Source organism: Tympanuchus pallidicinctus, unplaced genomic scaffold (genome assembly GCF_026119805.1).
Source record: "Tympanuchus pallidicinctus isolate F22 unplaced genomic scaffold, pur_lepc_1.0 scaffold16, whole genome shotgun sequence".
In the NCBI taxonomy this organism is placed as follows: domain Eukaryota; kingdom Metazoa; phylum Chordata; class Aves; order Galliformes; family Phasianidae; genus Tympanuchus; species Tympanuchus pallidicinctus.
The window spans coordinates 9,058,361-9,202,539 of NW_026294679.1; the positions used below are offsets into that span (position 1 = coordinate 9,058,361).

General features: G+C 40.3%; 4 long non-coding RNA genes across 4 annotated transcripts; 1 reads left to right on the forward strand and 3 right to left on the reverse strand.

Moving 5' to 3' along the window:
• Positions 1-42,130: 42,130 nt before the first annotated feature.
• On the forward strand, positions 42,131-46,853 carry LOC128077795 (uncharacterized). The gene is made up of 3 exons (XR_008205188.1): positions 42,131-42,233; positions 44,556-44,636; positions 46,399-46,853. It is a non-coding gene; the product is annotated as an uncharacterized LOC128077795 (long non-coding RNA).
• Positions 46,854-60,004: 13,151 nt separating this feature from the next.
• LOC128077882 (uncharacterized) lies at positions 60,005-82,921 on the reverse strand. The gene is made up of 3 exons (XR_008205205.1): positions 82,450-82,921; positions 81,434-81,580; positions 60,005-60,101 (listed from the first exon to the last, which is right to left on the reverse strand). It is a non-coding gene; the product is annotated as an uncharacterized LOC128077882 (long non-coding RNA).
• A 30-nt stretch (positions 82,922-82,951) lies between these two features.
• Positions 82,952-87,799, reverse strand: LOC128077881 (uncharacterized). The gene is made up of 3 exons (XR_008205204.1): positions 87,702-87,799; positions 87,130-87,284; positions 82,952-83,058 (listed from the first exon to the last, which is right to left on the reverse strand). It is a non-coding gene; the product is annotated as an uncharacterized LOC128077881 (long non-coding RNA).
• A 133-nt stretch (positions 87,800-87,932) lies between these two features.
• LOC128077791 (uncharacterized) lies at positions 87,933-93,439 on the reverse strand. Its single transcript, XR_008205186.1, has 5 exons — positions 93,288-93,439; positions 91,709-91,944; positions 90,499-90,714; positions 90,187-90,367; positions 87,933-88,092 (listed from the first exon to the last, which is right to left on the reverse strand). It is a non-coding gene; the product is annotated as an uncharacterized LOC128077791 (long non-coding RNA).
• Between the last annotated feature and the right edge of the window lie 50,740 nt (positions 93,440-144,179).

The window sequence follows — 144,179 nt, forward strand, 5'->3', positions numbered from 1 at the left end:
AGTGATGGTCATTATTTTCAGATAATAAATGTTGTATCAGCAATTTTGATAGCTTTTTAATGCCTTTTCTTTTAGTACAATGCTACATGGAGAATTACTTAATGTACCAAATTACAACAAATTTAAGCTATCAAAAATGAATTTATAAAGCTGTTTAATGTATCAGTGCATTGTCATTTGCCAGGGAAATAGCACACTGTAGACAAAGAAAACAAGGCAGCATATTTTCTTTATAATGCAAATGCACTTTATCATTTGCAAGGAAATTCAATACAGAAAGGAGCCAAAGTCTAACTCAAGGTTCAGTCTTGCTATGAGATTGCTCAGGTGAGCTCAGACAAGCAGATAACTTGTCCTGAGACAAGAGTTAGCCAACTAAACAGACTCCCAATTCAAGAACAGATTTCATGCCCAGTCCTCTGCCAGCTTCCTTTGTGTAACATTCATCCTTTACAGAAGATATTTGCAATTTCTGCTTGCAGGAATAATGAAAAACTAAGAAGAGTTGTCCCAGTCCAGGAGAACACAGTCATAGATCCAGATTCACTGGGAGTCAGGAACATGTTGCCATATTATAATACCTGAAAGGACTTCAATGCTTGGAAATCAACTATACTGTTAAGAGGTTGTACAGTGTATCTGCAGAGATAATAGGCGCAATGTCTTACACAGAAATTAATTATGAAGCCAACCCCCTAACTATTTTCATGCAAACTAAAAACTGCTTCTTTAGATCACGGTAAAGTCTCCAGATAAAAATATCACAGATACCACAATATCTGTGGCTTAGCAGATTTCCAGCTTGGAGCACATTTTTGTGCAGCCACAGTGATTGGGTTTTTTTCTATTTTGCCTGAGAATGATCCTGGTTCGTGTTGAACTCCAAAAGGTATTTTGGGTATAGAGGTCTTTGAAGGCTGTAAAATGGTTCATAACTGAAATGCAGTATATCATAAGTGTGAAGGACTATATCATTAAACAGCCTTACAGAAGTTTCTTCTGCTTTTGCAGACGTAGTTAAAGTGAGACATCCTTTTTTTGTTGTTGTTTTTTGGCCATTGCACACCAGTGACTTCCCTGGAACTGCTCCCTGCCTGAAAGCTTTCCTACTTCAAAAGCTCTTCCTCCCTTTCTGTGCCATGTGCCAGTCACAGTTCCATGGGCTGCACATCTCTGTAATGACAGCTGTATGAAATGATCCAATTTAAAGAGCAATTACAGAGCAACTGTAGCAAGGGAATTAAGGTGGGGAGTCACTAACTGACCTGCTGCCCAAGGAGCTGTAGTGTGGAATCAGTGCCTGCACCAGAGACATGCTTACCACAGTAGGGTTAGCTACAACCCATGTAGAACGGGTGCACAGTTTGTGGATAACCAACAAGAAGCAGGTGCTCAAAGGGAGATGTGGACAAACTACTCCACAAATAGGATTTTTGGTTACAAATCAGTGTTTGACTCTCGAGAACTTCACTCTCGTCTGTCACCATCTGCTCTTCACCATCAGCACTTCATTGTGGTGATGATGATGACAGCCAGTGCAACACAGAGCTGATCAGGAAGGAAATTCTATTCCTAGTAAATGATAGCAGAATCTCTGCTAATATGAATTTCAAAGGGCTTCACTCATATTCACTCTGGTGCAAATAATTGGTACACACTGATATGAGCTGAGTCACTTCATATTACATTACCTGAGGTAGCATCGGGAGTAGGAAAAGCAGCCTAACTCCATAATCCCTAAGAATACATAATCCACTTATTTACTGTGAAGGCTTAACTTCTAAGATTCAGCCCATTCTTATGTTTTGAAAACTAATCATTTTTTAGATTGTAAACATACAGCTGCAGAGGTTTGATCTGATGTCTGTTGTTCACATCTATACGGATATTTGGATGCCTGATGTCCAGCTTCATGAGATTAAGTACCTGTGTGGCCTGCTTCTAATGTAATGTAATAAAGAGCTTTATATTTATTTTTAGCACTGTTTGTGCTCTCAAAACTTTACAGGGTGGCCTTAGCCCAAGAGAAAACGAGCTGCTTGTTTTCAAAGCCCTTTTCCTTTTGCTGTGTACTCCTGGGAAATCTTCTGTCACTGAAAATTATCCACCCCTATGGACAAACTCTCCGCAGGCATTCACTCTCACTGACCTTTCCTGGCATGCGGGAGCAACTCTAGCCGTGCTTTATGAGCAGCAGTTCTTCATCCTTGATTTGAATTGTCCAAGGGGATTTCTGCTTTTGTAACCCTCTTCCTGCTCTTTTTGTTTTTGGCAAGGAGGAGATGCCAGAAGGAAACAACAACCCTAGAGCAAGGAGGTGGGGAGTCAGCCAAACCTCTGGGAGACATCATGTACAGAGGAGGACACAACAACACTCTGTATTCAGGAAAACTGATATACTTACTTCTGTTTACAGTCTTGGGTCTCATTTGCATTACCATGCATTACCAGTACTTAGATATATGCTTAAGGACACAGGTGACTGTGGTCTGAAAGCAGCAAGATAGGTTTATCTGCTTATCTGCTCTACGTTTTCAAAGGGAAACTCTCCCCACTTTTCAGAATCTAAACCTAAGACTGTGGCTGGGAAAATGAGCCTGGGACAAAAAAATCAGACCAACAGGCTGGAAAGATATAATATAAAATAAAATAAAATATGTCACAGCCTATTGTAAAAAAATAATTTCTAGCTAGGAAAAACTGACTTGCAGGACTAATTTGAGAATATACTTGTCATAAGCCAGCTAAGATGAGCCAAGATTTTTAAACCAGTCCATCCCTGCCTCCTTTGGCTGGTAGCAAGGAAAAAGAAACTTGGTGTGCAGCAGGAAGACTGATATCGAGCTAATCGAATGTGCATGCAGAGGGAGCAGCAGATGACAAAAACAGGATTGGCAGGATGTTGCCAGATTGTTTGATTAGCAATGGGATGGCTCAAGTGCTCCCTGTCCTACCAGGAACTTGGCACAGACGCTGACATGTGACTCAGTCCCAAGCAGTTGTTCTCTGCAGCACTGTTTGAGGAAGGGCTCTGCTTCTCCAAAAATGGGAGCAGTATTAACAAAAACAAAAACAAGGATGAGAAAGAAAGGCTATGAGTCTTTGTCTATAAATGTTAGATTCTGGCTATTCTTTCTGTTAATACCATCCAAACTTCAGCTGAAATGAGATATTTGACTTGGGATAAAAATCAGATAGTTTGAAATTAAACCCAGCAAAAGTAATATGAAGGAGCATTGATGAGTGGGTATTTTCTTTCCCCTGCAGTTGATATCCATGTTATTGCTTTCTTTCTGTGTGTCAGTTTAGACCAAGCAGCCACATTTTTATTTTTATTTTTTTCCTAGGAGACAAATATGGTGAGAAAGGCAGTGACACTGTCTTCTAACACCAAAGTTGCAAATCTACTCTGGCTACATGAAAAATGAAGGAAACAGATTTCAGAGATGTATATGTAGGCCTATGGAGAAAGCCCCAAACCTAAAAAACAGCTATCAGCACGAAACATGGGTAGCAATTGCCTTTGATTACTAACAGCAGGTTTTTCAGTCTACGGACAAAACACATATAGATTATGAGCAATTTTCTGAGCCATCTAAATCAGCATATTCAGATAGAGTCAAATTTTTGATGCTATGGCATCACAGCTACGGTCCAAATTACATTGCGCAGATGTACATGTAAATATCTTACTAAATTACTTACTAAAGGCAGCTCAGAAAAATCAGGGAACCTGACACCTTCCCTGAGATTTTTAAGAGAGTTCAAATGAAAGAATAAGTAAGTCCCTCAGAAACGAGATGGGCTTTGGTGATAGTTTGTGCATTCAGCACAACAAATAATCAGCTGCTATGAATTTGAATAACCCTGTTAAATCCAACAGAACAGAAACAGTTTTTATCAAGTTACAGCTAGTCCAGAGAATATACGAGAGACTGCTACATAACCATAGTGCAGATATATGGAGAAACTGTAATGCAGACAGCAGCTTTATAGTGGGCTCTCATATGCCTGTATCCTTCTAAACTGTATGTGTAACTACATTTTGTCAGTTCTTCAGCATTTTCAGATGGATGCGTTACTTCTCTCTAACGTGTCAGTTTTCTGACTAACCTGTCATAACAATCTATGACACCATTCTCTAACAGATTACCACTGCTTTACATGAAATGTGAGGGCTTTTCTGCAGTAACACATTGGAATCTTATTCCAAAATAAGAGTGTGGGGGAGATGTCTATAAGTATAGATGTAAGCGCATACGTATGTGTACGCAGACAGACACACAGATCCAAAATATCTGCCTGTGAATCATTAGAAATACAATCATACAGAACCAAGCAGCACAAGATGGGATATTTCTCCTGAGCTGCACATTGTTTCTCAGCTTTGTGGAAAACTCCTTTTATGCTGTGACCACAAATGATGCACCGTAAGTGATACCACATTGCTGAGAAATGAACTGCTTGTTTGAATGGACTTTGCATTCGTTTTAGAAAAGGAACAACACCAGTTTCAGATAGATTCATTTATTTATTTTGTGCTGTTTCCATGATTCATATTCCTTTTAATAAATCAAGCTAAGGAACATAACATCAAATCATGGAATTGTTTGAGTTGGAAGGGATGCTTACAGGTCAAGGAGGTGCAAGGAGATACAGGTTCTTGATTTGAGTCTCTGGAACACCTGAAAACATAAGAATTGTTAAAAATATCATCTTTCCAAATTTATATGTGTTCTTGTTCTGTATTGTGCACACTGGCACAACATAATTCCTGGAATTTCCTGCTGATAGAACATATTTCCAAAGATGAGAAAAGATCCAAAACTATTGGACCGTAGTTGTTCAAATTCACAAGTCCGTGGCCTCAGCCTATAGATAATGATGCCCCAGTCTCACTTGCAGTTATTTCCATTAGACGAGTGTGGCTTATGGGACAGAATGGGAAAATTCATGGGGAAAAAAGACAACTCAAAATTTAAAGATAATGTTGGAGGTATTAGCTCTGCTTCTGACAATACACAGCTGTTATCTCTACTAATCTTGGCCTTCTCTAAGGGCTGGCAGGGAATTCAACGTAACCAAATCTACTTTCTCTGAGGTGCAGGAACGTTCTGGAGCTTATAAAAAAAGTTTGGATGCTCACAGAAATCAAAGCTACGTGCTCCTGCTCACAGAAGAGACAGGCAGCATTGCCAGTGCCCTGTGGCCCCAGAAAAAGAAAGGAAATCTTTGAGGGACCTAAGAGAGAGGACTACAGAGAACACACAATCTGTGTTTACCTTAAACTTCTTCATTTTGCCTCCTTCCTACTTTCAAATGAAAACAGTCCCTGCTGTTCTGATGTAGGGGAAAAATCTTTCCCGACACAGAGCTTAACCTTAAATGCTTGAAAGAGAAAGCAAACAGGTCCCAGAAAGGCTTATTTGCATCACAGAGAACACCAGTACCTCCTATCCCTCTCTTTCCAGTTGAAACTTATCTTGGATGTTTCAGAAAAAAAAGATTACGAGAAACAAAAAAACAGCCAAGCATGATACAAAGAGAGTGTGAAACATGTTTCTGGCCTTTACTTTCATTTTATGCTACCATCTCAAAATCTTTCCCTTGTTTCTGGGCATTCTGTGTGACCCTTGTAATCACAATGAATATCCCTCAGGCAACATTAACCCCTGCCCTGATCCATCTCTAACAATGACTGCATTAAGCACTTCACTGTGTCTGCAGCTGTTTAATCGTTTGTCACCTGGAAAATGGTACTGCTCTGCTGCTCTGTGACAGTGGCCATTAGTGGTGACAAGCAAGGTCTTCCTGAAATTAAGAATGTAACAATATGAACTGGCTTAGATTCAGCCTTTTACAGATACATCCAATAATGAAAACTCCTTCACACTGGGACTGTCCAAAGCCCATTGACGTCAGTGTGGAGACCTGATCTCAGGGAGCTTTAAATCAGACCCTGTACAGACTCTATCACTAAGGCTTCCAAAGCAGCTGGGGGGATTCAGGCATGTATCTTTCATTAAAGTGAGGGTATATTAAAGCAAATGGAAGATATGTGTCTGAAATCCCCTAGACTACTTTGAAAATCTAGAATACTGTGCAAGCTGTACAGCTTTCTTCATAATAATAGATGCCAAATCTGGCTTTGGTAAAGGCAATAGAGCTGCATTAAAAGATCCACAGAAAGCTCTGGTCCCTCTGATCCTTTAGGAAAACAGAGAGAAGGATGACCAGAGTGCTTTATTTTCAGCTTAAAACCCTCCCATGTCAAAGGCATTTGCTGGAGCAATTTGTGGGAATGGTATTCATCACAGTAGCCAAAAGAAAAGAAATGCTACTGTTGCCTACGTAGATGTCACAGCTATATGGCTCATCAAGCTGGGATCAGGACTGCAACATCTCTCATGAACATTAAGGAATATTTGATGTGGGTTTCTCCATGAGCCTCTGTGCAAGGCTGGTCTGGTTGCGCATTTGTGATGATAAGGCTGAGCCCAGCATAGCACCACCATCATTCCAACAGCTCATCTCAGAGGTCTCGGTACAGACCCTTCTCCTCCTGTCCAGCTTTCATGGGGACCCAGCGTTGTACAGCTCAGCCCCACGTAAGAACTCAATTTTCTGAGAAGTGGTGAGACAAGCCTTCTTTCCTATAGCCCACAATGACAATCTACTTATTACTCAGACACAGCCTCACCTAATTACCTTGTTATTTTGTGGCAGGCTAGAACAAGGTAGCACCATTAAGTCAAGTGTCTTCATTTTAGCCATCCACTGCCTTCACACTCTTAGTCACACGCATCCCATACAGCTCAGATTGTCGTGCCATTATCTTACCCTGGTTATGTGTCTGCTTACAGACTTTTTTTCTATATTTCTTGCATTTTTGGACTACTAAGAACAAGTTACATTCTGCTAGAGTGACAAAGAATAATTGCACTTTACATGTTATTTCTTGATGGCAGAGGTACTTCATACCTCAGATTGATTCCAGATTTTAAATAGCAGAAAGTTTGATGCAGTCAGCTCAGGGTTTCCAATTCTGACCTGCCTCCTGTAAACACAATCAAAACCTTATTAGAAAACTCAGAGTTCAGACAAATGATAAGCTGAGTCCAGGGATCTGCCCATAGTTCATATTTTTAGTGCAGGAAGAATTGACTTAAAGGGAAAATTGATGTACAAGAAGATGTAATAAAGCTGACGTCCAGATAGCATTTGCTCTGCTGAGATGTTACAACCTGAGCAAGACAATCTGTGAAAGAGGTAATTGAGCATTTGAAAAGCACCTGTTAATGGTGGGTAAGATAACGACCTGATGAGCCACCTATCAGAGCAGGTGATGAACTCTCCCTCTGATCTGTGTTTCTCAGTTTTCTCCAGGGAAACTGGTAGCACATGCTACCAGTTCATGAGCTAGTTCATGATAAGTGAGGATTTAAATAAACAGCAGATTGATTTTCATGGAAGGTGAATTATTTGTATTTCTTTTTTTCTTTTATCACGCAGCTGAAATGTTTTATCTACTCAGATTATTAGGAATGTAAATCAATTTATGTTAAACGTTAAATAAACATATTCTTTCTTCTTTTCAATTTCCTTTTTCTTTTTAATAAATCTTATTTGGGATGAGATTATGTTCATAAAGTCTATTCATGTAGGAGCAGAGGAGGAAACAGATGCAGTAACTTTTAAATAGAAGAGCTCATAGGCTGTACAAAAGAGATGCTACTGGATACTACAGTCACAAATGTCATTTCTGTTAAACCACTGGCATCAGAATGCTCTGGGATGAGAACTGAATGCTGACGTGCAGCTCTGTAAATGGACAAACAAAAGCAGAGCTGTGAGTTCTGTGCCTGCAATGTCGTGGCAAGAAGAGCTGCACCAGATTAGCTCCACCCAGAAACAGGCAGGGAAGCAACAAGGAGCCAATGAGTCTGGAAGGACCTGTCACCCATCAGGGCCTTGGAAACCTCATCTCCTGAAAAAGGAGACAGTGTTCTCTATTCAGCAGCCATTAGAGCCACTGAGGGTGGCATGGAAGGAGAGGAATTGGCCCCAGAAGTAAAGCAACCATGATTGTAACATAGATTATATGATGATTGAAGGTATTGACTAATACATACAGCATTAAGATATCTGTAATATCAGCAGCTACAACAGCAATTCAGAGATATAGGCACTGATATAAATGGCTCACATAGGACAGTACACAGTTTCATTTTCATAGGTTAGAGGAAAGATAGAGCTATATTTTAGAAGATGTAGGAATCACATAAGAGAAATTTGTAGATCAGCTTGCTCTTAGCCCAGTAACATAAAGGATGTGGTGCAAAATTTGAGGGAAATTAAGGAACCTAGCAGAAGACTAGAAGTGAGATGATCTTGGTCCCCCATAATCTTCCAAAAAGAAGACTAATAGGTTTATTATTCAATATGTTGTTTCTCTCTTTTGAATTTATATGCAGCACTGAAGTACTAACAGTTAAAAATAATTCTTAAGTCTTTCCTTTCTCATACCAAGATCAAGCTCGGCCATTTCTCTTCCACATACAGGACTAGAAAAGGAATATTTTGAGAATTCACATCAGTCTTTGTTTTGAAGCACACATCTTGTTTCGTTGGTTGATAGTTTCAGCCAACATCAGCGAGTTCCTATATGCCCTTCATGCTCTCAAATCTTCTTCACTGCCCCACAAGAAGAGGATGACATCTCTACACCCAGCTTGCACTTAAAATTATCCCACCACTATTCATGCTAAAACCTGAAGAGAAAAAGCTGCATATCTCCCATCCAACAGAGCCACAGCTGCAGACTCCCGGTGGCAGAGAGCAGTGCCAGCCCACTTGCATCACCAAGCCATTATGCATCATTGCAGTGCATCAGCAAATGGCAATGTTACCCCCACACATGAAAAAATAATGGCCTAACAGATGTGAAGTCATCACACTTTTGTCTCCTGGAAAATAAGCTAACACCACAGAAGCAGATTTGTAGGGAAATTGTTCTGGCAAAGCTTCTACAGAGAGCTCGATGCAGATCGGAAAGGATTGTGTGAGGTTTTGATTTGTTTGCTGTTCTTTTTATTACAATTTCTGTTTCGAGCTTTTTAAGAGGCAACATTTCTGATTTGCATTCCAGCCAGTATTAATAAATATGGGCTGGGATCATGAGAGCTCCCAAACACACCACAGATTTCTCCCCTTGTTATAGAGAACTAATGTATTTACCTGTGATAGCTCTGTGCCATATATATTTCCTTCAGCTATAATAAAAAAATAATAATAAATAAAAGATCCCTTTATCTTTTGAACTCTCAGGAACAATGCCTTCAATCAGTAGTAAATCCATAGATAACAGAGCACTATGGGTAGACACTGACACTAGCACTCATAATGGGAGATATTCACCATTAGCAGAAGGCTGTGTTTTATTCAGTGTCCCTAGTAAACACTTTAGTACTGCTCTGATAAAGCCCCAGTAACTTTTAATTAGAGAAGTCAGACTAATAAAAAATCATTCTTCATAGCAACCAATCTAGAGATTTTTATTTCTTTAAAATTTTGACATTTTGGGATGACGTGTGTCTTTACAGAAGGTATTGGTCATTAGAAGAGAACTTTTAATCATAAAACATGATGTTTTTCAGGCAACTATGTTCTCCCAGGGACTTGATGGCTGAGGCAATGCAGCTCAGGACCAGCCCAAGGCTTGAACTTGCTTTATGACCCAAAGAAGATCACACTTCTGTCCCCCATTTTTCCCCTACAGGGAAAACGATGTGCAGAGAGTAATGCTTTTTCTAGCTATTTGCAGGCTAGCCATAAGAATCCTTAAGAATATGAGAAACATACGTTTGTAAGATCTGCATGTACATTCATATTTACATACGTTGGCAGACAGAAATAAAAAACTCTGGCACTTCTGTCTTCCAGACCACTGGCTGTTCTTCTGGGCTGTATTTCAGCCAGTTAAAATTAATTCTGCAGAGCACACTCAAAATTAATTACAAAACAAAGCAAAGGAGTCCAGCGATACTCCCTCAGGCTGGCAGCAGGCTCCCCGGGACCTCATTGTTTTTGTAGTCGTTGTTCATATGATGACAAGAAGCAACTTCTAGCCCTCACACAAGGCATAGCAAACACCAAATCCAACAGTCTTCTGCATTAACACAGACAAATCAATACTATCTCAGTGCAGCTCACAGTTCTCTAAGAAGCCAGCGTGTGCTGGTGGTGATTCATGCACTGTTGCTGAAACATTAACTCACCCCTCACATTCTAACAGTGCTCAGATGTATAATTATAGCCAGCCCCACACTGACACACTGCTGCTCTTCACCCTTCTTCAGCCACTACATGCTTCGTGCAATGCTCTTTCTAATGAGGTGGGATACATCAGCCTATGGTTCAAGGAGAATCTGGCTAAAAAAGACCTAAAAAATTACTTGAGGGTTAACAGGCAGTAGGAGCCCACCATGCTACTGACAGTCTCATCTTTTCTGAAGGTCAGAAGCAAGCAAAAGTGACCCAAGGGATGGAACAGCCTACAAGGACAGACTGAGGGAGCTGGGGCTGTTCAGCCTGGAGAAGAGAAGGCTCGGGGAGACTTGAGAGAAGCCTTTCAGTGTTTAAAGGGGAGGCTGTAAAAAAGAAGGTGATAGACACTTCAGCAGAATCTGTTGTGATAGGAAAAAGGAAAATGGCTTCAAACTAAAAGACAGGAGGTTTAACCTGGATATGAGGAAAAAAGTACTTTACAGTAAGGGTAGTGAAGTACTCGTACAGGTTGCCTAGTAATATGGCAGATCCCCATCTCTGGAAGCATCTAAGATTAGGCAGGACAGGGCACTGAGCAACCTGTTTGAGCTGTAGGTGACCATGTTCATTGCAGGGTGGCTGGATCAAATGGCCTTTAAAGGTCTCTTCCAACTCAAATAACTCTGTGATTCTATCTCAAACAATTAGAGGAGAGCAGGCATAGTTTACTGAAACATGCTGATGGTTCTTCCTGAAAAGAATTCCAGGGAATGCTCTAGATTGTTAGCAAGCCTTTACTTTGAAATAAAGACATGGTAGGTCATAGTATGCCACATAAAATGGTGCCTCTAATAAATTCATGGTAATTTCAATTTTGTCTCCATGTTGTGGGCTGAATACCAACATCTGTGTGCTGGAAACAACCATTCAAAATGTGGCCATTTTGAATTAATTGATCCCAGAAGGGAAATCAATTAGATGGGATTTTCTAAGGAGATTTTCAGGACACATTCTAGCTTGGATCAGATCCATCGTATGCAGCACTGCACCAAGACTGAGCAGCAAGATAATTCATCCTTTTGACAATCAGGAGAGATTCCAGCAGAGTTTGAAGGTGGAGAATGTCATTTATATTTTATCAGCAATGTATTTCTCTGTCCCATTACTCAATGATGCAGCAACAAGGAGAATTTTTAGGCACTTGCCTGTTAAATCGTTTTAAAGTTATGACCTACTTTCATCCCAGATAGCTGCCAAATTAAGTACTTTGATGGTTGAAATTCATGGTGTCATGTCTTTATCTGGGTAAATTCATTCATACAGACATCCATGTTGCTATGATCAGACACTCATCAACACATATGGTACCATGGATATGAAAATAAGTTGTCTTCTTCAAAATTCAGACAGGGTGTTGGAGCCTGAAGTTGAGGAATATATGGTGTGCCACAAACCACATTTTGGATATTGGCCAGCGGCATGTCCCATCACAGTCATAAGTACAGTCTCTGCTTAGGCACTACAGGTATCATTCAAATCTGGAAGAGAATGAAAAACATTTGAGGAAATCAAAATTGAGCATCCATAGAATCCTTACAAGTAACTTAATCCCCAGGTGATGTCAACTTCTGGAATAAAGTCTTCTCTGTTTTCTAAGAAATAGTATTGCATGCTTATCTCCACTCTGTAACACCAAGAACGGGAATTCCATGGAAGGGAGGACTCATGAACTTCCTAAAGCACACATTAGCAGAGAGACATCCAGCTCTCATAAATGGTTCTCTGTTCACTCCATTAACTCAATAGAAGTCTATTACTGCTACCATTAAAATCTTCATTTAGTTACCTCATTTAGAATGTGATGGTATGAATAGTTTTCCTTATTATTCTTTATCACAGCATGTGTCAATGTCTTTTTTTCAGATTGGTCAAAATAGAATATTTTTACACTACAATACTATTTTGCAGGTAAACATGCATTCTTCCTAAGCTTCCAGGATATCAATTTTAATGGGGAAAAAAAAAATCCAGAAGAAAATTTGATGAAAAGTGAAAGCAAATCTTTATTGAGGAAGATAAAATTGAAATGTAAAGTTCAGAAAGAGTTCAAACCACGGAACACAAGTTCAGAGGGGAACTTATATTTGATTCCACACCTCTTCAGAAAAGCCATGGACAAGGACAGAAATCTTTCAAGGGCTGATGGGTTTGGACACTGTTTATCTGGACAACTGGAACACTTAGGGGAAAAAGAAAAAAAAAAGAAAAAAAAAAGAATGTTACGAAATCCTTGGCAGAAAAAAATTGAAAGGAGGTAGATCCTCCTTTCAGTACTTATCGTCTTATCCCACTCTATAGGTATGTAATTGAAATCCATTCTGTTTTGCACACTTTTTTCTGGAAACCATCTAGTGATCTTGAGCCTATTACATTTAAACCTCACCTCCACGCTTCTTCTTCCCCTCAGTTTCCTGTTTTCTCAGATCTGCATTCACAAAATACTTTAAAGCATGGAACAGAAGCTCCAGAGCATCCAGACCCTTCTCTAACTTGACTGTTCTGAAACCTTTTATATGCCATAATACTGATAAGAACATGAGTCTCCTTTGCTGGTTAATAAACCTCTCCAGCTCTCTTTGATGTTCTGCAGAGTGAGACAAGCACGTCGCCCATGATCTCATTAGGAATATTACAGCTTCAGCAGGCCCTCAGCTGTGCACAGAGAATCTAAGCAAACAGCAATCCCCTCCTGGCGTGTCTCCAGGCAAGGGATTTGGGAAAACCCATCAGCACCATGCAGCATTCCCAAACCACTTCCTGAGTGTGTGTCAAGACATTTTATTTTCACAGGAAAGATGGCATGAAGGGAAAACGCTCTCCCTTGATCTGATACATGCCTGTGTCTGGGAGAGAGCAGAAAACATGTCTGGAGTTTGTACTAGAAGTGGTATCATTGTTGGGTCCTCACTGGCCAAAATGTTCTCCCCAGTGTCAGTTGACAAGACTGTAATGAAAAATCTATTCCCATTTCTCACAAACTTCTGTTTATCCTGAAAACACAGCGGTCAGTGTTGCTACTTCACAATACTTCAGAAAAGAATGAGCATGTTTTAGTCTGCTTTGCCAAGGAATCAAAATTAAATGTCTCACTGTGTATGCACACGTCTTCTTACAGAAAGCGTTTCTGTAAATATATACATAAAGATATACATACATAAATGTGTATAATGGACACACAGAGAGTAAAATAAGAAAAGATATAACAATAGAGATATGCTACTCTGTTGTCTGCTCTTGTGGTGCTCTTTTGTCAGATTGGTGAGATCTAATGAACATTACTTTCTAATAGATATTTGCTTTCAGTGATAATGTAATTACTCCTTTTCTTTTTCCCCTAAGCAAATTCTTCAGGGCTATTGAAAATAGAAAGATAAAACCACAAAATCAGTCTCAGCTGGCTAGTGCCCATAGTGACAGATTTATACAAATCCCTTTGAGAGAGGAGGAGGAATGAGAGCTCTGTTATAAGAAGGCAGCATTTGCATGAAGGAGAGTCAACATCATCTTAGTCATTTCCTGGGCACTCCTATTCAGACTATTAACAGAAGTTCTCTTTATAGATTAATAGCAAGTCTCCATCATTCAGCACCAATCAGCTGAAGTTCCCCATTCAGAACTCAGCTGGTTTCTCAGCTTGACAGCCGGAACTTTAGTAGCATTGCTTGGCTTTTTACACGAACGTTATTGGAAAAAGATAGGTCCTGGTTCTTTCTCAGCTGTTAGTTTACACTTTCTGTGGCTTCTGTTTACCACCATCTCACAATGGTACCTGAGATAGTCATTACAAAGTCATAACCCGTGGTCATACAATTTTTTTGGCTACTATTCCACCAGCAGATGCTAAAAAAAAATCAGCCCCCAAACTCTTTGGAAACTCACAAATTACCTCTTGTGAGACATGCCATTTAGAAAATGTCACATTCGCAGAGAATAAATCTCATCTCATCCATAGCTTAGATTTCTGTTTGTGCTTCAGAATCAGAAGCAACATCAAATGTCTATTTTCTGAGAGAGCAGTTTGTTTCCCTAAACACAAATTTCTCTGGGCCTAGAGGATTTGAAAGCAATATTCAATAGATGAATGTCGCTTTAGTCATTTTGTTACACAAATGTAAATGACAGTCTTGTCTTTGTCAGTATTAAAATCACAGGGGGAGAAAAGAAAGCACAGTTCAATTCTTAAACAACATAAGATTATCCATTCTTTAGTTATTACCAAAACTTCGTTATACATTGATCTCATTACTAGACTCATTGCTAGACACATTCTCCTAGAGGATACAATCATCTGTGGGCTGACATTCACAGTTAAGCTTCAGGTAGAGATTTGTAGGTCAGCTTTTCAAAAGCCTCTGCCCTTCAATAAGCAGTTAGTGCAGGAACTTCTTTGGAAAATTTTTCTCCTATCAGATTTCTCTTCCTAAAGAAAGAGAAATGTGTGGTTTTTATCAGAAATTTCTAACAGTGTTTTCTTTAACATGGTTTGCAAACAATAATAGGAAACCTACACTAAAGTTAGGGCCAAAGAGCTTTAATGAAGTTGCAGGGGGTTAGCAAATGCAGGGGGAAGATGAGGGAGAAGACCTGTGAATCTTTACAGCTGAGCCCAATGACTGAACAGCTGTATTTATTTATTTATTCGTTCATTTATTCAACAAAGGGTAACAGAACAGGTATGCTGGAGAGGTTGCTGGGGAATGTTTTTTCTTTTTTTTTTTTTTTCTTTTTTTTTTTTTTTTTTTTCTTTCTCCTCCCAGTAGTTTAGATATAGGGTAAAGATGAAGTTTGAGTCAGGAGATATTTCTGAAATAATAATAACTGTCTTCTAGAAAATGCATCTTTTTTTGTGCTGAGCTTTTCCTTCAGACTAAGGTGCTTAACTGCGGGAGAGGGAAGGAGCTTTCAAAAACAGAGTTTGCAGGGTATCAGAATTTGTCACTGCTATTCGAGAACAATGGCAATTCTGGATGTTTTGTAAAGGTAATGGCTGCCAAAGCTTACTCTTGATTATTTTATTTAATTTGAAAATAAATGAAACAAAATTCTTCCTTACATCTGAAAGAGGCAGCTGATGTGCTTTCATTTGACTCATTCTTGCCAATGTTATACCTCCTGTATGTCAAAGTAGTTGACAATAACTTTACAGAGGGCATCCAGAAACCTTGCTGGTACTTTCAGCTGCAAATGTCATGATTGCAACTGTATTTGAGGTTCTCAGATGGAAAGCTGCCTGTGTAGATTAGGTGCTGGGGAGCAGGGCATTATACTCTCATGTAGATACCTTCTCGAGGGTATGGCTTGAGACCAGCTTTGATTTAGAGCTTTTAGGCTCTGAGAGAGAATCATTGACGGCTGCTCAAGCACACAAGGATGAGTGAAGCATTCAGACTTTTTAGCTGGTTGGAGCTGTCAGTGCACCTGCTGCACATCATCTGCCATTGTAACTCCTGCAGCAGCTCTTTTCTTACTGTTGTGCTATATCTGATCTCCATGTGACTCCCATCAGTGACAGGTAGCACCCAACTGCTAAGGGGTCCAAAAGTTTATCTCCTGTTGATGCAGGAAAGGAAAAGGGCTGTTAGGGGTTGTACTGTATTTACTGATTGTGTCACAGAACTGCTTTCACAACAGTAACACCGTGAGGTTAACTTTATCCTGCCTTGTCCTAACCTTCCCTCCTGCCCAGAGCCACGAGACCATAGTAGAACTATAGATGCATTTATTCACCTTCTACTGCTTTCAAGGTAGGCTGTGACTTGTGTTTCTCAAGCAAGTGGTTATCTCTTTACCTGATTTTATACTTCCCTGCATAGGACCAAAGCACCACGTGAGTTTCTGATAAAGAGCTTGGTAATTTGTGAAAAAGTAAGGTGATTGTTTTACTGTGTGCATCAAAAGCAGTAGAGCAGGAGCTTTTATTTTCTTCCGGTGATACATGAAACTGAAAGCACTGTGTCTTGTTGAATGAATCTACATTAAGCATCCTTGTTTACACTGGGCTTTGTCTGAGGGGAGGGGAAAAACAAGCAAACAAAAATAACTGAAATTGTTTTATAATCAGTTCTGAGCAGAGTCATGTGTACAAATTAGTAAAGTAGCTGTGCACTGTCCAGCATTTTACTGAGGAGTGAGATAGAGCAAGAAATCATGCTATTAAAGAGCAGGCGCAGATACTGGGGTCTCTGACAGCTTAAGCACTTTTGTATGAAAAAATGAGTTGTCTCCAGGTTTGTGTGTAGACACGGCATATGAAGAGGACTACAAGACACATTTATTGTAAACATAAGGGGTGTGATTTATTTCTCGTGGCTCTTGGAAGGCATAATGTAAACAGAACAGTGGCTAGTTTAAGTGGTTGCATATGTATAATTTAATAAGGCGTAGTTAAGAGCAGTTTGTTCTTTGAGATACTATTCAATCTCTGACATTCTGAGCAATGCCTAGGAGACAGTGTAAGACTAATGAAAAATTAACTTGTAGATGGAGGCTACAGATCCTCAGTGGAATAAGATCCTCAGTGTTGAAAAATGAGTGGAGTTTATTTTTATATTTTTCATTAACTTCACAATTTATAGCACCCCAAAAATTAAAAGATGTGTTATCTGTGTGTTGCTGTTCACACATTGCTAGGGTTATGTCAACACTTTGACTGACAGCTCTAAGCAGTTTCATCTGTGTTTAAAGCATTCCTTTGATTCCTTTTGGCTGTATGTTCCTATGCTTATTTCTTTGATGCAATTGGTAATGAACACTGTTAGGTTTATCACATCTTCTCCTTTTTTGAGAGAGATACGTAGATGCTGAGTTAACGTTCTGGATATTCAATTATGTTTTATTCTGTCCATTTTTCTTGGAGTTTTCACATGTTGCAGCAGATTAAACTAATGCTGCTAACAAGGTAACCATCTTTTCTCCTCTTTGAGGGTAGAAACCAAGTCCTTTAGGAAGCCCTGACACTTCTGCCATAATAAAGTGAATGTTTCCATTCCATTCTTTTTTTTAATCTGTTTTATTTCCACTTATTTCTACAAAACTTTCAGACATTTCTTTGTCTTCTGTGCTTGGCATGGATAATGTGTTGTCAGATTCCCAGTGTTCAAGGATTTTAGCTAATAGTTTTCAAGGTTGAATGCCTAAGGCTTAGTACTTGAATTCAACAGAGGCAAGTAAATAATTAAGTTACTGGAAGTCTTCTTGCTGTTTGTTGCTATCCTCCCCAGCGGAGGTGAGAAAGTTAAACCTACCAGAGTACCTGCCAGAGCCCTTGACATCTTTAGCTTCATTTTAGAACTAAGGGAGATGTGACACGTGCAAACACACACTTTGTAGGCTCTGGCATATTCTAACCAGCCTATCAGTCATTACACTTAGATTTAATTTTTTTTTTTAAAAAAGCACATCCTAACAAGCATGTTTTCATCTACAGTACAAGAGTGCTTTCAGAATTGGCTACAATGGGTGGAAATTGCTGCTTATGTGGTGAATGTGAATAACTTGGCCACTCAAATACATCAGAGCAGTGTGGACCCCAAACAAAACAAAACAAAAAAAACCACTTTGCTTTAAGAAAAAAAAAAATGCTGCTTCTGGACATGATGAGCTACTTACATTAAAGACTTTGTTCTCAAGGTTGTAGGATCCTTGTCCCTTTGATCTTGTGTGACTGAGAGGAGGCAAAATGTATTAGGAGGCAAAATGTATTCCTGTGAAAGAGGCAACTTGCTCGTATCTAGCCAGAATACTTGTCATCAAGTCTGAAGATAAATTCCAGTGAATGAGAGTATTACGTTTGTTCTGAGTACTAGAAAGTGAAGAAGGAAAAAGAGAATATTAGGCTGCTGTTCATGGGGATAGAACAGGAGATTCAGAATTGAGCATAGTGATGGGTCATGAAGGAAATGCAAATGAGACATTATGTATGAATGCAGTTTGAGCTGATACAACTGAAGTACATAAAAGACTCTACAAAGCAAAGAACCTCCTTCCAGGCTAGCGAGGTAATTTCCGTGCTAACAAAAGAGGACTGTGAGAGCATGAACATGCTACTGAAAGCTGTTGGTTATGTCTAAGAAGAAGGAACTGGCCTGGTTTTACATTCAATGAGCAGCACCTCAGCTCTCACTATTTGACAAGGGCAATGCAAATTAAATTTCAAGACACTAAAAACTCTTCAAAATAGGTAAAATTCATCAAACGCCTCTCTAAAGCCAGTTATGAAGAGGAAATTTTTATGTGAAGCCACCTTATTTGGCAAACGTAAGTTATTTTGTAGTCACTTTGCTATTCTTGAGAGGCTCATTTTTCCTGTTTTAAAGGGAAGCGTAGTTTTGTTTTATTATTTATCATTTCAACAAGAGAACTAGCCATATCAGTAAAGTAATCCCTTTCGAGAACACTGACAAGATACAGCCCCGAAGGTAGAACCCAAAGTTGATTTTTTCATGGCCCAAATGACTCCTTTAGCAATTCCACAATTTCCGTGACAATGAAATACACTGCGAGAATGACTGTGATGTTATTCCAGGGCTCATAAAAAATATTCTGTAGCATCTTACTTCGACTTCCCTCTGGAGCTCCATAGTCATGGAAAGCTTCTGTCAAAATGCATCTCAAATTATACACACTTCTTACAGGTGTACTTTGTCGATTCAAACCACTTTTACCATCACTGTGCACATGAAGCAAAGGGTTCTTCTTCCTCACCCAGACTGTCTTCCCACATTTGATTTGCGTGTTGGATTTGCACAAAAGTTTTTTTTTTTATCTGAACAGCTGTTTGTTCACTCATTCTGCTGCTAATGAGTTTCATCATCAAACCACCTGTTTTCTTTTTCCATATTTGGTAGAAAAACTCTGAAAATTTAATCCTGATGACTACCAGTTTTAAGTAATATATTTATTAGCAAATATTGAATATAACGTGTTCTGCTGCATGGAAGCTTTGGCCAGGAAGGGTTTTGTAATATAGAGATAAAATAGGAGAATTTTAAATAGGATTACTGTCCCTATTGATGTTGGTATCACTGATGCGGGATTACAGCACCTGCATCTCAAGCTACTGAGGTCAAGAAAGGTTGTGAAGAGCTATGAGAGTACATAAAGGGACCCAATACTGTCTTGGCTCATAAAAAGTTAGTCCTTTAAGATGACAGAGGAAATGAGAGGCTTTGACTCGTGATGAGCTTTGTTAATAACAGGTCTGTTAATCCAGCAGGGAAAACGTGCACATTCAATAAATGGAAGCTGAAACCGGACAAATCTAAATGATAATTAAAGTAGTTTTGTTGTTTTCGATGGTTGATGGAAATTTTTTAGAGGGATCTTCAAGCTAGAATAAATTAGGGAAGTTCAGTGTCCTGTTTTCTTCAGCAAATTAGAATCTGATGATGATGGTTTCTATTGGCATTTAAATTACAATCATAAATTGTGTGCCTATTAATACCATGGAAGTAATCTTAGAATAATATTCTGATATTATTTCCTTCCATGGGGGCAATCATTTGCAGTCTTTGCATTCCAGTTCTGAAGGAATAATGACCTTTTTCATAGATATATGTTTATGGAGAATACACTGGACTTTCTTGTGTTCACAGATCTCTTGCTTATTATTCCTCATAGCAAAAAGGTTAATCATCATGTATACTTAGGAAAGAGAAAAGTTGGAGACAAAAATAGTTCCTATGGAATTACTGGTATTGCATCCCTTCCACAACATGGACTTTCTTGGAAGCTTTACATACATGAACCAACTTAGTATGACCTTGCTCTGTCTGAGCAATCTAATGAGATCACAGCTGGAGGTGGTATAGTTATGAACATTCAGTTATGGGAAAGTTTGTGGAACTATTTTTAACGAACAAAAGTGGTAAATTTGCAAAGGCATGACGTGAACAATGTGTTTTCAGTACTTGAAGTTCCCTTCTCATAAACATGTGGAAATTCTAGGCATATAGTCTCAAGATCTTTATTCATTTCTTTTCCCAGACTGCGTGCTGTGAAGCTTTTTTTCTATACAAGAAGCTAATGCTTCCAAGGTCATGGAAAGCAAGGGGAAAAACATTTGTCTGGGTACACTCCAGTGTCTCATTTTTGGGTTTGGCTTACTTCTCTAGCAAATTTCTAATATCAAAGAAGGGAAGCTGATACAGTGATTGTGTTGGGAAACAAGATTTCCATTCTCTGTATGTTTCCAAAATAATCATAAGCATGGATGAATACAGTGTAATCTGTAAAGGAGAAAAAGAAAAACATTCAGCAAAGTGTGTGTTTCCCTTTGAATGAAAAATAAAACTAAAGGAGAAGCTATGTGTTATGGCAGACTGAAAATACTAACTTACAATTTGCAATAGAGAAGGAAATCAGTTTGCAATTCATAAACCTGTTGGTTTCAGAGGTTAATGGGCAAAATTAGAGAGGAATTGTGTAAAGATAACCAATGAGCTTTATGGTACCCGTTATACCAAACAAAAGAAAATGGGCTATCGGTCAGTTTTGGTCTCTGTGACAAAGAGAGCCTGAAGTCTGTTGCCTCCACATTGGAAAAAGGAGCTCTAAAAGAAATCTGGGACTTTCCACAATGATGTAAAAAGGTCACTCTTTTAATCAGAGCAAAGCACTCCTTGCAATTGCCAAAAAGGGGGTGGGGGGGGAAATAACCCTTGGAGAGACCTTTTTTGTTTGTTTGTTTTGAATTACAAATTTACTGTTTGCGAATTGCCTGCAAATTGAGTGGTGCTCTGAGGCAGCGGATTCAGCCTCTCAAGACTTCGGCACATACCTGGAGCTAAGAGCAGAACTAGAACACTGTACGTGCCCTTTCATTCTCCATTTAAAAAAAAAAAAAAAGGAAGAAAACAAGTTTTAGACAAAGCATTGACTGAGGTTGCTAGATCAAGATCTGAGTCTGAGAACCTTGAGAAAGTAATTAAGGGCTTTAGACCAGGTGATCAGGACACTGTCTCCACACACAAAGCTTCTCCCCTTGTTGTCAATTTGTAAGGGAGAACTCGGTTAAGATGATATTTTGCATCAAAGTTTTATTTAAAGAGAACATGGTACTGAAGAAAAGCCTTGTGAAAAGCAATTGCATTTAGTGTATCTCTATAAACAACAGAAACATGGGATAATTATTCCACTGCAAATGACTGAAGTTCTTTATCTCAAAGTATCAAATTCTCATTATTTTGCACAAAAAGATGGAAAATAATAGTCATTTATGGACTGGGCCTCCTAATGCAGTTTACTTGTGCATCTACTGTATTTTATTTTTTCATGTTATGTACTTACAAGAAACAATTATTTTTAATAGTTACTTTGCCCATACCCTTCAGTTAAGCCACATTTGCAGACCTACAAGGCTTTCAACTTGTTTTACATTATTCCTGTGAGGGGAAACAAACTTGGTATTACAAGGAGTTACTGAGTGTACTGATGAATTTAGTCAAAACACAGACACATCAGGGTACAGTAGGGCTTTGAATTTGTATAAAATATTGGTTTGTATGCTGCTCCTGGACTAATTTTAAAAAGACACCACAAATATCCTTTGTTTAGGGTTAGAGCTCTGTCCCTGTTCTTCAATAAGGTAATGAGGCCATATGGCAGCTTTTATCTGTGTAATAAATTCATGTGAGCTGGCTCAGCAGTCTGAATAAGGCTGTAGTCAGTATGTGATGTGTATAAGTTAACAGGCAGGATATTTGAATGTCTGTTTGCTAGACTAAAACACTGACTTTGAAGGGTCTATGGAAGCTCACTTTTCATACTGGAATTATGGAGTCAACAGAGTAACTACTCACTGCAAAACCTTCTGTCTCTCAGGTTCTTACTGCAAGCGTGTCATCTTGTACCAGGTCAGAGACACCTTATTCCCAAGGTTAGAACATTCCTGCAACTTCATCATCCTGGAGGCTGAACTGGGAGCAGGTCATCAGGGACAAGTGGGGCTGAGAGTTTCTAACATTTTTTTCACTAACTATTTTTTTCAGTGAGAGATATCTATGGACTTTAATGCTTGCATGTGCAAATATCCAGCACAGCGTTTGTGTGATTATGTGGGCAATAAACAAATACCAATCTTCTTAGTGACACTGGAATTCAATGTTATATGTGGAATGGGTTGCATACTATAAAAATAGCTCTGGATATTTCCACATGGCAGTAGGCTTTTACTCCTGGTTCATCCCCTTGGGTACCATGGAGACATTGTGTGAGAGAGAAATGGGAAAAGTTGGATTCTTCTGGTAATGTCCCTTTAGCACGTTGTTTTATCAGGTTATTCTTCTCTTTGGAATATCATGTCACGCTATCAAGAAACTTGATATTCTTTGAGGCTGCACAAGATCCATAGCACCTGGATATTGCAGAAATATGTCATACAATTGTTATTTTTCCAGCTGTTAGGTTATTGCTGACTTCTACATACAGAAGTTGAGACACTGGTTCTCATTCAGAGAATCATTTGAGTAGGAACAGATTCTTAAACGTCCTCTAGTCCAACTGCTCTGCAATGATCAGGGTCACCTACAGCTCAATGAGTGCTTGCAGCCCAGTTCAGCCTGACCTTGGATGTCTCCAGAGATGGGGCTTTCATGTGTTTAACCCAGATGAAAACTCCTGTCAAGATTATTGGCTAGCAAAGAGCTAAGCACCTCCAAGCAAGCAGAAAAAGAGGAGAGCTTGGGTGTTTTGTCAATTGATCCCATATGAATCTGTTTGCCATTACATTTTGCTACCCAAATAATCTTGGAAAGTGTTACAATAAAAGAGCTTTAATGCCACAGAGCTGATATTTTGGTGTTACAGGGCTGTGATGTGTTTCCTGCCAGCAGATCCCTGGGGAATTCTTTGGCTGCTTTCCCAATTTGGCTGCTAAATAGCTGATTCATTTAAAGAGACAAGAACACTGTGTGTCCCCAGGAGTGAGACATTCTTTGGAAGACATTTTTAAAAATCTCCTTCATTTCTCCTGAGGGTGTATTGGATTAATTACAGAGAATGAAAAGAGTACACCAATACTGGTATTCTGCTGTGAAAATGCTGAGTGCATCAGAGCTGCAGGAGCAGAGAGATGGTGAATGTAAGGGCTGCTCGAAGGGATGGTACATGTGCTCATGGCTAAATTACCATCCCAGAAAAAGACTGGGGTAGTTAAGATTTAACTGTACAGGCAATTCTGTGATTAAGCTGAGTTTCTAACCCTTTTTGTGTGGTCTTTGTTTTGTTTGTGGTTTTGTTGATGGGCTCTCATAGAAGTTTCTTTATGGTTGTGGCATTTATAGTCACTCCCTCTGTTTGACCACACTGATAACTAATGCTATTGATCTTCACTCTTTCAGTGAGGGAGAGCTTTAATTGTATTGGTTTTTTTTCTCTTCTGTATCTAGGCAATTGTTCTCAAAAAATACGTAGAAACCCTTCAAAACCCCTGCCAGTCTGCCACATTTACTTTATCAACTAATGAGGGAACTGGCAGAAGATCACCTCAGCTCTGTGTTTCAGTTAAACCCTGAAGAAGTAACATCTGTGATTTATTATTTGGATAATGGTTAATCTGAACTGAAGTTATAAACATTTTTGTTTTGCAGACCACAGGCAAAAGTCCAGGTAGTAACAGCATTGTCCTCAGGTTACACGAATAAATGCTGCATTCTCACTTGGGAAAGGAAAGATTTCTGTTTATGAACAAATTGTTACAGACTTCACATGCACAGAAAGATGATTACTCCACTATTGCCATTTGCAATCAGCAAAGAACAGTCTCTAAGAATTGATCTAATCACTTTATGCCCTTTCAAAGAGTTTGCAAAGCCATTTTGTTCAATTCTACTCTCAGTGTCCAGCCAGGTGTAGGACCTGGGCTTTGCTCTGACCAAGCAGTGAATGCTTAGCAAGATCATTATAATGAGCATCTGCATTAAGAGCTCATCTGCCCAGTGAGAGCTTTATCTTGTATCCTGCAGTCTCTCTGGTCTCAGAGGCAATACTAGCACAAAAAAATGTGTTTGGTGCTGTCGTGCATGCAATACAGCTATATGAAGCACTGTGATGGTTTTACGCAAAATCCCAAAATAGGAAGCTAACAGAGGGAGCAGCAGACTACAGCTATAAAAAGAGCAGGATGTGGGAAAAAGTAGTCTGGGGGAGGAAAAAAAAACTTTTCTACACATTTCCCATGTATTTTCTCCTTTCAAAAAACCTCACAAAACACATGCACTTTCTGTTGTTTCGGTACTTAGGAGATGTGTATGAAGGGTAGGTGTGGCACTGTGTAAGCTGTATGGTGGGGACAGGTTGATGGTTGGACTAGGTGATCTTAGCTGTCTTTCCCAACCGTTATGATTCTATGAAAACATGCCAGTGATCACGTTGCTATTATACTTCTTAGTGTTTACCATCTTTCTGCTGTGCCAGATGCCTATGAGTATGACACAGGATCTGATCTGTTGAGCAGTGGAACTTTGTAGATATTATGTTTATTGTTGTAGCATTGTCCAGAGAATGGAACAGGAGTCAGAGGCCCAATATCCTGAGTGCAGAGTAGGCTCTCAGTTTTACAGTGAAGAACTTTCTCAGCAGAAATCTCCTTCTCCATCAGCACCCATAAGCAAAGGATGCACAGGCTAAGGAGAAAGCAGTAAAAATCATTCTCTTCTTTCTCCAGTGAGTAAAATTAAATTTCACCAGTTTTCAAAACTGAGTTTCTGTTAGGAGAGATAGAGACAGAGAGACAGAATTTGTAAAGAGCCAAGGGAAAACACTTCCATGGAGGGACATAACTGAGATAATGTAAGAGTCCAGTAACTGAATGAGGACAAAAAAAATCTATTTTCATGCCATATTTGTTTTTTCTTGGGCTACATAACTTTCAAGTAACTTTTTGCAATCTACTGATTCTCACAGATGTTTGTGTTTCATACCAGATATGAGTATGGAAGTGTAATATCTCTATTATGGATGTACTCTCCTTTGCAAGAAGGTCTTGGGGGATGGAGTTGATTATGAGGCTAGAAAAGCCTTAAGGGTTTTTCTTTTTGTTTTGGTGATTCCATTTTTTTGTAAAGTAGTTGCGGGGGAGAGAATATTAGAAATTAATTGAAGCAAATGTAGGACTCAGAATCATAGTTTATGCTTCTGAAAAGGAAATTAACTGTGAAAAGTGCATCATTAATATCAAGTCCTTTTAATGACTGTTAATGAAAATGGGTGTCTTCAATACCACACAGAGAAGAAAGCCCTTCAGGCTCTGTCTTAATGGCTTTCATAGCCTACATGTGTTTTAAACTTTGTTTCAAATATCACAAGGCAAAGAAAAAGATTTGCTCTGGTTTTGGAGGCCCCCAAATGTTCCTGAATTTAAGGCAAGATTTAAATACATTTCATGCTTAAATAGGACATCATCAAATGTCAGATATTTCACGTGTTATACCACATTTCTTTCCTGTGTTGCACCACAGATTTTACTTACTTTACATTGTGATTTACTTGTCAAGCCTGAAAAGAAATCCTGACAATTCCAGAACTGAAGGTTTCTTCTGTAGCTCATTGCCTTTGTACAAAGAGTTCTTTACATCATCTTTATTGGGTATAAGCTGGCCTGAGTTAAGGTAAACTATTTAAATAGAGGGAAACTTACCTTTAATCCTTTTTCTATTTCCCAGCTTGTCTATTTAAATATTGTCTTTGGTTATACTGCACAGTTCTTTATTCTGTCTTGGAGAATTCCATATTCTTTAATCAGAAAAAAACACAAAACCAAAAACTTTCAAATCTAATAAGGATGCTGAAGGCATCCATAGAAGGTTCCATAGAGCTGTCATATTAGAAATTCTTAATAATAAATTATAATTCATATTTTTCTTCCTGGTTACACTGACACTTCATAAGCTTTTTAGTAGCAATATACACATAGAAATACTTTTATCCGTTTATAGCCATAACAGTAGTCAAAATTGGGTCAGGAAAATAAACTAGTCTTGAACCAAATATCACTGCAGTCATTCATCTTATCAAAGGTAGTATGACTTCCTGCTTTCATGATCATAGAAGAAAAGTCAAGCAAGAGCCTGACTCCTTCCTCTAAACAAAACTCATTCTCATCTATCATTTAAGCTCCACACTTTTACTAAATATTTTTACAGAATAAAATCCCAATGTTTCTTCTCACTACTCTCTGTTGCTGTTTTCCAGTTCTGTGCTGTTTCAGCTGCTTCTTTTGCTCATCTTTGATCAGAGCCACCTTTTAACACTAGTGGAAAAAACCTCAGACTTTTAACCTACACATGGGGAGAGATTCTCTGTGTTTGATGGAGACATCCTCAGTGTGTTTGTTGGAAACACTTCTTTCATGATCCAGTTTCATAGACAATCTCTAATTTGGTCTTCTATCACACCTCACCCCTGGCTGCTATAACCTCAGTTTCTAAAAGCTCAATCCACTGCTGTCAAGGATTCCTAGAGTCTTTGATTGGAGCAGCCAGGCTGTTTCATCCTCCACATTCTTATCTATCAGTCCACTCCAAAAGTTCTCAGTCTCTTTTGTTTCATACAGATTTTCAGTTAGGAAAAAGTTATTTTTCAGATGCATATACATTTGCACATTATTTTGCATGTTCAATGCAGCAAGGTCTTCGTGTAACAGACTATAGGTTGATAATAAACTCTGAATTAAGTCCTATGCGTATTATTTTTCAACTGATAACGTCTGTTGTTCATGCTTTATTGTCACAGATTATCATTACCTTTCAGTTTTAGACCTAGTCTTTCAGTCCATCTGACACAAATTACAAAAGACTATATTCTTCACTGTGGCAAATGGCATTTTTGATGCATTCCTATGAATGATAAGTCTCATCATCCATTCAGAAGATAAAAATGTCATCTTCTAAGTTACTGTGTAAAAACCCTAGGGAAATACCAACATCTATCAAATGCAATCTATGCTATTCTCTTCAGATTAATAAAATGCTTCATAGCTTTTCAGCAGTGCCAGGTAACAAAATAATGTATCTAATAAGCATTTCCAGGGAAAAAAAGTTGTTTACAACATCAAAAGCACTGCTTTCTACTTTTGTGCATCTTAGAACGCAAGCTCTCATGCTGGTTCCTGTATCAAGAAATCTCTGGGTTTTCTGAGGCAACCTCATATATCCAGTCCATCAGCATTAACTTGCAAACTAGCAAGTCTTCCCACTACATGGATCCATGCATCTTCTGAAGCATTTCTTTTTCTTTTCATTTTTCTTTTCCTTTTTTCCTGTGTAATATTCAATATTTTATCTCACTATCTAAAATAATTTTAGTCAGCATATTTTTCTACATTGTTATGTATAATAATTTATTCAAGCAAAACAAAAAAACAGATAGGACCTGAGGAAATACTTATGAAGATGCATTAGGGAAGGATTAGGGTGGATTAGGATTAGGAAAAGGCTCTGCACCAGAAGATGGTAAGTAACAGGTTTCCCAGAGTGGTGGTTATGGTAGTGATCATGGCATCAAGCTGCTGGAGTTCAAGAAATATTTGGACAGTGCTCTCAGAAGTATGTTTTGATTTTTAGTGTTGAGCCAGGATTAGCTGATTTTTGTGGTTCCATCAACAAGGAGATACTCTACAACATTGACTTCACTGGTACTTAGCAAATAAATCTTTCATACTAAACCAGTAATATTTGTTCTGAATTTCTAATGGGAAAGTTTGTCACTCAGAATGAGATGTTTCCTTGTAAGATCTGTCCAAAAAATATCAAAGACCTTTCAAGTTGTAAACAGATCTAACCTCGTGTGTCTTTACAGCCTTTACAAGACAAAATACACAACTCCAGCAGAGTATCTTATCATCAACCACCTGATCTGACTTTGAAGACAGCTCTGCTTTGAGCAGGAGGTAGGACCTCCAGAAGTCTCTTCCAACCTGCGTATTTCTGTGATTTCATTATAGTTTCTACTCTTCAATCTCTCATATCACTTCCTGTTGATTTCTGCCCACTTTGAACAATGCATGCCTTTTACTTACTCCATGCAAGACACCACTGTTTGTACATACTTGTTATTTTTTACCATATAACCCCTCTAATTTTCTACATTAATCATTTTAGTTCTTTCTGCTTTGCTGCCTGGTTCCTTTGCAGTGTGATATAGCAACTTATCACTTATATAACTTCTCTTAATTCATTCAATTGAATTCTTTCATTTAAAGCTGTAGTCCAAATAAATGTTCCTTCTGTGTTAGCATTTCATTTCTGTAGGTTATACTTTCTTCTCTTCTGTTTCTTCAGTATGTCCCTTCTATCAACGTGTTCTGTTCTATTAGTTCATCTCTCTTATGCTCTGCCTTATTGCCCTGGTCTCACTCTTTCTGGATACCAATAATTTGTCCTTTTCCTTTTTCTGAAAAACATCTTTTCAAGTATCTGTGGACCTTGAATTATCTTCATCTTGGCATTTAGATCTGGTACTCAGTATGCCCTCTTCTGACAATGACATAAGGTATCATGTGCACAGAACTCAGGGCTTTGTGTAGTGCATAAACAGACAAAATAGTCAGTTATCCTAGTAATAACATTGGGGTTACTAAGAGTCAGATTTCATATCTACAACAGATATGATTCTATACAGATAACAGATATAGATTCTATAAATTGAAAGAACTTTGGCAAATCAATATATGTTATCAATAAAGAAGGAGTAAAGCCATGATCATTCTCCTGCTTTTTAACTCAGGCCTCGTATGTCACGTTGAATTTCTACAGCTGTTCCTTTCTGAGGAGCTAGTATTGCTCATCTATTGATGTTATTTTTCAAAAAAAAATTGAAAATTTTAAGCAAACTGCCTTTTCAGGTGATAAAGAGGAAAAAAATAGAATTGAAGATCTACTAACAAGTATGTTTATCAGGTTTATGGCTAAATGCCTTGAAATATTTTTAATTGTCATTAGACTTTTCTTTATTGGGGAAATTGATATTCCAGAGCTGCAGTTCAGTGATTATTTTGTGTTTGTAATAAAATGGGAGATAATGGTATATTTTCTCCAATAGACAGAGATGGAATGAGAAGAAATTATTCCCTGATGTGCTTGAGAGGAGGAAGTGAGTAGGAAATTTTTCAAACATATACATTCCCCCACCAGCAATCCAAGTAATCCCACCAGGATATTAAGAGAGTTTCAATTCTTACACATTAATATATGCACTCTGATTCATAGGGTATTAAGAGCAAGTATGCAATAGATCCTCTGCCTGGCAGCTGCTTTCTTGTGTCTAATATCTCACATTTTTAATGCAAATTGTACAAGCAATGATTTAGAGTAACACATTATTCACTGGTTCTGTTTTGACTTTTTACTACTGGGACCTTGTCCTGTTTCCTCTGAAATCAGAGCTTGAAATTCTTTTCTTTTACCACCATTAACATGGGGATATTCTATATTCCATAAACCTGATGCTGGAGCCATGACCAAGAGCATAGCTGAAAGGAAATCGCTATTACAATATTTTCAGAGCTGAAGAAAACATTCTCCAGATATGCATATTGGATATGCTCAGCACCAATGTTCATAGCTTAGGAGGATATAGACTATGGATTCAGTGTTGTTAGACTGGAGGCTACCCAAACAAGGGCCATCACCGAGCCTAAACTGTAAGGGCAAAACTAAATGCAAGCACTTGGGGTATTTTTGGAAATAACTTTGCTGTCTGAACCTGGAAACTTCAGCTGTGCTTCTATTTGCAGTTCTTCTTATTGAGAAGAATTTAATGAATTAAATGCAATGATAACTAAATGCAATCTGTAGTCCAGCTGTTAGTTATTTTATTACTAAATTCCTACTTAGAGAGATATGAGAGGCAGTTTGGAATTTGTCAGATAAGGGAAGCTGGATCAGTTTTCATCTTCATTCAGAAGCTAACAGGATCTCAGAACTGGTGACACAACAGGTCACCACTTTGCAAACCCACGCTGATCACTCTCAACCACTTTGTTGTCATCAATACATTTGAAAGCAGTTTTCAGAGATAACGGTGGGGTTTACCAGACTGTAGTTCTTTGCATCTTCTTTCTCTTCTTGATAAGACTGACATTTGCTGTCTTGGAGTCCTCACAAACTTTGCCTGATTAACGTGACCTTTCAGGGATAATGAAGAGTGGGCTGCCAGTGGCTTCAGCCAGCTCCTTTAGCACTCATGGGTGCACCCGTGCAATCACGTCGGAGTAAAACAGGAGCAGCTCTGCCGAAACTTGTGAGCTTAAGTGACATTAAACATAGTGTGAGTGGAAGAAAATTCCAGCTGAAAATCTGAGCTGAAAAGAATGGAAGAATGAAGGGTTGATTATTCTTCATTTTTATAGACTGTTATCTTTCCCTCTGCTATGCATAGGGCTTGTGAATGTGGGCACCCAGTGCACTTAATATGACTCAGAAATGTCAGCCTGAATGAACAGTGAATTAGGAATGTTTTTCCTTATTTTTATTCCAAGAAATGAAATTACAGAATCACAGAATCATAGGGGTTGGAAAGGACCTCCAGAGATCATCAAGTCCAACCTCTTGCCAAAGCAGGTTTCCTACACCAGGGAACGCATTATTTCTAAGCTTCTAATGTGAACTATCTAGGAGACAATTATATTTCATTACCTAAAAGCTACGCATGGCAGTAGATTTTGTTTAAATGTAGAAATACTGCTACTACTACAACCATTTCATTTAACCAAAGAATACATGATAATATAGTTTGATGAGTACAAGACAAAACTAAGATAAATTTAAAGACATTGATTTGTATTCCAGGCACAACTGGGGTAGGATCTCCTAAGGGAGGGAAATTTCATGGCCATTCTGGATGCTTTATGTTGATTCTCTTCCAATCTTTGTCCCACTATTTGCCACTATATTCCCTTTATCATTCTGTTAGTAAATAAATCAAACTTCCCTTATGTATAGACAAAGTTATGCTGCAAGAGGTGGACATAATCTGTGAAACTCAGTCCCAGCTGCTAAAATAGTTACAGCTTAGGTTTAGATTTTACGTTATGTACTGAGCTCTACTTCCAGTTTTACTTTTGCCTGAACAGAGACAGGAGATATCCTCCACAGTGAAGCCAGAACTTCCTTTGCCAAGGATCTGAACTATTTGTAAACAGTTGTTTTGCACTGGCAGGCTCACCCGAGCTGAGTGGCCACTTGAGGTTGTCTGGTATGCTTGTCTTGAGAAGCCGTGGTGCCACTGTTTTAATTTTGTCATCATTTAATTTAGGCCGATTCTATATTGGGTGTTGGATATTATGTGCATTCAACCTCTTAAAAGAACAAAAAGACTGTTCTCTTCTTCCTTCTTACTGCTGCTCTTGTAACATGTCCATGGGCTGTTAAGTAGTAGTCCACCTCCTGTACCAGAGAACTAATTGTACTTTGATTGTCAATGAAGTAACTCCAGAATAAAGATCACAGGCTCTTAAAATACTTGGCTTTAACATAGTATAGAATACACACCTTACAGATGGGAAAAGTACATGTTTATAAGTGGCTCTCAGGGCAGCTGTAACAGCTGTCTTTGATGATTAGCAGCTTGTTGACTTGTTGAATTCTATAACAAAGCATTTATTAAAATATTAACACTTTGGAAATGTCTTCAAACCTATTTTGCCATATAAGGTGGACATTTAAAAGGGTATGGCTTACGTTGATTGATGAGATACTGGAATGCGCAGGAAATAACTGAGCTGTGTTTTGGTTATACTGAATTTCCCTCAGGAAATAAAACAGAAATTCCCTGGCTGCTGTTTAGGGGAACTAGGAAAAATATGAGACAGATGTGGCCAAACTCTGGCTATCAAGCCAAGTGCAAAAGCCAAATACTTGAATTGTGTGGGTCTCAAACTGGCAACAAGACTGTACTGGCATGGGAAACATCGGTTAATTGAAATCCCTGTCAACAGGATGAAATAAAACAGCAAGTACTGCTGAAACTGACAATGCTCCCTGGGACCAATCCTCACATCCAGCCAAAGAGGCAGCAATGGAAGCCATACTCCAAGGCTCTCCAGTTCTAGGCTCTCTAAGTCTTTGGCTCTTGGCATACAATTTTTGTTACAATGCTCACAACTTTGGGTCATCTGTTCTTGGCCTGTGCATACTATAAAGCAGGAGACTATTTACTCTTACCTCTATCATACAATCAAATAATGGCATCACCCAGCACATGTACTCCTCTGTAACCTGCACTGTGACCTTTCTGAGGCATCGTTCCCTTTTCTGGCAATGAGCTGTGACCCTTGACTGGATGGCACATGTTGAGTGCTGGCAGCACGAACTGAATGGCCAATCCATCCTCATTTACAGGTTGACTTTTCTCATTTAATAGCCTGCTCAGATAAGCTGCATAAGGTTGTGTATTAGAAAGGCTAGAAGTTGGTGTGTGTCTGCCAACGAACTTCCAGCTGGAAAGAGACCTGAGTAATTATATAAACTACATGAGATGAGCTTAGAATACATTTCCTGCTGCTGTGCCTCTGAAAAGGGAAATAGCTGTTTCATTACTCAGGAGTGCTGCATGCCATTCAAGGGCTATAGAGTAGCATGCATATTTGGTTAGTATCACATGGGGCAATGAAAAGGGTTTTATGCACATGGGCATAAAAGCCACATACACTCCTACAGGAAATCTAGTTGCAGCAAATTAAAACCAAATAAGCAAGCTGTTTCGTAACAGCAACTTACTGTCCTGGCTGATGTCTCAGGCTTTTTACCAACATATGCTGTCACTTTATGAAGTTCCAAAAGCCAAAGATCTATGAGATGTGGGCTAATAGCTCATTCACATTCCTTTCCTCCTCTCATGTTTGTGCTGCTCAAAGGCAATGACAAACACTGGCAAGCCAGGAACTGAATTTAAAGTGCAGCTCAGAAACTTGGTGTAAATGTCTCTATCAGCACTAAAAAACTCTTCAAATCCTGTTTTCCATTATATCTCGAAAGCCATTTGACTGAACGCAGAATCTTTTCTTCTTGCAGCTGAGATGCTCTGTATTTGAACTGTCAAAGAACTATGACATCGTCACACCTAAAACCTTCAGTCAGAAGCAAGAACTACAACACTGTCAAATTAATGGCTGGAGCAAAATAAAGGTCACTTTATTGCCCTTGGGTTTTTATTGTCTCCTTTGCCTCAGGAGAACAATACTGCAGCTAAAGCAGTGAAGGCCTTCCCATATGCCAGTTTTCCTTCCTTCATTACAGAACTCAGTGGCTTTTTTCCACACTTCAGAAAAATTCACAATCGGTAATGAAAAGAAATGCTTAGTTCTCAGCACCACAAAGATTCTTTCATTTCTTGTCACTTTTTCTGTAAAGATCTTAACAGTCAGAATAAAAAAGAATGTCTGTCAACTATCATAAAACTCGTCATTCTATATAGGGTCCACTTTGGGGGCATTTGCAGACATCTAAAATACAAGTTCCTAAATTTCAGGTCACCAATAATGGCAAAAAAGAGAATGGTCTGAAAGTACTTATATTTAGAGCATCAGTTTGGAAAATTTTCCATTTAAGTATGAGCTGCTGGCAACTCTATCAGATTCCTACAGAAAAGTAAACAAACAACACAGTAATGAAAAGGCTCCTTCTGGCCTCTAAAATTTGTATATAAGCAAACAACATTAATCACCATAACATATCTTCATCTCCCACCTATGGCTATCATAGGTTCTGTGAAGTCTCTATGATACAGGATTACTAAATGAGCTGTTTGGATAAGCCAATACTCTGGTATCTCTATCAAGCTCCCATAGCAAGTGAATTTCTGAACACTCCTTATGCTCCTTTATCCCAGCTGAATAATGCAGTCTGTAGAAAACATTTTTTTCTGAAATACTGTTGCTCTACAGATCACTAAAAATACCCTATATTATCACAATAGAGTCCATACAATAATATAAGTAAGGAGAATACGGATTGTCTCTCTTTTGAATTGCATAAAATCAACTGGCATCTAAACTACTTTGTTTTGAACTATGAGGAAATATGATTTGACTTTGTTTTTAAACAAAGAATGCTGTATATCAGATCCATTCCTGTCATGAATTAAGGAAAAATGTATTTGCATTTCAGTAAATACCACAAAGTTCCCAATACGGAAGTTTTCTCTTCAGAGTTACCTTGTAATGCTAGGTCATCCATCCTACCATGAAGTTCAGAATTCATCCTTATAATTGTGTGAATAGATTCTCAGTTATGAAAACTACTGCTGCAGAAAGCTCTGAAACATTGTTGAAAAATTCACATGCTGAGCTGAAACCACAGTACTGGGTTTCCTCTGTTTTGCTGGAAGCTGTGCCATGCAATGGCCTTTCATATTGCCATGGAGGCAGAACCTGCTCCAGTACAACCAGATGACAATGCCGTTGGAGGCTTTCTATTTTTCCTAAGTGAAACACTGAATATTTAAGAAAATATTGGTGATAATCACAGTTTCATGAAAGGAACAACAAAGATATGGTCATTCTTTGTAATACAGTAGGACACAGTTGTGATGTTAGTTTGTTGTTGTAACTGCTGGTGAAACATGGACAAAGAAAGCTTAATGGAAGAGCTGTTAGTCACTTAAACAGAGCAGACAAGAAAACAGTTGAAGAAAAGCTAAAGAAAACCTTTAAACAGTGTGTAAGACACATAAAATTCAATCAGCACTTCAGTGTTTTGTGGTCTGCAGAACTCTGTGAAATCTATTCTGTACATTTATTGCACAATGGAACTGTATTAATGTTGTAACTCATCAGATGGATCAGAACTATGCACAGCTAGAATTTGGTACAGGAATGACAGAAGTATTAAATTAAATATGCATGTCTCATGAGGAATGAGATCCAGTAAAGAAAGCATCTCAGGAAACTCTTTTGCTTTATAATATTGCATGAGCAGAGAAGTAAGTTAAATTTGTTACATTTACATTCCTTGGATAATGACTCATTCTCTTCTGAAGTAAAGCAAGCAGACTTACAGCGCACTCAAACATTATACTAAGAATATTGCTTTACCATCTACACTCTGTCAAACAGAAATATTTCAGAAATATATATTGAAAGTCTTTTAAAACATTGACTCCGTATTCCTATTCAGTTCACCAAACAAACAGGTTCTGACTACTTATAAAGACAAACAGCTGCATGGAGGTCACAATGTTTAAGCCTTAGATAGCCATAACATTAGGTTGCCATAAATTCCTCTTAATTTGATTTTAATTCTGTTTTGTGCATCACGCTTAACCTAACTCTTCCAATCAACCATAGAAGAACAGCATGGAGGGATGGAGCATGTTAATGTCAATATAAAATTGCATAAGCTAGGCATCAGAACTTCCTGTATTGGTAAATATCTGTCTCATAGACTGTAACCAAAGACTGCTTGATTTGGTGGGTTGTGCTCTGTGTTTGTTTATGCAAACCTGATCGTCTTTCTCCAATAACACTGGAATGATAAAACTGCAGTCTAGTGATTTAGAAGAAAGTGTCTTGTCTCAAAGATAAGAAGTTCCTCCCAGTCTTGTGAAAATAAAAGCTCAAAGAAAGGTACGAGAGAAGGTTCAACCATCAGCTCACACCTTGCTTAAAATGATTAAGGCCACAAAGGTGAAAATTTGTGAGGAAAAAAGTGGTTGAAAGCCCAATCCTCTTAATTCTACTTTTCATGGCATTCTTTTAAACCACAATAGATATTGATCTGATAACATCTTGTCCCCTGAAAACCTTTTCCACCCTGTTTGTTGTTTTTTTTTTTCTTGTCAAAGAAATGCCCACTTAACCAAATGAAAGCACCGTTTAAAGCCCATGTAGCTCAGCTGTTTGAATGTTAACAGACCCTTGGCATTTCCCCTCAGCCAGCTTGGCATGCTTAATTATGTGAAGCAAAGGGTTGTTAGGGTAGTATATTTAGGTTGTGATTGGACTTGACGATCTTTAAGGTCTTTTCCAATCTGAGCGATTCTATGATTCTATGATTTCAAAAAAGCCTGGATAGTCAAAGTCTGGGTCTGCTCTGTTAGGGACACTACTTGAGTGAGCAGCCAAAGGTCCATGGTCTGTGACAACCCAAAATCCTTGAGAAACCTGAAGGGTCCCAGGCAGAAGGAGGGTTCTTCCGTGGCAGTACTGCCTTGTAGCCATGTGCTCAGTCCAGGCAGCCTGAAGCTCTCCAGGGTTAATAAGAAACAAGAAACTTAAAAACTTTGGGAGATAGCTGACCTAAATATTTTGAACTCACGTTTAAAGAAACAAACAACAACAAAAAAAGTTAGCTTGATTTTAAAATGTTTCAATTATGCTCATTTAAAAGAATAATCTTTCATTGTTTTTTATGAGAATTCAAATTTTTGTTTTGCTATCCAACATTATTTTTCTCTTCAAAATAATGGATTTTCTAGCTATGTAGGAGTAACAATTAACCAGGCACTGGAACAGGCTTCTCAGGATAGTGGTGATGGCCCCAAACTGCTGGAGTTTAAAATCCTTTTGCACAACAGTCTCAGATATAGGGGTTGGATTTGGGGTGGTACTCTGTGGAGCAAGGAAATTGGAGTCACTTATCCTGGATGGTTCCATCCAACCTGGGGTATTCTATGATTCTTCATATTCTTTCAGAGGACTAAAAGCCATTATAGTTTCACTTGTGCTAGGAGAAAACTGAGAGTTCATTGAGTCCAGACTCAATTTGCATAAAAGCACTAAATTCTGTTTGTGGTGTTTTGCAAACAGGAAGTACGGGATCTGTTTATAATTTTGCAGTGTTCAGATTTCAAAAAACTATAGAAGAAGTCAACGACCTGATAAAGACCCCTTTATGTTACCATATTTGGCCAAATGATGGTTGCATGTATAGTACGTGTGAATATTAGAAACTTATTTTTAGATGACAAGTGAGACTTAGGTAGTTCAAAAATAGCCAGGGATAAGGACCATGCTGTCTTTTTTTAGAAGACAAAGTACAGCTGTTGCATGAAAAAAAAAAAAAACAAAAACTAGACTCTCCCTCAGAAAAACTGAATTCCAGAAGAATGTCAACAAGGTCATAAAAACAGATTGGATAAGAAAAATTATTCTGATTTAAGTATGTGTGTCACCAAACTCGCTGACTATTCTTATTCAGCTATTCAACGAGAAAAGAAAGGCATCTGGAAGCACTGTTGGCTTGTTGCAGTTCTGTGAATTTTGTTTAAGAATTTCTCCTCTTCTTGGTAGAAATAAAGTGGGAAAGCAAGAGTACAGAGAGGCATTGCAGCAAGGGCAGGTCCAGAAACCAGTCAGCTACTGGTGGGAGAGCTGATCTGCATAGAAACCTCTGCTGAAGAAAGGGTGGTTTGGTTTTGATCTTCTGGGAATGAACAGCTGATGACATGAAGCATGTGTTGCTTTCTATAGAAAGGTTTTCATTTTAGCAATTGTTCTTGCATTAGTTAAAGAAGAATCTATGTTTACAAAAGCAGTAGCCCTAGAAACCAGAATCTGCTAGCATCGAAGGTAGCAAGCTATCTGAATGGCCTATTTTTATATAAAAATACATGAGTTTTGATAATCAGATTGTATGTACCTTCCAACCAGCCAGTCACTACTGCAACACATTTAGACTAACCAGAAAGAAAGTCACTTTGATGTGCAAAAGTGATGTTTCAAGAGACAAACTGTTTGACTTCTAAATTATTTGCAATTACAATTTTATGCTATTGTGATGTAAATGCATGGCAGGTCAAGTTGACTAATGGGAGATGGCACCTGAGTCATGGAGTCATGAACTAATGAGGAAATAATTACATGGGCTGTAATTAGCTCTTTTGGGGATATGAAAAGGGCTAAAAAAAAGGGAGGGGCAGGGAGGCATTTTAGAGCTATTTAACAAGAGATCTTTGTAATTTCTGAAATCCCGGGGTTTTGAGTAAGAAAGAAACTGTTTCTTATTGGAAATTTTTTTGTTTTAGCACTAAGGTTAATCAACTTACTTGAGGAGGGAGAATTGCTAGGGAAACACAACACAACAGTAATTTCACGTGGGTGTTTTTGGAGCAGCACAAGGCACCTTATTGAAACTTACACATTCATTAGAAACTTAGCTAAGCTATTATAAAGAATGATGAAAATAGTATCAGAAAAGCAGTGCAAGAAGGAACTCAAGCCTATTGGGATTTTCAATAAATACAAAGGACCGGGATTGCTTTAACATAAAGTTAGCGCTATCAAAGCCAATTGCCCTCACACACATCTATACAACCAAAATAAATCCATCTCCAATCAACCTGTAAGCCTCACAGCCAGTAGAATTCTTATGCCCAAAGGAAAGGTTTATTTCTCTGAAACACCAGCTGCTGCAGCCTTGATGTGTAGCTTAAAGTCCATTGATGACAGAGCACACATTGCTTGTCTCAAACCCACAAATACCATTTTTTAGATTGTAGGAAGCGAGTGATGCTCCTTCAAAAATATAAGTAAACCATTTCGACTTCCAGACTATAGATTCTCAAGTAGCCAGTGAAGTTGTCAATGACCAAAACAGGTGCTTCTGATAAATGGCCATTCTCTACAAAGTTTATTGTACTTCTTGGCTACAAAATAAAGTTATTTGTGATGCTCATAGAAAGTTTTAGTGAGAGACCGTAGGCCCAGCCCAGCTGGGCAGAGAAAACTGTTGACATGAGTTCTTCGTTTTAGGCAAAAGAGAAAAGCAATTTGCATTTGCCTGCACAAGAGGGAATTGGTCTTCAGATCTAACAGGTTTGTATTTTTCGTAAACTATTTAATTCAGTGTGGGCATGAAATAGTTTTTAATACTAAGTGATTATTTTGGGGCTAACAGCATGGCTCAGTGTCTTTTCTCTTGGGAATACTACATTTTTAATAGGTAGTCTTTTTCAGAAGCAAAATGAGTAGTAACATTTGTAGTTCCAAACAAATATGAGTTTTAATTAAGAGCCCAATCCCCCCATGTCTTTCTCTGACATCCACAAACCTGGTTTCACTTGAAGTTGTCATGTTCATTATAAATCTGCAAAATGAACACTCACAAGACAAATGAGAGGAAAATACTCATAGGGTACATGTAATTAGCACACAACTTATTATGAATTGTGATGATCTCCCTGATAATTAATCAGCCTTACAGATGATGTCTGGAGATGGTCCAGCCAGGAGACATTTCAACAAATAAGACCAAATTCCTGTGGGAACAGAGGAAGACGTGCTAAAAAATAGGGAGGCAAAAACTACTATCTAGAAGAAATATTTGATAGGCTCTAGATTCAGGCTAATCAAAGCTGGAATCTCAGGGTTCTGCAGAGAGGACAACCATGTGCATCTTTATGGTTATAGAGCATGCTCTATAATATGCTCTATATGGTTATAGGAGCAGCTCTCCTGATATATTGATTTGCCTTCAGAATAAAATGGTTGCAACACACTACCTGTACAGCAACAGGGTGCACTTACCTGTGAAGGAACAAAAATGAGATGCTGTAATAAGGACTTGGGTCTTTCCCCCATAGTCCAGTAGGAGAGGGACTCAGAGCCTATATGTAAGGACAGAGTCACTCTGCAGAAAGGGGTCTCAGAAAAAAGAAGATGCTGAGGGCAAAGCTCTGCATTAGCAGGCCTCTGTTAACCTGAGTCTAAGTTGTTGTGATAGCCCTGAATTTTTTCCCAATAACTGTTTGCCCTTCTTGGTTTCTGCACTCTCCTATAAAATGTAGCTGAAGTAATGCTCAGAATACTTCTCAATAACATGCTGAAGCCCTTACCCAGGAGAAAGGTGCTGAGACAGTTGTGGACCAACTTGCACCCTGCCACCAGAGTGCCCCCAGTCAGACTTGTGTCTCTGGGAGCTTGACTGTCACAAAGAGAGACCTCCAGTCACCTTGTTGCCTCCAGCCACCTCCAACCGCTTGCAACATTTGGTCTAGGCAACAGAACAACACAAGATTGGCCTGAAAAGTATTTCAGCTCATAATTAATTTTCTGGTATTCAGCACACATTGCGCCTTTCCATTGGCATCCACTGCGGAGTAAATTTGGCCATACATGGTTTTAAGTTGTGGTGTTCCTTTATTTGGCCTCTGCATGCTACCAGTTAACACCACAAGTGTCGTCAGCACTGATGGTAATGTGAGATCCAGGTCATTTAGGAACAGATAAGTGATCTCAGTCTGTGCCTGTGCTTAAGAGTGCCTGTGATTAAGAGTAACTGGAACTGACTTTAATTTATTAGTTTTATCTCTCCTCCTACCACACTCTTAAGCACCTGCCTCATAAAATTTCTGCTTGATTGATTAAACACACACAGGCCCCTCAAGCTACAAGAATGCTGCAAGATGACAAAGAAGAGGCAGTAACTGTTCGTGTGCTGTCAAACAGTCTTCCATCAAGGGGGACACACATACAGATGAAAGGGCTGGCCATCTGTCACTAGCAAGTACCCAAACATTATCCAATGGTGCAGTGAAGCTTTCTCTGTCTCTCATCTGTGATATTCATTAGTTATTCCCATTCCATTTATTCTGTACAGTACTTTTTGCGTGTGTATGTTGCACTGCGATGCTGAGTCCATAGAAACCAGCCAACACTTGCTTCATCTCTCACAAAACATAACAACATTTCTCTGTATTATGTATTATTTACCATCACTGCTTTGTACGTGTGGTCAGTAGTGAAGTGTCTTTCTCAAGCTTCCCTTAGAAAAGTAGACTTATGCTGACTTGTTTCTCACACTTTGCAAAGTCATTATGACAAAATGTCCACTTCTTCAGTATTTTGCTAGTGAATTTGCAATCCGTTATACCACATCAGTGCAGCTAAAGATATGCTACAATTCAATCTGAACACACACAAAAAAAAGGAATGTGAGATATTGCAGGTTGTTGCATTCACGATGCTTTACACCTGGAGAGAGAACGATGCTGAAATTTGATTCCAATTGTATTTCCTGCCATTGTCATCAAACTGGTAAGCCCTTCTAACATGTCCAGAGGACATCAGCCTGATAAAGCTTGGCACAGATACACCTAGCTGCTCCCACTAAAATGATGCGACTGTATAGTCTGCACGGCACTGATGTTTAGTCTGCACAGCACTAATGTTTAGTCTGCCACAGTCACGTACCCTGCTTGCTGAAGATTTTCCTGTTACCTCTGTGGTAAAGAAGTGGGGAGGACCTTATGAATCACTCCAGACTTGAGGTCATGCCTCTGTGTCTGGCTACTGCAAAAGCACCTGATGGAGCTGTTGGACAACCAGTAAATGAATTCAGTAAAGCATAAGTCAGCTTACAAAAAAAATTATTGCTGTGCCTCTTGTCAGAGCTGTGCATGTGCTTAATGTACTTGTAGTGGAGTTATTTCTCTTTGGTTCTGCTGGGGACAAACAGCGTCTCAGGGCAGCAGAGGCTTGGCAGCAAGCATAGGCTATGAATTATGATACTCCAGCCCTGAGAGGAGGACAGCAGTCCACACAGAGCAGCCAGGGACAGGCAGAAGGAGGGAATCCTGAGGTCTTCTAGAAATGTAGGTCCAGCTCCCTGTCCTTCCACCCAATTCCTCTTGCTCCTTGCTTGGGAAAGTCACGCAGCTCTCTGCGCTTCAGGCCACTACGTTCTTATGGAGCAGCCACTGAAAGTGTATGGGGCACACTGATAATGAGGCCCAACTGCCTCCACACACGTGATACTCTTCCTTAGCAAATGTTGCCTCTGCAATAGGCTCAATGAATGGTGAAGACTAGCAGGCACCTCAGGTGCATCTACTTCAGCCCCAGTCAGAGCAGGTGGTTCATTACGTTGTCCAATCAGGCTTTGAATAGTCCCATAGGAGATTTCACAGATGGAGATTCCAGTGTTACTTAGAAGCCCTGCTAGTACTGCCCTTAGGTTGGTACCTGGATATTTCATGTGAGTAGTATATTTTTACATGTCTTTTAAGGATATACCCACTGTTCATTCCTCCTGGGGAAAAAGAAGGAAAAAGAAAAAGAGAAGAGAAATATTTGATTTAGTAAAGATTGTAGGAAGAAGAAAGTAAGATTTGGTAAATGGCTTTTTAGAAATGAGTAAATAGCTGTTCTCCTTAATATTTGTTACTAATAATCCAGTTGCAGTTGGATGTGGTTATTTCACTTCATGACTTTTCTTTGTCATTTTCCCAACTATTAAAAAAAAAAAAAAAAAAAAAAAGCAGAATGCACAATTGAAAGAGTTACTGCACAACTTCTAACTTCAGATACTTCAGCTAGCTTTGAAAAGCCAAACTTAAAATGCAATTTAGTACTTCTAATGTTTGAAAAAGTACAAAGGCTTCAAAAAGCCTTTGGAGCAACAGGACTAGAAAACATGTAGGGGCAGAAAAAGGAGAAATAGAAAAATTGTAGGAAAAGCAATTTGCTCAATTTCCCGGTGATCTAAAATGATTTCCTTTGTTATATTTTGAACAAAGTGAACAATCTCTTCCATTGGAAGATGAAAAAATACGTCCACAATGCCTGCCTCTCTCCAAAATCCTTAAGATAGACTAATGCACATATTTTATTTGAACATAAGCACCAGGCAGTAGAGTTTTCCTTACTGTTGGTAGGAGAGTTTACCATACTGATGGTAGGAGATAGTGAGAAAATTTGTCTTAGTTTCTGGGACAATGGAGGCAAGTAAGGCCTTCAAATCCCACGCAATATTTAATGACCATATCCAAGAGGTAATTATGCAGTGAGTAAGGTGGATAGTGTCAACTGAACCACAGCCAAAGTGAAGAGAAAATAAATAAAGGTGAAAGGTTACAAAGACACAACAAGACTTGCTATCTCATTTCCTCCTTGAATGAGGTGTTTGTGAGGGACAGGGCAGTAAAGTTAATTAACTGCACCTGAGATGGATGGGCTTCGTGGTGCAGTTTCCCAATTGTCAGGAGAAGTCACCCTGCTCTCCATTTTTTCAACTAATTACTATTAGGAAGCAAGTGATCTTTCTCATCAATTGATTACCCTTCCTTAATGTCAAGGGTATGAAGGCTTCCTGACTTTCCTTGTTTTTCCCCTTTGCTTTGCTGAGAATTATCCACCATCTACCAGTTATCTGTGGTCACTGAGTTACGCTCCCATCCTTCCAGTCAGTAACAAAATCTCCTTGGGCTTTGCCACACTCCAGGAAACAATTAGCTGTTAGCAAGTTGTTGTCCAGTGTCAGTAAATAAAGCACTAGCAAAGCTGGAAGCAGTGATTAAGTGAGATTATCCTGCCTCGTGGGCCCTGTAGGGTTGCCTGAATGGTTTACATCCATGTCCCCAGTTACAAGAGGCCAAAGCAAAGCTGAGTAGTTCAGAAGAGTGCACTGAACTTAATATTTTAAATGTATTTAGGATTTGAAAAATGCAAAGTTTATAGCCTCCTTAAGAGTATAGAAGTGGGCAGATTCCCATATAACAAACAAAATGTGTGGACTTAAGGCAAAGAACAGGCAACCTGAGCAGTGTTGTAAACCCCCTATACTGACTGAGGAGGTTTTCTGACTTACCTCTGGGAGAAATAGTGGAGAGGATTCATAGTTAGGGAACTGACACCATAACAGTATGTATTCTCTCTTCTGCAGGGTGCATTTTTGTCCATTAAAGAAAAGAATGGTTTATAGATTGAGCTGACAATTCCTTTACAACATTAATAACTCCCTTAATTACAAGCTGATAATCCAAAAGCATATCCCACCGCTACCATCAGGTGATGTACTGAACACGCTGTCCTGTGCCTTCTGGGGAGAACTGAGGGGGATGTTTCCACAAGTTGCTCTTTATGACTGCAAGCAGACATGTAAAGCCAGCTTTGATAAAAAAGCTTTATTGTATGCCCTAAAACAGTTTGTCACAGCAACTGTAAATACCAGAACATGGTATAAATCATTTTATGGTACCAGAAGCATTGTACTTAAAAGAGTAATAGGTGCCTAGCTCTGGATGCTTCAAAATATTCTGTGAAACCTTACCTCTGAAACTTGTTAATTTAGGCAGGTTTCATCCTTACTGAAGTGCCACTTGCTGATGATCTTCCAAAAACAAAATTTAAATTCTGAGTCAGGAATTAAATGAGAAAAATATTTTTCTCATTTGTTACATGCAGTCATTTTGTTCCCCCACTTCATATTATTCTCACACATAAAGTCATCATGCCTCATTTGTCTATATATACTTATGATCTTAAGTACATAATAAATATTTTTAATCCTTTCTTTCAGGAGCCTACACTTTCTGACACAAGTTCCTCAAATTCTCATGATTCCCAGCTCACATCTGGAGATCTCAATACAAAGCAGCAGGTAACTGTAAAACCAAGCACTGTTATATCCTGTACAAGCGTCTATGTAATCTGTTGCACACTTCATGCTTCAGTTCTTAGCACAGGAATTAGATGATCCCTTTCCCTTCAGCTAGTCCACGACAATGTGTTTCACAGATTGTCAAATCCATTTCATTACAACACTTCCCATTTAAGGAAAAAATGCCTTTGCTCATTTCAAGTCTTAAAGCAGAGTATTTTCACAGGATGTGGTAAGCAGTAATGATGAACTAGGAGAGGCATGAGGACTGGGTTTTGTCTTTTAGAACGAATGTTCTGTCTTTATTCCTGTCCTGTTTCTCAGCCAGTCCATTCACCGCTCTGCTGTTGAATGTGTCTCAGTGCAGAAACTCTCATTTATTGTAGCAAATGAGCCAGTAAATCTAATATGTCACAATCTCAAAGCCAAGCAAAAAACATGGGGCTGAATCTGCCACCAGAGTAAATCTGCTCAGCTAGAGAATATGCTCTGTACAGTTTTGATTAATATCAGGTGAGGATATGACCAAACTAGTGCAGATCTTACCACTAAAGCTTTATTGTGCAATTCATATAGATTTATTTGTGTGTGCCGATAGCGTGGGAGCACTGGTCATAGTGCGTATAAAAACTGGGATGATGCTTTCTTTTCTTCTCCCTGTAAAAGTCAATTTGTTGCTTGTGTGCCTCTTCAGCTTTCATGCCTCCTTCTCTTGGAGACACATTTAAGAATAAACTTCAGGGATTTTCCGTGGCTAGGAGAACCTACTACATTAGCCTGGACCAGAATTCAGTTAACTGCCAAGAGGAAGTTTTATATGAATGAATATATGTCTTGGGAAGTAATTTTCTTGCCTTGAGTAAAGAGGGAAATAAAATATTCTCTATACGGGCAGATCTAACCACCATATCCCTCCCAAATATCTTTGTCCCAGTCATACAGGACTAGTGTCCTATGTCATCAGTTTGATGATAGAACCATTTAAGTTGGAAGGTCGTTTAGTCCAACTCCCCTGCGATGAAGAACTAGATCCTGCTTTTCTACTGGAGGGCAGAAGTAACAAAACACAAGCCATCATAGCAGAACAGATGATTCCACAGACTCTTTATCTCTACTTGTGATCAAACTCTGATTGAGGTAGCCAAGAGAACGTGAAAAATATTGTCATAAATTCTCAGGGAAAGGAGGAATTGATTTCTTTAGATTTCCATCTCTGAGTAAAGTCTATACCATGGTCCTGTCTTTCACCCTGTAATTTGCCTTCTGGAATTTCTTTACATCCTGAAGATACATTGTCAGCACATCCAAAAAATGCTAGCATTTTCTCTACAAGACTTTTCTGTAGTTGCTTCTTGCCTTCATGCCAGCTACCGTATGCAATCAGGCTGCATTGAGGATGAAAGGTATTTTTAAAAACGGAGAACCTAAAACTCTATTGAAGCTCTCTACCAATCTCCACAGTTGTGTTACAGCTGTGCAATAATTTCTTAGACTCATTATAACTGAAGCATTTTATGACCATATTATGCAGTCCAGCAGTTGCCAATGTTGAGTCTTCATTCACTTGTAAATGATACATCATCTGCATTTCCACATGCATAAGAAAATGATTCTATTAATATGATTACACTTCTGATGTTTTCTAACCAAGGCAGCCTGTCGTAGCATCTGCAAATCCCAGAAAACAAACAAAAAAAAACCAACACAGTTTTCCCTTCATTTTCACTCATTTTAACTTCACTGTTTGTGTTCCAACTTCCAGGGAGGAGAGATCAGTCAAGTAGGAGATGAGAAGATGACTGTAGTAGCACCTGTATCCCATCAGATGAAGAGCAAATGTGATTGACAGTAGAAACCTCATGAGGGAATGGAGAGGAAAAGCTTGAGGATGCCTTTCCCCTGGTATTTTGCCTCAGTTTCCAGTGGAAACTCAGATTTTGTGTGTTAGAAAAAGCATATGTTCAGTACAGCTTAGCAGCTGTAGTAAAACATTTCTTCCACTGAACATCCCATTTATTTAGAGCCCAGGCCTGATTTTGTTTTCTTGGAAAAAAAAAAACATTACCTTTTTCTTCAGACAAAGAGACTAATACCTTTGATATTGATATGATATCTGTGAATGTCCTTCTCTTTTTGTTCGTTAGTACTATCGCTTCCTCTTTGAGATAAAGGGACTGCTAGATACCATAATGAAGATTCTCCAGATTCTTTCTTTCATTGGTTGTGGATGGTTTTTTTTTTCTAATATTTCATACAACTTTTTTTTGTTGTTAACAATCAGGCTCACCATCTGTAATTTGTTCTTTTTACCATTTCTATAAATTATCTGGATGCAGGACTTGAAGTCATACCAAGTAAGTTTGCAGATGTTAAATCAGGAGAAGCTGCTTACTCCCTGAAGGGTGGCAAGGTCTTGCAGAGAGATCTTGACTGACTAGACCAATCAGCAATTGAATGAAGTGTAATAAGAGCAAGTGCTGGATTCTGCACTTGGGACAGGGCAACCTTGGATATGTGTACTGACTGGGGCATGAGAGTCTGGAGAGCAGCCCCAAAGAAAGGGATCTAGGGGTTCTGGTTGATGGCAAGTTGAATATGAGTAAGCAGTGTGCCAAAGCAGATTTGGTGAAGGTTCTGGAGGATAGGACATGCTATGAGTGGCTGAAACCACTTGGTTTGTTCAGCCTAAAGAAGAGGAGACTGGGGGGACATTTCAATACTTGAGAGAATGAGGATGGCTGCTAGAACTGAGAACGTGCATAGGGCTGTAAAAAGTTTCTTGGAAAAGGACATGTTTCCAACATCTCTTCTGCCTTTGAAACTGCATGGTACATTTTGAGCAGCATGTTGGGATGTCCTTGAAATGTCAAACCTCCCAGACATTAGAAACTGTATAGAAACCATCCTTAATAGCAAATAACTGAACAGAAACTTGATTCATTTTATTCAGCTCCATGCAATGAGGAAGTGGGTAAGAAAAATTTCATTTCATAGGATTAAACATTTCATAGGACTAAAGCAGAAGTCCCAGGGCCCAGAAACTCTACTACAGAGTTGCACGTTGCTGTGTAAGGTCCTTTTACACTGCAGTCTCTGTTGTCCTGTACCTTGGGATGCTTCAGGCACTGAGGGTATAGTGTTACTCTCATTTAGTCATGGTTTTGCTCTGAAGCAATCATTTTATTTTCCTGATTTGTCTGCAAAGAAGAGAAGGGCAAAAATGTCAATACTGCTTTGTTTCAGAACTGCTCTCTTGCTTGTCCTTTGTACTCCCTGCTCTCTGTTGATTTTTTTTTCCCTCAACATCTCATCTGACTGCTTATTCCCTGAAGCGAAAATGCAAACCAGGCCTTGTTCACCTCCCAAACTTCTTAGCATTTCTCTCTTTTTGTACAAATCCTTACCAGCATTAAGTGTTCTATCTTAATATTCCTTTGTGTCTACCTCAATGCTGCTCAACCTCTCTACTGTTGAATTCCACAAATGGCTGTTTTACCTTTACCTTCTTTCTTCTGTTTCTATTTCTCAAGAACTCACTGTTCTCTTTTCCTTTCCTATACACTATTGTAATTATTTTTTTCCAATTGGTCATTTATGCCAGTATCAACAAATTTGTCACAAAGTACCACCTGCTTTCTTCCCTGTGCCCTTTATAAAATCTATACAAACCACAGAGAACTGAGTCAGAAATTCCTGAAAACCTCACAAACCATTAAGTAGGAAGATTTAAACAGGCAATAATAGCTGGAGATTTAAAATATTCATTGACTTATTCATTATGAGGATGGAGTCATGAGGGGCTGGCTATAAGTGGCAAAAGCCAAACAGCAGAGATGCAGAATGATTAATCAGGCTGTGAGTGAGGTAATGAATATCACATTTGACTTTCTTTCTCTAACAGAAATCAGATACCAGTTCTATATAAGCTAACACCAGTCTGCGCCATGTTTATTCCTGCCTCTGTGTTGTGCCCCTCACCCTGGTGGGCTACACACACAGACATAGCTGGAGCTATATGAGAAACACTTTTTGCAGTTGAAAGCTGCATTTGAAAGTTCCTTATGCAAAAACATGTTGCTTAGGATGGATCAGGGCAGGCAAAATCCTACTAAACTCTAATTCTTGAAGAAAGCACTGCTGGGAGGAAACAAACTCAGATAATCACACAGTATTTTTATGTGGAATTGAAAGGTCTGGTGAAGTCTGGATGAAGACTGGTCCAAAGTTCCTTGTATCTAACAGGTAATTGCTGAAGCCATTGAATGGTTATTGTGGGTACATTCATTTCATTCTTACAGTTTAATATTTTTATTATATGCTCAGAGTTTCAATCTGAGTCTGTGTTTCATAAAGTCTCGAGGGACTTGGACCTCTAGAGATTTTAAATACAAGCAGCATAACTCCCCAAAGATTTCCACACACAAAAAAAAAGTATTGTCTTAAATCAGCAAGGACTTTTTCCCTTAGAGAAGGCAGCAGTGGTAAAATCAACATTAATCCTGCCTTGCTACTCTCCATTCTCGGCAGAGAAGTCCCACTGAGTTATAGTATGAAGCCAATTTTTTTTTATCTTGTTTTAATATCTGCCAGGAAATTGTGAAGAAAAAGTTACCTTTCTTTACTAGCTAGGAAAAAAAGAGTTAATAATTTACAGAAAGTTAATGGAGGCTATTCCACCTGGCGTATTAAATAAAAGAAGAAGAAGCATCCTAACCATCTTAGCATTTTTGCTTTACTGCTCTGTCAGAGGGTCCTTGGACAAATGCTGCTCTGCACTGTCCTGTAGGTCTGTATCAGTGGAAGATCCATCTACCAAGGCCACTTTCAATATATACAGATCTCCAATGCTACAAAAATGTCTTCACTGGGCAAAAGCTGAGATTGACTCAGCTGGAAGTTTTATTATTGGGATCATTATGGTTGCGCATTACCAAGCCTGGTAAATCCCTGGTAAAATTAACACACAGGAGAGAGACGTTTCCTGCTGGGCTGTGTTTTCTATATATTTGGTGTCAAATGGAAATGGGTTATTTTGCTCTTCTCTCAATTGAATGCCAGCATTCCAAAATAGATGCTGCAAACCTGTATATTGACTATTTTCTTCACCATAAACTGGAATAGAGCTCTGAGGGATGCTGGACAGCCACAGCAGCCTGGGAGTTAAATGGGCTCTCTGATGTGATTTTTCAGAAATTACTTTCTCCATTTCACTCCCACACCCTGCAATCAAACAATGAAGTTGCTCTAAGACACTACATGCTAAGAAAGAGACAATGTTTTCTTGGAAGCAAAAAATAAATACAGCACTTCTCCTGCAACATCCTCTCCAGTCCCTTGCCCAGCTGCTAGTAATAAGCTCTGCAAAGCAAGTATTGGGGCTTGAATGTGGAATGAAAAGAAAGAGAAAGAAAGGAATGGAGTCTTCGAAGGTTACTTGCCCCCAGAGTGATTTGCATTTGTTTTCTGTGCTGGGGACAATCAAGAAAATCCAGTGACGACAGCAAATACGTTGTAACACCAGTGTCAATTTTCTTTCGAGGTTAAAGCTAGCATTGTTTCTTTCAACTTCCTAATGATAGCAAGATACATTCACCACTCTCTTTCTGAGAGTGGATTTTTAGGTTTTTCGGATGATCTGTGATTTCTAACTAATTCTCTGAATAACTCATAATTATTGTAGAACCCCAGTTTCCCATTTCATGGGATCACACATGGGGATCAATATGTTGACCAGCACACTGATATTGCTATTGAGTCTTCAGTTTCAGTAGCCCTCAGTAGCCTTGGTTATGTGGCCCCACAGCTCTGTCCTTGTAGCAAATAGAGGTGCGTCAGACCTGGGCTCCATCACAGCATTCAGGTGGGGCTCACAGCCCCACGTCACCTCTCTTTGTAGCTAACCACCTTCTGCCTGGAGCCTGTAGATTTCGTGTCCTTCTGCAGCACACCAGCACTTAAGGCAAACTTAGAGCCATCAGCATCAAACACTTCATCCTGGAGGGGCTCCAGCTCAATGCAGCCTGCAGCTCCCACCCCAACAGAGCCAAGGTCTTTAGCACCAGTGCCAAGGGTACAGCAGCAAGGGGCATCTTGGAGGTGGTTGATCCAGGCAGGCAAAGCATGCTGAACATGGGGGACTAGAAGGTAAATGCTCTAATTCTGTCCCCTCTCCCCCTTCACTCTGCTCTAGCCTGCTCGTCTTTCAGGATGTTGCATTATAAAAGCAAATACCTGGAAGTCAGCATGAAACACATCACCTTTTTCTGGTGTACGTGATCGCTAGCACAAGCCCAGAGCAGGTTGTTATAACAGAAATTTTCTCAGATAAATCTCCTAGCCTGTTTTTTGCTCTAGTTTTCTTTCAAGGTACAGCATCCTCATGTATTAGGTTGTAATTGTGCCCCACAAGAACACCACTGTTTCCTGCTCCAGATCTGTTCTTTCTGAGTTCATTTTTTCCTCTCTTAAGTTGCAAATGATGCCCACTGAGCTCTGCGAAGAGAAGCATAATGGACTGCTGTTAGGCTTCGTTTTAGAGATAAACAGAAATGGAGAATATGCCAAAAGGAACAACCTTGAATTGGCTGAATTGGCCACATTACACAAGAGTCATTTTCAGGAAAGTCTGTCCTTCAGGGCCTGGCTGAGTTCACACGCTGCAATTCACAGAACTAGTGTTATTAACGGAAAGCATTCCTGCTCTGCCTGCACTCAGGAGTCAGCAGCAGATTGCTGTCCTCACAAGGCTCCCAGGGGATAGGCTTCAAGCCACTACTTCGGGTGGTTTATCAGACTTCTGCTCTGAGATAAAATGACAGAGTGAAAAAAAGCATTCTGTTATTTCATGCTCTGCTCCTCCTGGATCACTGGAATCGTTTCTTTCCTGTACCTTACACACAATTAAATGCTATTTCCAAAATTTGTTGTAGTTGCTATAGGACACTAACAATAACACAAAATTAATTTGTTTAAAGAAAAAATAAATTCCAGTATGTGATCTCCAGAAATACTGTATAAAGATTTATCTTCTAGCTTTTATGGCTACTATTTAACTCTAGATTTCAGGGTGTTCATTTATAATTCACAAACATCTCTTATCTGATTTAGTTTAGCTCCACCAAGCAAAACTGCAGTTTCAGAGGACACAAACAAAAGTACAGAGTTGGAATTTTTAAAACTCCTTTCCTCTCTCTATCAGAATTCATACTTTTAAAATGTAAGGAGTTGGTTTTCCTTTTTTTCTCTTTATTCTTTTCCTTTTTTTTTTTCTTCTCTCTTTTCTTGTTTCTTAAAGGGCTTAGTCGTGATTTTGTAAAACTCCAAATTCAAGGAATAATTCAGGTTAGATCTTTGACAACACATGGCATGTTAGAAAACAAACGCTCACTGAAGCTCAGTCTTCTGCCAAAATGCTGTCTCATGACAAATGCCGTCTTCCAACATCATTAATCTTGCTTATATAAAAATATTCTACAACACTTCTTTACAGGCTCAGACACTCACTTCAGTGTTTTTTTGTGGGAGAACATTTAGAAACTGCAAGGAAGCCATAAAAGAATGCAACCAGGATCCGGCTTCTGAAAGCTAGAAAAATGACTAGATTGTTTCCAAGACTAGAAAGCTTCTAAAGTAATGGAGAAAAAATGGCTAAGAGAAAGTGTTCCTGGGGCAAAAAGGCAAAGGATGAAAAAGTAGGGGCTCCTTTGCCATGATCTGCTCACTCTTCTTGGTCTCCTAAAGGGCTGTCACTTGAATGAGGCCAAGGAACAGATTGGGATCCGTTGCTGCCACAGAGCTGGGGTGAGGATGGCCACCCAGTAAGCCCAGTTGCTGTTCTGCTGCTGAGCCTGGTGAGATCACATCCTGTAGCAGAAAGAGGCATAAACCAATATATTTTACTTCCTATTTGCTGTGGAAATTTGCCTGCCACAGGTTTACTGAAGGCGGTAACTCACTAAGCCACAGACTTAGTCACGCGTTTAAGTGTGATGGGATTTGATTTCAGTCCATATGAAGACATTAAACAACACCCACTGGCAAACCCATCATCTGCAACCTGGAACAGGTCCTGCACAGCAGCTTCCTCCTCATGCGTGGAAGTGATTCCTCCCATCCAGCACATGCTTGGAGGCACATCTTAAGTATGATGTACGGTTTCCATGCTAACAGTCCTGTCTCTGAGGGGAATTGTGAGGAGATGGTGACCCTAAGCTGTGCCTTAGCAAAATACAAATGCTACAGCACGGTCCTGATCAGACCTCATCTTGCAAACATATGACTTTGAGCAGCTTTGCAAATGACTTGGCTACCCTGAGCAAGTCTATTTTAATGTCAACAGGAGACCAGCCACACACTCACTCATGCTACACCTCTAGGTACATGACTTCAAGAACTTCATCTTCCAGATAAAATGAAAGTGTCTGCTCTGAATCAGACACTTTCCTCTACATCACTGCTAATAGTAGATTGCTCATTTAATCTACCTCTGATTTCCCCACCACTGATAGCAATAGATCCCAGAAAATTAGGTGTGATTTAGGCAGTCAGCCAGCTCTAGAAATTGCAGGTCTTCAACTGCTTCAGCTGCTGAGCCTTTTGGAACAGCTCGAGCTGTAAATAAGTGTTCAGTGCTTTTGCATTTTTTATGATATACTGATGCAGTTTTTCTGTGTCCTCGCTAATTTGCCAATAAAACATGGCACACAGAATTCATGTGTTGCGCTGGGGACAAACTGTTTAGAAGACAATATCAGAAAACTATGGATTAAAATGTTTCCAGGTGGAAAAAGCATAACAATTCAAAGCAAGATGACTCGATAATCTGCTGCCCTGAGTGGCTCTTCTGATTTAGAGAGAAAAAAAAAAAAAAGAAAAAAAAAAAAAGTTTGCTTTTATTGGTTCCAAAGTCATTTAAAGGAAAACTGTTCATTACTTTATAATCTCATGTTTAAGGACAATTTGCATATTTCAGCAGGAAACTTGACTCTCTATACATTCAGATTGTGGGATTGGGGCTTCAAAAACAGAACAGCAAATTGGTCATTGCTTTTGGTACAACACCATCTGTTAGTATGGATTTTTTTCAAAAACAGCTTGTCCTGGATTTCACCCTTCATCTGTTCTTCTTTAGTGCTGCTCACCTTCAGTCCAAGAACTTCAGAGCACTGAATATACACTACTTAAGCTTCCCCATTAGCAATACTCAAGAAAGAATGCAACAGGCATATGAGGAGCAGTTGACCCCCCCAAGTCTGCTCTGGCTGACCGTTAGAGTTCCTCCCAGTTGTTATCTCAACGAAAGCTCCATCCTTTCTTCTGTCACAGTACAAAATGCCCTTGTTGCCTGGCAGTGGAAGCGCATGGTCAATACTCCTCCTTCCCCACTCCAGTGAAGAAATTTTACTTGTAACAAATGAAAAACTTTTTGTGTCTTTTTTTCTTTTCCCTGACACAATATAATGTAACTGCATTCAGACAGACGCTGTTGGTTCTTGTTGGACATTTCCCCAGCAACTCTATGTCAGGTCCCTAAAATAAGTGCCTCAGAGCAGGCATTAATATTCTCCCATTTCTTTGACAAAAAAGCAGTCACAAGTCATTGAACAAATCTTCCCGGACAGTTGACCAAACTGAGGGAACAGAAAACAACTCATTCCTCATCCACAGAGTCAAGAACTTTTCCTGAAAGGGTTTTGATTTTGGCTTTAAAAATGTAACAAGAGATCTTTGTTTTTACTTTTTCCAGGGCAAGGATATTCACTCTAACAAAAATAGTCAGGAAAGCAGAACACAGCTGATGTCCTTAAGAAATCAACAGTCACATCAAAACGTACGGCTATCTCTGCTCCTGATTAATGCCACATGAAACGCTCCACAGCTATGAGCTTTGGGCAAAAGGTGAAAACTTTCTTGAGGTGCTGCCAGTTGTTTTGTAAAAGCCAGGAAGAGTGCTTTTCACAGAGGAGGCTGCAGTATGTTTGCTAGTCACACAAGTGCTTACAATTCAGCAGCATCTATTTATGCTGCTTTGTGACTAACTGCGTTATATGTACCTTACAGGGACCAAGCAGCAGCTCCACGCCATCATCTCTCTGGTAAATCACAACGATCAGAAATGAACAGTCCTATTCCTACCATTTCTTTCTTTAACTGAAGTTGGTTTTTGGTGCAAAAACAAAATACAAAGTGAGAGAGAGCTAAAGTAAAGATGTAAAGGTCTGGAGACACAGGCTCAGCCAGCTTACAGCAAAACCGAGCTGCTGACTGGAGGAAAAAATGCCAGTTTGCTCAGGCTAAAGAGGCTGTTTCACTGAGGCCATCCAAGCCAGGTGATGTTCCAGTACCATCAAGTGTCCTTGTGCTAATGGCAATGAAAGCCCCCACTCAAAGTCAAGGTTTAGAACACCCATTCTGGCACTCTCTCTGCATCACCTGCAGCTGCTGGAGGTTTGAGCCACTGCACTTTAACAAAATACTACAGTTTTAGAAAAGGACCAGAAAGACAATAAGGGTAACCATAGAAGAGGGAGAAAGAAAAAAAAAAAAAAAAAAAGTAGAATTTCCTTTTTTCTTTTTTTTTTTTTTCCTCAGGCTATCCATTTGCAAAACTGTGTCAGGGTTGTGGGATTGCACAGGGCTCTGTGTGTGAATGCCTTCTGTGGGCTCTGTCCTAGAAGCCTCTTCTTTCCTGAAAATGGGCCAATGGGCCTCTTTCTGCTTTGCACAGCACAGGGAGGATTGTGACCAGGCCACACCAGCCCCCAGGTGAGTCCATGAGCATTTCCCTCAGGGAGAACTGGAGTAGTTCAGCCGCAGCAGTGAGCTCTGTGAGCACACTTCCACCAGCAGCAGTCCCTAAATATTTCAGTTGATTCACAACCTGACACCTCTGACCCCAGCTTGTATGCACTGTGAGTGCTTCAGATAACACATGAAAAATGATGGAGTACAGGGAGAAACCGCTGCATTATTTCTTATACTGAAAACCCATGGCTAGTTTTGGCATGAAGAAAAAGTGGCTGCTTCCTCCCAGATGTCCTATCCCATTTTTCTGTGTTTGTGGTCCCTTCATTTTGTCTCCCTATGGGTAAAAAAGACCTTATTTCTTCGCACTAAACATTAATGATTCATGTCTCCGAGGGCTGAACTGGAAAATTTCCTAGATTATACACCTGCCTGTTCTAGGAGTACTGAATGTACCAGCAGTGGGTGGACTTACTCAGGCTCCTATTAAGCAACATCTGTGGGTGGATTTTTAGTCCAGCTGTTAACACGTGATTTGTTCTGCAGTCAGATCACCCATGCCAATGGAAAGAGTAGGCTTCAAGCCTGCTACTGAAAGGACTGATTACAGTAATTACTGTCACCATGAAACATCTTGTAAATGTTGGCAGATAGGCTCATAGTTCCACATGCCAGCTGAAAAAATGAGATCTTGCTTCTCGCAGGTTGTCAAGTCAAATGATGCAGAGTATTTTAGGGCAGCATTCACAGCCTGGAGATACCTACCAAGATATTGACCACAATCACAGTGACCACATCCTGCTACTTCTCTGGAGTGTCACCACTCTGCAGAACCAGAATCATAGAATCACAGAATGATTACAGTTCAAAAAGATCTCTAGGATCATCTAGTCTAACTGTCCAACAACCACCAATATTGACCACTAAACCATGTCCCTAAAAACCACATCTCCACATTTCTTGAACACTTCCAGGGACAGCAGCCCATTTCGGTGCATGACCACTCTTTCTGAGAAGAAGCTCTTCCTAGTATGCAGCCAGGAATCCATGTTACCCATCCATGTTACCTGTCCATGTTACAGGAGGGTCTAGGAAAGTCATGTTCTGCGGCTGGAAATTGGTCTCTACTATAGGGTACAAAACTTGTTTCCATTTTATAATAGAATCGTAGAATATCCCAAGTTGAAAGGGTCCCATAAGGAACGTCAAGTCCAACTCCTGACTCCACACAGAACATGGAATTGGAATGCATAAATTAAAGAGTCCAGGGCTAATCTGTCACTGATGAAACAGGTTGGGGGGATGTAGGCCAGTACTGACCTCCCTGATAAGAGGTAGCAGCACTGTGCTTTTGTTTTCATCCTGACCCCAGCACCCCATGAGGGCAGAGGCAGGCAGATGGCTGTTGTCACCTCTGCACTTGGAGGTCACACAGAACAGCTGGCAGAGCCATCACACACTGAGTCAGGCAAAGCACATGCTCCTCTCTAGGTAGGAACAAGAACAAACCAGATAAGTATGACCATGAATCAATTTAGCCAGAATTTTATGAAAGTTTGCAGTTATCAGGCAAAAGAGAGGAACCAGAAAAATACATAAATCAGCGAGAGTGAACTCACCAACCAGACCTAAAGTTTAATACATTTTAATAGATGTTACTTCTAACTAATCAATTAATGTAATTATAGTGATTATAAATTATGTAACCAATTCTTAATCAATTAATCTTTAATTAACTCCTTTTAAAGTACTCCATTTTAATTAATCGATCTGTACTTTGTTTGCGTATCTCAGCACTGTACTCCATGACCCAGGAGATCCCTTCTTATCAGTCTCTTCCAATCTCGTTTTTTCTGTCCCACTTGTCATTAATTTCCCATTAACATTAACTTCTTTTCTACCCCTCCTCAGCTCCTCTCCACAGCATGGAGTAGCCAAAGATGAGGATGTCATGCTTTCCTCGAGGCGGGGAGATGGTGGACTGAGGTTATGGGCCCAGTTTACTTAAGGCCAACTTAGAGTAGAAGAACTGCTACTCAGAAATGCACTCAAAAATGCTAATTCTCCCTCTCAGACCTCTCAAATGCAGAGCAAACAAGGCTCAGATTGGCACAGCCAAAGCAAAGCCTCTCCTCTCCTCTTTGCTTTCTCTCAGTGCCTCGAGCTGAAGCCATTCTGATTTTCACACTGATGCTGTGCTAACCACTTTCCTGTGGCTTCCCTGCTCATCAGCAACAGAACTTACCTGCTGCTAAGAAGGCAGATGCAGCTTTGGGGAAGGATCTTTGTCACACTCACTGATTTTTGCTTTTTCAAATCAAAGTATTTTGCTCTGAAAGGATGTTGCCCTCACTCCCCAGACTCCTGGCTGTTTTTTGTGTGAAAAGACCAGCATAAAGGCTTGACTAGCAAGAAAAAGCAGTTGAAAAGATTGATTTACTAGGAAGCAAGTCTGAAGATGACTCCTTGAGATGCAACATGTTGTATTCAAGGATCATAGAATCATAGAATCATTAAGGTTGGAAAAAACCTCTAAGACCATCTAGTCCAACTGTCCACCTGCCACCAGTACTGCCCAGTAACCTTAGATGCCTCAAAAAGTCACACTGTTCTAGAAAGTAGAAGTATTTTCCAAACTATACAAATTCTATTCTATCAATATGTTACTTTTGCAATCAATACTCATACTTGTGTATTTTAATTGCAGACATTGCAATGTATGGACAGTCAGAAGTGCCAATTTGAATGAGTATTTTAAGTTATGCTGTTAAAATTTAGTACAATTCCAAGTGGATACTGCTACTAAGAAACAGCCATTGAATTTCATTTTAGCTCACTTTACATAAAAAGTATTTTGTTTGGGGGAGCAGAGCCGTTCCACTGCACTCCTAAAAGGAGCCATAGTCTTAACACTTGAATTTGTTCACTGTATCTGAGTATCAGAGTTTACCTCTGAGAAAAAATTAATTGGAGCCTAGTCTAGCAAAGGGAGAGGTGATGGTCTGTTCCTATGTCCAGCACAATAGATGGGGGCTCACATTTGGCCTGCCAGGCAAACCTACAGGCACTTCTTATCCTCAGTGACAGGTTTTCTCCTTGAATCCCACTAGGATAAATCAGTTTAAGCTCCTTGCTATTGAGTGGCAAGAGAGAAACAGCTCACTGCCATATGGCCCAGAGGGTGACAGTGCTATAGCCAGAGACATACCAAGATTTCAATGGATGCATTTTTTTTCTGAATGGAGGAATTCAATTCCACACCTTTTCCTCATCCACACTTCCATGTCAGGTGCCATTCTGCCAGACCGCTCCTCTGCTGCTATCAGTCACACAACAGCAAAAAGTAATGGAATATTGGTGGGAAGGTTCAATCCCTACTGCCATTGCACCGACATCAACCTCTGTTGTTGTCTGTCAACATAACAAAATAGGAGGCATTACTTTTGGAGCAGCTGTAGTTTTATTTGAATTTAAAAATTGCTGACAGAAACTGAATATGTAATAACAGTCTTGCTATAGTCATTCTTGTTCTCATAACAAGAAGCACTAAAGAAAATTAAGTGCTGCAACAAATGAACCATGCAAAATTATTTTACTACCATCAATGATGACAGAAAGCATTTACAACAGTTTTAAATGGTTTATTGCATGGATGTAATTGCACATGGGGCAGTAGTTCCAGACTGAGTGCACTATTATTTATTATTATTTAAAGATTTGGGGAGTATCTCTTGCTGCAGCAGTTAGTTGCTTATTTACTCATTAAAGTTGGTAAATTACATGCACACAGAAATACCTACCCACAATGACTGCAATTATGAACACTGTAATTTCATCAAATTGGATAGAAAAGCGCAGAAAGGCAATTATCAGACAAAGCCTAAACCTCAGCATCTTATCCACAGCTTAAAACCCTGATGGCCTCAGACAGTGGCAGAGAACTCCAGTGACCTCAGTTCACTAGAAGCTGTACTGAGCTACCAGCCTTGGAGTGAACAGGTAGAAATTTCAGTGTCTGATATAAAAAGAGGTCCAGTCACAGAGGCTTTTTCTTACACTACAACTTGCTAGTGATTACAGGGAACTCCACTAGGTCTAACATGGTTATGGACAGAAAGCCAGCTGTCCTCCCACATCCCAGTGAATCTCATGGTGGGGTATGGTTTATGTAAACCCATTGGACACCCATAACTTCTGCTATCTCCAGCCATAAAGGCCTGGGTGAGGATGCTGGGACCCCCCTGAGAACACTTTGAGCCATTCTACCCACTCACCAGAAATGCAGATTTAAGACATAAGGAACACTGAGTCAAGTATAAAGTTACTCGGTCACTTCCATGAGACAGATAAAGGCTCCTTTGAGAATATCATAAAGAAGAACATATATTCAAAGTATTTCTCTGTGGAAAATCAACTGAGCAGCTCCAGAACAAACCCAGAAGGCCACACAGCAGACAAGTGATGAATTTGGGCTCAAGCCACACAACCCTTACCTGACAGGCTGTGCGGAAATGTTAACTCTTCCTTTCCTTTTGAACTGGATCCACTCAGAAGAAAATCTCTTAAAGATTCATTAAGCTACAAAGTACACAGAAGAGACAGGCTAATGATCAGGAAGCTCACCTGGGACTGAAAATCCTTGGTGGCACACCATTCTTCAAGGTCTTTGGAAAGCAATGCGTCTTTAAGCAACTCAGTCTGAGGCTATCCAGGGTTTTGGGTCTACAAAAGATTTATTAATGCTAAAGCTGTCAAAACATGATGATGGAAATGAACACTAAGTAAATAATTCAATGCATACATTTTACGGCTAATTAAAGATTATAATCAAAAGTGGTAATGATTTTTGCAATCATGAGTTAAGTGTGTGGAAGGGAAAAGAAGCCGCAAAGGGATTTTTTTAGAATCAGTTCTGGGTTGTTGAAACAAGCCTGAAAGAACCAGCATATAAACAAGTGTTAATTAATCAGGCATGCTGATAGCTCAGTATCTGCATTTTCATAAACTTCCAGACAACTCTGTCATACCCTGTATAAGACCTCCCTCACACACTTTGCCCCCCACCAGTAAACACTGTCTCATTTGATGAAAATTTCCTAAGCTGGGTAAGGTTCTGTTCATAAATAAGATGTTCAAAGCCAGTGATTTTTTTCCATAGCAATGCAGTTTAACATCAAGATAAATAAAAGATTTCTTTGATTGCCTGGACTGGTTGTCTAGCTATAAAAGCAAAGCATTTCTCTTTTGTTTTTGTTAGACATACCACCACCCTTTAAATGGCTTTGTAAAAGAGGGGTGGGTTTGGAGGAAGCCTGAAAAGAAAAAAAAACATGTCAAAAGAATCCTGATGCACTTTACAGGTTATGATCCTTAGTATTTTGGGGTTTCAAAAAATGAGTGAAAGTATTTTATCTACCCATACTTTCAGACTCCATCCAATGTAGAAAGGTCATCATGCAGAAGAGAATATCAACACGTACACTGGGATATCAGAATTCTCTCAAGGGATACAAACTCCTCTCGCTCAAGCTTTGTGGTTCCTTAATCTACCCATGCAATAAAATGTCCCAGAGTGCTCCACATTCAACCACTGCACAGAACTCCTTACACATGCAGATACCAACCAGTGAAAGGCAGCTGCATCTTGCAAATGACAGTTCTCCAAAACACTTGTACCCAAAGATGAGAGGAAATTATGCATATCCAGAGTGTTACCCAATTGATCTTTGGAGTACAATCCCCAACAGTGGTTTCAGCTACCTGTTCTTGCACCTTCACACTTCAGATAATAAATCCACATGTCTCTATACAGTTGCACCAATCTCCATACTCAACATTAGAGCTTCATATACACAGACCCAGACCCATGGCTCAATTAATCCATTCGTGGGAAACCCTTTCCTGTTATTTAATTCCTCTCCAAAAATTTAGCAGCTTGTCTTCAGGTCACTGATCCCATTTACAAAAACACTTTCTAACAAATCTGAAGAACACTTCTTACTCCACATGAGTGTTATGAACAGTTCTAGGGCCATACCACTTATTCCATCTTGGCTGTATAATGAATTTTTGTAGTCAAGGCTCATGATAGAAATGCCAAGAGCCTGCAAAAAAAGAAGAAAAACGCCACACAAAGAAAAACAAAAACTAGATAGTTTGCTTGTTCTGAGTTATTACTACTGTTTGATATCATTCTGTATTAACTTTTTCTATTGTTCACAAGTAGAAATGTTTTAAAGAATTTTTAAGTTCAGCTCGTTAACAGATTGACAGCTTATGAGGAATTTGTACACAATTTGATTTTTTTCTGTTTATGTAAAATGTTAATGAAAGTTAATCCTAAAATATCATTTGGCCAGACAGAATATGGGAAAAAATATCACAGATCTTCAGTGGATTTTAGTGGGTTTGTGTTTGTTTAAGAGAAAAATCACTTTAAGCAAACGAACTGATGATTTACTCTTCTGCAAAAGTATTTCTTCTTAGTCATTCAAGATTAACTTTAATTGAAATGCTATGAAAAATGGAGGAAGAAAGAATTTAAATGGGAAGAATAAAAATAACATTGAGCTATATGAAGAATATTTTAGTGAATGTTTTCAGCTTACTCATCAACTAGTTTCTAGATCCAGAATATATTAAATATGAGGTTTACTCATTAAAAATCTGCAAAGCATTGTGCATAACATCAAAGTCAGATGATTTCAGGTGTTTGAATATCTTGAGTCCTAGTAGCTAAAAATGAGCCTGATCTGAATCCAGCATGGTCTGACTTCTATTGCGTGAAGATGGTGTATTCATTTCCACCCATGCAAAAAGAATGCAAATTACCGCTGATCCAAGAGAACAGTTTTTTAGAGTGCTTTAGGAGAAAAACTATTTTAGAAGAGATCTCGAGACATCACCTGGTCTTTCTTTCTACCCTGAGACAAGATCAACTCTACTGGAACTGCTTCTTGCTGGTGTTTGTCCTATTTAAAAAAGGTTCTTAATAACATTACAGTGAGGGAGTCAGCCAAGTCATAATGGCAAAAAGAATACAGAAAGGTTAAAAATGATTACTTATTTGTTTTGAAATGTTAACAATTTTGTCTTTTCCTCTTTTTATTCTCAGTCTGCACATACAGCACTTTGTCAACAAGTTAACAACCTGTAATTGTGAAGAATAAGATGCACCTAGAGAATTTCTAGAGGACATTAACTGTGTTTTCATTGCACTGTTGCACTGGCCTGCAGTCCCATATTTACAACACTGAAAACTCAATCTATTTGGTCATTACTCATGATCCTCCTGGTTATATTAAAGGCACAGCATGGTGGTTGACCAAGGAACAGTCACTCTTGCAAGCAGTCTCAATTCAAAGTAGAGACAGAAGAACCACAATCACCCACAAAAGCTTGAGACATAATAGCCTGTAACTATGACAGCTGCGTCCTACAAATGCTACAGAAGACAATAACAGCAATTTCTCCCTGCAAAGCCTGTGTTGACTCAGTTTCCTTTGTATGCACTAGCAGTCCCATCTAAGTACAGTGTCAATGCCACCACAAAACATTTTTAAGGTATCCTGTCATCAAAACAACACTGTTGTCCCTTCCCTCTTTTCATGGAGTAGTACTGCAAGTATTTTCATTTATGTAGATCCCTGAGGCATTGAACATGTGAACTTTCCATGACTGGGTTATTTTATCTCAATTAAGGGTCAGTATTTGCAACTAAAAAAGGTATGATTTAGCGTCAACTAATAAGAATGGAGGATTGAAAAAGATTGACATGGAAGATGGTTGTGCTGGTTTAGTTGACAGTTACACAGACCTGCTGTAGTGGAAATGTCACAGCCTGAAACAGTGATTGAACACCTGGTGGGAAGGCAGGGCCAATCCAGGGGATCTCAGGTGCATGCAATGCATCTGAGTGACCAGAAAGGGTGGAGCCAGGATCCACTCCTTCCCAGATCTCTTTTAAGGGTTGGCAGTGGAGGTAAGGGTATCTTCTGTTGGAGGTCCTTCTCTACAGAAGGTCTTCTACAGGTAAGTAGTTTTTCTTCCTTTGTTTCTACATGTATGGCCACTGCTTTTGAGCTTGTTTTCATTTGCTGTGGTCTAGGATTGTGCTATCCTGCTATTGTTGCTGTACTTTCCATTGCATCATAGTATTAAGCTTGCTTATAAATATCTACTATGATGTTTTCTTCTGGGATTCTGTGAGTTCCTTATGCTTTGTATGCATCTAGCAAAGCATACAGTGAAGACAGAAATAATTACTGGTGGTAGAGTGAAATGGTGCATTTCAAAGTCACTGTTCTAGTTAAGATGTGCTATGGGATGGTAAAGTAGTCTGTAGTATAAAATTAACCACAAGGACTGAAGCTGAACTCTATAAATGAAGTTAGTACTGTTACTGATCACTTCAACTGATAATATAAACCCATTTTTATGGACAGTTGTTGGGTGAGCTAAGACATACTCAGATTTACTATAGAGAACTTAGACACTCCCTGCATGCTTTAATAATACTATGGTGGTGGTTGGGTTGTTGCTTTGCTGCGTGCATAGATATAGTTATGCTACAATTTATCTTCACCTTGACAAATATACTTAAAGTGGTTTTGGATATTCTATATCACTTTTTTTTCCTGAGAAATTGCCTTTAGGATCTTATAAAAGGTACATTTCCTTGACTGAATAGCAGATGTTGCTCTCCCTTTAATTCAGAGAAGAAATTTACTACCTGCTCTGTTGTTATCCCACAAGCTCTGTCCATTAAATTGTTAGGATGTATTCTTTGAGGCTGGTAATATTTTGCTTTCTCAAAAGCAAGGTGCTAATCAAATTCTTTTGTCAAAAGCACTCCTGGTTGACTCTTGTTCACTCTCTGTGTCAGACCTCTTAGCTGGGGTAATCCACTTTCATCAGACACAAGTCATTATCTGTAAAACATGGTTTTAAGTGTTTTCTTTTCTCCCACTGTTCTGCTAGAGGAAAGTTCAAGGCAGGTGTTTCAGGACAGCATAGAAGGACTGGGTGAGGAAAAACTGCAGCTTGGAATCAGGAATAATTTTGTTGGAGAAGACAGTACAGGAAAATCTTACCACTTGATCTTTCCACAGCATGTGTGGAGACACTGTGGTGGGACCTACAGGAAGATGCTGTGCTCCCCACTCAGGAAATGGGCAGCCACAGTGATGCAGACAGGCATGGAGTTGGCTTTCACAGCCTCAAAACAGTTTTTCTGAAATGCTTTTGCTCTAATGAATAATGTTTTACTTAAGGTAGTTGTCCAGTCTTTAATTACCTCTTTCATTACTTCCAAGGGAACTAAGTACAAGCCAAATAGCATTCATTGCATTTAAATTGCTTAGGTCTGAGAGGCTTTCTCTCTGGGCTGTTTTGAGGTCTGGTGCTTGCAGTGGAAGGGATCCTGTAAGAACAGAATGGGCTTGCTTCCCAGTGTGCCTTCTGATTAGTGCAGCTCTTCTCCACTTGATCCTTCTGTGAAGAAAACAATTGAATTTTACTTGAGACTCTGTGTGTGTGTGTGTGTGTGTGTGTGTAAACAAGGTCTACTTCACTGAGTACAATTTACAGTTTGTAACTAGATGTTCTCTTCTGCTTCTATGAAAACCTCTGAATCTTCACTCTCCTCAATTAGTTTCTACTCCAGTTGCTGTTGACTTAAAATGACACTAGTGTGAGTGTTCCTCCCTTTCTGAATTGCAAGTGCTTGGATCTTGGCTTTGAATTCAGTGACTCCCAAAAGTAAAGAGAGCAGAGTTCAAATCCAGACACAGAAGCTTGGAGGGTAGATCAGTCTCATGGTACTGAAATGCTGAAACCGAGAATATAGGTACACATCAGCTTCTCAACCCTTCCAGCACTTTGTGTTAAATGTGGACTGTGAGCTCTCTGCAGCAAGGGCTTTCTTAAAGTTACCTATTTGTAAAGCAGCTAACTTGATGGGCCCCTGATGGGAGTCCATGATAATCAATTGGGCTTATAGCTAAGAAAGCACTGTGTAGTAATTCTGGTTCCACTACAGTTGTAGGTACCAAGCATGGCTCAGGGAGGAGGCACAGCTTCATTCCCTTTATTTTGCTCCAATTTCCTTGTACGTGAGTCAAGTATGACCAACTTGTCTTGCTTGGCTGAACAGAACAATTCAGACCTGGTGTTGAAGCCAATTAGGCAGCAAACTCTACAAACACAACATTACTGACAGAAATGCGTGTTTTCTCAGATGGCAGCTATTGCCATGCACTGCCAGAGGCAGTGCTTAGCCAGCCAAAAACTCCAGAGGAGAATGGAGTAAAAGACTCAATTCCTTTGTGCAACTTCAACTCTCCTGGACACACTTACATAGCTAATAGGCACACACATATGCAAGCAAACGTTCTTCACTTGCAAGATGAAGAGAGATTTGTAGTAGGCTTACCTTTTTGACTCTAGATATTAGGTGTATTCTCAAATATTTTTATACTTCTGCTTTGGAGACTAGGTTTAGGGCTAACACTGCCCTTATAGAAGGAATAACATGCTGGGTTCCCATTGCTTTGGTTACAGGTCTCTCTTCTCTGAACTGGGAGAAATGGTGCCTCATTTCAGGGGAAGTTCAGTTCTGCCGGGGGCAGGGAGAAGGATGCTCTGAAGCTGTGTTCCTTCTCTCTTTACTGCACAGGTGGTGGAAAAAAGTGCCTGAAAAAAGGCTTGACTTGTCCTTCAGTGATGTGACCTCAGTATGGGGTGGAGAATTCAGTGGGAGGTACTGACTCTTTCAATAAGTAAAACAAAGCTGTGGCTCTTGAGACCTGTGAAAACATCCTTGATGATCTTATAACAAACGCATGTGAAAAGTAAATAAGTAGAAGCGTTGCTGCCTGAGAACCTTTCAGACACCAACCCCAGATGCTTAGTCTCATGCCAGGCCATTAACATGGAAAGATTGCAATGTACCCTGTGGCATTCCTCTAGCAGAAAGCAACTTTCCAGCAGTGGAACTAGGGCAGCAATGGACCACCTCTGTGATTTTGGTGAGCAAGCAAACATCACCAACACAGCAGGATCCTTTCTGAAGGAAGGGAGAGCAGCAGGGACTCCAAACTGCAGCAAAGCTAGCATCATATAGAATACTTCATCAGTGGAAGGCATGTGATCTGTCTGTTGGTGGGCTGAGATGCCTACCATTTAGTTTTCCCTATGTCAGTGAAACAGCAGTGGATTATGGAGCAGAGCTGATCTTCCTTGCATGAGGCACACAAGTCAGCTTTGATTTGATTTAATTTTTGGAGGTACTTTTCTCACTTGGAGAACTTGAGTGTTAAATCCAGTTCTTGCTCATTTCAGGACTGTGTTTCTGGGTGCAGGCGAGGAATAAAGAGAACTCTGGCACATTTGCCACTGATCAGTGGTAAATCATTATTTAAAAAAAAAAAACAAAACTGGCATGACCCTTGTTCACTGGGTCTGAAACAATGCATTAAACACTTCAGTAATCTACTCCCTTCCTTTAACAACAGTAAAGGAGAATGGGGAGGCTGGAAGTTAACAACAGCTGAAATTTTTATTAAGTGATAAAGCGTACAGACCCAGACCTGCGGTGATTTAGTCACTTAACAGTGAAAATTCTGTGATAAAAGCAGTGATCTGTAGAGTCATGTTAGCGTGTCTGACACAGAATCTCACACCTTTCCATATGTAAACTGAGTGCCATGCTAGGGAATAAGTGGTATCATGAGGTAAAATGGTAGTAAAGGAGATCAGTCCCAAGGCAACCCACATCCAAATGATTGCTCACTTAAAATGTGACCTTATGTAGAAACCACAGATCAAAACTTACCTTGAAAGGACTTCAGGTTGAATTGGGGCTTATTTTAAAGATTGAGAAGTATATTTCTCTGTAGCCTAAGACTACAGAGATTGGAAATCTGTCGCATGCTCTCTTAAGAGGAGACAGATCTCAAAATCTTCAGGTCTGGTTTCCAAAAGCATGATGTGGTTAGTTTCCCTGAACACAAGCCAAGACAGAATTCTGAACTGCCACTGAGAGAAGAAATTGCTTCAGAGGAATTACAAGTGTTAGGAGATCTTTCTGGTCTTCAAGAACTGTGATGGGGAAGCAAAGACAGGAGAGAGAACAGAGCATAGATGTTCCTACGTGCACGCTGCCACTGAAAGGAAGGTGCCTGACTTCTGGATGATATACTACCATTGACCCCTGAATAAGGCAGAGGTGGAAGGCACTACCTACCCACAGAAGGTAACAGGCAGGTAGTGCTGTGAATATACATGCCCCCAGATCTCAAGATGTGGTCATACCAGCAAGAAGTATAGAGGACACATCCCAAATCAGGAAAGTAATCTTTATCTGCAGAGGACACCTACAGCTTTAACATCACACCACTGGAGATAGGGATTTTTTTTTTTTTTTTAATTAAATCTGTTTCAGAAGAAAGACTGCCAACTCTGTGGCCAACTAGACTGTGTTTTCTGACAAACTGAAGTTGTCATTTTTGCTTTTAGCCTCTGAAATGTCAAAGAGAAAGTTAAGGAGAAGGCTGGCGTGTTTACAGACATTTTTAACACAATTCTGGCAAGCAGCCAGCATAGGGAAGTTCATCTTTCCCTCCCACTGTCACATCCCATGATCAAAACTGGAGTAAACTAGATTCACCTTCAGGTGGATATGCAAAGTTCTGTAAAATAAGAACAGTGTTATTCCATTGCTCATGACAGCAGAAATCATGAAGAGTGTGTGTGCTTTGAGCACTTGCTTTCAATCTTCACATCATCTGCACACTGTACCCCAATCTTAGATAAAGTAACTGAATAAATATCACATCACCCATCCTGTTCTCAGGAAGGATGGCCTGTCCCAGCTCCTAGGGAAAAAAATAATGAAATAGGGCTCTAACCTAAGCTGTGTTCTTCTTGAGAAGCAGGAGTGGGAGAGGAGACTGGCAAACAGATTGAGAGCCTTCTTAAGAAATGCACTCCATCTGAACCACTAGCAGGGATAAAAACACCCTCAGAAGTTGCTTTTTTAAGTCACTTAAAGGAAGAAGCTGCAAGGGAAAACCAAGACTGAAAGTGCTGTATTGTTCTGAAGGAATATTGGTTGGTTTTGATGAAAGCACTTGGTTCATTAGTGCTTTTTATTTTGAAGGACTACTAATCTCCTTAAAAGTTTAACTATCATCTGTGAGCAAGGATCCTTTCACCTGCCAACTAAACACAGAAGTTTAATTGCACTCTTCTATTGCATATAAGGCTTCAGGACTGAAAGCAAGAAAAACTATTAGGCATGATGAAAACTGAAGGAAAAACATAGAGGGTATACTGTCACATAATATTTCAGATTTAGGAGCTGAACTGATCCATCAGAGGAAATTTACTAATTAGCAAGTGTTTTTGACCATTAATTGACATTAGCCACTCAAACACTTATGCTCCAGTAAAGAGGGGGAGTGCAAATATGTCTTCTGTGAACTGGTCTCTGCTGACATCTCCTGAACCTAAACAGATTCCTATATATCTGATATAACAAATACCAGACAAAAATGTCTAAAATCGTAACAGGATAGAAAGTCTCCCTCCTAACTCAAGGGTTATCACTTAATTTCTCACCTTACAAGACTCCAGAGAGGTGCCATCAGTTCTCTTCTTGGTCTTACCTTTTGTGGGAAGCAAAAACTTGGAACAAAAAAAAAGGGGGGGAAAAAACCTAAGAAGATAATGTAATTCAATGACCATCATAGCCTATATATTTTCTAGTAGCAGCTAGAAATATATCTATTTCTTCTGTATGGACACGGGGTTTCCAAGCTAGTGTCCATGGACTTTATCCCCCTCTGTCTTCCCCCCCCTCACTCCTCCCATGTTGATGTTACAGCAAACCAGGGGCATCTAGATGTGAGATATTACTATTATGTATTCCAAAATTATTAAGATACTGCTACCAGATGAAACAGATGTTGTTTGTTGAACCATAATAGTTCAGGCTGTTTAACGTCCACTCTGAACTCCTCCTGGAGGTCTGCCTGCAGCTCTTTATATTGCAGTTGCTCAAATCATTTGCACAGAGAAAAAGATACTGGAGCTATACTTATATTCCTATATAGGAATCTTTTTCTATGAATCTATTTTATATAGTAAGCAAGAATGGTTTCCTCATGATGTTTAAACAATGAAATGTTGCAAATACAAACACTACATATTTTACAGGCTAAGACATTCTGGGTTCACTCTATCTCATACACTCACCTTTGTGACAAGAGTTTTTTGTGGTTTTTTGGTTTATTTTTTGTGGGGTTTTTTTTGTTTGTTTGTTGGTTTTTTTTGCAATACTCTGATGGAGACATTCTTTGCTGTAGTAGAAGTAGCACTTACCCTAGTTCAGGTGTTGTAGATCAGTAGCTGCAGATTACTGCATCATTTCAAACAGAGAGACTCAAAAACACAGACTTCCACTTGGTCTCTTCTCTCCATCTGCATTGTCCTTGTTAGATTGGACCAATAGCTACTGAATTAGGGAAGTGGGAGTAATTCCTCTCAATATATGGTATTGTCCTTGTCCTACCTTTCAGCAACGCCCCTAGGTGCTATGGTAAATTGATTGTCCTGATACTTACAGTTAGTTTTGTGTGCAACATGCTTTTCATTTTTGTAGGTAAGGATTTTCACAGGTCTGAAAAAAGTTAGGCATTCGAAATCCTTTTTGGGCATATTTGCTTGCATCAACTGCATCTTGGGTACTTTGCTGTATATCTCAAACATATACATTGGTACTCTTGCAGTCTCAGTCCACTTATGTTATTCCCTGGTTCTACTCAATAAGCCTGTCGTGGAACAAAATGCACAGCATGGCAGAAGCAGTTCTCTGTTCTGCAGGGAATGCAGAGAAGGATACATCTGCGTTACCAAGAGTGACATCTTAAATTTGCAGTCTTTTAGCTTTTTGACCATCAACACAGTACAGTACCAACCCCTCACATATCTTGCACAGACTGTAAATCTAGGTCTGCAACATACACATCACAAAACAGATATAGGCAGAAGGAAGCTTATTTCCTTGATAACTTGCAGTTTGCTTGCAGCACTAAGACAGAGAGTGCTGATCTCTGCATAAGAGACATGGGATTTTGAGGTATTATAGTTTGCTTGATTTTTCTTTTTTAAATGAAAGCATGATAAGAAAAGAGCAAAGCCTGGGACAGCCACAAAAAAAAAGGCTTGGTTGGTGTTCAGCTTTCTCTCATCTGTGTCCACCATGCAAGTGTTTTGAGCAGTGCTCAAAAAAGAGAACCAACTAAGAAACATAAACTAACAGGTCCTCTTGTTAGTTATGTTGTTCACACAGAACCCAGTGGCCTGTTGTCTTGCTGGGTTTGGAATCTGGCCTTGGTAAATCTATCAAGATTCATTGGCTACTCAGTTTATAGAAGGAATGCAGAGCAGCAGCCACTGTCCCTGGTTCTAGATCCTCTGGGAGGACTTTGGAAACAATGCTGTTGACGTCTGTTGGAGTGGGATCATGTCTTCTGACCTTACCAAGTTTCCTTGGCTCCTCATTCTCTTGACTCGCTTAAAAGCTGTTTATGAGAGTTTATTAAAACTTTCCAAATTTTACTTTTGAATGTAGCCCGTCCTGGGAAATTTTCTTTATAATGCAATGTTTGGGGAAGTTGAATGTGTGTGAAACAAAGATACAAGAGGGCGTAATGCAAGATCTTACAAGCCTGCATTGTGGTGGTTTCCGTTAGCAACTGTTGCAAAGACAAAACCAAAACCGAGCATAAATTGGAAGGAGTTACTTGGAAATTTGAAACCAGAACATATGTCATTCACATGGCTTCTTTAAGTTTGTGGTTTTTGCATAGCAAGGAGCATGGACTTGTTAAATTACAGGGAAACACTGTGACTGACTGTAAGGAAAATACATATGTACAGAGAATGGCTCACTATGGCTCACTGGTAAGAGGTGGAACTGAAGTCAGCAGCAAGAGAGGTACCTTGCCTGAATAGGCAATGCTAGAGCACTGGGTAACTCATCATTGGTTAGGCATGAGTCAAAACTAAGGCCTCACATCTGATCTTCAAATGCAAAGATGTTTAGGTTCTTTGGGTCAACTCTTTTGGATCAACACTGACTAATACAAATGGTCTTGGTGAGAAGAGTCAGTGTTTCATGTCTATGTAGGGAAGTTCAGTAGTTACTTGAAAAGCCCTTTTTATGTTGCTCTTCTTTAGGGAGAAGGACTTAATTCTGCTGCAGCATTTGTTTAATATAATTCAGAGTAGCTTCTTGCAGTTTTTGTGTTTGCTTGAGGTTTTAAAATGTTAAAACAGAGTAGAGTTTCTTATTCTCTTTATTAACACAAGAAAAAATAATTCGTTTTAGAAGGCTAAATGAGAAGAAAGGAGAAAACAGGTCCTGAGTATAAAGAAAAGAAATGCTTGAGTTCTTGGAAGTACTAGAAAAAACTAAAATCATTCTTCATACACAAATGTTTATGGCATTAGGAACTGATTTTTTTTTTAAAAGTTCATCTGAGTTGAATCCACACTTTCAATTTCCAAGCCAGGGTCACTTGAATTTCTTAGCTAACTGTATATAAAAAAAAAAAAACAAAACCTTTTTTATATACTCTTAAACTAACGAGAATGTGCAATTGCAAATTCTTTTGACCCTGAAGGTCTTCAACTGTTTTTACAAATAATCTAGCAAATCCTTTTTCCCAAACAGAGGTACAATGTACGGTGAAGAGAACGACGGGATCTCCAGCAACAATAGTTTTAAATAGCAAGAAAAAACTCATAACATCGAACTCGAACTTTCTTTTCCAACAGGGCTGAATAGAATGAACAAGAGTGGGGCTATTATTCTGACCCTGTAAGCCCACTTTCTCTATGGTGCCTGGAGGGAAACATGCACACTGACTGCAGAGCACAGCAAGGCCAAATGGAAGAGAACTCAAGGGACCCTTCTTGGACTCTCCTGCTCTCCCACTGCAACTGTAGTATAGCTGAGGTGTGGGACAGCAAGTACTAGTGCCTGCTTTCACATAGCCTATGTAGGTAGTGCTACTCTGTTCACGAACAATCAAATTAGGTCCTCTAAAAGTGGTCTTTTCCATCTGTGCCCTCAAAACTTCTCATCTTCACTTCTCAAAATAATAAACTAAAATAACTAACATACTTTGACATGTTGAAGCATTGTGTCAAACATCTGGAGGCCAGAAAGGGTCTGTTCATCATCTCATTGTGATTGGTTCAGTCTAACATTAGCCTGAACAATTCTGTGCAGGAGGAAAGGTTTAGGATGTGGTTTCCAGAGATGCTATGCTGACTGACTGAATATTGATTACCAGAGTCTTTATTGCTTCAGTCCTGTAGTTTTTCATAATGCCACTGCCAAAATCCAGTGCTTGAAGGTCAAGTACAGGGAAAGAAGACATGGTGTCTGAAGGAGGTATTCTTGAGCAATGCAGAGCTGGTGAAAAGCAGAAAACATACAAGCAAAATAATGTTTTGCTGCCACTTTCCTGTACGATTCAGAGCACTTAGATGAATAGACAACTTTTCCCATGGAAGATGCCAACTAAAGCAATGAATTGGGAGTCTGTATTGAGAATGCTTCCAGAGGGAGCTGCAAATCAGCAGCAGCTGGTTTGGACTCAGAAGGAATGGTGATTTTGATGGGGTTAAAGCTGGATTCAATTAAAATGTTTTCTTTGTTATATATATATCTGATATTTTCTTAAATACCAAGAGGTCCACTGACTCCCACTACTCCTAGACCTTTTCAATATGCTTTTGCTCAGATATAGGAAGTGTCAGGCAGTACAAATGCAAGGGAGTTTTTTCAGTACTTTTTCTCATGCATTGCAACACACAAGACCAGCTGACAAACAAATTATATATAGATGTACAACCTGACATATTCCCTTTTATTTCAATGGATGGTATTGATTTTGAATTTATTACCATTGTAATATGTGGATGCTTAGAGGCTTCTTTGCAGTCCTTTTATATCTTGTTTCTTAAAAGCTTTCAAAGTAATGCCTTGAAACAAATTTCATTTTCTCCTTCAAAACACATGAAAAAAGCTTTAAGGATGTAACAGATACTTGATCCTTCTTATAGATTTAACTATGTTCTTGTTTTTTTTGTTGATTAAAATTAAATGTTTTTAAAAACAGATATTAATAGTCATATAGGTGTGCTTTAGTCCCATGGAGGTAGAACACTAAAAACTAGCAAACCTGAACTTATTTAGCTGCTATTTTATATGTGAATACAAAACATCCTCAGTGAAGGGGTGTAAGAAAGTAGAGGTACCTACTGTGATTCTGACTCTGGCATTTCATCCCCAGAGTTTGGACTGCAGCTCCCTATGGGAATATATGCCAGAGAGATGCATGAATCTCCACTTTAATCTGTCATCCAGTGGGAAAGCTTTTCATTAATTTATATTCTCTAAAGGATTCAGAGAACTGAAAGGAAGACAACATCCTTGGAGGGATTTTCTCAAAGGCAATGCATAGTTGCTTCATCACACCATGGTCTGCATGCTGACTTAGTTTGAATTAGTATCACTAGGTATCTCTTAAATTGCAAGTTTCACATTGATGAATCAGGGTTGTTGTTGCTGGTGTTGTGGTTTTGTTGGTTTTTTTTGTTTGTTTGTTTGTTTTTTTCAACTTCAATCTTCTGTCAAATAGAGACTTTTTGCCTCGGTCCTATAAAGGATGTGATATTACTGTTTTTGTTTAACACAAGATAGTTTTAAAAGAAAATGTTGATGTGCTTGGTTTACAGAAAAAAAATTATTTTCCTTTAAGCATAAAGCACAAATTGAAATGCAAGTGTTTCAAAACTTAAGAATTCCAAAAATACTACTGAAGAAGTAAGAGCAACTTACTTCTAAGCAATAAGGAAGAAGCCGTACTTTAAAGATTATATATATATTATACATGAAAGTTCCAAGCAAAACATTAGTCAACAAAATATTAATTCAAAATAGCAAAACAGCTGCTCTTTAAGTAAAAGCTAATATAGTAAGGATTACTGTGATATTTTTTCAGTATAAGGTGGCATAATTTGATCCAATCTGTATTTATGGATGGACTAATTAAAGGCAATGAGGAAAACGCCTGATGTTCAAATAGAAAATAAGAAAGTAAAGCAAGAGAAGTGCCTAAGCAGGAGATGCTGAATAATTAACTGTCTTGAGATTAACCCAAAATCCTTCTTACTTTGTCAGCTTTATTATTTTTAGCACTTACCATTCAAATTTTCCTAAATCCATGCACGAAGTATTATGAGGGGATGGAATGAACAAATTCAAGGGGTTGTCATTGTTGAGAGTGCAGGTGACTAGCTAGAGCCTTCGATACATCCAGTTCCCTATGTCTCCATCAATTCTAAAGAGACAGTAGGTCTTTGCTACTTTGTCAGCTATACCTGTAAAAGCCCAATAACAGCACATACAAATCCTGCATGTGCAGGAAATAGACACAGTAACTGCAAGCAAAGTTGACATCTGGGCAACTCTTGCTGTGTAAACTTGAGGATGTTACTCATTTGGGTAAGTGTGATGAGGAAGTGCAGGTGCACTTCACGTGCATGATGCAGATACTTGCAGCACCAGGGACATTATCTCATTACACTGATGTAGTTACTGCACTTGAGAACAGCTGCTGAATGAAGTGCATGATGTCAGACTAGATATACAGGGACATGTAAGCACTCAGGACTCTGAAGATATCTCTGAGATGGTGTCTGACTGAAAAGTCTTTTTCCTGTGTGTTCAAAGGGGTCTCTACTTACAGATCTTTCACTGATTTCACCCTTGCAATGTTTTAAATTTTAAAAGTACCAGAAATTATCTGCCTCGGATGGCTTTGGGACAAGAGCTCTGGATTTCATCCAAACCCTGCCTCTACTCGCAGCACTTTCCTGTACTGATTCTGAGCTCATCGCTGGAGCCAAAAATCTGTGCTTGTCAAGGTCCCCAGGCTGCCTTGCTAAGCCAAGATCCTTGCAAGACCTATTCAGGGAGAGAGAGTTCAAGCAGTGGTCTCAGAAAGAATCGTGCTTTGAGAGCTTTAATTTGTCCTTCATAAAACAGCAGTGCTCAATAACACTTAATGTCTAAGGAAGTTTTCCATGTTGATTTGCACTTTGAAAATCAAGTGTCATTCAATGGAATTATATTTGAAAATGGAAGCACAGCAAGACCATTTGCCTTAGGAACTAATTTCTTATGTCGGTAACTTAGAAGCACCACTTCTTCAGCAGCCACTGGGTTAGATAATTGGAAATAAGGATTCTTTCACAGAAAACCGATTAAAAAGGCTGACTCAGCTTGGATTTCCACTCTGTGGGTTCATTTTCAAACTGGAAAAGAGACTTGAAGTATTTTCAACCCATTAATCAGAGGAAGTAATTCATTGCTGTGTCCATCCTGAGAAAAAGGAATCTACTCCAAGAGTAGAAAGAAATAGAGGATTGCATTTAGTTTGAATGGTCCTGTTCATAGGCTCCCTTTAGGTACTGGAAGACTGCAATAAGGTCACCCCAAAGCCTTCTTTTCTCCAGGCTGAACAAGCCCAGTTCTCTCAGCTTTTCTTTGTAGGGGATGTGTTCCCTTTGTAGGGAAGGTATTCCAGTCCCCTGATCATCTTTGTGGCTCTCCTCTTCATCCTCTCCAGCAGATTTCTGTCTCTCTTGTAGTGGGAGCTCCAGAGCTGGACACAGTACTGCAGACGGGGCCTCATAAGAGCAGAGTAGAGAGGGAGGATCACTCCCTGTCCCTGCTGACCACCCCAGGGATGTTCTGATGGAGCCCAGGATACCATTTGCTTTCTGAGCTGAGAGCACACTGCTGGCTCACGTTAGGCTTTTCATCTATCAAGACCCCCAGGTCCTTCTCTGCAGGACTTGCTCTCAAGGATTGTTCCTTTCTGTCTGTATGGATGCCTGGGATTCCTCTAGCCCAAGTGCAAAACTCTGCACTTTGCCATGCTGAACCTCATTAGGTTCACCTGGGCCCACCTTTCAAGCCTGTTGAGGTCCCTCTGAATGGCACCCCTTCCTTCCACTGTGTCAATAGCACCACTCAGCTTGGTGTCATCAACAAACTTGCTGAGGGTGCACTCAGTTCTTTCATCTATGTCATTGATACAGATGTTAAAGAGCACTGGTCCCAAAACAAACCCTGGGGGATGCTGCCTGTTATCAGCCTCCACCTGGACATAAATCCATTAATCACCACCTTCTGTCTACAACCTTTCAACCAATCCCTTATCCATGGATTGGTTCACCCATTAAATCCACATCCCTCCAATTTGGAGATAAGGAGACTCACCTGCAGTGAATGCTGCTAAAACAAGCCAAGATCACTAGGATCACTGAGTGACATCAAGAACAGCAGCACACAGTTTTGAAGCTCAATGAAAAAGATTCCTTTGAAATCAGTACCTATTGCATGCACCAAACCAAAGCCTGGTCATTCTCAGGGTTACTGTGGGGAAAAAGCCCAGTCCAGCCTTGCTGTTGGCTCCTGTACAGCCAAGTGTATGCAGCCCTGCAAGTGATTTCTGCTTGACCTTCCTGCTTCTGCCAATCCATCCAGTGGGAGAAGTCAGGTATCTATAACTGGCAATTGGCACTGTCTTCCTGAACTCCAGCTGCCTCCATCCATTTTTTTGGAAGTGGATTTACTTGTAGCTCCAGAGGATATAATTGGTTTTCTAATCCTTCAGGCATTCCAGCCCTGGGACCTCGTATTTCCTGGTTCTTCCTTCTAAGCCATAGATATTCTTCTGCTATCCCAAAGGTTGGGTCTTCTGCTCTAAACAAGATTCAATCTATGTGCCTTGAAACAATACATTAACCTGAAAGGTTCGTAGAATGGGCTGAAATTATGGAATTGAAAGGTAAAAGTGATCCTCAAGGGAAAATGGCAGTATCCAGATTCAAATCAACATATTTGAATCAACGTATTTGACATGACATCGATGAGGGAATTGAGTGCACCCTCAGCAAGTTTGCTGACGACACCAAGCTGAGTGGTGCGGTTGATACGGTGGAAGGAAGGGATGCCATTCAGAGGGACCTCGACAGGCTGGAGGGCTGGGCTCGGGTGAACCTAATGAGGTTCAACACGGCAAAGTGCAGAGTTTTGCATTTGGGCTGGAAGAACCCCAGGCACCCGTACAGGCTGGGAGGAGTGGACATGAGAGCAGCTCGGCAGAGAAGGACCTGGGGGTCCTGATGGACGAGAGACTTAACATGAGCCAGCAGTGTGCTCTGGCAGCTCGAAAGGCAAATGGGATCCTGGGCTCCACCAGGAGAGGGGTGGCCAGCAGGGACAGGGAGGTGATTGTCCCTCTCTACTCAGCTCTTGTGAGGCCCCACCTGGAGTACTGTGTCCAGGTGTGGAGCCCTCAGTACAAGAAAGACATAGAGATCTTGGAAAGGGTCCAGAGGAGGGCGACTAAGATGATCAGGGGGCTGGAGCACCTCCCCTATGAGGACAGGCTGAGGGAGTTGGGCTTGTTCAGCCTGGAGAAGAGAAGGCTGCGGGGTGACCTCATTGCAGCCTATCAATACCTGAAGGGAACCTACACCCAGGAGGGGAGTAAACTCTTCAAAAGGGCTGACAACAGCAGGACTAGGGGAAATGGATCCAAGTTGAAGGAGGGAAGATTTAGGTTGGATGTTAGGGGGAAGTTCTTTAGAAGGGGAGTGGTTAGGCCCTGGAACGGGCTGCCCAGGGAGGTTGTGGATGCCCCGTCCTTGGATGTGTTCAAGGCCAGGTTGGACGGGGTCCTGGGCAGCCTAATCTGAATGTGTATGTTTGGTGGCCCTGCTAGGCAGGGGGTTGGAACTACATGATCCTTGAGGTCCCTTCCAACCCGGGTGATTCTGTGATTCTGTGATTCTGTATTCAGTATCATCTGAGCCTTGAAAAAAGCAGAATTCAGCCTTTTATTTTTCAAGGAGGTGCTTTAAAAAAAAAAGTCACACTTATAACCAAAATTTCATATCAGATGCAACATTGTTGCATCTCAATAGGAAAGCTCTCATTAAGTATGAAGGGCCAGATACCCTCATAATAGCTTCTTTTGAAGAGCAAAATGAGTTGAAGTACTCAGCATGCCATCTTCTAATCAGGACTGAAGGTTTTAATGCAAGGCTTCCTGACAATCTCAATTCTGTAGTGCATACAGAAATGAATCTGAGATATGCGTATGTTTTTTTAATTTATTGTGTGGGTGAAGGAATGCATTTCCTAGTAATACAAAATAAGGTCTGACTACAACTGTAACCAGGACTATCTGCTCAGGTGAAAACATTAGGTGATCACATCACAAAGCTCCCCATTTAGAGAAATACTCTGGGAATGATTTGTCCCTCCAACCACACAGATGAGAACATTTTGCCTTGAATATTGCATACTATTATCTATGGATACACCAAGTCAGCCCCCAATAAAGTAGCCTAGATTCAGTTTGAGCTCTTAGAGCGCATGTAAATAGCCCCAGATTTGAGTTCCCATTAAGCTTGTCAGTTCTCTCAGTTTCTCTTGCCTTTAAACAAGCCCACGTCTCACTCTACAACTGACCCAACTGTTCTGTCATCTCTGCTTATTCATTACAATCTTTATAACTGCCATCCTTTTTATTCACTCATGCAGCTAAATCCTTACCTACCTTCACCTTAACTTTGTATCTTTTCCATACATTTTTTTCAGTACTTTGGACTGCAAAATTACAGTCTCTTTTTCTCCCTCTCTCTATTGAAAGCCATCCAAAAACCTGTTGCAAGGACAACAGTTGAAACAAAACCTGATTTGTAGTTCTTCTGTCTTACACATCTGCAATGTCAGGTCAATAAAACTTTCAGTGAAGTAGATACGGAGAAAGTGTTTATTGCTAGGTTTGGGCTAATGGAAAAAAACAGTAAGAATGAGGAACATATGGCAGATACTGCAGCACTCAAAAGTATTTCCAACCTTAGTTTGTATTAGGCTGAGCCAAGATCTTTCTGGCTTTCCAGAAGTCCGATCAGGTTTAGCTGACTAATCTTCTGGAACTCTTCTAAGGACGAAGGAACATGCCCTGTGGTCAGTCTGTTAAAGTAACTCAGGAAAAATCAGCAGCAGCTTCACCATGTTCCTCTTGGTTAATGATTGGTCAGGACAAGAAGGCTGACTGCAGGGTCTTTGACCCATGAATGTGTCTGTAATAACTAGGGTCATGGTACTTCCTGTAGTGCATTTTGAAAGTCCAAAGTCAGTAACCCTTGAGTAATTGGGACTGTTATTGAGCAAATTACATGTTTTAAAGCAATGACATTATGTTAATTACCTGGGGGAAAATCAAGGGGTGAAAGTTTGTAACAACAAAACAGAGCTAGAAATTAAACTTGGGACAATCCATCATAAATTCAGTCCAAAATCCTATGTTTGGTCAGTTTATGGTTCATTGCTAATTTGAGCTCTGGAATGGGTCCTTGGAGAAATCACTTCTGATGGTTCCCAGCCCTGGAGTTGTGGAGTGAAGCCAGGTTGCAGCAATGGCCCCACTTCTGCCAAGAGGAGAGGGGGAAGAGAGGGCTGCCAACATAAACCCCTCTGATAGGGGACATGGATGTTTGCAATGACAAAGTAGTAGTGGTACAGTCTGCCCAGGGAAGTGGTGGAATCACCAATCTTGGAGGTTTTCAAGAAAAGGGTAGATGTAGCACTAAGGAATGTGGTTTATTGGGGATTGTGGGGATGGACCGACAGCTGGACTTGGTGTTCTTAGTGGCCTCTTCAAACCTTAATAATTCTATGACTGTATTATTCAGGAGGAGTGGGGGAGATGGGGACTTTAAATCCAGACTTCAAATCAGTTCTCTGAAAGAACTATTAGGTGTCTAAGAACAAGAACATAGTGTTATTAAAAAAAAAAACATTCCCATTAAATGGTTTGGTTGAGTAGCTTGTGGTACTAATAGGAATGGGAGGGTGGTTGGATTAGATGATCTTGCAGGTTGTTTCCAACCTTGTGCTTCTGTGATTAAGAAATTTAGTCAAGCCTGCCAAATCAACATTGTAATGTCAATATGAAATAGCATAAGCTCTCATCTCCAGATCTCATTTTCTTAAATTTTTTTTGGAGTGAAAGATGAAATGGTACTTGAGCTACTTCGACTGATCATTAAAAAAAAAAATCTGGAGACACCTTTTTTCAAGGATTATTTATTCACTGCAGGGAGGAAAACTACAGCAGCCAAAGATTCTCCCAAGTCCTTTTCATACTGAAGATGATACTGCATGGAAATTTAACTTGTACATTAATAAACACATGCTGTCTCAAAGGGTTCCAATACCCTTAGGACATAACACAGTATTGGCTCAGATAGAGGCCATGCCATCTCCCTTTTTCATCTGCACAACAGTCACAATGCTTTTACAGTGTTACACGGATATACTTCCACCTGAAAACTCTTTGGAGTACTGGTCGATATAGGGGCCAGTACTTCCTACTCTCAGTTCACTAGAAACCATTAGTTAGATGAAAGAGGGTCACTGTTTCCCCACTTTCCTTAGTTTGAAAGTAGTGAAAAAGAATATCTGAATGCTTAATATTCAGAAGAGGTTTAGTCCTCTTTCAGCAACCTTGAATAAATGACAGAGAACAAGCTAACACCTTAGTGGCAGCTTATTCTAATGATCAAACTGGTCCATCACTGGGGAATAAATGTCCTACCGAAGCAAAAACATTGTTAATCCCTAAAGAAATGCATTACATAGAAGGAAAATTTACTTAAAATTGTCCTACTATCTTTGTTAAAAATAAAGAAGGCAGTTTGTATTGTTATCACAGATTTTGCAGTATACTTGGCTGAAACAGCTTGAGTGAAAACCAGGAATCAACATTGGTTCCTGCAGTTTGAATATCTCTGAGACTTTTTCCCCACACCACAATACAATGGTGAATAAACTCAGAATTCTGCACTGCAAGCTTGTTCCATCTGAAATGACACATAAGAAAAGAACTGACCTTGTTTCGATTGACATAGACGATTAATCCATGTTCTCTGCTTCATATCCTTTGTATTTTGATCTTCTAACCCAAATAGATCATTTTTGTATTAATCAATCCTTCTAATACTCCTCTGGTTCTCCACTGAGGTTGCTCCACACCTTTCTGAGAAGTGAACCAAATGAAAGAGCTCACCTTTTCATTTCCACCTCTGTCTATTTAGAAGTGGCATCTGGAAATGCCCCATTTCTCTACTTATGTTTATGACTGCAGCACTTAGCGTCAGAGCCATTTCTCCTTCTATCTTTCTATTTGCTTTAGTGAGACTGTGCTTTTATTTTTTTTCCTCCCCTCATAGCCCCAGTTTTGCAAAGGAAAAGGTTCTGCTACAGAAAAGAAAATCAGGAAAATAATTTATATATGTATTATTTTATATATATTTAATATATACTTTATGTGTGTACAATAAATAATATATCTCTATATAAATAAAATATCTGAGATGCCTGGTGCAGATTCCTAATCTCTTGCAAAATCAAAGAAAAAAAATAAAGAACAGTACTGGATTTTAGGCCCTATTTATTGGGACTGAACCAGACCCAATTAAGTTTATACAAACTGCAGAACAATGTACAGATGAGAAATACTTAAAATTGAGGATGGCCTTAGCCAGAATTTCTTTCAGATTTCAAGTGAATGGATGGATAGATGGTCTGTTGAATAATATCATGCAAATGCTGTTTCTGAAGGTAGATCTCTCTTACTATCCTAGCTTTCTAATCCATGTTCAACTCAGCAGAAGTACAAAGTAAAATCCACTCAGCCAGCACTTGTTCTTTTGTTCTTAGTCTGTAGGGAACTACCCATAGCAATGCACTATAGGACTGAATTATCAAGTGAATTAAGGACTGAGTGAAATTATCAGTAGTGTAGACGTACAGGATTTCCACTGTATAGAAGATATATGGCATAGTTCTTCACTACTCATTTTCTAGTCTAACCAAGAAGATGCCATAATATTAATTTGAACTTACCTGATTTATGTTTATTGTTCCTAATGCTAATGCACTGCATCAGAAGAAAGGAGGAAGAAAAGATAGAGATGAGCTGATACCCACGAGAACAAAGATAAAGATAAATTACAGAGAATAAATTATCCAGTTTAATGTATCAAAGTCTATTGAAAGTAATAGAAAGAACATTTATCAGAAGGTTGGGAGAACACGTGATCCTCAACTGTCAGGCTCTATTCATTTGAAGAAGATGTATCATTCTCTGGGGCATTCATGCATTTTATGGGGACTGGAACAGTTAGTCATTAGTCATCATGCATATCGTTGATCTTAAATAAACCATAAATTTAAGAATAAACTTTTAAGTTATACACATATGGGTTTTGATTCATAGGGCAACTTGAGGACATGCCATAGTTTGCTGATTTAGTAAGATTGCTTATCTACTCGATTACGCATAATCATCTTTCTGAAAGTCAGCTCTACCTTTGAATTTTATTACATAAAGCAAGGTGGGTCCAAAGACTCAATGGAGTTACCTGTTTCTTTTCACTGAGCTTAATGTCCATGTCTGGTGCCTTCAGTACAGCAAGTGGTGATGCCAACCATCTCACAGACTGCTCTGCAGCCCTAGAGAAAGAGCAGGATGGATTATTATTGTATGTGGAGAAGACAAAGGACACAAGGACTGTCCAGCTTGGAAAATAATTAGATCTGACATCGTTAAAGATCTTTCCCTGGTCCTCACCAGGCAAGACATGGAGCTAGATGGATCCACTCACCCTTGTCTGTATGTCTGTACTCAGGCTTCCTGAAGAAATCCACACATCTCCTTCTATACAGACTCAGGAATTACTCAAGAAACTCTCTGCTTTTGAGCAGGTTTCTCAACTGGTTTGTAATACATTTTTAAGAGCAATGGGAAAAAGATGTTGTGTTCTTTATTTATGCGTTTTCAGTATTATTTCTCTATTTTTACATATTTTCAAAATGTAAGGTGCATTTCCTATGAACATCTGACATCACACTGTCATTGTCTTCCCTGATGCTCATCCTTACCAAACAGAAAATAAATTAAACTTGTAATAAACATGATATAATCATTGCTGAAGATAAATGAGGAAATTGTTCACTGCTATACATGGATAAAAGGTCCCTACTCTAATTAGTTAGCAATGCATAAGAGAAGGAAAAAATAGAAAAAATACAGCAGAGGTGCTCAGAAATTAACAAGAGCATGGAATGATGTTTAGATGCCAAGGTCTTAGCATAAATGATTTTTCTGTGTTTCACAGAGAAGAGAATTGGTGCACTCCTGCATCTTGTCTGGGGATGCCTGTGAAAAGTCAATCCATCTGTTCATTTTCCATTTTTACTGATTTATGAGCAGAAAAATACAGGCTTCATTAATGTGCATTGCTGTTAGAAGATGCAGCTAGGAAGCTGTGCACCCACAAAATTGAAACTGATATAAGCTTCAAGTTTCTACAAGCAGTGTTTTCATATCAAAGCTAATTTTCAGCCAAGCAGCTTGCAGTTCTCTGAGATTCTGGATTTGGCATACCCGTGCTTGCCAGGCCAATGCAAGTATAGAAGCACTTCTCTGAAAACTTCTGATTGCCTGTTTTCCAAACCACACCTGGCAGAGCTGTATTCCTGGGCAATAAGGCAACAAAAGGATAGGAATTCCTCTCCTTTGGAATATTTTCTAAAAATTTAATGCACATGAACTGAATTCTTTGCAAAAGACAGCTATTTGAAATTCTGCTAATGTGCTCTGGATCCTGTCAGATTAAACATGGAAAATCCATGGGTTTCAATTTTGTACAAGTAACTGTCCCTGTTATTTTGAGTGTCATTCATAGAGTCATAGATTTATTGTTATTGTTCTGCTTGATCATAACTGCAGCAGACATGCCATTTAGTAGCCTTACTGGCATTACAAATAGCCATCCTTTGGATTGCTTTTTTGATTAATTACATTTATGCTGACATCTAAAGCTTGTTAAAGATCTTCTAAGAAAACACATCCTTCTGTCAGAAAATGTGTCAAATTACATTATTTTCATGGGAACACATTGCTTTCAGTAAAAACGAGCATCAGAAATGGAAATGGAGCATAGTAATAAAGCAAATGATGCAAAATGTACATTTAGAGATAATAATGAAAAAGCTGAGATCTAAAGTAATAGATTTTCAAAGATGTTGCTCTTGGTGAAATCTTGAAATCTGAAAGTCTGCTGTAATTCAAGAATAAAAAGATGCTGACAATTCAGAACAATTCACAAAGTAGATATCTATTCTGGTTTTTAGTTCTCTTGTCTGTAGAATTTATCAAGTTTATCAATGCCAGTAGAGTCCTGCCTTCAGTTCCACCTTCACACCACTTGGGGCTGTAGGATAAGAACTACTCCTGCAAAAAAAAAAAACACTGATAACCCTGGAGCGAGCCATATAGATGCACTGGACTCATAGAAATCATTCAGCGTCAAGTCAGACATATGGGAAATAGACTAAATTATGTAAAATATCTCTGCAGTATCTCTCCAGTTATACCTTCCTTGGTCCATTTTGAGATTTAGATCCATATTTAATAAACATTTAAGCATCTGCTTTACTTAAGTACAAATAATAGTGCAAACATCTACTCATGGGCTCAAAGTCATGCATACATTTACCTAATTAACACAGAAAGTCTTGACTAAGTGGTTGTTTTATAGTGTATTTATAGAGTTCCCAGAATATCCAAGTTCCCTTCTCAGTGGGAGGGAAAACTACAGGTGATACAGCATGATTTGCTTACAAAATCTCTGCTCTGGGATTTTTTTTAACCCTGTAACATTCCTTTGTGAAGACAAAAAAAAAAAAAATGCAGACACAGTTTTCTGTGTTCTTGTGGGCTTCTGATGTTATTTCAGTTTCTGTATTTTCCACTAACCTTGGATTAAACAGGAATCATTTCTCCCTATTCAAAGTCCTCCTCGTGACAGCTTTACTGCCTAAGTTTTGTTCCTGTAGTCACTCTCTCTGTGCTAAGCTGCTGACAGCTATAGGGAAGGAAAAGGCTCAGATCTGCAAAAGAGAGCTATTTGAAATTCTTAACATTCTCTTTCTCATAACCCTATTACATTGCTGTCAATTTTTAGCCAGCCTTGACTATAGTTTATTTCCAAGCAAATGCTATTTTCAAGGAATGTACCCAACTGGCAAATTCAGAAAATGAAACACCCTGTTCAAAGGACAAGGTCAGTGGTGTTACAAGTCTTAGACATTTGCATCAGCTAGCAATGTGCAGCTAGCTATGGTGGCCTCTCCAGCCCAGGACAGGGCGAACCTTTGGAGATTTTCCATTCCTGACTGCCCTGAAAGGAGTGACCAACAATATGTTTTTCACTTCTGCCTGGTCCTTCTGCACCTGGGCAGATTTCTGTTCACAGGTAACCAGAACATTGCTAACCTAGTTCCAAAAGCACTCAGCAAACAGACAGTGCTGATTAACGAGCCAGTCCTGGTCAGTGAGCTCAAAGAATTTCCGCTGTTAAAGGCAGCATCTCAGTAGAGCATTCAGTATCTTCCATGACTGCCAGACTGATGCACAGGATCTGAATTCGTGCAAGACACCATTTGGAGCATCTATCACATCTATTCTCTTGAGCAAGCCACGTCCTATATCTTCAATCACACAAAATATTTGGCTGTTCTTCCCCATAGTATGCTTAACAAAAAGGCCACAATAGCACAAATCATCCTAACTGTGACTTTGGTTTGGCCACGTAGCAGATCTGCTTCCAATTCAAGATGAAGGAAATTGTAAAAGTTATGAAAACAAGTACTTGTGCTTAAGAAGTAACAAGAATGTAAGCAGCACTTCTCCAACTCATGAAAAGTTGGTTTTTACTGGAATTTTATCTTTTCACTTTTTTTTAAATCTGCAAATTTTAAGATTCTGAGATTTTTTTTCCTGATCAAATTGTATAGTTTCTGCATCTTCAGCTTCATTTATAACACCTCTGCAGTGTTTTCTACCATACTCTACTCAACTTGATAGCTTCTTCCCACAGAATCAGTTAGGCCTATATACATTTAGAAGAAGGAGCTGGCTTTTGGGGTGTAAATTAGTCTGCACAACAAATGTATTTCCACTTAAGTTATTTCTTCCAGTTAAAGTGGAAAGTTCTACCTGCAACCGATAGGATGCTGTTGTATTTTTGCATTGCTAAAACTATCTAGTACATACCACCCCACGTGCAATAAAATAATGTAACACCTGAACTTTTAGCACAGACACATGCAGAATATAAACATGTTAGAGGAGGATAGGTCTCTGATCTGTCCCCTAGGCACTGGGAATTTTCCTAGGAGCAATGTCTTTTCTCTGCCATCTAACCTAAGGGCACAGAAGCCTGTTACAGGTAAGCTGACCTTGTGTATTTTGTGCCAGCCAGAAGCTGTGCTCTTTTTCCCTCCTCCAAACAAAGCAGCTCTAGCTCTGGTGCACATTTGGCCTTGTTGACCTTGGCCTACAACTACTGAGAAGAGGCAACCCAGGGGTTAAGTAATAATCTATCTGCTCTCATAGCTATAGCTGGCATGCTATAGCTCTCCAACAGAGTTTGAATATTGAATATTAATACACAGCCACCTTTTGAGATGGACGTCTGTTGTTAAAAGCAATGTAAAACAAAAACTCTTATGACATACCTCCTCCACACAGAGCAGCTGCTCCCATTCCTGTTTGGTTCTTCATCAGAGGTGTGGAGTTCACAGAGGGAAATGTGAGAACTCAGATGAAGTGCCAAAGTTTTTTCTGCAAACATATTCTTCCTCATAACAATGACTTGAAAACAATCAAACACCTTGAGGAAATATAGAACCATCAGCAGTCACAAAACACAGCAGACATCACTTTACAAATACTACTATTCGCTGAAAGTCATCCTCCCTCCAGACAGATCTGAGTTTTCCTGTTTTGAATGAGGAAAGCCAACAGGGAGGGACTGAAGCCTTGACTCTTTCCTATCTCATTATAGGAATGAGTTTTAATCCATCTGGGATCCAACTGTCCACACATCCAGACAGAGAGATGTACAGCTCAGTTGTTAACTCAGCAGCCTTTCAGCAGGGAGACAACTGTACGTGCTTGTATCATGTGGGGAAGCTGAGCATCGGATGGGAGATAGAAGACAGAAAACGTTTCTGGAAAAAGTCGTTCATTGCTTTTTCATTGTCTGTACATTCTAGCTGTTTTGGGAATAATGCACCAAAAATCTTACCAGCCAGAAAACAGCAATAAAAGAGTCTTCAACTTTTTGATCTTTCCCCTTATTTTTCAGTTTTCTACTCTGGATTTGTTGGTTAGGGTGGCAAAGTCCTTCATACAGCCCCTGCAGTTCATAAAAGGTAAGGGATAGATTATGAGTAGCAGAAAGGGACTTCCAAATGCTCGTTATGAAAGTTTACTGTACATAAAAATGGAGTAGGTTCCTGAGCTGTCATACCTCAATATGGTCTCCAGTGTCTCTTGGCCTCTCCACACAGTCATCCTCAAGCTGCTGCAATGTGGCTCCAATACCAGTCCATCTTGCTTAAGAGGAAATGGCCTTCAGCAGCTGCTCATGCACGCCCCTACAGTTATCTGTTGGGAAGGTCTGGGTACAACTAACCCTGCTTAGTAAGAGAGACTGCACTCAGTGACCTGTCAATATACCTTTAACAGTCCAGCCCTGGCTGATCTTTTGTATTTGAGGGCAATGCTGCCTAAATCTGATAAAGCTGCCCCTCAGAACCTTTCTATCAACATAACAGAAAGACAGTTCAGCAGCAGACAGAAAAAGCCTAAGGCTGCAGTGGTGGTATTGCTACCGGGGACGTGCTTGTGGAGCTGCAGAAAGCAGAATATGCTTGTCTGTAGTCAGGTAAGGATATACAAGGAAATAAATCAGAACTCGTGGGCTGAAAGAAAATGTACAAAGAAAGAAAAGACAGGAAAAATACAATAGTAATAACAATAATGATATATAAAATACATATACAAAACTAGTGATGCACAAGGAATTGCTCACCATCCACCAACCGATGCCCAGCCAGTCCCCAAGCAGCAGCTGCCACCTGGCAACTCCCTACCATTTTTCAATCTTTTTTCTAGCATTTTCATCCTCTTTCTTCCACAAGTGCTGCTTGGGTACTGATTTACATGTGACAGTATGTACTGCTGTTTTTCTTGTGCAAACCTGGGGGTTTGCCCCTAGGAAATACAAACCATAGGGACACACTGGCTGCGTATATCCTTTGGCAGATCTTACAATCACAACTCAGCAGAGGTCTTAAAAGTATAATTTTCTTCATGCTTTATAAATTCCTGTATCTTAAAATGTACGTGATTGCGCTGTCTCTGAGGTTTATTTCACCTGTCCTACAAGAGGTTAAGAGATCAACAGTGAAAGAGCCTGCTAAGAAGTGGGAAGAATCAAGGCTTTCCTGTGCAAGTACAGCCTAGTCCCTAGGATCCATTGAGATCCATTATAAGTTCCTATGCCTTCTGTAAGTCCCTTTCTTATCAATATACATGCCAATCAACCTATTCTGGGTAGCAAAATTTGAACCTTTCATCAAATACCCCTGCAGAAAAATTGTTCTTTCTACCAAAGCTGTTCAATGAATTACAGAGAACGGTCCTGGTTTCAATACAGGATCTCACATACTGTTCAGCCACCAGAGACAGGTACCATATTTTGAGTCTATTTTGGCTGCAGTTTTTGTGTGCTTTTGCGTATTCAAGGGTATAATCCTTGGCCAAAACATTTCATCAGATATCTTAAAGATCTAATCCCTCCATTGCTGAATGGTGGCAGAACTCCCACTGACACCATGAAAACAGGATCAAGATCTTAATCTTTTATGCAAAGCATAAATGCATGTTTTTCAACTCTTGAACCCCAAACACCACCCATATCACTGCATTTTTCTGCTGTATATTGTTTAGTATTTGCCCAATGTTGAGTTTGCTACAGCTTCCACTTGACTCCCTGAGAAAAAGAGAAAAAATAGAGGGAGAGGATCTGTAGAACACAGATTTAAAAACAAAAAAAAATTCTGCCAAGAAATTTGGAGGCCAGCATGAGAAGTTTCACAGAAAGGAAAGCAGGACAAAACTGTGTTAAAGGAAAGGAATGGGTAAATTGATCCAAGTTCAACTGAATTCAGTGAAATTATAACAGTTTGGCCAATCCACTGAGTATTCAGCCTGTGAATAGTAATGGAATTTTAACATATTACATTTCACTAGTGTGCTTTACACAGATATTGTCCGGATTTTGAAATCTAATGACAGCGTAATTCATACCTAGCCTATGCAGACTGTCAACAAGTCAGCATGAATACTAAATTCAGTCTGAAGTAAAAAGTTGAAAAAATATTGCATGCTTTAAAAATTCTCTTGGAAATGACATGTAGCAAATATGCCTTAAAAGAAAATAGAGATTTCGGTTGGATTATGTATTCCATTGTAAATCTTGAGTAATATCAATTAAATCATTTTAGAGTTTCAACTTGAAGTCTTCCACTGGGCTTTCCAATGCATTAGAAGCAAAGTGGCTTTGGTTTTGTTTGTTTGGTGTTTTGTTGGTTTTTTTTTTTTTAATGCTTTTTTTTTTTTTTTTTAAATCTAAATCTGTGAAAACCTAGCAAATAGACAAATTAAGATGCTACTTTTAGAAAGAAAAATCATATTTCACAATAGCTGATGTTCAAATTACTCACTAAATAGTATTTATTTTCCTTGCTGAATTTTGTTCAGAATTTTCAGTTTAACACATCAAGCACCGTTTGACATTTCCTGGCAAAGGATAGAAACCATCACAGCATATAAGAAATCCATCCCAGCTGCCTTGGAGTGATATCTGCTTGGTAGCATATGGACCCATCCTATGGCACTTACAGTCTTCTCACATTTATGGCAACAGAGGCAGTCAGAAATACCCAAGGAAACAGAATTTGCCAGATTAGTAACTTTAAAAAGTTGTATGAGGACATTTTGAAGAGCAGCCAAATGAAAGACAGGAAAATACCCACCAGATGGCTGCAGCTGGCAGCGCACTGGGAGTGCCCAGATGTCATGTACTGCATCTCCACATCACACCGTGCTGGGGCTCAACTTCCCCTGACAGATGAGTTATGAGTTTTCATCCCCGTCATCTGTGAAGTAGGCTTTCCTGTCTTAATTCCACAGCTTGGCTCTGATTTTCAGCTCGGATAAGTGCCTATAGATCTCTCACGGTGTTGACAATACTGTACAGAGAGAGATATAAAATAAAAATTATGTCTTGTTATCATTCAGGAAGTACCCCATAAAGCTCAGCACCACAAGCATTGATAACGATTTACCTAGGAAACTAAATCTGTGCAATCCCACTCCAGCTCTCAAAGGCTTATTTCATCAACCATAGAGAAAAGTCACCCCCGGTACACCAGGCCCATCTGTGAGAACTCTTGTCAAATGAACTGACTGCAATTGGCCCCGCATCCTTTCAAGCCCCAGGAGTGGGACATGAGGTCAGTGTCTCCTCCTGCTGTACCAGCTGCCACCTTACCTCTTCAGAAGACCTTTACCTACAGCATTGTGGAAGCCATCACATCTGCCTATTTTCTCAGCATAAACAAAGCCCTGGTCTGGGAACTGCTCTTTCTTCTCTCTTTCACTATATTCTGTGGATAGCTCATGTCCATGCTGTGGCTTTTGAAATGCCAACTGCTGAGACTTTAATCAAGCACCTGGCTCTGTTCAAACTGAAAATCATAAAAACAGTTCTTAGGTCTCTCTTCCGACTCTTAAAAAATGATTCTTTAAGTCTCCAAATACTCTTTCAGAGCTTTTTGCATCCATACAGAAGGGAGATCCCCTGAGCAGGCCATGGATGCAGAGTGAAACTTGGGATATGTTTGTCTGATGTCTGATCACCAAAGTCAGCTCTTTTGAAAAGGAAGTAAAAGAACACAGCTGAAACCATTCTGTATGTGACACCGTGGTCAGTACTTGTCCCTTTCATGTGTAAAATGGCAGTGTTACTGTCTGACTGTGTGATGAACACAGGGATTTCCTTAAAGTCACCAGTATTGCCTTGGAATAAAATTATCAGGGAGAGCAAACAAAGCCTGCAGTGTTCTTGGAAAAGGGAAATCACAGCTATGCTTTTGTTTTAGCAGCTATAATAATTCACCCATAGCTCAGTAAGTACTCCGCACCTTAGTTTATAGAAAAGCACAGAAGACCCAGGATTTGCACCTGTTCAGCTGCAGAGACATCTGGTTGGGTCCGAAGAGGCTTCGTTGCTCTCTTCCTTGCATGGATCCTCCTGGTGAGAGCAGCATTCCCTCCGAGAATGAAGACATAGGAAGCACGTGGCTGCCCTTGGCAGGACAGCGGGGTTTATTTCTTTCCTTGTTTGTCTTATGGAGGCTGTTTCCCGAGGCTTGGATTTAATGCTGAGATCCAGTGTCCTTGGGGTATTTTCTTACTTACTGGAAAGGGAAGTTTATGTGTATTTTCGGAAAATGTGTTTTGATTTAATTTGCTTGTTGTTTCTCTTTTAGGATCTATTTTTTTTCCCAAGCAGCAGAAAACTAAAATTATGGGCTTCAAAGGGTCCTGCAACTGTACCAAACACGATCCAGATGCAAGAGTGAAGAAAACATTTACAATATGATCCAGCTATGGTTCAACCAGTCACAACCACCCCAGCCGCCTTCTCAGCTGTCCTCTGTCACAGATGAATAAAGTGTCTGTGGGAAATGATTTGCTGATAAAGTAATAGTAATTCTTATTTCCAAAATATGTTTGGCAATACAGAAAGCTATTCTGATCACTGCACTCAGGTTGCTCCCAGCATTAAAAAAATAGCTAGAAGCAGAAACCTTTAAGTAGGAACTGGCACAGTGCTCGCTACAAGCAGAAAGCAGCCACAATGGTGAAGGGAACACTGTGAAGCATTACCCTGGGAGCTGCATGGCACAGTGCTCAAGGGTCCTGCCCCAGTCTCCCTCTGCATAGTAATTAAAGGGAGGTCATAAATTCCATCACCCTTAAGCAGAAGCACAAGATCCTCTGACAAGCAGAGCGCTTGGCAAAGATACTAAGCAATGTCCCTGTGGCGGGTTGTTATGCACCCTTCATCTAGAAACGCCCTGGGGTCATTTTGCATCATCCCATGCTTCCAAAAAGCTGAGGTCTTGATAGCATCCACTCTGTTTATTTACTGAGAAGGAGGGATGAAAAGCAGATTTCAATGTGTACAGCCTTTCCTGCCTCCAGCTGCAAGCTCAGCAACACCAAGTCTTCAAGCTCAACAAAGCTTTGTACTGCAGCTGTGCCCTGCAATGTAGGAAAGCACTTCCACTAACTTTTCCTGTCAGCCTCAGCACTTAGATTGCTGCTGCTCCCCTCCCCAGGAGAGCAGAGCTCCCACTTAACCTACTGAAGCCACCTGCTCTCCCCTCAGCAAGCTGGCCATCTTCTGCAATGCATCTCCCTTACAGAGGAGGTTTGGTCCCCCAGCCCTTGCTCACCCATGTCAGTTTGCATTGTCAGGACAGTGAACTGCATTTCATGATGATCTTCCCTCCAGATAGATCCAAAGCATTTTGTAAACAATTATGTAATTAAGCAAACCAAACCGAGGAGGGAAGGCAAATTCCTGTACAGCAAATTCTATTTGGATGTTGACAAGCAGATATTTTACTATCATCCCAGCAGGAGAAATGAGAACTCTTGGTAGGGAAACTCAGAGTGGAAAGGAAATATCTGCATGACCCACAGGTAACAAGTCAGATGATTTACAGTTCCATCTAGACAACAAGCAACTTACAAGGCAGGCCGGTTCTCTTTCTCCACTGCTCCCAGGGAGAGATTGCTGCAGAGTCTCACTGAGCTGCTGGAGATGAATGACCAGTTTCTTGCCTCCATCTGTTTGCCACCACATGAGATCGACCTCACACTACAGTGGTACATCTCTAGTGAGCTGCTGCTGAGAGAGAATAGCCAACAGGGGATAAATCAAAATAAGTTACTAAAATGGCTTTCTTGTTTTCCAGTTTTTAATGCTCCTTGTAGTCTGCCTTTTCCCCCATAGGTTAAAAATTACTCTAGATTTTCAGGCATTGATGGGGGCCAAAACCTCTACATCCTACACAAGATTTTGAGACTGAAAAATGAAAATACCAGGAGAGGAAAAAAATATTTGCAAATAAAAAGCATTCTTGCTCTATTGGCTTTTCTCATATCATGGGAGTCATACAACAGCTTGTTTTCTTGGATCCTCTTCCAAATAATTCTTTGTCTCTACTGGTGGTGAATAAGACCCATGCTCATCAAACACTTCTGTTACCCAATGTAATCACACAGACAAAGCCTGCCTGGATGCATGTTCTCATTCGGGCAAATCTAGAGACCCACTACATGAAAAAACTGAAGGGCAGCAAGAGTACTGGAAGACAGAATACAGAGGTCAACTTCCCTTATAGCACTGAAGAAACCCTCATCCAAACTGCCCTGATCCAAAAATTGACAATGTGGGTCTGGATCGGGAAGAATGGTAAGATTTAGTTCGTTTCATATCCTGGCCAACGAAGGTCAACTAGAGAGATAATAAAAAATGTTTTACCTGTGGCATGAGGTGAAGGATAAATGGAAGTTACTGCAACTTCCCTGTCTGGGGGAGTTACAACACAGAGAGTGCCAAAGTGAAACAAGGATCTTTTCAAGCCAGGATAGTGCTTAACTTATCATGCTTGTTTCTGATTGTGTTTCACTTCACGTTTCCAGGCACACTAAAAATATATGACTAAATAGGTAACTCCAGTGTGGAAATTTCCATTTTAAACTAGCATCCTTCCAAAAAAAAAAAAAAAAAAAAAGAAAAAAAGAAAAAGAAAAAAACATGGAAAAATAGACAGCTGCCCAAAGGCTATCTTATTTGCATAATGAGTGCTCCCCATCAAAAAGAAAAATTAAAGCCCTTTTAGTTCAAATTTAACGTTAGCAACATTCTTGAAAACTGCCCCAGGGTGCAGAAATATGCATAAGTGTTTCTACTCTGGTGCCAGAAGTGATTGCACCTTCAGGAATGGCTTTTTAAACCATTTCACACTCTCACTCAAACTATTTAAATACCTGCTTGCAGCTCCCATGCTGTTTTTTGTTACAGACTCCATCATAAATGCTGAATCCCAAGCACCTCTCAAGCTACATCCTTGGGAAAGCATGGGAAGTCACACAGGGACAAGGGATGCTCATTTCCAAAAGGATCTGCCACAATTCGTAGACCTCCTAATCACATCTGATGGCTTTCTGAAGTCCCCTCTCACATAATAGTGGCATTGTAAATCAGATGCCTGGGATGCTTGAAGAATAGTTTAAAACTTTCTTGTCTTCTTAAGTTCCATATTTTTCCTTTGCTTTATACAATGCTTTCCTTAAGCTTTGTATAAACATAAGGTAAGAAAGCTGTTGTTCATGTTTCATTATTTCCCCACTGAGAAGCCACAATAAGTTTTCTCTCTCTTCAAGCAACAGCCTACGACACAAATCTAAGTCTGTTATTCCTACATAGTTCCTATTCTTATGGAACATTTTCAAATGGCCACATAAGCACCAAATTTTAGAATAAGTCATTATGATATACAATGAAAAAAAAAAAAAATCATCTCTCCCATCTTATTTTGCTGCACAAAAAAAAAAAAAAAAAAAAAAAAAAAAAAAAAAAAAAAGCAAACAACCACAACATAGCTTTCAACAACATTCCAACGAAGATTAAAATGAAAAACAAAACAAAACAAAAACTAGTGGTAAGAATAATGAGCAAAGCAAATGGGTGGGCTGTCTGTTGGTGTTCTCTGGTAAAGCCCGGAGTCAGTCTTGAAGCTCTGTTTCAGTAAAGACATGAGCTGCTGGACTCCAAACAGGACAATCAAAAGAAATTCTGTGGTTAACGCTATACAGATCTTAAAGGTCCATTTTGACCTGAAAATCTGCACTGGATGCCTACACTGCTGTGTTAGTTCAGGACCTGTACTCAGACTCAAGTTCTGTGGTTCACACGACGACTCTGGTCTGCACTACACCACGCATCTCGCCTGATGGTTACACATCTGCATGAAAGGGATTGGACTGAACTGGATTTGCCCTCTAGCTGGGAAGCATGTTCAGTACAGAGGATTTAAACATTATGGTGAAGATCACAGTTTAAGAAAAGAAAGACAGAAAAAGTTTGCCTGCATGTCATAAACAAGTCTGCTCCAAATAGACTGTATTATTAATTGGTATTCCTTATCCCTCACAGTTAACATTTCTGCCACTTGACAAGAGCACAGTTACTACCCTGCAGACTACGAGACCTGTCACACACCAAGAATAACAGCTGAGAAATGGGAGCAATTAAAAGGTTAGCAACTATTTCACGTTTATTTCTAGGATATGATTATGTAATTATGTGCACTAAACAGACATGGAAAACAACAGCCGGAGCACAGAGAATCAGCGGACAGAACAAACGACTGTATTTACAAGGCATATTGTTAACGATGCCTAATGTAATCTGTCAGAGTGACACTATGAGGGACTAATTAAAGCAAAACCAGAACAATAACGTGTGCTCAGGAAAAACACTGGGGATAGCATGGACAGACTTCAGGATTCTGCAAAGAGCTCATGTCTGCCAGCATGAAGTGTTCTGTGGTAGTACATTTTACTTTCTTTGAAGCAAAGCCTTTTCCACGAGGATAGCTTTCAATTTAACTCTGCAGCTGAAGGATTTCAAAAGGATTCAAGAAGTATAAATGAATGTTTTTTTAAAAGTACTCTTGAACCCTGCACAAGCGTGTCCTTGTAGCACAGACTACAGGGATGCTGACCAGATCAGGCACGCCACATCGATGGGCCCATAAGGGAGAAAGACAGTCCTGCTGCACATCAAGCAGAGAGAACCATGCACTGCTGAGGCTGTCACGTGTCAAGCTCTGGGAATTTCAGTAAATTAGATGCATTCTCACCAGAGGCTGTTATTTTGAAGATGTCCTAAAAAGGCCTGATTTAAAATTCACTGGAGTTACAGTATTTCAATACTGCTCGTTACAGTAGGAGTTCATCTAGTTACCAGGCTTCTGTCCACAAATCCATTTCTGACCACTGTCATGCTTCATTGTTTCTGGCTGGAGCCAGGTTCTGTGGAATGACTGTTCAGTGCTCAGAGTGGTCTGCAGAGAATATGAACTTGCAATTGCACACTTTCAGTGGCTAATATTACTTCACTTTTGCTATCACCAGTTGGCATACAGAACCTACAAAGTCAGGCAGCAAACCCAGGACACAGGACACAATGCTGCATCCCAGCACCCACCACTTTGTTCCACTCATCAACGATTGATCACCCCAGCACGGAGTTTGGCCACAGAGCAGTGCAGCAGTGATTATAGCTCCAGCTGGGAAGAGCGAGGCCCTCGCAGGGATGGCTCTATCCTTTCCTGTGGACAGACTACATGAATGGCAGAAAATAAGCCTGATGTGCTGGTTCATGTTAGGCTTTTTTCAGATCCGCCCGGTTTTTATTCATCTTGAGTCTGGCTTCCACAGGGGCAGGAGGAAGGCCATCTTTGAAGAACAGTCAGAGGATGCTGTGCAACTGTACAATATCACCCTCAGTCACATAAATCACTTTTAAGGGAAGAGTTTCATAACAATCCCAGACATGCCTAATGGTTCCTCTGCCAGTCTCTGGACAAAGCCTGAGACTGTAAATAAAATGAAATCATTACGCAAAATTATATGTATTGCTACAGTGCTTGAGATCCCCAGATGAAACAACACCTTGCTTTCATAGAATGGCTCAGGTTGCAGGGGACCTCGAAGATTATTGAGTTCCAATCCCCCGCCATGGGCAAGATTGCCAACCAACAGATCAGGCAGCCCAGTGCCCTATCCAAGCTGGTCTTGAATGCCTCCACAGTTGGGGCATCCACAACCTGTTTGGGCAGCCTGCTCCAGTGCCTTACCACCATATGAGTACAAAATGTCTTCCTAACACCTAATCTAAATCTCCCCTTTTTTAGTTTAAAGCTATTTGCCCTTGTGCTGAGCAAAGCTCTGCCTGAAGTATTCGTCGTTCCAACAGAAAGGACCCTGGGGCTGGAAGAGGTTTGTGCCAGCTGAGAAGAGAGGTTTTGCAGTACCACACGAAGCAGGTAATTTGCTAAGCCTTATTTTTTATCATTGTCATTATTAAATACATTACCTGAGCCCTCTCCAGCACTGTAAAGCATGATAATCTCCTCAAGCTATGCTTCAGGATGCATATTATACCCCCCACCAAACTTATTGATTTAAGTAAAGTATGTGTGCTATATTTACTTACGGTTTTCAAGGCTCATGAATGCTATTGTAATTGTTTTCATAATACAGATCAATAAGTACAGTCAAAACAGGCCCTGTCTGCCTCAGGGGACAGCCATTAAGAGTGACTGGGTAACAGCTATTGCAGGAGATCTTTCTGCCCAGCAAACAAAAGAAACTTGCTTTAAGCTCTCCTTCGGAAAAAGCCTCAATTTGCAACTCAGTCCTTGAAGTGTTTTCTAAGCAAAGGTGACAAGAGCTTTCACTCAGAATTAAGGAATTGAGTTTACCTGGCAGTATGTTATTTTTTAATGTTCTAAATCTTAAAGCGTTTGAGAATTATCCATATTTAAATACACCCCACTCCATTGTTCTTGGTGAGGTTCATGCATGGCCAGGACACAGAGATCTGCCAGATAATCCCCAAAGTTTTTCATGCAGGAAAAATTTGTGAACACTACACTAGTGGACCATTTGAAGTAAAAAAGATACCAAATGCTAATAAAATAAAGGAAAAAAAATCCTCCCGTCTTCCTATATTAGGGAATTATTTGAGTGTGCTTGTTGCTCACTGCGAGATTAAATATGCCTTCCTATTTATGCAGCAAACTAGCGTATTTCTAAAGAAATAAATAAAAATATCAAGGTAAAATACCAAGTTTATCAGCATAGTTATTAAGAACTCTTTCCACTTAGCAACCTAAAGCATACACAGAGCAATTTGTAATCAACACTTCTCAAATTCTGAATAATCCATTCCTTCAGCAACCTCTCCTGCTTCCTTGAAAATATCTTTCGAGGCTTCAAACCTTCAACAAGGGAAGCCAAATTCAATAAAAGAACTTCTCAGCTGTGCTTTTTTCCTCTCCCTCTCATTCCTTCACATCTCCTGTTCATCACTGGGTTAATTATTCTGAAAGCCCATCAGAGCTACAGAACGCTGTGGCAGGACCAGGCACAGCACTGGGAGAACATCTCACACAGATGGGATCCAGCTGGGTAAGGGACCAGCAGGGCACAGGGATGGGACCACTGGCACAGCAGCACTGCTGCCAACAGTTGTGCCCTCTTTCTGGTTACACCTGTTCCTCTGGCCAGGGATCTCCTCTCTCACCCAGGCTGCACTCCTCATTTCTCTCTGACACTGAATCTCTCACCTCCTCTCATCTCCTTCTGTTCTGCTGATCACTGCAGTACTTGTGAACCTTCTCCCCCATCACTAGTCAGTTATTTCTTATATTTCAGCTGCTAGCTAGCATTTATGAGATATGCTGTGCTCATTCAAGCCTTGCACACTCATCAACTAGTTTAGGTTAATATATTCTCTTAACCATGTTGCTGATAGGCTGCAATACATAATTTTAAATCAAACTAGCAACACACAGTGCACCTACAGATATCTCATAGCAAACAAATGGACAAATTTTGTGATGATCATGCAAGTGAGACACCTTCTGGCAAGGGCACCACGGAACAGAGACTCATAAATAACAGGGTTGGTTTTTTTGTTGTTTCTTTAAAGTAATCCATCCAAACATACTTGATACAAAGATGAGTGCCACCACAGAAGCAAAAGTCATGTTCAGACAGAAATCCTGAAAATCTGTGCCATTCCTACAGACTTACCTTTCCCCTGAAAATCACCATATGGGCAGTTCAGATTCTTTCTCCATTCACTGGAATGGCACTTCTCTCTTTTTCTGCACTTTCCTTAGATTCACCTCAAATTCAAAAGGTAAAGAATATGTAAGCATCTGAAACACCCACGGGAGAGCTTCAACAATGGCTACAACACCATCTGCCACAACAGGATGTTCTGTGACCTCTTCTGTTAGATTTTTGTTTGCTCTTTCTCGGTGTTGTTTCCACTAATCTTGAATAAATAGTATTAGACTGAGAGCATATGGTGAATCTAAGAACCTAATACAGACAGCCAATTCAATTACAGTCAGTAGAATGGGTGGCTTTACAAGACAGAGAGGTAATCAGTAAACAGTGAGATATTAACAGTAGCTACTGTGGGCCAGGGCAAAGACCCATCTCTCACCGAAAGGCATAACTAGATCTATACCAGAGACTGCTCTGGGCTGCACCTTTTTTTTTTTTTAAATCTTGACTCAACAATGCAACACCAAAAAAGTCACATTGCAATACATCTCTAGTCCAATTGTTTTTCAAACCTGTAAGCTTTCCAGCTTTTATGAGCACATATTCTGATAACGAGGAAGAAAGAAATGCAAAAGCTTTGTCTTGAAATCAGAACAATTTTCCAAGCCTTATTTCCCAAATTTGCAATGAGTAAAAAATACATTCATGAATTAAGTTTGATTCTGAATGGAAGATCTTGAAAAATAATAGCAATTCCGATCCAAATATTTTGGTAGAGTGTCAATGAAAAAGCTCAGGTTAAAAGTATCATCAGTATGAACTAAAGGGGCTGCTAAAACAGGTCCTCATTTTTGCATTTATATTGCCAGTACGGATCAAATAAGATCATGCTGACCACAACACGGGAGCGGGGCAGGAATATTATAAAAATCCAATCCTAAGCAGCCAAAATGCAGAATATGTTGTTCCAACAGAAACTGACACATACACAGCACCATCATGGGAATCATTTTACTTCGTTTCACAACATCTTGAATTATTAGAACAGGCTAGTTTGTTGGATAGGAAGTTCCAAAACACACATCTACCTCCTAACCTTATGAACACATTACATATACTGGAAGATTCCATTTGTCAGGTTATAAATAGGAGAAGAACAGATTATGACGCACAGCTGACACTCACAGACATGACTGAAACAAGAGCTCCCTTGCACTGTAGTTTGATGATTGAGTCATATTACCTGTTTGGATTCCCAGGTTCTTGAGGATCACAGGATCTGAATGAAGAATTTTACTCCTGTTAAGACAGATTAATTACAATTTAATGCAGACAAAGTGAAGGACAACACTTACCTTTTTTATCAGTAGGGGACATCTTCTCAGAAGTATTTTCTCTCATTTTTCCTCCATTGTAGCTTTAAAGTATTCTTTGCTTCGATGACATCTTTTTACTCTGTGGGTCATACCTGCTGGAGATTAATGCCTATGTAATAGAAGACACTATACATCAGAGAGCAAATCATGATGATTTAGTAGTCCATTCTGGCTTCACATTTTCTGAAACCGTTAAAAAGAGGAAGAAGTATACCTGTGACATCATAAATAAAGTCCTGTAATCTTTTACATCGACCAGGATTTCCAGACACTTTTATACAGCGGTTGATGAATGTCAGAAGAAAACAGTACTCTGTGTCTGGAGTCTCCACTGGAGCAGGACTCCTGGTTCTTCAAACATCCTCCTGTCTGAGGTGGCTTCCCTTAAGGAGATACTCAGTGAAGGGAGTTATTTGAAGCCTTGAAGAGATTAAGGTGTTTTGTAGATGAAGGAGAAAAGCTTAGAGCACTACAGAAGGGAATAAACACAACACCTACTTTATGGAAGAAAAAGGTGGATGGTAAAACTTTCTTTCCTTTCCTCATTCTCTACTCACCGTTTTTCCTTTTGTAGCAAAGATTGCAAAGGTCGGTACACAAAGCGTTGGGTGGAACAGCCCATTGTGGCTCTAACATTGCCCAAAGAAAAGCTGCCTGAACTTTTAGACTGCAGAGATCTGACAGTACAGCCAAAGGATGTTTTTCGCTTTCCTTTCACAAAAAAATAAGTTTGTTTTCCTCAGGAAAAAAATAACATCAATAAGATTTCTGTAAGTAAACTGACCCTTCATAGACTTCTTTTGGCTAAAGCAATAAGTTACAGGGGTTTGGACCTCTTCTGGCAAGGAGGCAAAATATGTTCATGGAAATCACCAAATTAATAACAGGTAACACCAGGGGCAGAGCTCCAGTGCAAATCTCCCAGTGTACAGCTCTCTGGAAGGTGAGCTGAACAAGGGAAACTTGGATCATTCCATTCCTCTCATTCTTGCCTTCTAGGAACACCCACAGGCTGAAAATTGCACAGGAAAAGAAAGAAATACATAAAAACAAACAAACAAATAAATAAAATTAAAAAATAAAAAACATAAAAGCTAATTGATGTTTTACTCTGTGGTCTCACAAAGGACGACTCTCATGGCTGGTCTGCAGCCCCACAGACAACACCAGAGGGCTCTGTGGCTGCACTCAGGCAGCCCCGCCACACGGCACTGTGCTCAGCAGTGGATTGCTCCTGGCCTGCTTCTTCCAAACCCGCTTGCTCGTGGCACTCCTTCTACCTGGACCCAGCCTGGCAACGAGATCTCCCTTCTTCTGCTGCCACTGGCTGCTCTGTTTCTCCATGCAGCTTGTCCGGAGAACTGGAGTGCCCCTCTGCTGCAATAGTGGGGCAAACAAGCTGGTGTAGAACTGCAGACATGCCCAGGGGACTGACGTCTCACAGCTGCCACGTTTTAAGTGCTTGCCTTGTCTTCTGAGTCCTGCTTACTTCTTTCTAAAGAACTTCAGAGCAGGCAAAGCTCTCGGTTTCATTTTATTTTCTATTCTGAGTTCACTGATGCTTCAGCTGCAGGCAGAGCCTGCTATGTATGGAGTCTGCAGTGTCTGACGAGGAGCTATTCCCACCTGGGTCTGATCCTTGTATCCAACTGCCCCTGCTGTTCCCATCCCATCACAATCCCAGGTGCAGTAATCACCACTTCTGCTGCAGGAGCTGCAGCCTGAGCAGCAATGGGGTATTCTCAATCTTTGCCTTTCTGCCCTCAAAGCTTTGCTGATTTGTCTCACATCTTTTCATATAGCTTGGTTCCCAGGGAGCTTTGTCAAAAAGAAGTTTATAGTAGGATCACTCACACCGTGTCCTGGCCAAGGAGAGGTGCTCTGCCTGAGATCCGAGCACTTCCATGAAGGGGGCTGGGCACACAACTTGCCCTATCTGTCACATGGAACTGGACATCAGCCAGGGCTTTGTTTCACTGTTTCTGTTTCTTTGCTGATCCACTCTCTTCCTTTTAACCCGTTTTGTGGTTTCAGGAATAAGCAAAGAGGGAAAATACCACACTGAGTTCATCTACCCCATCTCTCTCATTCAGAGTCTCCAGGAGAACTAGCCACATCTTGAGGTTTGAGTTGATTTTTGACAGCTGGAAGGTCAGACAGCATGTGCCCTGGAGCACATCCTCATGGGTAAAAAAAAGAGTTTGTCCTCTCCTGGGGCAGCACAGGGGTGAATAGGCTCATTTTCACATTGACCCCCACTATATTGTGCTTGAGGTGATTTTGTTTCTAGAAAAAAAAAGAGTAGTCCATGGTAAATCTCTTCTGCCCATCTCAGTGGGATTTATTCCTGCTTCTGATTGAAGAGCTCTGACAATCATCAAGGGACATACACATCTCCAGGTATGTCAGGCACCTACTGGCAGGCCCTGCCTGCCTGCCACTCCATCCTACCAATGCATGAGCCATTTTCCTGGTCTTTCTCCATAAATTCACTTAAATCTCTGCACTGCAAGTCTTGGAAAAGGATCGCTGGAGTCTGCTGCACTGGTTAGCTAAGTACATCCTTCTTGTGGTACACAACACCAACTGCAGGTAGGTCCAGCAGGTTCCTGAACAATGGGTCAGGGGTACTTTTTCCCTATAGCCAGTGTAGAGATAGGCACAGCCAGAGGAAGACCAAGCCTGGCCCCTTTTCAGACACACATTCCCAGTTGGCTGAGTCTCTAGGTCAGGAGGAGCCAGCTGCAGTGATGTAAATTAGACCTGTTTTCTGCCTCTCGCACACAAATACAAGCAACAGATGAAAGAAGACATGCTGGAAGCTGCTATTTATGAGGAACAGTTCAATGCAAGTGATTTATAGACCAAGGTTAGGCTGAGATCCCAGATGAGAGAGGCATGGGGCAGTCATTGATTTCTAGACATACATCTGAGGAGAAAAATGCTGAGGTCAGCTCAGATTTACAACGAGCAGAGGTGGTATTGAAGTGTCTCCCTCCATGTCTGGAAATAGCCTGCTGTGGGACAACAAGGAGAGATATGAGACTGCAGTGAGGGACTGGGGAAATCTCCTGTTATGAACCTGTTACCAAAAAGTCAAGCATTTTGCCTTTGCTTTAGCTCCAGCTCACCCCAAATCCTCACGAGTGCCTGGGTGGGGAAGGAGGTTTGTGCAAAGCCAGATGGGCAAAACTAAGGGAGATTGTCTTCATGAACATAGTCAAGTGCAGGTCCCTGCCACCTCTGGGCCTCCTCAAGAATGGAGGTGGTCAGCCAGAAAAAGCTGATAAAGAAGCAGCAGATCCTTGTATACATGTGGAAAACAGCAATGGAGTTCCCTTTCCAGAGCAACAGCAGATGGGAAATCCATGCTCCAAGGAGCTCAGAGGCCCCCCAGCCTGTCCTCCCCACAGGCGCAGCCTCCACAGCTCCCGACGTCGCATCTATGATGTCTGAGCTCTGCCTGCAAGAGACAATTCCATTTCAGTGCAACAGATTCAAACTCTAATTGAGTTTTGTCATTTAAACCAGGGCAGGAGCAGCTCTGCCAGCCTGCAGCCATGAGGGCTATTTTTGAAGAGAATTGTCAAACGGGCCAGGAAGTCAAATATGTCATTTAAAAACCATTCTTAAGTGTGCGCCTGCACGTGTGTGTGCACTTCCCTCTGCAAGCAAGAAACAATTACTCCCCGTGCACAGAAGGAGCCCAGGTTGCTTTAATTGCATGGATGCTGAGATGGCTTCTTTGTGACAGCTGAAAGAGAAAGGAAAAAATCCTCAGCTTCTGTGTGCTTTCTTGCTTTACATGACTCACTGCAATGGAAAAAACCCTCTTGCTTCTTCCCTTTACCCCATCTCATCCCAGACACCATCTATCTTCATGCCAGTCCTCTGCTGCTTGCACAGTGCAGTCCACTCCTTTACGTTCCTTAATTCAAATGCTTAGTACAGAGGTAATTTGGAATATAGCTTTTCCCCTTCTCTTTATAAAACAAGGAAAGACTGTTTTAGCACGAGGACATCAGATTAGGACTCAGATCCAGCTTTCATATTCAGTTCTGATTCAGATTTTTGGTGTGACTCAGTTATTCATCTTCTCTTTAGGCAAAAGTGCAATAAAACTCCGTCTTTCATCCTGTTCTCTCTCCAGGCAGAGTCCAAGGCTTTTTCTCCTCAACAGGATTTAGTACAATGAGCCCCCAATTACACTTCCATTACAAATTACATTGTAAATCTCTATTTACTATCATTTTCTTATGTCTTCTAAGTACCATATGCTTTTATAGAGCTAAGTGAGCAGCTTGGTAGATGCTTTGATCTCTATTTTACCAGTCCTTTGCAGTTAAATCTGTGTTAGAAATGAAAGTCAATACACACATACTTACATAGTTACAACTTCGTCAATTTTTTTATTAAGGAAATATAGTCATGAGGATATTTTGCTGTTTTTTACTATCTTATAGATAGAGTAACTGGTACCTTTTGAAGATCCAAATACTTTAACAAGTATTTCCTCAAAAAATATTGTTTGTATAAAAGCTTGAATTTTAGTGGAGAAAAATTAACATATGCCAGGATTTATCAGTTCCTAATGACCTCTACAGAATACCCAACATTACATAATGTACTTCTAGGCCTTCTGTTCAGCCTGTTTCTCCCCATATCGCTTTCCACTTACCTGCCTCATCCTTCGTCAGTTTGCCCATGAGGAAATAACAGTGGACATTGTGTTAAAGTCACAATGAACAAACGCACAGCTCTCTAATTGCAGAGACTGTCACCCCTCTGTACTGTGAGGAGCAGCAAGGTCTCGAGTTCAAGGTTATGGAACAAAAAAGGCCAGTTTTATTTTCCCAGTGCTTGAAATCGTTATTCCTGGGATGAGTCAGTTCTGGCGAAAGGAAGGTAGATGCGATTCCTTCATTTCTATTTCATGTTAGTAAATCTTCTTCACCCTAGATTTCAGACATTTAAATGCATTGCAATATTCCGAGTTTAAAATTGCACTGTGACCTTTAAAAGAGGAAAGGATTCTGAGGCTATAACAAGAGTTGTGCCTTTCCAAAGGCAGCTCATTTCCCCATGCAGAGCTCTTGGTGTTGTTAACAAGAAGGGTGGTTTTTATGCTGTGCTGCATGAAAACAGAAGTCCAGCTGTGCGGCTCTCTCAACTTGAGGTAGCTGAAATGTGAAATTGGCCCATGTTTTACACCAAATGCAATTGATAGCTTAGTTGAAAATTGGATTGTCTTTAGAACAGAAAGCAAAGTGTGCAAAAGTCAATGGAAATATACTTCTTGGCATCCCTGGCCTTGGAGTAGCTCTTCGAAGATGGATTCTTCGTGAGGAGAGCTGTAATGGTGAACTAGGCCCAGAAATTACTTCCTTAGTCTAAATTCTTAAATATTTTACAGTCACATTAAAGAGGAAGACTCCCTCTGTCACACTTAGCCCTTCAAAGCCATTTCTCTGCAGAGATACAAAATAACAGAGGTTATTGGTACAGTCTGATTTGGAAATCTGGAAGAAAACTATGCATATTCCTGGATCTGGCTAGCATTGCTCAGTAATACCACAGGTTATCACAGATTACAGACTGGTGTGTGTGCCATCTGTGTCACAGCAAATGTGCACACTCATACCTGATGGGACTAACAAGATGCAACATGGTTTGCTGACATCCTGGGGGAGAGCCCAGCCAAAGTCAGTCAGCATGGACTCGCGCACATTCTGAATGTAGAGGCTGAAAGCACTGGAGGTGTTCAGACTAGAGCTGAGAAAGCTGCTGAAGAATAGGATCATTCTCTTCTGCTACCTGAAAGAAGATTACAGAAAAGGCAGCCATGCTCCTCCTGTAGAAGCACAATTAAAGGATGAGGGACAATAATTACAAGGACATGAGAAAAAAAGCTCTTCTCTAGGATTAAGCACTGAAACAAGGAACCAGAAAGTGTGGACTCTGCATACTCAGCCCAAAGCCCGGAGTAACCTGACCTGCACTTGGCATTGATCCTGCCTCAGAAAGGAGGTTGAAATGAATAACTCCAGAGGTGCCTTCCAGCCATGGGTCAGCAGCTCAAGAGCGAGTCAGCATAACTTGCATTACTTCAGACCAACACTGTGTACCCAAAAACTTACTGAACCTCATAGATGCACAGAAACTCACAAAGCTGAGAAAAGAGCCTGGAAACATTCTTGTAGCTGGCCCTGAAGTTTCAACAACGTTTTTGAACAAACTATGTAACTAATTATCTGCAGTATTCTTATTAATGATATATGAAGATTCAGACATTTTTAAACGAGCAGAACATTTATGTCTCTGTAGTTGACAGTTTCTCTGATAGCAAAGCTATGCTTCCTAAATACGCAGGGCTTTCATCACAGAAGTGAAGTGTAGATACACTGGTGTATTTTTCTCTTGGGAGATATTTTTAACAGTATTGTATATTGGTTAAGGAATTTTTGGAGATAAAATGCTAATTTTTTCTCAGTAGTTTGTAGTATCACATGAAGGAACAAACACCAGAAGAGCAGTGGATTTATTTCTGAGAAGAGAATATAAAAATCAGTGCTATTGCAAAGATAACTGTTTGAAAAGCTTCTCAGATACAGAGCACTCATCCTTTGCATCTGCTGCTGCTTTGTCAATAATTTATCTGTAATTAATTATTGAGATACTATTTTTAAAAAACATAAGTAAGATCTTGACAGCACAAAACACAGAATCGTGAATTCAGTGTTGAACTGCTCAAGCAGAGACTGAGTAGAAAGGAAGATGAATTCTTATTAGCATACAAATAGATGAAATAATGTAAAAGGGAATATGCTGCTCAGGAAACATTTACAAATGTTATTTTTCAAGTGCTCTGCAGGATGGAAGTCCCCATTTAATAATGACATTTAAAAACTGTAATTAAGGCCTTAATCCTTTAATGTGCCCTATGTGGGTGACTGCTATCCAGATGCTGACTGAGGTCAGAAAAGAGGTGGGCTTCAGTGAGGAATTGCAGTACCTCTGCTGAGCATCACATTGGTTTGCAGGCTTACAAATCCTTCCTGCCCCAAACCCCAGAGACCACAGAGATCTTCAACCAAGTGCAATGTGAGGAATTCAGAAAAGTGTGTGGGGAAAAAAAGAAATCTCAGTGGCATTTCTTTCAGCAACAGCTCAGATTTCTCAGGATTTTGTAACAGTAGTTAGCAAAGGGAGGGTCACAGGTACCAAGTAACCAACAAGCATTTTTTCACATCAATATATATTGAATTTATACTAATACATATTTAAAGAACTTACCTACCCTTAGCTGAACTGCAGAAATTGAAAGCTGCCGTGTTTCCAGCATCTTGTAATGCAAAATAAAAAGGGATATCTTAAACAACATTTGCTGGAAATGGTCTGTATAAATGTATGCAGGAAATTGACTCCTCTCACCTGGGAGATGATAGTTGCAAGCAATGAAATTATCTGACCATAACTTTAAGGAAATCCTTGTGGACTTCAAAAGAAAGCTTGCACTGCACTTTTGAGCAGGTGATAGAACTTGAACATGGAAAATCCTCATTAAAATATTCATTAAAAGGAAAGTGCTGCAAATTCCACCTGATATCCCATATCCTTGGCCCAGTCTAATCAGCAGGGCCAGTATCTTAGTCCCAGGAAATATGAGATGTCTGTGGATGAATGTCACATTGGCAATAACATAGAAGAGTTAATCACTTTGCAGGATATTAGTTTGGCTTTTTTGTTTCTCTACATACAAATTAAGTGCTTGAAGTGAAGCACTGAAATTTGTTGTAATGGAGTTCAGCAAGGTTTATATCAAGCACGAAAAGGTTATATTATAGCTGCTGTGCTCAGCATTAGAAAAAAGATAAAAGTATATCTCAAGGACCTACTAAGGACTATACAGCCTTTGGAGCAGTAAATTTTTGACAGTATTTCATAAAGAATTCTTCATGGTGGAAGACCAACAATTTTAAATTATCAGATTCCAGCTGACACAAAAGTCAAGTCAAGCGAGTAAGCTTCCAAGAGGAGCCATGTGCATATGATGCTTATCCTACAAGTAAGTAGTATCCTGATGTCTGATAATTACCTCTTTCTCCAAAGACATGATATTTGCAACTAGGACATTCATTGCTGAGATTTTGGTTGAAAGATGAAAAGAAAACTGGGACTAATGGAAAGTTCAGCAAAATAAGTATCGTAAGTCACTGGCCTGATATATAACACTGCTCTGCTTCTGTTGATGCATTGAATAAAATGCATAGACTCATGAGTACCTGATCCTAACTCTGGTTTTATCATTAACACCTTTACAGTTATCAGGCACCATAACCTAGGCGTGTAAGTACCAACAGCTGAAATATTGTGCTGTTTTACATGCCACTGCTGTTTTACAGTTGGTATCAATATAAGAAATGCAACCTGATATAAGTAGACCAAACCACCTGAAAAGCGAGAAAGAAAAGAAAGATGGGAACTTGCTGGAAAACAGAAAGAGAAGTTATTTCTATGGTGCTGGATGATGTGGGGTATTCAAAGCCATGTTTCTGTGTACAAAAAAGATCACTGCCATTCCTGCTCCAATTCTCACCTTTATGCTGAAAGATTTCTTGAGCTCAACTACCTCCTGAAATATGGGGGAAAACATCTGGAAAGCTGATATTGAAGTTAGTTATCTGCTCTCTCTCTGTCAATGGAAAGGCATCCTTAGTGTGTCTCCTCATGGCAATCTGGAGACAAACTGGCAACATGATGCTGAAACACTCAGTTTTTCACCCTCATCAGTGGTGACAGGAGCTGTGCAGTGGACAGATGCAGGGTCGATAACAAAGAAAGCCACCTGCTACACAGCCCTGGTGCCCCACAAAGCAACAATGCAACAAGACATCCACCAAAACAGCCTGAGGTCAGTGCTCGACTGGGAAGGATAAAGTAGGATAAAGTAACAAGGGAAATTTTTTAAGTTTTTTTAAAGGAAGGAGATGGAGAAAGAGAAAAGGAGCTCAGCAGAACTTCTGAGCCTGAGTCATTCTTTTAATAAAACTTTCTGTAAAGTCCAAAAACTCAACTACATTTTTATCTCTGAGCCTGAAAAGATGAAAGCAGCAAGGAGCAGAAGGTTGTAACTTTCATGTTTATACACAAATACTCCGAAGGAACCTGCCTCTGCCAAACACCTTCATTCAGTACTTAGAAGTACAAACACAAATTAAGCAGAGTCTTTGAAGTCCTCATCTATGCAGAAGCTTCAACAGAACAAAGAGTTCTGAGCTGAGGCAGAGGAAGAAAGGTGTATACAATGTTGGAGAAGGATTACGAGAAGCAAGGAGACACAGACAGGTGTGTATTTTGGCCCTCTGAATTTTCATTCTTTGAGGAGCCACATCTAATGCATTGAGGAATTTGGCATGGAAGGCCATAAAAGTCTCTGTAGCAGCCACTGTTTATCTCATGCTCAGATCAAGCCCACTTGTTGGGGACCAGGGATGAAAGGCCAAGGGTAGATGTGGCAAGTAGCAAGATGCTCATCATCACCAATGCTGCCACTCACAGGAGGTAATGTGGCTGCAGGTTAAGAGCCAGTGGCAGCAGCTGCTTAGCTGAAGGTTTCAGACACTCTCCACAAAAGCTCTTGCTGGGCAAGGTGCCAGAGGCCTAGCAATCATCCCATAAACCCACACCTTCAGCAGCTAGACCCCATGGTGCCCTCAAAAGACCTCCAAACAACAAAGCTCAAAATACATGGGATTTGATGCACTCAGTCAATTCTTCAACTGTCTCCATGGACCACTGCCCATCCTATCCTTATATTAGCCCCTCTAGCTAATGTAGCGCTGTCTTTCTCAATTAGCAAGTTTGACTTACCAGCTATACTACACCACAGCTCCAGTCCTGCGTTGTCTAGACAGACATCACTGATAGTTGTACTGATCTCTCAGTGAGTGTAAACACAAGAGAAACAGAGAACGAGAAGTTAACCTCTGATCAGTGGAGAAATGCTACAGATATCCAAATAGGTACAAAACGTTGAAGGGAAAGTCAAATGCCAGTAGTGCTGCTGTTCATGCAAGAATCAGAACATTATATCCCAGAAGGAAAGCTAAAACAAATACCTGCAGAAAGGGAGTTTTTGTACTTGTTTTTGGAGCCCGAGGGCTCCTTGTTTTGTGTACAGAAAGGCAATATTGACTTTGGCAATACAGTGTACACCCTGCAGGGCTTTGAGCTTGTTCCTGCTGCCCCTAGTTTGCTTCTTCCATAAATTCCTCTTAGCATTGACAGACCTTTATTAAAAAAAAAAATCTATTTAATGAGTTTTCTCACATATGTCCAAGAGCAAAAAGCAAATGCTTAACCTCTGACATCAAGGCTGAATTACCACATGGTAAGTAATGAGCAGCTACTGCTTACTGTTTGCTTTCAGAAAAGTAACCAAGTCAACATTTCAGAGAACAAATAGTGCTCCAACTGGTTTCAGCGCTGAAGTATTTTCTCTTGAAGGAATCAAATAGTTAAGGTTGCTTTGTTTTTCCCCTCAGGTTTACAGAAAAATTCTGCAAACGCAGGTCCATAAACTCTGCTGAGAACCCAGATGTTGCTGTTAAAATATATGGTCACGTATACATAACATTTAGCATTTTATATATATATATATATATATATATATATGTAATATATGCATACACATATATATAAAAGTATATCTAAGTGTATATGAAAGAATACATGGATTGTGTTTTTCTACCCAAAAACAATTATTTGTTCTTAAGTTGGCTGCCTTCTAGTGGTACCCATCTCTGGAGTATCTGAACAATTTAGCACCATGTTTATCCATTTTCTCAGCTCCTAGAAGGAGACATGCCTTGTATTTTCCATATTTAATTTGTGAGGCCTGCAGTGAAAAGCTCATTGCCTTGCTTCTAATAGGTTAATAAGCTTCAGAAATGAATACTGGGCCCAATGACAACAGTTAAATACCCCTGCAGTCAACATTTCTGTGGAAGACTTTAGTCTCTGAAATGAAATTCTACCATGTTGCGCAGAATGACAGACTCTGCAGACTTAAATTTTACAAAGTTTTTCCTCCTCTGACTGGTGAGATTTTGGTCTTCATAACTTTCTCTCAGTCAGAATTAGACAAAGAGAAAACTTTCCTAGGCTTGGCATGAGAAATGTCGTGTCCCAAGTTACAGAGAAATATTAATGAATCTGCTAATGGACAGAATAAGGAGCTTTAATGACTTGCATCCAGCTGGCTGGAGCCATACAATCTATGAAGGACTGAAGGAAGGCTCCCAGAGGGTCTTGTGATGTGCTGATTCTCAGATAAATCCTTGGATGTGTTTCCTGGGAGTGCTCACAAACTATAGTAGATTCAGGCACCAATTCAAGAAAACTGTCTTATTCACTTTTTACCACTGCCAGATATTCAGAAGTTTTCAGCACCCAGCAGCCAGAAAAAAACAGAATTTCCAATTTCTAACAGTTTTACAAAGTGCTTAGTTTTAAACAGAGGTTTGAAATCCTTGAAATAGACTATTTTCTAACTGCTTTCTAGGGTACACAGTTTCTAGTATATTACACCACATTATCAAGTGAAATCCAGATTCTTGCTATTCTAAGCAGGAAAAGACTCTAGGTTCATGTGAGATCTACAAAGAGTTCTGTCACACAAACTGTATTTTATGCCTGTGTAAAATCCATTTCAGTTTTAGATGCTTTGTGGATGCCAAATAAGATTAATGGTAGCCTTACTTTGCTATTGACTTCTATAATTTTATTGCCCTCTGGCAGTTAATGCATCTGCTTAACCACAACAGAAAAGAAAGTTGCCAGAAGTTTTTCAAAGACCTAAATACATAAATAACCCTAAAAGAGATCAAGTTCACCGGACAAATTAAAGCCCTAAGGAAACAGTTGTGTTACCACTGCAAGATGGTTCCAGCCATTGCTGGTTTCTTGAAAGTTTCACACAGAATTATATCATCATCATATTGCTATAGATCTGTCACTGCATTTTATATTGGTGTGCCACAAAATACACTCTAATTATTTTACTCATATGATATTCTTCCAGAATATGTGAGATGACATTATTAAATGAAGTCTCCCAGGTTTTTAATATTGGATAATATTACTGTGGGGAAGTATCACCTTCTGATGCTCTGAGGCAGTCTGAACAGTAGAGCAGCAGCAAACAGCAGAAAGCCCAGTTCTGTCTCCACCATGAATGGTGTGTTTGCATCCCTGCTGAGCAGACACGGACCCTCAGCATTGTTGCAGCCACACCAGCTGATGGACCGGTGATCATGCATCACTGGAAGCCTGCAGACATCCAAAACCATAAGGCACGCCTCATTGCACAGCCAGCTGTAGCCACTGGAACATGACAGCAGCTCAGGATGTCACGATGATGTGAGAATACTTCCCAAAGAACCTCTATAAATTTCCCATGTGATAAATGTGAAAATATGAAGTATTAGGAGTTCTCAAAGCCTTAGGGTGTACATTAGCTTGTTTTTCCCCTCTGTTATGCTGCCTGCCTGCAGCCCATTCATGCAATTATAATCTTCTCTTGCTGGTTGGTTGGCTAGTGCAGGCCACTGCAAGATCTAGATGGATCAGCATGGTGGCAAACATTTAAATGCCCCATTGCACATTAGGTCCAAATTCCAATGCACACAGAAAAGCTGCAGAGTTTTCAAACTAAAGCCTTCTCATCGTTTTTGTAAAGGTTTGGGGTTGTGTTGTTTTTTATTTTTTATTTTGTTTTGTTGAGCTGATGCTTATTTCTGAAAAACCAGAACAGACCCTAAAATATTTCACAGTTTGTCTGTTTAAATCAGGTCAGGCCTGATCCCCCCTCAGGTTGTCTCTCTGATTGGCTATCTGTTATTATCATTTTTTAACTCAGACTTTAACACTTCCTGTTCTTACAAGGTATTAAATACAAAGGGAATAGATGTCATTGGTGATTTTGACCTCTCTGCAATGCACCAAACAACTTAGATGCCTTAATATTTCTCTGTCCTTGCCTCTAAAACAATAGTATAAGCAACCTGTTCCTACTACCATGTTAGAGTGAGATGATCCAACTGCACACTGAGAGGCATGGTTTCAATCCTCCTTCGATCTAGAGCAATGTCATTTACAGTAGAGGAGGAATCACAGTTTTACATTATGTCTTTCAAGATTTTTATGCTTCATCTTGGGATCTAAACTGATTTGAATCCTTTCATTGGTCCTCACAATAAATAAATAAATAAAACTAAAATCCCTTGAGTTCCTACAAGAAAGCAAGCCTGATGTGATGCTTGACGGTAGAAAGCCAGGTAGTCCCAAATGTGTTCTTGCAGTGAGTGAGAAGAAACAAATTATGCAGCTGAAAGGAAACCAAGATAATCTTCCTGTGGTTTAAAGAATCAGAAGTCTGGCACCAACTGTAAGAGATCAGTACAGTCAATGGCACTACTGGCCTATCCAAATGGAGAGATTTTCATAATGCTACATAATGATAAAAGACTGGTTGACAGTTGGATTTGTCATCGCTTGTGGCTTCATGTGATGAAGAATATAAGAAATACCTCAACATTTTCAGCAACAGCATTCCAGCTCCTGGCAGACAGCATTTGAGCTAATTATGTGAAAGGTACAAATGAATGAATTAGTCTCCTCTAAAGCTTGTCTCAGTTAGGAATTCTTGTATCATGAAGTAGGACAAACAAGCAGATTTTGCTACCTCAAGGCTTTCTGCTGACTAGTACCCTTGTGTCCCTTGAATAATCTGAGTCTGCACATCTGTTAGAGGGCCAAGCCAGCCTTCAGCTCCACTTGACAGCCTTCTAAAGCACTTTCTTTAGCAAAATAAAGGCATCACTCACAATGAGAAAAGTTCAGCATGCAGCCATTATTGCAGCTTTGCTCCTATTCCAGCACCTGGTTGGTTTGTCCATTTCTGGAGATCAGACTTTCACAGGTTCGGGGAGAGTCAGTGGAAAGCTCAGCCCCAGGGCTTCCCTTATCCCTTCTCTCTACCCACATGGAGATTGGATGAGCTCCCCAAGCTTCACTCTTTGGTTTCCATTAAGGCCTTGGATCCTCTGGAATCAATTGATGCCAGAGAAGAGCTCTCAGCTTGATTTTCAATCAACAGTTGAAATTTCCTTGTGTCTTTCCCCATAACCTGAGGGATACTATTTACCAAGAAAGAACCAACCCTGCTGTATCGTACTGAGGTGAAAATATCTCTGAATTATTCTCTCTTGCCTACGATGAGATATTTAATATTTTCCTTTTCTCCCTGGAGGCAGCAGACTAAAAGATGAGGAAACACTGACAGGTGCAATAAAATAATAATTAAAAAAAACCCTAAACAAACAGCAGAATGTACTTACCTCCACGAAGTGGAAGTTGTTTGTTTTTTTTCAGGTTTGCACAGTGCAGACAGCAATGATCTTCAGCTATGACTGAGCTCCTACAAGTACAGACTATACAAATAATAACGAGTGCAGAAAGACCATAATTGCTCACTGACCAACCCATTCCCTGGCTGCAGTTTAGGGACTGAGAATATGACTCACTCTGTTAAAGCTGTGCTCCATTTAATTTTAATGCTGCACAGTGGGTTTTGTTCTACCTGTTCTACCTGTGCTTGGTCTCTGATGTTACATATGTACCTCCAGTGGAGGCTGTTCTCTTGCTTTATTCTGTGTTTGTGATATTTCACTGGGCAGAATGTACGCGATGTAGAAAAGTTTGGATTAAGTCATCTCAGAAGTAGCACTTCTACACCATCAAAGCACTCTAAAGTGACTTTAGACCATATCAGAAAACTATCGTGGCTCTAAGCCTCCGGCATATCAGCTTAAAAGCATTTCCTGTGGTCTCCTCATTTCTTTTGAGAATATCCTGTAAGTGATGTACAACCAGGGAACAAATACAATTTCTCAGAGTGCTCAGTTTTCACTTTGGCACAATCTGTAGTGGTTATGTTCCAAAATCCTCATGGGAATTGAATTATCCCAAGTCTTACTGTCCTGGACCCCTTCATCTGATTTAGCTACTGGCTTGTACGCTCAGGAGTACAAGATGAACACACACACAGAATATGACTGTACAAACTCTGCTGAACAAATCAGCTGTAAGTTTTCAAATTCAAGCATGCAAATTGATATTTATATTAGCATGAATTCCCAGTGCTACCTGTGTTAGTTTTCTGCAGGTCCCCTGTACAAATTGTCTCAGTGTCATAACCCTTTTTCATTTTTCTTTCCTTTTCCCTTTCATTTTTTTCTTATCTTTATGCCAGAATTCCCTACATCTTCCTGGAATTCCTTTTTGTGACTAAGATCTATGGCTAGGGAAATCTGATATAGAACAGTCTCTACCTCTGTAATTCCTGCGTGGTTGTCACTGGCATGAGAGGTGAGCAAGCCCATCCTTCAGATCAAGATGCAGTACAGCCTGAATGTGTTTATTCCAGCTCTTAATGCTGTTGATTATTAGAGATTGTTAGTGTGAACCATCTTCACCCCTCTAAACCCTTGCTAGTTTGTCTCTTCTCATTGAAAGGTCCCTATATTATCCCTATAGAAGCAACCAGGGCATACAAAAATACGCTTTCAAAATGCAATAACTTTCTGAGAGCTTCTTACGAGGCTGGGAAATGCTTGGCTTGTTGGAAAAGCTCTACCACTAAAATGAAGTTCCATCCTTCCCAGACAAAGTTTTCCCTTATTTCTCCTGGCTCTGGTAATCACCAGAATATTACAAAATATGTCTGAAACAGCTCTGGTTCATCTGCAGGCATCTCACTCTGGTTTTTTAAGAAATGGCCAATCTCAATTTGTTTAGCACTCATTCGTTCAGATGAATTCCATTCTAGGACTACATATACAAATTGAGTCTCATGCTTAATACCTGTGAAATTTTAAGAAAGAGGGCAAGACAGAGAAAACGCAATTTCATAAAGCAAAATTTCACAACTTCCTTGCCCACTAAGCATTTATTCCTCAAAGCTAATAGAAACAAAAACAAAAACAAAAACAAAAACAAACAAACAAAAAAAAAAAAACCACTTTGATCTCACCTCATTGTACAGAATTGATCTAGATTGCTATAAAGCCTGGACAATACAGCAAATTGGACTGGTGAGAAAGTAGTTCAGATTTTAACCCCATAACACATACCTGGTGGCACATTATGGACTCCACATAAACACTACTGCCAGTCTTCATGAACTGATGGTAGGATAAAAGCCTTAAATTTACTTATAACAGTTCTGAAGGCTCAGAGGTGTGGGAGTTTAAAAGATAAATGCTTTTTTGTAAGAAGTACATCATCATCATTTATTTCACCAGCTGCAGGAAAAAGGAAAACTTCATAGAAACACAACAGAGATGATAGTTTAATGGTCTGGTAGGGTATGTACTAAAGAAAACAAAAACCCAAGGAACATTTAAAAATGGAATGATGAATATGACCTTGACTTACTTGGGAAGAGTCAGTACAGCTGCATCCTGATGCCAGATATAAATTACAGCAAGGCAAGGTGTGCAGTGAATGGTTTAATTTGGCTTCTCTGGATCCAGATTTGGAAAGTAAAGCAGCGCATGGACGTCAAATGATGAGGAGGCCTTGAGCCATCTCTGAAAAAAAAAACAAAAAACAAAGACAGTAATATTTATTTCCCAAAACCTTTTTCTTCATGATATCTTTAGATGCACAAAGATTAATAGCTGTGTTTTCGATGCTCTCTTCCTACCACTTAATTTCAGTAGTATCTTTATAGCATTTGTAATAAGTCTGGCTATTCCAAAAGGACCTGCAGATGTTTATCAGAGGAAATTCATATGCATTTACTTGTTTGACAATTTTAAAAAATTTTTCTTCCTCTTATTTCTTATATCAAAAAAATACGCAGGATTTGTCTTGGTGGTTTAACAGTTGTGGGAAATTTTGTGCAGGTGATTGGAGCCATTAAAATAAACATTTTGCATCTTTAATATCTAGGGGACAAGCAGAAGCAGTCTGATAAAATATCACACCAGAGAAAAACATCCAAAATTCAGCTCAATTTCCTTCCACTGCTATACTTGCAGTGTGCTCTATCTGCAGTACTCTATTGAGTACAAGCTCAGTAAAGCACAATCACAAGTACTTGCCTAAGCAAAGAAACAAAAAAATAAAAGTGAATTTGAAGGAAGGTATTGCAGAGAAAGAGGAGCTAATGTTCACTTCTGCTGAACTCCAAAAAATACCCAGCTTCACTCTTCTATCAGCAGGAGGGTATATCGGAGAGGTAGGTCACAAAAGCACTATGATTGTCAAGTTTAATCTCCCCATAGCTCCATCCACATTACTGCATTACGATTTCTTCAGCATATCCAAAACTCTGACTGAATACTTTTTTTTTCTTTTTTCTATTATTTTTTTTTTAATTTTTAAGGAAAGTCATTAATCTTGGAGGATTCAAAGTGACATTAGTACATCCAGTGGTGGGGTGAGATCTATATCCAGGCAAAATATGTGCTGACTCTAGAGATGCGAATGAAAAGCTGCTTAAGACTCATTTGTGATTTACGTATGGACGAAAGTATACAAACTGCTTAGATTCTGTCCATCACCTACCCCATGTCTTTCATGGTATGCTTCAGCAACCTATCCTAGATGCATTTATTCTTGAAAACAAAGCTCAAATTCATTTCTGTCTGAAACTATGCCAGAGACATAGAATGCAATTAGATATATGTAAAAAATTCCCTACAAACCTACAAATGCATGTGGTCTGCTCAGGTTTACTTCCCTGGCAGGAAGAAAAAGAAAATTAAGACATTTGTGAAAGAACATATGCTCAGGCATCAGGGAACAAGCAGTTTCTTAGGATCTAATGTCAGATCAGGGTTTTGAGAGATCTCTGAATCAGACAAGACATACTAATTGCCATTTGAAAGACAAGTGCCCTAAAGATTCCTGAACAGAAGAGGTTTAGATACTATCAGGAGACACACACAAAAATCCTACCGCCAGAAACAGCTCCAAGTCAGGGAAATTTCCTAATCAAAATGTTCAGAATGATACCATAAGCTAAGACATGTGAGGGAACAGAATGATACGCAGCGCAGAGCCAAAGATAAGTGATGAGTCTCTAAACACCCAGCTGCAGCTGAATAGCTGGGTATAGAAAATCACACCATATACAGTGAAAATAATGCTTCCTGATGTGCAGGAAAAATCTCTCTCCAGTACTCCTCTGCATGTCCGGATGCCAGAGGAATGCAGGTCAAATGCCCATTTCACACTACGGTCACTCCAGATCCATTCAAAGATGCTGCCCGTGTGAGGGTTATTATTCACAGAATAACAAAGTCTGTTCCCCTAAAATGTTCCCGTACTGAGGGATACTTGTGTTCTTTGCCTGACTCCTGGCAGAGGCCTGTGGCCTCAGTGTTTGGTAGAAGCTGCAATGGTGGCATTCTGACAAAAGTTCTTGCTGCTCTGCTACTGCAGGAAGGAATGGTAACACGGACGCTCCTCTGGGGGGGGAGCAAATCTCACACATTCTTACTGCTAAGCTGTATATGCTGTAGCAAATTGAACTTGACATGGCCTCCTATAAATCCAACCTGAAGTTCTTATCTCAGCGCATCCAGCTAGGCAATGGAATAGCTAAATGCAGAGCTGATCTTCAGCTTCCTAGGGATCTGGAAGCTCAGCTGGAGAAGTAAAAGGGCAGAGCATGTGCTGTACAATGGCCTTTAGTCAATACAGAAGTTTTCAGCACGTTCTCTTGAGCAAAAAGTTCATGCCTATGCAGGTTCAAATACTTCAGTTTGAAGAAAGCTATATCAGCACTTGATCTCTGATAATAAATTAATCCCAACAGTTTTTGACTTAAAAGGAAAAATAAAAGGGGATGGGATGGGATGGGACGGGACGGGATGGGATGGGACGGGACGGGACGGGACGGGACGGGACGGGATGGGATGGGATGGGATGGGATGGGATGGGATGGGATGGGATGGGATGGGATGGGAGAACTGCTGCCCTCCTCTCTGTTGTAAAATGTATGTGGAGGGTTACATCAACTTTTACTCCAGAGTGGCCCTTGGCTTTAGGAACAAAACTACCTAGAAACCACGGTCTTGTTGCCACAGTTTGCAGTACAGTGGTAAGTGTAAATGACGAGGTCTCGAGTGCTCTCTGGTGCTGACAGACAGCTTATCTTACTGTCCTTATCTAGTGACCTAAAAAAAAAGAAGAAAAATAGACGTGCTGGTGGTTGTTTCATTCAGTGCAAATATTCTTGCATGCATTTTCCTCATCTTTAAAGCATTTTATAGGCATACAAAAATCAGAAGTATTATGTCTAGATTGGGCAGACTGCTTAGGTGCTTCAACATTGTTTATATTGGACTCAAATCTTCAGCTAAGGCTCTTCATATCCTGGATGACCCAGAGAATATTATATTCCAGTTCACATTGCACAGCTGAGGAGATTGACAGCAATAATCTTTGCTCTGACCCGTACACAGCTACACAGTAACCCTGATTTTTGAAGTCTCTGATTATTGTAGCTCCTCTCTTATGAGGAACAATTTGCCCTTGGAAGCATTTCAGACCACCCTCAAAAAGTTACTGCAAGACTAATATATACAGATACAAGGATTTTATTTGCTGCTGCACAATTTTATGAGTGTGTACCGCAGAGCCTAACTTCGTGGCAAGAAGATTTATGGTGTAATTACCTTAGTATATTATTGTACAATTTGCAACTAATGGAAAATAAATTTACTGGCTACACTTCAACTGTCAGAAAGTCTGTCTGCAGAATATTATGAGAGTGGAAGGAATAAGTGCTTCTTTTCATGAGTGGGAATGCTAAATGACAGGCGTCACTTAACCTGATCAAACATTTTAAGCTTGATCAGTTATCCATAGCCTAATAAGCAAAGTTTGATGTCAAGAAAATTAATTATGGCTCATAAAAGAATCAGAAGCATTTCATCTTAAGAAGCAAATAAAAAACTGCCCAGTACACCTACACCCAGGAGAGTTAAGATGAGTCAATCACCTTTCAAGCCAAGTATAAGAATTAAGAGTTCCACATCCTCTTTTAATTGCTTTAATTGACAGTGTATCCCAGTGGACTGATGTTTCACTTGGCCTCTTCTTTTTCCAAGTTGAAAAAAAATGCATCTGATAAATAATAATGTAATTAGATTTCCAGTTCACTGATTGATGTCTAACATCCATCCAGTACTTAAGAAGAGCAAAAGCAGAGACTTGTCTTCAGTTTTGACATAAGACCTTTTGATGGAGAAAACTTCATTCCTATCAAATGTTTTGCAACTGCATTTCTCAGCAACTTGCCAGATCAGTTCAACTCAGATGTCTGGTGGTAAGCATCCCTTTCATTAGAAGCAGAGAAATTAGAAGCATGGAGAAGGATGGAAGAGTTCAGTAACGGTTTTCAGAAGCACTAGCACTCTAGCACCTTAATTTAGGAGGAACCCAAATTCAAGTTCCTTGGAAAGCAAATGAAATTTTCCTGTTGCAGTGGAGACGCATAAGCTGCTACAATCTGTCAGGCAACTAAGTGAATTTAATGTGTTAAAAATCAGAATTAATGTGATTTTTTTGTTGTTTATTTTTTGAAATAACAGATGGACTAAAACAGAGTGGACAACCCAGACTGTGCCAGTTCCTTCCCACAGTTTCTACCTATAGTTCACTGTGTTTGGACAATCCTAGTTAATAGCTCTGGAATCCTACCACACTATTGCTAAATAATCAGTAATACAATACATCTACATCATAAAAACTTCCTCTCGCCTAATAAAATTCTATCTATTAAGAAATAAAAACACAGAACAACCTATGTTCCATATTGGAAATGCAATGAAAGGAAAGTAGACTTGGAAAAATGCTAAGTCAGACTCTCATCCAGGATCATGCACAGTATTAGTATTCTCTACTTTATAGATAATGCATTATACATAATAGAGCATTAGACTAATAATAAAATGATGCTGTATACCATATCAGTAAGACCAGTGGCAAGTTTTTCCATCCTAAATATTAAAAAAAAAACATATTCAGGTCAGTTTAAGTAATCAGCTATCATCTCATCCCATGTTCAGCAAATAGAAGCTAAACACTTCATGTGCTAATATGTTTTGAATTCAAGTGTAACGGTGACTGTCTGTACTTTGAGAAAGTCATCACCTTATACAACAGGAAGATTTGCGTTTCCTTCAGTAAGTTTTCAATAGAGACCCTTCTAAAGGCAGTAAAGCATTTACCTTGATTTCTCATTACTTGCCTATCTCTCTCCAGGCTTCTCAACTCTTCATGCATGTGGACTATTAAGCAGCAATCACAGATCACAGAGCTGTAAGGGTTGAAAGAGAACTCTAGAGATAATCAAGTGCAACCCCACAGACCTTTACCCTTACCCTGATATGAAGGGTCCCTGCATGGGAACAGAGACAATCCTAAATACTCATTGAAGAATTCAGATATGAATTTCCCAAGCAATAATAATAGTAGTAATAATAGTAGCGGCAACATGACTTCTATTTGTCTCTGGGCACAAATTTGTGTATTCCTTTATTATATCTTGTAGGTATATTTTAGTGGGATATACATAGGTGACAACGCTTTTACAACTTCTTGTCTCCTCTCACTAAGTTACTTCAATTTCATGGCACTTTTCAGAGGAGGGATCATAACTCATACACAAGAAAGCACAGCACTAAGTTCCATTACCCTGCAGTCTGAGACATGCTGGATACTGAAGCATATTTTAGCATGCACAGTATGTTACAGGGATGCAGGAGCCTGTGACCTGAGATATTTCAAAGCTGTGTAAGACAGCCTGTTCTCTCGTGCTTGGTCCAGGGAACTCCAGGGTGCCCAGAACATCAGTATCGAAGGTCACATCTGCCAGCATACACATCTCTCTCATTACTCCCCTACCAGAAACAAAAATAAATCATTTAGCCTCTTCCTTGTTTGAGTTCCCTTTCCGTTAAAAAAAGCAATGGCTTCTTGGTGTCTCCTCTAAAAGAAGTCTTCCATTCAAATGTGTGGACAAAAAGAAAGGCCTTTTGTGGTAAAAATGGAACATATTTCAGAGAGAAGGATCTTCTCTTCTGCAAGCTTATCGATGGTGATTACATCGAACACGTTTTATCTATCAAGGCAACAAAAATTACATGAGCCTAGTGCCTGAAACAGCAAATCAACCATTTCCTAACTGATTAGAGTTTTAACAGTTTTAGCAACAGTTACTTAAGAAAGATATTTAAGGATATGTTATAAGTCCCCATGGTTCTATAAACTTAACTACGACAAGCATGTACAAATACATGAAATTCTTGGAAGAAATCGGATTTTAATGTGAGCACAGAGATAAAAACACACATTCAAGTTGTGAGACTTTTATGTGCTGCTTTTCTCTGAGTTAGTTTTCACAGAGTAAAGTACTTGAGTTGGGTTTCAGAGAGGGAGTGGGTCTCTTTTGTGCTCCACTGAGCTGGAGGCAAAGAAATGAAAAACAAGTGATACCTCCCAAAGGGTTAATTTCTTTTAAACTGCAGGTTGCTGTGAGGCAGCCTTTCATAAAGCAGTCTTCCCTGCTTCCTATGAATTTAAATACGGCTCTTAAAAATAATGTGAGTTTGGGGGTGAATAGATCTAAATAACCTTGCATTGCTGAAATTATTCACATAACATTAGTCCATTCCTGAGTGTGATACTAACAAACATCGTGCTCAGATAGGGAATATTTATGTGTACAATATTGACTTGAATGCCAAATATCTGAGCCTCCTGCTTTAACAAGCTGTACCCTAAATGAGTGCTATTATAATAATTATGTAAATAAACCAAAGCTGACTTTGAAGATCTGATTACGAAATGAGAGCATAGAACACAAGAATTGATGAATTCTGCTGCTGCACAGAAGCATATTCTGCGTTAAACCCTTGTAACCATTTTCTCTCTGTATTGCTTATGGGATATTGCAAATGCCAAAAAATTCTGTGCTTCTTTCACAATGCAGAGCACTCCTGGCTAGGAGGTGGTCAGCTCAGCTGTAGAAATGGGGAGGCAGGTAAGAGGGAAGCTCTGCATGCTGATGTGGCTTCTGACTCAGATTTCAAGGGGACACCAAGGTCTTCCCCTTTGCCCCCACTTATCTTAATGTACCATGTGTAGGTCTCCACATCTGTGCAGTGAAGAGCTCCATGGAGCATTTCTGTATTTGCTGCCTCTTGGGCTAACCTGAGTTATAAGACTCAGTGAGGGCATTTCCTACCTCAGGAGAGGAAGTAAGATCCCTTTCTCCTTGAGTTTCTTCATGAGCAAGCTTGCTTGTGGAGTTCATACAGCCCACATACAAGCTCCATGAAATGAAGCCGGGAAAGATGGAAATAATCTCTTGACCAAAACAGCTGTATCTCTTTTGTCTAGCTGTAACCCAGTAGATAATGCTGTGGTCTGTGAAGATTTTGTTCTGCCTCATCCCTGATCCAGACTGACTTGCTAGCTAAGGAGTAAATCAGATTCACACTCAGAGCCTTTTTGAAGATCCCACTCTATCTGTATCCATCTGTATCTATCTGTATCCAATAGAAACACAGCCCAAAATCACTAATCTGCATTGACAAATTTTGGCAAGAACTCTTCCATGTGCAGTGGACCTCTAGAAGATCCTTTCGTTTACTGTTATATAAATCAAGTAATGATCCAGATTTACTGTTGCTGTGAAGGACAGTGACAGTGCCCAATAAGGATGTTAGCACTTACTCCTGCTTATGTCCTTGAAGGTGTGTAATGCACTGAAGACTCACATCTGCAGCCCTCTCCTACCCACTTCTCTCTTCTTGAAGAAGTTGCTTGCTTTGATTGCTTTTATGGCTCACATCTTCCATTGCAAAAGGGTGACCATCAGTTTTCAGTCCTGTAAATCAGTGACTGTCAGGCTTTCCTAGAACCCATACCTCAAGCTGAAGAAGCACTGCCATGAGAGCTGTCCTTGCCACCCAGTGGCTGTAAAGCAGCATTATGTACCAGCCTAATCTCCTGTAGGATTGAGGAATGAAGGCAAAGCACCCCTCAGAGTGGTACTGGGGTGACTGAAGTAATTCACACACCAAAAATGGGGGGTGCCAGAGAAAAACCATGTGCTTTCTCATGCTATGTGCATCTGTATTTTCACTTTCCATCCATTATTTAATCAAGTGACTCCAGGCAGTACATATATGCTATCCAGGAAATTCAGTTTCCCCATTAGGTGGCTGTGGCTTTACAAACAAAGGCTGTCAACTAAAAATTATCACTTTAATCCCTTTTTTATTATCATTATTTTGTTTTCCAGATTGCAATACTAAATTCCCTGCTGTTGCCTTTCTATTTTATCGGCCCAGAGTGAGTCTGGTTTACTGCAGACAGCTTTTCTCTTTCATCTCATTCATGTTAGGCAGACGCCAGTAAGTAGCAAAGGAAATTCTCGCTTTGGACAAATGCAAACCAGATCTGACTGGCTGCCTTCCATGAAGTTCCCCCATGCAGATTTCTTCTCCATTACTAGCATGATAATAGGGGATGACCTACATCTCCTGCACTGGAAGTTTGCTAATAGCTGCAGGGACAGCAGCTCAGTAATCCAAAATAAAAATCAAAAGTGTCCAAGTCTTTTGTGCAGTGCAGAAATCTGGCCTTACAAATATAACCAAATCTTGCCTGTTATATTTCAATGGACTTTTTTTTCATCAGTATTCTCTCCTTGGTCTTCCACTCCCCCCACAGCTGAGCACTCCTCATGTTGTCAGGGCCCTGTCTGGCAGTGATCCACCAATACCTACTCTCTGTTGAAGTCAACACACCCAAGCCACAGTAAATCAACAAGTTTACATTACTTGAAATGAAATCCCAAAGCCATCCTCTCCCACATCCTTGGGGCTTATGTAAATACCCAAAAACATTACTTAGGCTTTTTTTTTAATGGATTACTGAAACCGTGCTAACAACTTGTATCACTTGTTGAGTCTGTTCAGAATCAACATACTTTTCATGCACTGAACATAAAATATTGTTTTGGGAATGGCAGAAGTGAAGCCAAATTCAGATCTGCATAGCTCTAAATTACTCAGAATTTGCATTTGCAGTCCTTTGCTTCTGCTGTAGATCAGACTCTTAATTCCCTTTCTGTTATTTTGCTGCTATCCAAAAGAAATAGGAGCTACATTATTTTGTGTATTACCTATACTCAGGAGAATATGATGCACCGGAATGCAAGTTCAAGTAAAGCAGAAGGAATGTTTGACTGATACTTCATCCCTTCTATTTTATATATATATTGCTTCAATTGCAAGTCTCGATACTGCCCCCTGGACTGTTAGCAGGATCCTTCCAGATTCTGCACGCTTAATTGACAGATATCTAAACAGAAAAAGAAAATATTAAACAATATGTCATTTTTCCCCAGGCCCCATACTCAGAGAAGTTATATGGCAGAGCCCAAACTGAAAATTAAGTCCTCCAAATTCCATGGTCACTGGGTATCTGACAGCCCTTTTGCAGGAGATTACTAAGCCCTGGGGAGTGGCTGTACTCTCATTACACGCTCTCTGCTAACATCTCCCCCCCCCCCGCCAGCATCCAACAGATGCTGCACTCCTCTAGCTCCAAAGAGTTCCTTCATTTGCTGTGCTCCATTAAACAGGTGCAGTCTTCTACCCCAGAACCTGCTGTATTCAGTGAATAAAGTGATCCTTGTTGATAAGCTGCAGTTCATAAAGCCCTTTGAGAAAGCAAGAAGCTACAGAGATAAGACTACGTCCTCCAGTAATACAGCAGGGCTTCATGATCTCCAACTTTCTCTTGTTTCTGAGTCACTCCTATCCTAAATTTTTTAATACCCATAAAGACCCTCTTTTTCCACAGAAAAACCACTAGCAGCCACTATTATATCTTGACATCCCCAAAACTCTCATCTCCCTCAAAATCCAAGGGTGAATGCCATCTCTTAATGAAGTGAATCCTATGATTTGTTCTTGAGAAGGTAAAAAGGTCCATGACTCATCTGTTGCACGTCACCTCTTCCCACATCCTACCAAACCATTCTTCCAAGTTATTTGAAAAGCCTGTCCCAGGAAAAGGATCACAGAGCTGCCAGAGAGGCATGAAATTGGTTTTCCAATTAAAGCGATGAGTCCATGACAACTTAGCTGAAGGTCTACTCTGGTATGTTTGCACAGCACTCTGCACAGCAGAACATGACATATTTTAACACTAGATACTAATGGGATCAAAAGGATAAGCAATAAGAGTCAAAATTACTGGTGCTGGTCCATAAGGTTTTCAGCCTGGAAATATAATCATTATCACAAGAAATCCTTTTCCCTTCTACTGGTTCCAAACTTATTTGTTAAAAGTATCAGCGATATTGATTATAGCATTGCTATGAAGCATAAAGCAGGTCTTTAGCATGACACCCACCAAAAAATAGGGAAGATCTTTGTTCCAGTTCCTCTTTCCTCCAGCCTAGGTCAATTTGCATTGCTCTCTCTGATTTATTCATCATTTATTCATTGCCTTTCCATGAAACATCCCAAATGAAATTGAACTGCAACTTCTGAAGAAGGAAAAAAGAAAAAAACAGGAAGAAAAAAAGAAAAAAAAAGAAAGATAAACCTCTGGCTTTGTTCCTGCACTGACTCTACTTAATATTACTACAGCTCCAAGACAAGATCCTTCTTCGCATTGCCATGCCAATAGCTGCTCTCAGCCAAAGTCCTGTCTGCGCTGAGTGGCCAACACTGAAAGTCTCAGAAAAGGTTACAAAATTGCCATAATTGTGTAATAATTCCCCTTAAGGGAAGTCTGTTCCTAGTTACAGGATGTTAGTAGTCAGCTTAATCATTCACGTACAGGGCTAATGGAAGTAAGGACAAGAACACCCATCCGCAGTGTTTAAGTGAAGGAATCAAAGAGATGCTTAAAAAGCATCTTGCATCCCAGACACATTTTCTTGTTTTTAAGCATCCGTTCTGTTCCTCTCAATAATTCATGCCAAGGTGATCAGGGTCTTCAGAATTTGCACAGCCAGAAGGCAGAAAAGCTGTGGTATGTACAATCTTAACAGCACGATGCAAGTTTATGTTTTCTGGACACTTATGTCCCCATAAAAGACCATGCTTTTCCCTTCCTGAAGGCATAGCTTTCTTCCAAAGAGTGATTTTTACATTGCCAGCAAAGGCTTACCCAGGTCCTCCACTTGGGAATGTCCAGGGCTCTAGACAATGCCATTGCAATCCCACTGAAGAAGATACCAGTAGGCTGGTGGTTCCATTTGAAACCACCAATGTCTGATGAGGTGGAATCATGCTTATATTTTTTTATCATGGATTGCAGGTTTGTCAGTAAGCCCTCAGTGTAATTCCACGTTAGTCTAGAGTTCTTTCCAACTGCATCACAGAAAGTATAAACGAAAGCTGCCATATCCCGTCCCCTGGGCTGTCATATAGCATAGAAAATGAGCACAGCTGAACTGGGCTGGACAAGCAGCCCATCAATCACACTGCCTGTCACCAACAGGCAGAGCCTCCAGCTGTTTGTGTCCTGCATGCACACTGACTTCACCCAACAGCACCTTGCAGCAAGGAGTCCGACAGCAAACATGCCCTGAACTTCATGACCTTTGCTTAAGGTGATGGTAAGTAACTAAGACTTCCAAGGGAAATCTGAAAGGCTCAGATTACACACAAACTATAAAATGAGTAATATGCACTTACGCATTTTAATGGGACTGCCAGTGGCCAATTTGGTGCACTTTAGACCCGTATTAATAGCCGGACTCCACAGACAGATGAATAAAACACACTTCTCTGGAGTAATAAAACAGCAAGGGAGGACTGACCGGGGATGGACTCTGTTCATCTGTGTTGCTCAGTAACATGTAACTACTCCATAAACATTGTTGTTGCTTTATCAGCTCTTTCTGGCATTATCTGTGGCACAGAACGTTAAACATATTGACCAGGTGGTGCCTTTTGTGATACATCTATTAGTACATGTCCTTGAATTAACACCACGTTTTGCAGGTACCTCCCAGGTAAGTGACTGAAGGAACACTTCCTCAGGGAATGGGGTGGCACGAGAGCAAAGGAGGGAGAACAGAAGGGAGGGAGGCTGAGTTTCAGTGCAGATAAGGAGCTGCAGTTCTCATACACAAACAGTATGAACAGAAGTGGCTCACCTTGAAGCAAATATGGTTGGGCAGACTTCAGGTTTCGAAAGTGGGCTGGAGTTGGATCCCATTTCAAAAGCTGCCTTTTCTTCCCAGGTGGGTCCAGTCCCATTCCAAGTCCTGCAAAGCTCCCTCTGAGTCAGCACTTTCTTCATCCTCTTACCCAGGTCAAACTGCCTTTCTCTCTCAGTTCTGACTTCTTCAGCAACCCCATATGGCATTGGTGACTGCAGCTCTCTCCGTTCTCTTTTCTCTGTGCTGCAAATATAAGGGTAGCAAGGGAAACCTCACACAGTCCCCAGGGTTGTCTTTGAACTTACACTGCTGCTTTGTTGCAGAATTAGAAAATGCCTTATATTTACAAAAACATTCTCATCATCTTACCCCTTTTCCCCTTCCTAATTGCCCTCAGCAAGCCGCCTTACCCACCTCCACTCCCATACTTCATCAGTGTGAGGGCTCAGCTTCACAATTTTCCAGCAGAAATTAATGCTGAGCTTACACAGAGCTGTTCAGCTGGAAAACACTCTACTTCTGGTTTTGTGGCAGCTGGTGCTGTTAGAAAACGGACATGGTGACCATCGGCTCGTTTCCCATCGATCGCTAAGCATCTTGATAGGAAAACAGCCTTCCCCAGCAAGTGCTCTGGAACGTGCTTTCAGCCCCTGAATGCAATCAGGGCTGAAGTTTCATGCTTATTATAAACCCAGTGCAATTAGCACACAGCAGTAATACCTGTGATCCTGCAGCATCAATATCTCCCCAGCTTTCCTTTGGTTTCTATTTTCTCTCTTCCTCCCCCTCAACACTGCTTTCCTTCCACTGCCTCTAGCCCTAGAGAAGACCCTGTTTTGTTTTTCTTTCTAGTCTTTACAAAGGATTTGCCCTCCTCCTATTAATTCTCTCCCGTTTTCAACATGCTAGACAAGAAATTCCTGACAGCTGCTCTTCCCATCTTGTGTTTTGCTATTGTCATTTTGTTTGCGTGCACGCGAGCGTGAGAGAAAAATCCAGCGACATGGCTTGAATCTGACACTAACTGGAGGCAGAGTGAAACTCTCCATCTCCCCTTGCAACAGCTGCTTCCCTGAGAACCGGTGGCAGAGAGCAGGTTCACCGTGCTGGGAGCACCTGGGAGAGCCCAGAGCTGTGCTGTGACACACAACTCACCACTGGATTTAGTGATGCCATACAGCTGCACTTCTACCTTCATGGCTTTGCTGTTGATCTGTGCTGGTTTTTCACCTTTACAGTGGATTTAATGAAGAACTGTTGAAATTTTTCCACTTTTGCCTTTGTTCCCTCTCCAGATTCACAGCACATCTCTCCCCACTACACATACTGATGTGTATCGCAGCCTATCTCCCTCTTGCCCTAAGGTGTACAAATGCAGCTGCACAGCTGGTACAATGCCAGGGCCAGAAGCTCTCCCACACTGACCAGAAATTTTAGCTGACAGTGATCTTAGGCTAACAAGGATGGTCAATGACATAAATCACCTGTTTTTTAATAAAAATAACTACTGAATCTTACAAACTTTATCCATAATCCATTACCTCTGAAACATCCCTCTCCTTCTTTGTGACTCAGCATCTGGAAGACAGCTGAATCCAAGCTCCTATAGTATTACAAGAAACCCTTCTCCAGAATGATTTCTTCATGCATTTCCTAGCACTGAACAAAACCACAGAGAGTAGTTGAGTAAAAAAGGCCATAATTCAGAGTATCATAGCAACAATGGTAAAATATGTGCTTCCTGCTTGTTCATTTTGATTAAGAAAATTATTCAGAAGGCATCAGATGTTTGGGAAGAAATCCATCTTGTGGTTTGTTAATCGGAAGAACAATACACTCCAGACCATTGAGGGAAGTAGTTTTCAAAGCTGAAAGGCACTGCCAATTGCTTTCCAAAGGAAGCTGATAAAACTTACAAGCACTTGTCAGCCTGACATTTCACACTGCCTATCAGTACTCACATCCAGAAAGGCCCTTAAGCATACACTTAATTTTAAGCATGTGAGCACTAAATTTAAGGTGAGTACATTGGCCTTCAAGACGAGTGCGTTTGTAATACTTTTAATATTTTTAATTGCTTTTCATTGTGGAAATCCAGCTTAGATAATAACAACGTGCTTACGGGCTTAGCAGTCAAAGGGAGGCTCACTGCCTCCCCTCAGTACCTCCTCTCTCACCACCTTGCTCTGCATCCCCACACAACCCACCCTGAAACCACCACCATCCCCTCCCTCCTTGGGCTCCTGTGCTGCTCCCACCAACTTCATGGTATTTTTTGAGATCCTACCTTCCCATGCAGCCATCTCCCCACAGTCCCACATTTCCACATCCTTGGGTTCACTCCCGTTCATCAGCACCTTGAAATGCCTCAGGAACTGTGCTGAGAAGTTTTGTATTGACTCTTGCACATGCACATGATGTCTCAGCTGAGGAAAGGCTGCATTTCAGCTGTCTTTGCGTAGTTTATCAATCTGACATTACTCTGGGATTCCTGGTAAAGTTGCCCCATCAATGTTAATTGTTAATAATCTAGTATAAATTATTGTTTGCACAAGAGCATCACACATGGCAGATGTTGCTAGCTCTGCTAGCAGTCCATTTTAGCAGAACAATCAGCTCAAAGTATGAAAGGCAAGTATGTTTCTGTCCTGCTGCATGGCTTGATCAGCATGAGGCAGGCACATTTTTTCAGTATGCCTTTCTTTGGGAAACAAGACAGTTAAGGACAGGACGCAGCCATAGGGGGATGGTGAGCAGATCAGCTCAGTCTTGTTCATCGCTGGGGACAGAGAATAACTTCAGTTCTTCTTCCAGCTTCTGGGAGATCCAGTACTGTTAGAAGGATTCGTGTTTTATAAATCAGGAATGGCAGATAGAAAGCAATTGAATTAGATCCCCAAAGCTTTACTAAGATAGATGATCCCTGAAAGTACAGCTCGGATATTAAACGTAGTGAGAGTATAATTCTTAATTTCTAGGCATCTGTGAGAATAGTTACCAGCCTTTGGGGAGTATTGTAGTGACTGTAGCTGGTAGATCTCTAAATGAGACAATATTTCCTTTTGATATTGCATCATTAAGATAACTGATTCCTATATGCAGCCAAATGTTTCATATAACTCTTTCCTCCCCTTTCTTAATGTGTGCAATTGTGAAAGAGCAGCACTGGAGGGATTTAGTGGTTCTATCTCTCTATGAGTCTGAACTGTGACACGGAGAACTCGGTGAGTTTATTGATTTTAATTTCTTATATTTGGGATTTATCCTCTCCGTTTTTATTTAATGGCTGAGAATAATCACAGGGTTGATTTGGACGTTGGCTACCCAAGGGCAAATTTCAGAACCTCATTTCTTCACCTGCATTTGTTTGTTTGCTTCTGGATGGATACCAGCTGCTGGGCTTTGATCCAGGCTTTGATCAAGATTGGCTAAAGGGTGAACTGTGAGAGAGCAGTCCTCTCTCAGCCTCAATAGCCAGAGCTGAGAGTAGCAGGGCCCTTAAGTGGATTTCCCTGAGCATCAGAGTGAAAGATCAGGCATTCCCTTTGAAGATCCTCTGTTATTGAAATCTAGACTCTGATCCTTGATTTGGTCTGAAGACCCTGAGCCACAGGACACACAGTAGGGTCTCCTAGAGTGTGGAGGGATTTGAGAGACTGGGTTTGCTGTCTGTGGGTGATTGGGTATTTTCTTTTTTCTTCCCTAGGAAAACAGTTGGAATGGCCCTGAATGCAAAGAATAAAAATGCGTGGTGAGAAAATCCACTTTCTTAGGTTGTTACATAAATACCAGCATCTTTCCTTGTAGTAGTGAGAAAAAGCTTACAGAGTTATCGCTCTAAACCAGAGTCAGCATTTCTTGGGCTATTTCAGTATAGTAGGATTGCTCAGCCAGGTTGTTTCCTTCCTGGAGCATTTAAGGACTGAGCTAATAAAGTGCTTTATGACTGAGAGTTCCTGTGGCAACACAGGGAGGATGAGCTATGAAACAAGAGATGGAGAGTATCTGTCATCCTTGGAAGAGGTGTTTTCTCCTGTGGATGCAGCACTGAACTTTGGTGCCAAGAGGATTCATCTCTGCCAACAATTTGTTGTTTCCCCTTTCCCACTTAACTGTTTTCTTTCCCATGGCACTGTTTTCATCTTCTTCAATTTTCTTAACATCTATAAGGCAAGTATTTGTACCCTGCTGTATCTCTTCTCTGCATTCCAGCATGCAGAGCTCTAGCCACAAGCTGGACACTGCTGTAAGGTATTGCTGGCAGAGAGAATTATTTGCCATAGCTTGCTAGGAGTAATGAATTCTCATAATGACTTTTGCACTTGACTGTGTTGTTCCAGTAATACAGGGATTGATGTAAACCTTTCTTTAAAGACTGCTCTCCTTCTGCCCTTCCTTGTTTCTCTGTCTTTCTATCCTCTCTTTCCCTTCTTTCTTCCTGCACCCACAGGGAGGCTTTTACAGCTTCCTCCATCTTCTACTTGAAGGGCAGGGCTATGTCCAGTGTCCATTTTCAGTTTCCCCACAAATGTGAAGGGCCAGCATACATTCATGAACTCATTTCTTCCTGCTGTGAGATTTCCTTGTTCGAGCACTCTGTTTTCCTTGGCTCAGGGCATAAAACAAGAAGGAATCTTTACATGGAAATCTCTCACCACATGTCTTAGCAAGAGATCAACTGCATCCATAATTGCAGTCTGAACTTGGAATGTGGTGACAAATCCACATTTCATGACCAAACATAGCCTTTGCCATTGCTGAAGGATAAAGTAGACTCTAACAGCATTAAATATGGTCCCTTATCTATTGCTTTCGTCAAGCTGTCCATTTGTATGTATCTAAAGAAAAGTTGTGTTGTTTGCTTCTCATGATGCCTAGTTTCCTGGCAAAGGAGTTTTGGTGTATTTGTGGCACTTCTGCTCTTGGCCTTCCAGCTTATAATACAGGCAGCAGCAAGTCAGTATTTTGCTCTTTGATTCTCAGCTTTACAGCTTTTTCAGTCTTGGAGAAGACCTTCCTAAAACCAGAGATGTCCATTGCACACTGATCCACAACACACTCAGTGTTCAAGCTTTGCTTTCTTCCAAGGACCACTTAAATGAAGATAAGGCACTGACTTGTCCAGTGGCAGGATAATGCACATGGGGACAGTTCTGCCACATCGTCTTCAAGCCCAGATGTCACACCTGAGACCTGTGTCACCTTAAGCATCTTGTCAAAAGTGCCAGAATATTCTCTTTGAGCAGTAGCTTTGGAGTAATCCTAGTATTAATTAATCCTGAAATCAACCACAGCATATTTTAATTAAACAAAGCGCAAGCAGAGTAGGAGGGGAAACGATGAATATGATTTCATCCTTCCATGTCAAATGCAGGCTATGACAGGTGGAGAATGGGGAATACTAATGAAATGGGAAAGGATAAGATTGCTTCCTTCACTGCCTGGAATGCCTGAACATTTGGTTATCCTTCACCCCAGGTAGCTCTCAGGCTGTTCAACAGCGTTCACTTGCTTTTGCAGCCATGACCTCAATCAGCTCCTCCCACAAACTGATTGCATGCTGGCTCCTATCCAGCTCAGCACTTCTCACACACGAGGATTTCCTTGGACAAAGCTGCTCTAAGTCTTCCTGCCCCTAAAAAAAAATACTTCTATTTCCAGTATCAGACTGAACATACTCATTGCCCATGAACTGTATAACTACAGTGAATACTACCTGCTGATTAAATACAGGTGTAAAGTATCCTTTTTCTAAGACTACAAAAATTGCAATTATAAAACAAGAGCCTTCTCTTCACTTTTTTCTTTTTTTTTTCCTTAAGATTTGTCTCTGCTGATCTGTTTCTAGAAGGGGTAAATTACCCTTTAGCAGCCCCATGGTAGCTTAGCTAAACTGCTTATTGTGCCGACTAAATTGACTTATGCTTAGTTTGATAGGTCTCCGTTACACTGTGCAATGGAGATATAATTCAAGACAATGGAGCATCATTAGCCTTTATGATTGCACTTGAATCAGATCGTAGGTGGGTTCATGGGCTGAAGTCCAGGAAAAGCTGTTTGCTCCAGGTATCTCTGCAGAAAGATAAAGCAGGCAGCTGGATAGGGCAATGGAGATGCATCATTCTGGGAGGGTTCTCAGAGGGGCTTCAAGCAGAACAAAAGAAGAGGTTTGGTAGCAGAGAAGAGAAACAGCTGAGGACTGAACAAAGAGAAAACAATCACTGTCACAAACATTCTCGTGGTCCAGAAGTCAGACATCCTTCTCACATCAAGCTCCAGTACCTTATGCCACACTTTCATAGAACCATAAAATCATGGAAAGGCTTGGGGTGGAAGGGACCTCAAAGACCATTTAGTTCCAACCCCCCTGGGCACTGCCGTGGGCAGTGTGGCCAACCAGTAGTTCAGGCACTAGATGAGGTTGCCCAGGGGACAACCTGCTCACAAGACACACCTGAGAGAAGCAGCTGTACATGTGTACCAACAGAGATGCTTCCTTAATGCAGTCTTGCTGGGACATGCCCAGCCCTGATTCCTCCACAGGGGTTAAGACCCACAGCAAGGCTGGGGCAGCTCAGAGCCCCTGCCCTGCAGGGAAAACACTTCCCTGTACCATCAAACCAGATCAGACCAGACCAGGCCAGCAGTTATGCAGCAAATGTATTTCAGATGCTAAGCACTGACAAATAATTGCTTAAAAAAAAAAAAAAGAAGAAGAAGAAAAAAAAAAAAAAAACAGATCTAGGAGATACAAATCTAAGGAGAAACAAACAGCCCCTTGGTGACCAATATAACAGAGTCAGATGCTATCAGATGCATAAAAATAACCAAATCCTCTATTTGACCACTGTTTTCTCCCCAGTATTTACAGCTGTGCATTTCATCCACCTCCCAAGCAGCCTGCAGCCCAGCTCCACACCATGCTGGGAAAGAAATACTCTTCCTGTGCAAAGAAAACCAGGAGTTCTGCACGTGAACTCAGCTCTAAACTAACAACATTTTTTTTCTGCTATGGTTGATTTTTTGGCAGATGAGTGAGTTGAATCAGCATAAATGGAGTCCTGCAGGTGCTGGAACTTGCACAGATAACTGGCAGCATCTTAACAGCCAGTTTAATGATGAAGGATCAGTGAGCAATAGGCAGCAAGGAGATGATCTTACCTCATTTTATGGTACCGTTAGCCTGTAAACCAGGTAGAACAGTGGCAATACTTCAGCATTTCTTGATCTGAACTGGCATATATAGCAAACAGAATTTATACATTAACTGTAATAAATTATGATCTATGAGATGTACAATACAGTTTCTACATAAAGAAGCATAACATAATCTATATACGAGTATAATATACAATATATTGTATAACTGTATATATATAACCTACTGTATATCATGTATGTGTGTGAAGCAGCACACGGCCACATGGCTGGTGGCATCATAAAACCCAGCCAGCAGCCCCCATGGTGCCATTAGCCCTGCTAATGAAGGAGTGAGTCACAGCCTCGGCCATGGCTTCCCCTTCTTCCAGAGAGCCCCAGGGTGGAAGTTCGATGCTTGCTGTCTGGATTCTTGGAGATTTTCTCCCTTTCTCAGTCTTTTCTTCTTTTTAACTACGCAGCGAACCATATGGTGCATCGCCATCTGATTAGCTAACAGCTTTGGAGCCTGTGGGAATTACTGTATCCAATGCTTTTATAGCAAGTGTTTGCACTACTTTTACCTGCCACTCTCCACACTGATTAATTCCTGCCCTCGGGATTTTATTTACTTTACCTTTATAAATAAATTTTTATTTACCTCTTTTTTTTTTCTTAACTTTCAACTCACTTTCCCTCCTGGATACTTGTTAGCAAGAGAAGTGTGGGTCGTGTTGTGTTTTCTTTCACTTTTATTATATATTAAAAGAAGATTGATAATAATGGCTGTTTAAAATGGGGTGGTACAGCAAGAGGACTTTCAGTTCACTTAAGATAACCTACTTAAAGCTACTCCAGTCATATTCTGCATTTGCTTGCTTGTTTTCTTGTCATTTTTTCCCTTCAGCAATATATCTTTCTGAAGAAGTCTGCTGGGCAGCAGCCCTGGAGCCTGCAGGATGATGTCTGCAGACCAGCTCTCCCTCACTTACCTCTCAGAAAGTGTCCCTGCAGGAAGGCGACTGCTGATGAGTGCTGTCCTGAGGAAGAGGGCAGGGTGCCTCCCCCAGGCCCTTACAATTCCCCCCACACATAGTGTCCTAAAACTTGGTCAAAACTTAGTCACCAAAAACTTGATGACTTTACTCCAAGCCTGCTTCTCAATACATTCTAATACTGAAATGTGTAAGTTTCCCTTCAATTTTTAAAAACACTAACAAAAACATGAAAGCCTCATAAGCACAGTCATTACTGCTTAGCCACTCACCATTCTAGGCAGAACGTTGCTCAGGAAGGAAGACTTCAGCATTGCAATCACGCTGGCAGGAGACGTTTGTCCAAGGCGTAGACCTTCCTGAAGCCAACAGCAATACATCAGGGATAAATTCATCTGTTGGACAAAGAGTTTGACAGTCCTACCGGGTCTGGCAGGGAGCTCCCAAGGACTCAGCGCTGACCTAATTTTTCTCCTCTTGGTATGAGTGTCAGTAGGTTCACCAAGCATGAAGTGGGAAAGAAAGCTTTGTAAAATACCACGTTCTCCTCAAGCGGAAACGTGGAAAATTGCTGGCTTGGATTCATTTCAGAATGTGTGCAAAAATCTGGTGTAAGCAAGATTTCAGATTTTGATGAGAAACAGAATAAACCAAAAAAAAAAACCAAACCAAAACAAAACACAACAGTAAAAAATAGCCTAATTTTAAAACTGCATGTAAAATGCATATATGTTTAAAATTGAAATCTTGGAGACATAGTAGCTTCCAAGCCAGTTATTGCAAATAAGCCGAGTGTAATTGCCAGCAGAGTATCCAGGATATGTTGTTTTATTTGCTGATGATAAAGAAAAAAAATCCAACAAATTGGGAGCATGGTGCAGAGAGAAACTTCCTGGGTCGTAATGTCCAGACTTCTAGTATCCCAGGCACCACATAATTGACTCCTTTTCATCTGAGTTATCTCCGGTCTACTAGATGGATGTGGAAAAAATATAAAACAAGTGAAGTAATACTAGCAGTCACAAAATAAAAAATGACATGTTTTGGGTTTTTTTTCTGTATCATAAACAAAGCAACATTGGCAGTGTGCAGCAGCTGTAAACACAACAACCTGTACGGCTCCAGTAGATAAGGCAAGGACTAAAGGATAGAGAAGGATCTGATTAATTTTTAAACAAGTGGTTGTAGTCCTAATGCACCCCTTTTACAGGAGGGTCTGACGGTCCCCAGGACAGAGGCACTGATGGACAGGGCTGCAAGCTGGGGGCTGCTGTGTTCAGGATTTTCTATCTCCTGCCCGATGCTATGTGAACATGATCTTGTGTTCTACAGTGATAAAATTCCAAGTGCAATGCACCCAGAGTTACATTAATACAAATGGGAACACAGCTGTGTCCTGCAGGGTTCAACATATCTGACTTTCTGACTTGTAAAGCCTTTCCAGACCTGTGCTCAGGACAAGGCTATTTTTAAATATACAGAATTGTTAAACAGATACTTGCCTGGAAGAGACTGAGGTTTGGAAATCATTGTTTAACTGTGGCCTGCTAGCAAGATCATTGCTTTAGGCATTAGGAAAGCTAGAGCCCAGTCTCTCTGCAACAAACTTTCCAGGTTATCTTTGGCAAATAGAGTCATTATCGCTTTCTCTGACCCAAATATGTTGATATGGGCACATAATGAGTGCATAGCAGAAAAATAAGGAAGGGCACTGATTTTCCTCTTCCTTAATCTGAGTTTAGTTGCATTCTCCTCACTCTGTGCACTGCTTGGGGCTTTTGATGAGTGTTCATTTCCATAAGTTGCTTCTGTTAAGCAGGTGGGTTCACATGGGAGCTGGCTGTGTCTCTTTTCCAGCCCACAGGGGAGATGAGAATCAGCCCCATTTATTTTACAGGAAGGGAAAAGAAAGGAGAAGCAAACTGCACGAGGCAGAGAGAATTGATTGTAACCAACCAGATATAATTACATTGTGGAGGACATTTAATGTTTCATCTTGATCACTGCTGTATCAGGAGAGGGAAGAAAATCACAATATGAGGGAGAGAGGCTGCAACTTCTCTTGATTTGAATTGTAAATTCCCACAAGCAAACCTATGACTTACTTTCAGACAATCTGAACAGAATGTATGTGACCCAGATTGCAGGGAGAATCAGAAAGCTATTCCACCTGCTTGGAGACAACAGTGGCACTAAGCCATGATGGCAGGTCCCCAGCACAGCAGGTATTTAATCCAATCATACTAATGAATTTCTCCCCTCCCTTCACTCCTGGGTAGCTACAGTCATGCTGGCATAAGGCTCTTTGGTTAACCACTGCAAGGAGGAGAGAGCTTTATATCCCACAATCTTAAATAGCTCTTTCCTCAAAGCCAGACCTTTTAAAAAGCACAGCATGGTTTTTGGTAATGATCGGTGTAATTGAGGTACGCACACCTATATGAAGAGACTGCCAAAAAAAAATTTAGTGTTGAAAGGAAAAGATGGCCCAGTGGTTCTGGCCAAGGCTTTACTGAGATTTACTACACACCAGAGCATCCCCTCATAACTCTGACCAGACCAACTTGTCTCCAGCAACTCAGACAACTACCTCAATCCGGACCTCATAGCAAAAAGGGGAATATTGTCCCAGCTGCTCCATCTGTTTATCCTCCTAGCCTTAACGTGCCAAACAGCTCTCAGTTTGCCTTGATCACTTCCACCCTCAGCCAACTGTGATCTGGCTCTACATGTTAATTATCATTAAAGAAGTGGAAGATTTGCTCATTGCTCCAGATGATTAATCAGCTAGTCAGACATAACACCACCCATGCTATTGTGATTGCAGTCAAATAATGATGTTATATACACTGTAATCATAACCACCATCAAACACCAGAGGAGTCTGGTAATACAAGCAACTTGGTCTCTTCACAGCCCATACAACCAGAAATGATCTGCAGTCTGGAACAAGGCCTTAAGGACAGCCCATGAGGAGCATCTGCATTATTTAACAAAATTTTCCTGTTTTGCTATACGTATACACAGCAGGCAAAGGCACTGTCTATCCATTAGCCTCAAACCCTCTCAGCCTCCAAAGCTGCTTTCACAGAATCGTAAAGGCTGGAAGAGACCACTAAGACCACCAAGTCCATCTCCAACCCACCTCCCCATGCCCACTAACCCCTCAGTGCCACATCTCCATCAACACCTCTGGGGATGGTGATTCTCCCCCTCCCTGGGCAGCTTGTGCCAGTGCCTCACTGCTCTTTCTGAGACTAAATTTCTCAAAATATCCAACCTTAAAACACTCTGTGCACTAGTGGAAAGATTTTACACACGTTGCAAGTTTGATCCAAGCCTTTGGGCTTGATCTCACCACTCAAGACCGGCTAGACAAAGAACATTTGGCTATCAGCCTCATCGTGCTAATTCCTACCTCCTAGCACTGAAGCCAAAAATGATGTGGCCGGAACCCAGAAGAAAGGATTTAACATAGAAGCAGCATGAGAACTTACAGTCATTATGTCAGCTGTAAAAAAAGTCTTGCTTTGTTTTTTTTTCCAGGATTTTGCTCAATGTGGGTGGTGATCACTTGTTGAGCAGCTCTTTAGCAGCCTGTGGGAAGCTGATCAGTCTTCTCAGTGGGGCAGTTTTGGTTCAGAAGGGATAATTTAAGACAAAGGCTATCAGCCTGTTGTCTGTCCTAGGAAAAGTGGCTGAACCTTCCCAGGGGCTGCCTTCCAGTGGAATGAGGAGCTGCTTGACATAGAGATTTTTTTCTCAGGTAAGTAATGAGCTGTATTGATTCTTCTCAAAAAGAAAATTGGACTTTTAGAAACAACACAACAAGCTGCTTGAGTTGCTGAAGTGATCTTGTGACCACCATGGGCTCCTGCGCTTGACATAAAAGAGAAGAAAAAAAAGACAGCAGGGTTTATCTTGTGAGGACAGATTTCTCCAATAAAAAACACCTCCCCACCTCCCCCTTCAAATACATTTTGCAAATATGGGACCAACATGCCCTACAGAGGCAATAGACCCATTTGGAAATCAGCTGCACAGAAAAGCTCTGTTCTTGTGGCTGGAGGTCTGAAGTCTGCAGCAGGAGCCAACATCTCTTTTCACACGGACTTTTCAAGGGGATCAAAGGGATGGTCTCACTGCCACCAGATGTCATGCCAGCAAGGTACTCTAAGCTGTCCTTTGGCTACCCAAGTGCACCTGGTAGCTCACTGCTGTCACCCAGGGCAAAACAACCACAGGGCAGTCCTTCTAAATGACTCTCCTCAATCCCAACCTGACCTCCTGAGAAAGTCTCATCATGTGGCAAAGCCTGTGGGTTCTCCACTGCAGAGCTATGGATCAAGCTCTTCAGATTCGACTGGCAGAGGTTCAGTTCCTATGCCCTAACCTTTAAAATGATGAGATATAACCTCTATCTCAGTTACAGAATTACAGAATCACAGAATGGCCAGGGTTGAAAGGGACCTCAAGGATCATGAATCTTCAACCCCCCTGCCGCATGCATTCCCATACTTGCTGCACATTCTTGAAGTTGACCTGACAGGAGAAAAATATTCAGACTATTTCTAAGCTCTCAGTAGAATGTGATTCCTTCCCTGACACCTCTCCAGAGGTCCTGAAGCTTGGCTTTGCTGTATCTGGCTTGGAAAAGCTTCAGTCCCACCTGTCCCAGTGCAGTGGCAGAAGGACATAGCTCCTTTAGAGCGTCTCTCTCTGCTCTTCAAGAAGAGGAGTCTCCAGAAGCCAGGTCTAGCACCTTCACTGGCAAGGATGGGTTAACAGCAAAGGCAAATTTCCAGTCTGTAGTCAAAATGGACTATATCAGAGCATTTGAAAGAAGAAACCTAGCCATGATGTCCCCAGAAACCCAGCCCTCGCACAGTTTGTGCTAAGTCCCGGCTCCCTGGGGGGAACCACCTCCCCAGGCAGCAGCATCATTCCCAGCTACACACTGCAAATCCCACCCGGAGCCTCATCAGCATCACAGCAGGCCCGGTGCTGGAGGGGTTGCTCCCTTGGTGAACCACCCCCAAGGCTTTGCCGTGCCCAAAAGGCAGCTGACACCCACAGTACCACCAGCTCTACAGCAAAGCAAGAGCATCCCAGACCTTGCACTCCAACATCACAGAGTCTGACTGCTAAATGCTATAGCACCCCATTACTCTTGATAGCTCGATTCAGAGATCAGAAGATCTCTGTTTCTATTTTCAATGAGATTGTGGGCTCTGGTATTAAGCAGTTATGGGCAATAATTTCTTTAATCAGACATGGGCACCAGTAGGAATGCATCATGCTAGAACTCTAGCTACTGTTTGCAAAATTAGAAAACTGAAAGAAAAAAAAAATCAACAGCAGTAAGCTCAGCAGGGACAAGGAGTGTTAATTTTGTGTTGGTAAATGGGAATTATCAGAAATGGAAAATAAATAAAAATGCAAATTGAAAGTAATAAAAAAAAAAAAAACACAATTAAAGAAAGCAGCCAACATAGTTTTTTGAATCAGAAAGAAATGCAATTATAATCACAGAACAGGATTTTCTAATATTTTTCATATCAGTCATTTCTGCGTTTTATTTAGCGCATTATAAAAGCAGGAGAAATATGACAATCTCTCCAGAAAGCCAAGGTTTCGTTATTTAACTTAAAGAGTTGTAAGGCACTGGCACAGGCTGCCCAGAAAGGTGCTGTACCCCATCCCTGGAGACACCCAAAGTCAGACTGAATGGGGCTCTGAGCACCTGATGGAGCTGTAGATTTCGCTGTTCAGTGCAGAGGACTTGGACCAGATGGCCTTGAAAGGTCCCTTTCAAATCAAAGGATTCTATGATTTAACAATATATCTGAACTAGGTTTACACAAAATAGATTTGGGGATGGGTGTAAGGAAGAGGGGCACTCAAAGTTGCTCAGCTGACCCCAGTACATCAGCCCGAAGTAAAGCAGCACCGAGTGAGCACAATGCATGCCAAGGGTAAGACTTCTGTGGCAGATAATAGGAGCAGAGAGCCTGGTTCTTTCCCTCCCAGATCTCTCAGCCCCTCAAGGGCAGGTCTGCTAGGGTCAGGGATCCCTCTCTGCATTCCCCACTGTGTCTGAGATTGGCATCACCACAAACATTGCCTTTTCCAGGAAAAAGAAAAAGAAAAAAGAAAAAAAAACATCAGTGACAAATTTTACTCTGCTTGAGATGACTACCATCACCCAGCCATGTTCACACAACATCCGACCTCCTTCCTGAAGGGGGATAAAATAAGAAAAATCTCTTCTTTTTCCCCTGCTCTGATCCTTTAATAATTTGACAGAATTAAGCTGAATGTGCTGATTATTTTCCACGTGCATTAATCATGGGCAAATCATGTTAGAGAAGGAAAATGCACAGCCTGCTGTTCCCTCTCAGCACCCTCCTCTCACCCTGCTCCCAGAATAGCCTTCAGCCTGGAGGGCATCCTGCCAGTGCAATTAGCTGTGTGAAATGGGGAAGAGAAGAAGATGGGAAGATGCAGGAAAATGAACTTTTCTCAGAACTTAGACATGGCTTTTGGCTTATCAGAGCCAAAAGAAAAAAAAAGAGTACAGCGTATTTGCACACTAGAGCTCATGAAAATCCAGACAACTGATGAGCAACTGCTGTCATCTTCTGTGGTCTCATTCTAGTCCCTGGCCAGAGCTCCACTCATGACCGTTCCCCACCAAACTGGCCAGGAGGTTCCCTTCACCACCTGCCAACACCGAATGCTCCAAGCGGTTCAGCTTGCCTTCCTGCTGACAGCTAAGGCTGAATTCCTCAAGCCCTGGATCAACCCATCACATCACAGAGGAGGTTTCTTGCAAAAGCGTCATCTACTTGGCCTGGATTCTAGAGGCAAAGTGAAACTGCACGCATCTAATTTAGAGCTGTAAATGTCACATTTCAGGCTTGATTTGGCCATCACCAGGGGGAGGCAGCTTGTGCTACCAAGCATGGGCAGAAGCACAAGCT